Here is a 144,179-nt window from a genome sequence, read left to right as displayed (position 1 = left end):
AGGTTGAAGGCTAAGTAGCTTCAGTCACCTGGGAAGTGCTTTAATTGCCTTGAATGCGGTGCCTGGGATGGCTTGCTTCCATTATGAAATGGAATTTAGACATTTATAGAAAAATAGGTGAGGAAACGAAAAATGTGAATTTACTGTGTATTCTAGAACTGGAGACAAATGACATTGACAAACTGTCTGAAATTACATTGTTTGCCAAGATTTAGAGAGAGCTTACCTGTTTTTTTAATCACAGAGCAAGCAGAGCCTTATCTATGCTATGGAGTGAGAAGTTATACTAATGAAAAACTTAAAGGGGAAAAAAACAAAAAAGCAGTCAAGTAGGACTTTAAAGACTAACAAAATAGTTTATTAGGTGAGCTTTCGTGGGACAGACCCACTTCTTCAGACCATAGACATACCAGAACAGACTCAATATTTAAGGCACAGAGAACCAAAAACAGTAATCAAGGTGGACAAATCAGAAAAAAAATAATCAAGGTGAGCAGATCGGAGAGTAGAGGGGCAGAGGGGGGGGGGGGAGTCAAGAATTAGATTAAGCCAAGTATGCAAATGAGCCCCCAGAAATTACAATCTCGGTTCAAAGCATGTGTTAATGTGTCGAATTTGAATTTGTTAGTCTTTAAAGTGCTACTTGACTGCTTTTTTGTTTTGATAGTATATAAAGTAGCACAGCTTTCTCTCTGTTATTATTAAAGGGGGAAGAAGTTGTCTTCATTATAACAATGCTGATTTCTGCCACTTCCCCCAATGTGTACTATCTTTAAAGGGAGAAACCACTTCTTTAAAGTTTTCACAAATAGGATTGGAGGAGGGCAGTGAGTGTTCCTTTTTTCTGGTAGCTTTTATCTTCCATTAGATAGACAGTAAAGAAAAGTAAGGGTGGAAATTGACACTTTAGGTTTGGATAATGGCTTTAGGTACACATCTTAGGGATTTTTCAAGACAAGCCAGGGAACTGGTAATACCACTTTGTTCCCTCTCTTTAGCTAGTCTACACAAAAGCTTTTCAGGATCAAGAAAAAGACCCCCTGCCATGTTTATCAGCCAGTGGAGATATTGATGGTGGTCGCAGTGCTAAGCATGATGCTACCGATAAGGGGCTTGTCACCCTGAGTTTGTTACCAGATGTTCTCTGTGAAAATAGTGCTGTTAGTGGGCAGCCTAGTCCCATCAAGATAAATGGTAAAACATTGCTTATGGGCTATACATGGACACCTCTGAAATTGAAAATTTTGGTCTCTTGTGGAAGCAATTTTGTATTCTCAGCTAGAGTCTGAGAGTTGTCCATTCTTTGCCTTTAGTCCAGGAAAGAGTCAGCTCACCCCATTCTTCTCACCCACCCTGTGCTTTCGTTCAACAGCCGATTTGACATAAGATTGTACATAGTCTAAAATGGCTTCCCTCCTACATATTCTGGACAATTTAAAATGTTAGCCAATAGTAGGTGTTTAGCAAAACAATAAAACAAAACCAACCAACCAAACAAGCAGAACAAAAACCTCCGTGCAGCTCTTAATGCTAGCAGGCTCAATTTTGCCCTGGTTCATATTCCTGAGAAGCTACTTGGTTAAATGCATACAGGTGTATGCATCAGAGGGCAGTGTTTGGAAATACTGATTCACTGGAAATAGAGGCTCAGATTAAGTAGTACCATTGAATTAATTATATTAACGTACATAGAGGAGGGTGCAAGCATTTTTCTTGACAGGTCTGACATTGTATTCCTCACAGCAGAACTCTCACTTAGAGTTGGTGTGGTAGTTTCCAGATTTATTTAGCCTTTCATCCTAATGTGCAGGTGCTCTTCACATCTACTCCTTATTCTGCTCGCACTTTGCCACTGCTTTCTGTGTCTGTGACATAGGAGTCGGACATTTCCCTTACTTATCCTGTCCTATATTCCTAAGTATAAGTTGTCATTTTATGTCTGGAATTTGGGTTTAGGTTTGAAGTGATCCCATTTTGTAGGCTGTTTGAAATCCCTCAAAGCAAGGTACAAATAGGTGGATCCTTGGGTGGGAGAGGAGAAGGCAGGTGCAATTGCATGCCTTGGCTCGTTCGCATCATATACAGCATTTGGTTCAATAACTCTCAGTACTTCACTATACAGATTGTTCCAGCAACTTGAATGGAAGTCAATCAGAATGGTAACTGACTCTTCTAGTTCTAGTTCAGTGGAACAGGACCTGAGGGAGGTACAAGTTGCCCTCTTCAGGCCCCAATTTGTGTTATGCAACAGTTTTGTTTTAAATGTGTTGATTCAAAATCAAATAAAGATTTCAAAGTGAAAAAAGTCAAGTTTTTCTTGGCAGTTTGTGTGTGTGTAGTCTGCTGTCTTTCAGAAGGTTGGTCATCTGTTCCTTGCCATGCCAACTGCAGGATCTTTGGGGCTGTCATGGGGCACTGTCTTTTAATTATATACCTGTAATGGCCTTGGCACACTCAGACCCTGATCCTATGCTGAGGCCTGTAGATGACACAGCATTACAAATAAATAATAATGTGCAGAAAATGCCACAATATTTGTAAGTCACTGAGAAAAGTACTGCACAGTCTCTCACTCTTCAGAGTACTTGTTGGGTTAGAACAGTGCGGCACAGTGCTTGTTTTTTGCAACATAGTTTGTCCCGGTTCAGACCCACAAGCTCATAATAATATCTTGTCTCTGTGATTTTGAGTAACTCTTATAAGATTTGATCTAGCAATAAGTTGTACGTTATTTTTAATATTCTAAACTGAGTGAATTTGGTTTTATTTTCATGTTAGGTTAATTTACTTCTGATATAATAATCATTGCTAACCTGATTTCAGCATTTCTAATGTACCCATCTTGACAGCATTTAGACAGCATGCATGGACCCTTATTTCTCCCCCCGAAACATGTACATGGACACAGATGGATACATTACCAGGAGCTCTTGGTTCTGAAATAGATTCTTCCTAAGGGCATAAACGACACTCTTGCTATGAGGTTTGATTCTGACCTCATGCACAGCAGAAGAGAACCAGCACTTTCAGAATGGTCAAGTTAGTCCCCTAGAGCAGTGTTTTCCAGTGTGGTATGTGTACCACCAGTGGTATTTGAAAGGATTTCAGGGGGTAAGTAGCAGAAAATAAATTACTAAAAATCAAGAGATAAACGCTGGGAGAGGGGGTAAGCCAATAAGGCCAAGGTCCTGAAAGGTGTATGTGAATGTTTTAAGTTTGGGAAACACTGCTCTAGAAGCTTTTTTACAAAGGCAAGTGAGAATGTGCTATGAGCTTGCACTGCACTGAATGTTAAAATTAAAAAAAGAAGGTGCTGTCCCCATTGAGCATAGTGGAAGGGCACATCCTTTTCATGGTTTAAATATTTAACAAACTTTATAGTCTTACGTGCGATGGGATCTGTGATTTGTTTTGAAAACTAGAATTAAAACTACTATTGATTGATGGGACATGCATCTCATGCATTTTCAGAACACATTACCATTTATAGTTAACTTCTTTGAGTTTGCCCTCTGCACATGGCCTTGAACTAACATTTTTTTGCTATCACTGGGATATATACAGCCAGTTGGCTACTTAGAGAAGATGATGCAAATTGTAGTTCCTGCTCATTCTCTGCTACACCACACTGTTACAGACCAGTCTGCATCTCACTGCCTATTTACACTGCTTAAGTGTGTCATTTATATGTCATTGGACTTAATGCTAACATTCTCAATACACCCCATAGACTTTTGATGGATCAACTTTCACTGAAAGTACTAAATAGCCAGAAGACAAGTCAGCAGTTTGGTGCAAACTAAGACTAATCCTTTAAGGAACGGATAGAAGATAGTTTCCCTAAATTCCCAAAACATAGTGCAAGCATAAGATGACACTTTAGCATTGCCTGAAACAGTAAGTCTCAGAATGACAACAAGATGTCCTCAAATTTCCACAAGTAAAGTTACTAGATTTGAGAAAGTAATTTGATATTGGGCCAGATGAGCACTTACCTCCTATTCTACACCATTGGGCTAAATTCCAGCCATTTACACAAGTATTAATAAGGAGTAACTAATTTGGCTCTGGTGAGCCAGATTTTGATCTTAATTTTACTGATGCAAGTAGATTGACTGCCTAAAACTGTGTTAAGTTTATATTGCTTTGCCTAAGATCAGAATTGGAACCACTATTTTAAATGTGTTACAGTACATCTTAGGAAAAATAATAAAAAAGCGAGCTAAGATACATGGAATTTCAAGGTTAACAATATAACAGGGGATTTCTTCACCTGGGCAAAGCAGTCCCCCTCTATGGAAAGTGAAGCTTCCAGCGAACAGATGTATGTTGAGGATGAGGGTAGGGGGAACCTGCAGTTTCCCATAGTTAATAAATTGCTCACTGTCAACTGATCCTACGGGCTTTTCAGTGTGGATGATTGCCGCACGATCAGACATTAACAGCACTGGGCTCTTTGCAAGCACAAAGGCCAGCCACCAGGGAGCAGTTCGCAGGATTGGGGGCCTATGGCAACTGGAAAGGAAAACAGCATACTGCAGATTGTAACTCATTTAAATATAGAGTACAAAAATAACACCACACATGGCAGATTGCTAAGTGTTAAAGGAAAAAAAATCAATGTTAATACTTTCCACCATGTATTCGGTGTAGTTATTGAGTTTAGATTCAACCATTTTTAAAAGTGCAAGAATTTCATCTCAGGTTTCCATTTCCTTTCACCTTCATCTTACCGTTTATACGTTAGCATCAGCCATAAGGTGTGAATGCAGAAAGCAACTTTACAAAACGTGTTTCTATTTGTAAATCACCAGACATGCCAAATCTTGTCATACATGCCTATGATCCCAAGACAGGCAGGAAAACAGATCTGGCTGGGAAACTTAGGACAGGTCTACACTACCCCAGAAGATCAATCTGCTCAAGGTCGAAATGGGGTTTGATTTTGCGTGTCTTGTAGAGACGAGCAAAATCAACCTGTCGGGTTGCCATTGACCCCTTTACTGTTAAAATCTTCTGTTCCTCTGACGGGGTAGTCAGGTCTAAATCCAGAGAACTGCAGGAGAGTCCCACAGTGATACCACATGCTAGAATAAGAAAAAGGACCAACAAGACACAAATATCTTGTAAGATATGTACATTGTACTTTGGTTAAACAAGATAGAAAAAATGTGAGAACCAGATATCCACTGCTTTGTATGTGTATTCATTTAACCATTTTGCACAGTTGTAAAATAAGCTCCAGCCAGATTTGTTGCAATTTTCACAGATATGAATGCACCTTGTGTTGTCAATGTAGTGGAGAGTCAGGCCCATAACATTTGCACATGGAGCTGAAATCAGCAGACTTAGGGCAAGATAGCAAATTGGAACCTGGCTTGATTTTTTGCATTTCATTTGTCTGGGATGCCAACCCTCTATTCATCTTCAAGAGATCAAAATCAGAGCATGCGAATGTTAGTGTAAGTTACATGTCACTAAGAGTTAGATCAATCCTGCCAATGGATGTGTGAGCTACGAGTTGTTAAGAATCTGGCCTTAGGTTAGCAGAAGTGTAAATTTGTTTTTAAATAAATGGGGAATGATTGGAAGTGGTGGGGTAGAAAGTAATGGCACCTCCTTTGGCAAAGTCAAAAAACATTTTTGTTCTGTTCTCTAATAACTGTCCAATATTTCTATTTGTTGCAGAAATCTTTAAAACAATTCTTTGCAAAAAGGTGTATTTGAGTCCCCTTTAAACGTCATAAATAAGTGTTCTAAAATGAGGCTCTTTTTTTCAATTTTGCTTTGGCTGCATCTACACTTGCATTCCTCTTTCGACAGAGGCATGCAAATGAGGGAAATTGAAAATGCAAATGAGCTGCAGATTTACGAATCTGGCATCTCATTTGCATATTCTTCCAAAAAAGCTTCTTTTGAAAGAAGAAAAGCAGTGTAGTCACGGCTCTTTCGAAAGTAAACCCCCATCTTCGAAAGAACCCTTCCCTTTTTTTATGAGAAGGTGGGTTCTTTCGAAGATGGGGTTTTCTTTTGAAAGAGTTGTGTCTACGCTGTTTTTCTTTGTTCAAAAGAAGCTCTTTCGAAAGAAGAATATGCAAATGAGGATCCAGATATGCAAATCTGCAGCTCATTTGCATTTTCAATTTCCCTCATTTGCATGCCTCTGTCAAAAGAGGAATGCAAGTGTAGAGGCAACCTTGGTGACCTTGCTGACCCATCAAAACACTTGGAGGGTGGGAGGCACAGTAACCTCAAAACCAGGTGAAATGCTAAACATTTAACAAGGCAAGAGTGTGACAGGACTTTTAAAGAAGTTTAAATGTTTAAAGTGTCTGTTTTTAAAAAGAGACTAAATTTTGATCAGGACATTCTTCATCTGAAGTATTTAATTAACTCCAGTTGCTGTATACCTTCTTGCACCTTCTTTTTGGGAGTTTCTGTTGCTACAATCCCTCTTTTGCCTCTGAGTATGTTCCAGACACAAGTTTAAAGCCTGTCCTCCAAAGATGTATGCATGTGCCTAACTATTCTATAAGCACACCAAATACTCCCATTCAAGAGAATGAACCACACACATTGCTGGAATTAAGCAGATTTGTGTAGGATCAGGCTATAGTTTCCTATTGCACACTTGCTTACATCAGTGTAGTCACTTTTGAACTGGGCCAAACGTGTAGGTGTTTGTTGGTTTGTGTATGTAGGTGTCTGTTCTATCTCTATGGCTTTAAGGGAGCTTATGCCTCAATTTCTGCTCACTGGTCTCTAATCAATCACTGGTAGCAGAGAGTTTGTGCCTTCCTCTCAAGGTAGGCAGGCCTATTTTTGGTGGTGGCTGGTAATATGGCCCCTCTAGCCCACAGTCACAATCCACCCTGTGTAAGATAGCAAAATGTTCAAGTAAGTAGAAAGCACAGTCTGTCACTCATCCTCCACTTTGGTCTTACTCTTTGGTGCAGGGAGTCTTCTGGCCACCATCTCTAGAAGCCCTGCATGTGTCAAACACTCACTCTGCTTTCATAGCAAACTTCTTCCATCTCGTTTAGCTGTACACCTCAGTCTTTGCCACCTCATTCCACTGAACCACTTGCCCCTCCCTAGAGTTCTTTTCCCTCCTATGTCTTAAGGCCTTGAACAACTTGCACCTTTCCAGGGTTCCTGCTTCATCATATCTCCTCCTTCCTCCCCCCAACACTTTCAATAGAACACCCCATTCCAAGCCTTACCTTATCCCTGAGCTCTTCAAGACAAGGGCAGATGTAGCCTCCTGTTTCAATAGGGACATTTTCTATACTGAGAGAATGGGGCAGGAAGAGCTGCAGGGGAACCTGGAGAGTCAAAAATGGCCCAGGGCTATGGAGTCTCTAACATTTCCTGTGAAAATGGAGGATCTGCCTTGAATGCTCTCAGTTCTGCCTCTCTCTGAGCTTCAGTCCTGTTGCTGGTGAGAGCAGTATCCCCACCCCTGCTCCTATCGCTGCACTCTTGACCTGGCAGGTTGCCTTGGGCCTAGCACAGTGAGGCTAGCAGCGGGAATAATGGGATCAGAGCCAAGCCAGATTGGGTATGTCACTGCCTTCTCTGCTGAAGATAGGTGCCAAACCAAAATGACCCCATGTGTCAGGCCAAGTTTGAATGAGCAGGTAACAGGAATTATAGAAACTTCTCTGTGCTGCAAGATGGACTAAGTCGCAGCCAAAACTTAAAAAGCGTCTCACATTTTTATCAACTTCTAGTCACAAAGGGAGAGCCAGTCCAGCAGACGCAACAAATTCTGGAAAGCAGCTGGGAACCTTGAAAGTTGTTAGCGGTAATAGAGATGCCAGCAGTTTGTTTTCCCCTCTCCGTGTGGAAGGAGAGTCATCCAGGTCTGATTTCTTACAGCAGTAGGACATCTGGCTTTTCCAATGATACATCATCTCTTCTCTAAAACAGAAGCCAGATATTCTCAACCGGTAAAGTGGCAAGACAAAGTATCTCTACATATTCCTGGAAGGCAGTTTCCTGTGCCTTCTCAGTCTGCAGGTGCCAAACATAGCCAGAAGGAGCCAAAATCAATCCTTGTCACAGTATTCTTGACTCCAACTAGTGCTGTTAGTAATTTTTCATAAGCATTTCAGTTCTTTCCCACCGCCAACTGTGATACGGTGCCTTATTCAGATAGCTTAAATCAGTTGGGTAGGGGCAAGACTATGGTATGGTTACACAAAATTAGGTTGACGTAAATTGCCTTGTGTTGACCTAATTGTGTATTGGGGTCATGGCACTATCCCCATTGCTCTACTCTGGTTGACATTAAGGTTAGCATCTCATATATGGATTGTGAAAGCTGTGATTACTCTATGTGCAAGTAAAAGGGGCTTGAATGTTCTTTCCCCTTGTTAGGGTCTATTCCATTAATGTACACACAACACAGAGATATACATATTGCATGGAGCTGGAAGGGACTTTGAGAGGTCATTGAGTCCAGTCCCCTGTACTTACAGCTGGCCCTATCACCATCCCTGACAATTATTTGTTTTAAATCTAACCTGCCCCAAACCCTTGAAAGACCCCCTCAAGGACTGAGCTCACAACACTGGGTTTAGGAGGCTAACATTCTAACCACTGAGTTATCTCTCCCACCACCAAAACCAGTTTTCAATGTATTTGCATTTAAATGGTATAGCTTATTAACTGGTTTTGTTACTGAATAAATTCTTTTATTTGCAGAATAGTTCATTTTAAATTTACAGCAATGCAGTACCACTATGCCCTTGCCCTTGCCCTTTCCCAAGATGGCACACAGCTCTCAGGCTGCAAGGTTAATAAAGACTGTGTGGACATTGGGGCTTGGAGCAAAATACAGGCTCTTTAGCTTGTGTTCCTGCAATGAGCTGCAAGCAGGCACAGCCCTACACCTGTGCAGAATAATGGGACTCTGGGCATCAGACTCTGCTTACCAGCTTCTGTTGCAGGTTGTGGGCACACTGGACAAAATACCCCAAGCATCTTGGTTCCATTTGCTTGTGCCATAGAGATGAAGTTTTGCCAGAAGTGTTGCACCTGCTGTACTATTGCTCCTGAATTCATAATACTGTATTTGAATGTGCTGCAGCCCCACAAAATTCCGTTCACTCACTTGATATTTTTATAAGCAAGGGAAGTATAATTAATATTTCCTCCAGCATCATCAGTCATTCTGTTGTCAGAAGTCATTTGGTGCTTAGGCTAGTAAATTTTTCTGACAGTTTTGCACAGCTGATTTGCTAGCAAAAACAAGAAGAATTTGCTCTCTCTCATGCATCTTTACTTGCTTTGACTTGTTGAATATGGTTTTCTTCACCATAGCGTTTCCCATTCAGTACTGCAATAACAGCTATTCCATCATTTTCCATCTCTGTAACAATGCACTCTGCTAGCCTGGGGACAGGGATTCTCCCTCTCATCTAGAAGAGGAGCCTTACTGCTGTCAGAACAAATCACTGCCACCATTCTGTTATCCTGGCCATTGTGTTTGTTCTTTAACTTTGAGAATGGCAAGCAAGGGAGCTGGAATGGTTTCAGCTAATTGGCTTGTTTCAGCCTCCCCTTAAACATCAGAGAATACAAATGTTTACAAGAGGAAACTCTGTCAGAGCCATGAATTTTGTGAAACTGTGGATGTGACTTTACCTTGTTGTGAAGCTGTGGGCGCTCCATTAATAGCTGTGACAAATTCTGTGACTAAAAAAGCATATAACTACATTAGCTTTAGTTGGTTGTGATGCAGCTATCCACTTGCACCTTGAAAATCTTCCTCCCTATTCTGTTAAGCTGGATCTGCAAATGTGTTTAAGCACCTAGCTCCCAAGCTGGTATACAGTAAAGCTGTAAGCAGAGCCACCCCATCCATTGAATGGTTTGGGACAGCCTGTGGGTAGCCTGGGGAACTACTGGTGGGGTGTGTGTGTGTGGAGGGAGGCAGACATTGTCCCAAGTCCTCCACCCCTTTTGGGGATGGAAGTCAACTTAAGTTATGCTACATGAATTACATAACTGAAGTCAATGCAACTTAGGTCAACTTACTGTGGTGTCTGCATCACTCTGTCTCTGGGAGACACTCTTCCTATGACTTACCTGACTTTTCTCCGGGAGCTGGAGTACAAGAGTCAACAGTACAGCACTCTGCCATTGACCTAGTGGGTCTTCATCAGACCTGCTACATCGACACTGCTACATCCATTGCCATTGCAGCAGTGCCAATCTAGCCATAAGAGCAGACGTGTTCCCACACTGAGGCACCAACATCTCAGTTTTAGGCTGCACTGCAATCCACAAAAGTCTTGGTCAGCTGCTGCCAAACCCTATAGGTTCCTAAACTTACTCAGCACCTCGGTGTTTGCAATAAATGTTCTTTGGACTCCAAGTTTCTGCCTTCTAGAACGCACATGGCTACCTTGAGTAGATGTGTCTGGGCCCCTCTCCCAGCTGAGCCCCAGAGTGATCCATGAACCAGGGAGAGACAAGTGTTTGTCTAATGTGTGTGTGGGGCCTGATTCAATGGGTATGTTCATGTATTGGGGCCCTCTCAGAATCTAGCTGCTGCAGGAAGAGGAGTTGGAAGTAGCCATCTTATAACTTCAGCTCAGTGTTTGAAGCTCTTATGTGGAATGTGATAGACCCAGGTGCAATTCCCCACTCAGACACCAGGGGAGAAAAAGTTTGTTTAGGAGCCTCCCACACCACTCAAGAGAATGCTTTAACCCAGTGGTTCTCAGCCAGCAGTACATGTTGCCCTCGGGGTTAGGAGAGGTCTTCTGGGGTACATTAACTCATCCAGATATTTGCCTAGTTTTTCAAAAGACTTCATAAAAAGCATTAGTGAAGTCAGTACAAACTAAAATTTCATACAGTGACTTGTTTCTACTGCTCTTTATATGATACACTGAAATGTAAGTGCTATATCTACATTCTGATAGTAACAGAGAGTAAGCCGTGCTAGTCTATACACTATCAAAACAAAAAGCAGTCAAGTAGCACTTTAAAGACTAGCAAAACAGTTTATTAGGTGAGCTTTCATGGGACAGACCCACTTCTTCAGACCATAGCCAGACCACAACTGAGTCTGTTCTGGTCTGGCTATGGTCTGAAGAAGTGGGTCTGTCCCACGAAAGCTCACCTAATAAACTATTTTGCTAGTCTTTAAAGTGCTACTTGACTGCTTTTTGTTTTGATACATTCTGATAGGTTTATTTTAGAATTATGTGGTGGAAATGGCAAAGTAATTTTTCAATAATACTGTGCTGTGACACTTTGGTATTTTTATGTCTGATTTTGTACACAGGTAGGTTTTAAGTGAGGTGAAACTTGGGAGTATGCAAGACAGATGAGACACCTGAAAGGGGTACAGCATTCTGGAAAGGTTGATAGCTCCTGATCTGACCACAGAACTATGGCATAGTTCAATAATCTTGCCTTTTGAGAACTGAAAGAGTCATTGGGCCAAAGCAAATGTGAGAATGAGTTGTAGCCTGGTAGGTAGTGGCACAAAGCTTGGAGGCTTTTTGGAGACACTGGGTCTAGTCCCCCTGCTCCAGTTGCTCTTTCATTATCTGCCCTAAGTAGAACAACTTCAACAGGAGAGACTAAAGGCACCTTCCCCCATTAAAATATCCCATAGTTCAATGGTTAGCTCCCTGTCCTGAGAGATAAGTGACCCCATTCATGTAATTTTTCTCCAGGGGTGGAGGGAAACCTGAACCTCTCACATCCCAGGTGGCTGTGCTAACCACTTGTCTGAAAGCTGGGTCTGCCATTTGAACTACATCCTTTTCAGCTGGCCACTTGGGGTAGCCTGGGGCAGGTGTCTCTTTCACACAAGAGAAGACTGAAATTCCTCAGCCACCTGACGCCAGGAGACGTTTCTGATTTCACAAAGAAAAGCTCCTCCCTAGAGCCCAGACCTCAATGAGCCCAGCCTCTTTTCAATGAGAGGGGTGAACTTAAAATGTATTCCTCTCCTGGGCTTTTTCTATTAGCTGGCTTAGGCAACAAGGCCCCTGAGAGCAGGGATGCCTTAGGAATGGCTGTGGGGCCACTCATCTTTGATCTCTTAGGCTAAAGGTGCTGCCTAGGGTATAAGAGGAGGCTACAGTACTGGTGGCACAGAACGGAGCCCTGGCTGCAGTTGCAAGAAGAGGAAGACTGCATGCAGCCTGTAACGGGAGCCATTCAGCAGAGGAAAGGCCTTCCCCGCACGTAGTAACAATCTCTTCCAGGTCTCTGCAGAAACATATATTAGATGTAAATTCAAAAAGTGTTAATTATAACAACCAATTTTTCCTTCAACATTAAAAGAGTAAAAATCAAATTCTGACATGTCTTACTATAACCTATTTTATTAATCTTTTATAGCATATAGTGTATAGATATGTAAATCTGTACCTCATTTGCATTTTTGATTTTCCTAATTTGCATGTCTCTTTTGAAAGAGGAATGCTAGTGTAGACACAGCCTTAGTGGCAGCTGACGGTGGCCCAGAAGCAAGTAGATCAGCAAAATCAAGAAGGAGGATGGATAATGGGAATGCAGATCAGAACCTCAGGAAAGATTACAGATATGCTAAACCAGATGTGCAAGATGTAGCATGAACACCCTCCCACCCACTCACCAAATAATGGAGAGTATTGTACAGGAGACATAAGCCATGAATAACCTCCATTTTTTAAACATTACTGTTTTAGCATAACAGAAAAATATGATGCAGGAATATTTTATTATCAGCACCTTCTTCCATGGATTGAAACTTTAAAGGGCGTGATCCATAGTCTATGCAGACTGAAGGATGCCTACTACTACTTCCATGGATTCTTCTCTCAAGCTACCATAAGTCAAGACACCAGTGTGATGCCCTCTGCTGATGGATACGCTCTCATATGGGTAGAGTAAAGTTATTGCTATGTAGTAGACTGATACTTCCACTTTACAGCTCTCTGCCCGATTTTGGGGAGGATAGGTGGGGGTATGCTGCCTCATAGAGAGAACAGTGATGTCCATGCCCTCTGATGCTAATTATGAAATTGAACTGTCTTCCTGGTTTCTGAATTAAGGAGTAGAAAGTTTGGGCTAGAAATTAGCATTACAGATACTGCAGTGCAGTTTCTTTGGTGCTTAATGGGATTATAACAGATGTTGGTCGTTGTCCTTCAGCAGTTCATTCAGCAAGTTAGGCGTAGCAGAAAGGGAGGGATAGTTCTGGTGCCTTTTACCAGTTAATAAATGATTTTTTCTTCAGGCTGGTAACCAAAAGCACCTCAAGGCAGCCTGTCAGTAGTGATAGTTTGCCACTCCTACTCAGAATTGCCTGATAAATGCTGACGGGATGAACGTGGGTGTTAAAGCAGTGTTTGTGGCCAATTTTCCTCTTGTGAGTGCCTCTTTGTTGTGTTTGACATTTCTGAGGCTGAACTTTGTTACAGACGTTACCAGTGAATTGAGGAGCTGAGACTTCATTGAGGTGTGGAAAACATTAACCAGTGGGAATAATGGATTTAGTACCTGGTTCTTCAGGGACTTTGAGATGGAGTGAAATGAGATTAATGGTTATTACAGAATAGTCAAAAAGAAAAATTTGCTCTGTGCTTTTCTCTCATGTTTTGCCACTTGAGGGTATAAATGTGACATTTCCCTCTTTCTGATCATGAGATCAAAGCCCGTAGCCATAGTTTGGAAAAGTTTATTGAACCTGAAAGTAGCCAAGACAATTCATGAAATGTTGACCTTTAAAATGGCATTTTACTGGATAAGATTGTCATCTTACTTTCTTCCTTACTTCAATTGCTACGTAATTTTAGCAGCTGATACCTCACAAACTAACAGAGTTAGAAATTAATCCTTGTACTGTCAGAAAATAGGACTGATAATGGTTAACGGGTAAGCCTCATTCTTAAAGGATGATGCTTGCCAGTTACAGTTAATGGGTGAGGGGCTGGAGCAGCCCCCTCCCGATCCATTCAATCAGTTAACCAATTAAACTTCATGTTTAACTGGTTAACTGTGTAAATGGGACTTCACATCCTTATTAGAAACCCAAGATCTAGTGTTGCCTTCAGATGATGTAAAAGTATTGCTTACTAGTTCCAGTGGGGTTCGTAAGATATAGGATGTCAAAAATGTCATTGGTCCTTCACTGTGGCAAGGTTTTTTGGCACTTGTCCAAGCATAAGTCTCAGTTTCTAAGTAGCTTATCTACAAGTAGAACGGGTAATTTCAAAAGTGACACAAAATGAAGTTTGAGGCTGTTTACATTTAATTCAGTGGCAAAACTCTCATGGATGTGAATGGGAGAAAGATCAGGCCCCTAATGGTAGTTTGCAGATGCCAGACCTTGCCATGTATATTAGGTACTTCCCTGTCTGAAAGGATCCTGAAATGTGGCCAACTGGCAAATCCCATTATTACGTAGTGGCATGATTTCTAGCTAGTGCCAATATATTTTTTTTATAGCAGTCGGATCACTTTGTTTCTGGTGCTACTGTTTTCCTGGAAGAATTCATCAATATTTTTTAATAAATGAAAAGAGTGTATGGATACAATAGTGATATGCTGATATTTTTATATATTTCGTTAGTCATATTAAGCGATCCAATTCTGATATCCTGATTCATTATTTTGCTAATTGTTTTTAGTGAGGTTTAGCCCAGATTGTGTTCAGTGGGGCTCCTTGCTTGACCCCAATTGGCGTTTTGCCATTGACTTTGATTTCAACAGGCATTAGATGCCTAATTGGTCTTTGTGAATCCCCCACTGAGGTGCTGGTCCTTCAAGATGCTGAGCACCTTTACTTCCCTTTGAAGAGAGTGGGAAAGGAAGACTCTCAGTTCCTTCCAAGACTGGACCAAATGTTACATTTTATTGTTATGTTAACATGTCAGAAACCAGTTAAAAATCCTTTGCTGTTACTTTTTTATTAGTTGCTAGAAACTAATGTGATTAAGGCAGAGGAGTCTGGTCCTTTAGATGCAAACACTGGTGATTATCTAACAGCTTTGATCATGTCTAAATCTTAACCTGCTTACTGATGGAGGTGCTACTTAAAATCAGTTTATTTTGTTGATAAAGTTAGTTCATTTCAGGAAGCCTATTTATACAGAGATAGTTTCACAAACCAGTATTCAAGTCAGTCTAATCACAATATAAAGTGTGTTGTGCATCAAGAAATGAAAAAAGACTTTGATTGATAATATGACTTCTAGTCCATAATCTTCACTCTAGGAAAGGGACAACACTGCCTTGCTAATATCATGGGTGGTGACTTTAATGGGTTCTAAGCATGTGTAAGAATCAGCTTTTCAAAGCCATGTATATGTAGGGCTCCATCCTTTTCTCATTTATACCTCTCTGTGTTCCTTCTATGGACTCCATTACTGTATTGTCTGAGCACCATGTGCTCTTTAACATAGATATCTTACAGAACCCCTATGAGGTAGTAACAGAGAGGAAGCCGTGCTAGTCTATACACTAGCAAAACAAAAAGCAGTCAAGTAGAACTTTAAAGACTGGCAAAATAGTTTATTAGGTGAGCTTTCGTGGGACAGACCCGCTTCTTCATACCATAGCCAGACCAGAACAGACTCAATATTTAAGACACAGAGAACCAAAAACAGTAAGCAAGGAGGACAAATCAGAAAAAGATAATCAAGGTGAGCAAATCAGAGAGTGGAGGGGTTGGGGGGAAGGTTAATGGTCCCCCCCACCCCTCCACTCTCTGATTTGCTCACCTTGATTATCTTTCTCTGATTTGTCCTCCTTGCTTACTGTTTTTGGTTCTCTGTGTCTTAAATATTGAGTCTGTTCTGGTCTGGCTATGGTCTGAAGAAGCGGGTCTGTCCCACGAAAGCTCACCTAATAAACTATTTTGCTGGTCTTTAAAGTGCTACTTGACTGCTTTCCTATGAGGTAGGGTAGTGCTATTTTTACAGCTGCAAGGTATAGAGAAGCTAAACTATTTGTCCGCTATCACACAGGAAGTCTATAGGAGAGTGGAAACCTGAACCCAAGAAATTGGGAGCTAGGATAGGACCACAGCTATTGTATCATCCTTCTTCCTCTGTGCAATAGTTTCACTGACTTCAGAGGTGCAGGACTGGGCTAGAGAGTTCTTTTCCTTTTTCTGTTGTTAAATAGTGTGAGGCATTAGCCTTGCTGCATCCACCATGAGCAAGTTGATGAATCCATGGTAGGTTAAAGTGTTTAAACAGTTAGCTGTTTGCTGGGATCCAGGTGCAGGAAACAGTTTAGCATTTCCTGACAAGGCCTGGGTGCTTTGCTTTTGGTTCTCATTGATGATGCTGGGCTGCTCAGCACCTTATATGTGCAGCCATTGAATACAGTAAAATCTATCTATCTATCTATCTACAGCTATATAAAAACACTATCAAGACTCCAGCAAAACTGAGTAGAACACGTATAAATATTAGAGAGAGCACCACTTCTGCCCAATATAAAATGTGCCATGAATGCAAAAGAGCCCTGCTTCAATGTGATGTTTAAATTCCATAATCTGTCTCAATGGCATTCTGTTCTGTGCACATGGCTCTGAGCCTCTGGCACTGATGCCAGTCAGAGTTTTGCCATTCACTGTGATTTCAAAGGGGGCTAGACACCCAAGTTCCTTTGTGAATCCCACCCTGCAGTGCTGAGCACCTGCACTTCCCCTTGAAGAGATTAGAAAAAGAGGACACGGAGCACCAGGGTGTCCTCTAATACTTTCTGTCCAGGGGCAGAATAAGTTTTTATGTGTGCCCCAGCATGTGCAGATGTGCTTCACTAGTGGAAACAAAAAAACTGCTTCTGGGTGCTAATCCCCTGGATGGGATTTAAATTAGGGATATTATTGGTTAACCTGTTAGCTGGTTAACTGATAAGGCTCACCCTATCCAGATGATGCTTACTGGTTACAGTTAACCGGTGGGGGGTTGCCTGTGAGAGGTGGGGCTGCTCCAACCCCACAGGGCCAACTGTGGCCTGGAGGGGTGCTCCAGTGTGACCAGAGCAGCCCTGGTCTGCAGTGGGTGCTGAGTGTCCCTTGGTCAGGGGAGCTCCAGCCTGGTCAAAGCAGTCCCCATCCGCAGTGGGTGGGGAGGATCTGTTCCAGCCCTTCCAGTCTGGAGTGCCCTGCTCCCCTTCTGCCCCTCCCCCATTTAATTGTTTAACTGGTTAAACTTAACATTTAACCAGTGAATTTAGATCACTGGGATTTTATATCCCTAATTTAAATTTCCCAAGTGGCCACACAAGTGCACAGCTTACAGGGAACACTGCTCAGCGCCTTCCAAGATTGGGCCAAATGTTTCCTTTTATTATTTCAAAGTGTCAGAAACCAGTTTAAAAGATTTTCTGCTTTGTGTTAATCTCAAACCAACCAACCAGCCAGCCACCCAGAAGCTACCTTACAGTCAAGCTTTTTAAAAATAAATGGTCTGTAAAGACATTGCCTCCTGCACTAAGGCCCTATATTTTGGGTGTATCAAGTTGCAGCTGAAGTGTTATAATAGAAATACTGATACCACCTTAACTATTCCATTGCCAATGTGACGCTATTAATGACGGGATCTCTGGGGTGCAGTGCGCTCCTTGGTGAATTAGCTGGGTGGAAATATATTGGCAAATTGGTTTCCAGTTTTGCTTTTAGTTTTTTTATCTTGTTAGTGTACAAAGGAATTTTCATTCAGATAATTTGAGATTTTGTATTACTTTGCATTTCTCTTTCATCCCTGCTAAAGAGCACTCTCTCTCCCTTTTTTTCTTCTGTGCCTTAGGTGAGGGCTGTAGCAGCTGATGATTCAGCTGGGGAGATCCTGGAGATGTAGCTTAATGACTGTATTCTTGGTAAGTCTATTTAGTGCGTATTTTAGTATTGTAGGAATTTAGTATTTTAGTATTTAGTAATTTAGTATTTAGGAATTTAAGCAATTGTTGCCCTGATCTCAACTACAGGCCAAATTCTGATCTCACCTCTCTTTAAATCTGGTATAATTCCTTTGAATTCAAAAGAGTTACTCCCCATTTACACTGTTTTAACGGAGATCAAATTCTTGCCTGATAGCTTTTTGTAATCAGTACATGGTATTTATGCTAATAGCAAACATAGAGTAATATATAAATAACTTTTCTTTTTTTTTTAGTTCACCTGGGGTGGGCGAGTAGCTTTCCTCCTCACTTAGAAAACCCTCAGGAGAGGGATGAAATTGGGGAAAGAAAGAGCACAAGTTTCCTTATGTGGAGTTTTCTAGCCTAAATCATCTGGTGAGGTGATGTCTGCCCTCTTTTACTCATGGCCTCAGAATATGTGCCGATCCCATGAGGTCCCTGATGGAGATCACTGAGGGCCAAGGTTCATTTGTATGCTGCTACTGGACGTTCTCACTGGCTTTGGAGTCCCCAGTCCTCCCTCAGCATTGTGTCAGCACAGTTGCTTCCCTGTCATTTTCAATCGTTCTGCCCTGAACTTCAAGGCTCTCCCAGGGCACCACAGTGGGGAGAGGAGCAGAATGTCAGGCTGCTGGGCAGCCCCATGACAGCAGCTCCTCCGACACCGCTGTTCCACAGTCTGTTCTGGCTTGTCCTCTGGCAGGGCTCCTGTACAGATGGAGGATACCCTCCATAGAAGGGCTGGCAGTGGTACAGCCATATTGGTCTTCCTGGTACCCCGCAGGAGCTACAAATATCTTGCTGGTACAGGGAGGCAGACTGGACCTTTCTGCTTGCTCTGCATGCAAGGGCTATAAACAGTCTGTCCCTGTGTATTTTGCATTTGTCATAGATGACGTACATGCTGTGGTGGAATTTAGTGTGCTTGTTTAGATTCTCTACATGCAGCAGAGGTGAAAGGCCATCAACTGTGTGTGGAGAATAGCAGCCAGCACACAGCCTGCTGACCGCTGTCTTCTCACCATTGCCTTGTCCTTCCTTTGTCTTACACATGTGCTGTCTCTTTTTTCAGTCGCACAACCAACTCTTCAGGGCAGGTGCTCATATTTTGTTGTGTGTTGGTACAATAGGCCTCCAGTCCCTCCCACTGTACAAATAATACCCACCTAGGTGGTGCACACACCTTAGCTGGTGTAGGCTGAGCTTTTTTGCAAACAACAGCATCTCCCATCCCCTTTGCCCCAGGGTAAGCTTCTCTGGGGGGGATCCTGGCATGGGAAAAAGGGAGGCACAAAAAGCCAGTAGAGTAGGGGAGAAGGGCAAGTGGCGGATAGAACCTCAGACATGTGAGGAAGTACAATAAAGTAGGTTAGAAAATAAGGGTACATTTAGAAGATAAAATTAAAAAAGAACAAGTTAAAAATCACTTAGGAAAGTTAGATGTCTGCAAGTCACCAGGGCCTGATGAAATGTATCCTAAAATACTCAAGGAGCTGGTGGAAGAGGTATTTGAACCATTAGCTATCATCTTTGGAAAATCATGGGAGACAGGAGAGATTCCAGAAGACTGGAAGAAGGCAAATATAGTGCCCATCTATACAGAGAGGAATAAGAACAATGCAGGAAACTACAGACTGGTCAGTTTAATTTCTGTGCCAGGAAAGATAATGGAACAAATAATTAAGGAAGTCATCTGCAAACACTTGGAAGGTGGTAAGCTGATAGGGAACAGCCAGCATGGATTTGCAAAGAACAAATCATGTCAAACCAATCTGATAGCTTTCTTTGATAGGATAACGGGCCGTGTGGATAAGGGAGAAGCAGTGGATGTGGTATACCTAGACTTTAGTAAGGCATTTGGTACGGTCTCGCATGATATTCTTATCAATAAACTAGGCAAATACAACTTAGATGGGGCTACGATAAGGTGGGTACAAAACTGGCTGGATAACCGTACTCAGAGAGTAGTCATTAATGGTTCTCAATCCTGCTGGAAAGGTATAACAAGTGGGGTTCTGCAGGAGTCTGTATTGGGACCAGTTCTGTTCAGTATCTTCATCAACGATTTAGATACTGGCATAGACAGTATGCTTATTAAGTTTGCAAATGATACCAAGCTAGGAGAGGTTGCAACTACTTTGGAGTATAGGGTCAAAATTCAAAATGATCTTGACAAATTGGAGAAATGGTCTGAAGTAAACAGGATGAAGTTTAATGAAGACAAATGCAGCGTGCTCCACTTGGGAAGGAACAATCAGTTTCACACATACAGAATGGGAAGCGACTGTCTAGGAAGGAGTATGGCAGAAAAGGATCTAGGGGTTATAGTGGACCACAAGTTAAATATGAGTCAACAGTGTGATGCTGTTGCAAAAAAAGCGAACATGATTCTGAGATGTATTAACAGGTGTGTTGTGAACAAGACACGAGAAGTTGTTCTTCTGCTCTGCTCTGGGCTGGTTAGGCCCCAGTTGGAGTATTATGTCCAGTTCTGGGCTCTGTATGTCAAGAAAGGTGTGGAGAAATTGGAAAGGGTCCAGAAAAGAGCAACAAGAATGATCAAAGGTCTAGAGGACATGACTTATGAAGAAAGGCTGGAAGAATTGGGCTTGTTTAGTTTGGAAAAAAGAAGATTAAGGGGGTACATGATAGCGGTTTTCAGGTATCTAAAAGGGTGTCATAAGGAGGAGGGAGAAAACTTATTCTTCTTGGCCTCTGAGGATAAAACAAGGAGTGATGGGCTTAAACTGCAGCAAGGAAGGTTTAGGTTGGACATTACGAAAAAGTTCCTAACTGTCAGGGTGGTCAAACACTGGAATAAATTGCCTAGGGAGGTTGTGGAATCTCCATCTCTGGAGATACTTAAGAACAGGTTAGATAGATGTCTATCAGCGATGGTCTAGACAGTACTTGGTCCTGCCATGAGGGCAGGGGGCTGGACACAATGACCTCTCAAGGTCCCTTCCAGTCCTAGCATTCTATGATCATTCTATGAAAGGGGATTCAGACAGAGCCCCTGCTGTTGGGGAAGCGTAGTGGAGGCACACACAACCAATGGTTGGGAAACCTAGCACTAGGGAAGGGAGGCACAGAGGGAATTGGGGAAGTTGGTTGGTAGTGCACACACAATTTCTAGTATTTGGGGCTGTAACATATCACATCTTTTCTCCTGTCTTGGTCCACTGAAATTGCAGACTCCACTGTCTGTGCATTCACTATTCCAGTGATTTGCATTGCCTTCATCAATAGCACTACTGTCCCCATGCAACAGTCTATTTGCAATATCCTCTGAGCTTTTGTCTATCACCTCAGTCCTGAGAGGATCCAAGGTCTCCTTCCCTAATGGCCCTGTGAGGGTACTTCTACACTACCATGTTTTGTCATCAAAAACTGCCTTTTGGTGACAAAACAATGAGAGCATTCACGCTGCCAAGCTACTTTTTGTTAGGAAAAACACCCAGTTTTGGCAACAAAAAACTTCTACCCCGAGAGACATTTTTCGTTCCCTCTTCCTTTGTTGTTGACAAAGAGCCAGTGTAGACTCTGATGTTCTTTTTGTCCACAGAACTGACTCTAGCCAATAATCGACAGTCATAGAATCATGGAACATTAGAACTGGAACGGACCTCGAGAGACCATCAAGCTCAGTCCCCTGCCCTCATGGCAGTACCAAGTATCATCTAAATCATCCGTGATAGATGTCAATTTAACGTGCTGTTTAATATCTCCAGTGATGGAGATTCTGCAACCTCCTAGGCAATTTATTCCAATGTTTAACCACCCTGACAGTTAGGAAGTTTCTCCTAATGTCCAACCTAAACCTCCCTTGCTGCAGTTTAAGCTCATAGCTTCTTGTCCTATCCTCAGAGGCCAAGGACAATTTTTCTCTCTCTTCCTAGTAACCGTCTTTTAGGTGCTTGAAAACCACTATCATGTCTGCTCTAAGGTGTCTCTTTTCTAAACTAAACAAACTCAGTTCTTTCAATCTTCTCTTATAGCTCATGTTCTCTAGACCTTTAATCATTCTTGTTTTCCTTCTCTGGACCTCCTCCAATTTCTTCACATCTTTCTTGAAATGTGGTTCCCAGAACTGAACACAGTACTCTAATTGAGGCCTAGTAATCACTGAGTAGAGCAGAAGAATGAATTCTCGTGTCTTGCTCATGACACTCCTGTTAATGCCTCCCAGAGTCATATTTGCTTTTTTGCAACAGCATCACACTGCTGACTTATATTTAACTTGTGGTTCACTAAGACCCCTACATTACTTTCTGCAGTACTACTTCCTAGACAGTCGCTTCCCATTCCTTCCTAAGTGGAGTACTTTACATATGTCCTTATTAAACTTCATCGTATTTACCTAAGACCATTTCTCCTGTTTGTCCAGATCATTTTGAATTCTGACCCTATCGTCCAAAGCAGTTGCAACCCGTCCCAGCTAATAACTTAAGTGTACTTAATAAGCGTACTCTCTATGCCAATATCTAAATCGTAATAAAGATATTGAATAGAACCAGTCCCAAAATGACTCCTGCAGAACCCCACTTGTCATGCCCTTTCAGCATTATTGTGACTCCTTAATAACTACTCTTTGAGAACGGTTATCCAGCAGTGCCTACCCTGATGGCTCTGCTTAGTGTTGAGCTCTCCTGCCCTGCAGCCATGCGCACCCTCTTAAAGCCCTGGAAAGTATCTGACAGCTAAGATAGTGGCTCCACTTGGCAGTTTGGGAAACAAACAGAGCGTATCTTTACACTAGAAACAGTGGCAGGCAGACTGCTGTTGCAGGGTTAGGAGGACAGCCTGCTGTGCTGCTTTGATATTCCTCAGCATGGTGAGCTCACAGAGCTACACATGATGCCCCTACTAGCAGCTGAGGATGCTGTGGGAGAACTTGGAGGGAATCCCACGATGCACAGGGATCAGCTCTGCTTTCCCACAACACTGCACTGTTGAATGCATAGCCGCAGCGTGTTGCTCACCCCATTGTGGACATGATTTGTCAACAGAGGGAGCAGGAGTAAACACCCTCTGGAGATTTTTGTTTTGTCGACTTTCAGATGGCGACCTAAGTTTTGCTGAGAAATCTTGGTAGTGTAGACTTATCCTGAGACTGGGTTCAGCTAGCCCTGTCCCTTTCTCATACTCCGCATACTGCTGGTCTCTCTTTAGCCTTCTGGATTGATGGGCTAGTTGTCCGTTTATCATCCGGCCCCAGCCTGATTATCTTAGTATTTCTAATTACCCCTGTAGCTTTCCCTGGGGAATTGATTGGCATCTAAACCTATGTCTGTACTTCAGCTCCCAGAGCCTGAGCTACTCTGTCCTTGGCCAGGGTGGGGAGTCAAAGCTGAAGGCCAAGGCAGGCGTCCTGTAAGCTAATCCCTTCACCTATGGTTTGTGGGGTCTGCGCTCTGGTTCTGGGCTCCAACAAGTCTAACATTCACTAGCCTTGGCGACCCCATTTTGGTCTGCTTTGGTGTCCTGACCCACAGTTTGAGAACCACTGCTGTAGACTAGTGTAACTGCAGCCCCCTTCCCCCGAGGAGTTCCGATATCTCTGACTGAGTACGTAATGAAGGTGTAAAAATACAATAAATTGGCAATCATCTTTTTCACATGGTGAGAAAGCAAAGGGATTGTGCCAATCAAATATGCACATTAGATGACTAAGTGCTCCCACACTTTCAGTGTAGGCAGGGAATATGCTATGCTGCCACATATGTGCACCAGACACATACCAACTGCTTTTATCCTGAATGTTTTGCTTTTGGGGGGAGTGTTTAAAATGAGAGTTCAGCTCACTGAGCAGGTTGCTTATCTCTTTGTCTGTGACAAAAATTAGGACAATATTGGTAGCAATTTTTAATGGATAATAACATTTTTAAAATTGATAACCAAATATGGATGCCCTACCTCAGTACCTAAGGTGGTTGCTATAAATGTTTCTCCAGAAAGATTTGAGCATCACATTTGCCATTTGAGTATATTACTAACTATTGAATGAACCTGTGTTTTTTCTTTTCCTGTCAGAAGTGTGTTGCTGGAGAAGGGAAAGTTTCATACATAAGCCATATGATTTAGGTTTGATTTTTCTTTCCTTGATAAAATGTGCAATTTAATCAAAAAAAAAACCTAACAAAGCTGTATTAAGGAAATTAATTCCACCTAATTCTTGCTCAACTGTGGTTATGATAAAACATGCATTCAGACACTATTAGGCCTAGTGCCTGAGAAATATCTCTTCATAAATATCCATACATTATTACAGTTACTGGAATTGCACTAGTACATATAGTCCTAAACAAGATCTGGACACCAAGTGCTGGAAGCTATACAGGCACATAATAAAAGCCAGTCTTTGCTCCAGAGAGCCTGCAGTTTCGATGGACAAGGCAAACGGGGAAACAGAGACACAGAGAGGTGAAGTGACTTGCACCAGGCAGCAGCACAGGTTAGTGTCCTGAGTCCCAGTCTTGTGACTTAGCCATTAGGTAATGATGCCTCTTAGGTGGATAGACAGTTTGATCTGGTAAAAAATCTGAAATCTGGACACATTTTCCATAAACATTTTCCACTGTATTTTGATCCTATCCAAGGTCACAAGATAGCGCGCCTGTGACTACAAAACAAGTCTGTTGGGGTAAAAGAGCAGTCTGTGGTCACAGGGATGGAAGATGTGAGAGAGACTCCAGGGGGAGCAGACGTAGAAGTCAATATTCAAGAATTTCTGGGCCAGTCAGTGGTGCAGGAACTGGAATGCTGTCACCTCCCCTTGCTTGCCGTAGTAATAACAAACACCACATGCCTGGTTTCCATCATCAGCACCCCCACTAAAAAAAAAAAGTGTTCCAGCACCCCTGGCAATTGTCTGGAAAGCACCAAAGAGGGGGCCGGGCTAGAGGTGTACAGGAAAAAGCGGGAAAATTAGGCTGCAAGGCGGTCAGGGCTGAGAACCCATGGGAGGATGTGTATATGATTCCCCATATACTGCTGTATAGCACTACTCATGAGATGGTGCAGTTACCCATGCAAAAGGAACTGAACAGGTAATTCAGGATAGTTGAAAACAAGATGAAAGAGGACAGATTGTCAAAGGGAGGGTTTACCCTGAGGAAGATCTTGGGTTAGAAAACTTGGTTTGGCATTTATATTGGATTTAATCCCCTGCAAGGGATGGACTTTTGGACTTATCTGAAAGGCTAAATAATTGCAGTGACCTGACATCCTTGGGAGATGGTCAATGACTGACATTAAGGCACAACTGAGGCAGAAGCATGGTCTGAGGCATAGTTTAGTCAGATCCAGCTTCATGATTCCTATCTAGCAATGCACCTAACTCCATGCTTATCACCTGTTTAATTCCATAGGACTTGCCGTGTGCATAAGTGCTTTGCTGATTCAGGGCCTCAAAGGAAAAGTGGGAGAATATTTCCTCAACAGCTTCTTGTGCCATAGCAGCGATGATGGTGATGTGTATTATGAGCTCCAGAGGGCTGTTTCCATAAGTTGCCTGTACTAGGACAGTTTCCTAGAAAGGATGATTTCTCCATTCTTTCCAGCAAAGTAGCAGCTGCTAATACTTTGCTGCCATCTCATTTTGTGAAGTGTTTGCTGTTTGTTAGATGTGCTGAAAAGTCTATGTCGCAGTGTCTACAGCAGGAGCACTTACCTCTCATCTACTCCGGCAGGACCAGAGCATGCATGCAGATGGCTGCATGTACAATTTTGTATGTGCACAGAAAGAGACTAAGGGCTGTGTCTTAAACCTCTGCAGCTGCACTGCTGTAGCCGTTCATTGTAGATAGTCACTACAGGGGTGGGAGGGGTTTTTCTTGTCAGTGTAATTAAAATCTCTGCAAGAGTCAGTTTTCTCGGTCATTGGAAGAATTCTTCCAATGACCTACCACTGTTTATGCCATGGGTCAGGTCAGCTTAACGATGGTGCTCAGGGAAGTGGATTTTTCACTCCACTGGGCAACATAGATGGTTGACCTAACATCATGTACATCAGGCCTGATTTGAAGCCCCCAATGAAAACCAACCCAAGATCTTAAAATAGTAACATGGACTAGTACAGTGTACTGGGTAAAGGTGGTGCTGCTTCTGTGAAGTATTCTGAATATGCTTTTTGGTATTTGTGTCTTACTATGCTTGAGTCTTACAATTCCTTACTAATCAATTCACTGTGGCTTATCCTCCAGAGGCTTCACATACCACAGTAGAAAGTAGGGTGATTTCTTGACTAACTGCGAGTCTGACCCTGAAAACACTTAAGAGGAAACTTATTCATGTGCTTGTGTGTAGTTAGAACAACTCACATCACTATAGCTCTGTGTGCACTGAGGAGTTTTAAGACACTGCACATCCGTTTTTTAAATCAAAGGCTGCCTTTAAAATTCCATTCTGACTTTAAGGTTCTTCTCATACTTCTAGCCGCATGACAGCAGCAATTTGGCATACCTTTCTAATTTTCTCTTACTATGGTAATATCTACTGAGCTAAAGCTTTGTACCCGCTAGCCTACCTGAGCTTGCTCCAGTCCAGCTAGCGTGGGTAACAGCAAGGAAAACAGAGCAGTTGTGGGCTCCTGAGCAGGCTGCTTAGCTGAGTCCTTACCCAGAGCTCATACAGGGCTTGTACTAGCTGCACTGAAGCCTATGCTGCACTGTCCTCTTAGCTGTTGTTGCTTGTGCTAAATCAGCAGTTCCCAACCTTTTCCAGACGGGGACTCATTTTGACAATTCAGGAAGACTTGGTTGACCCAAGGCAATTCAAAAACGGGAGTGAGGGAGGGAGAGCAGTGCTGTAGCTAGCTAATTTTGTGCCTGAGGCAAGAATATACAGTTGTGCCCCCTCATGTTTATATATTCATAATAGCTATTTCATAGAAAAGGGGAAATATGTTAATAAAATAATAACACTACGTTTACTATAGTTAGTCAGAGTTGTGATGGTGGAAAGACACTCATCCCAAACTGCTCCCTCCTCAGCTTAAACCCCACAATCAGGGACTTGGGGAGTCACATTGTGGGGCTGGAGGAGGCTAGGGGACTCACACTCAGGGCCTGGAGGGAACTAGAGGGGTTAGGGGAGTCACACTCAGGGGCTAGGAGTCACTCACAGGCTGGAAGTGGGTAGGGGAGGCACAGGCATCCCCATGTCTGGAAGCCGGCGGGGGGTGTGGTGTTCCGATTGGCTGTGCCAGTTGCCTGGCTGCAAGGGGAACCCTGCTGGGGTCTGCGGGGACCCTATTTCCTGCAGAGGCTGGAAGTCATGGAGCTGATCAGCTCTATCCTTCCTCCCAACCTCAGACTCAGGCCCCCACCTCACCTGAGCTGGACACTGCTCCTGAGGTATGCAGTTCTCTGCCCTGCAGCTGAAGTAGTTCTCAATTGTAACAGAGAGAAAGCCGTGCTAGTCTATATACTATCAAAACAAAAAGCAGTCAAGTAGCACTTTAAAGACTAACAAGATAATTTATTAGGTGAGCTTTCGTGGGACAGACCCACTTCTTCACACCATAGCCAGACCAGAAGAGACTCAATATAGAAGGTACAGAGAACCTGTTTAATTGTTTGGCTCAACTGCCTGATGGCTGTTAATCCAGTAAAGAAGTTGAGAACCACTTCAGGAGTGTGAATGGCTTCTTAATAACCACCTGTGGAGCTTTCCAGCCCAGCCAGCGACCCTTTTGAAATGTAATGGCAACCAGTGTTTTGAGTCCAGACCCATAGGTTGGGAAGCCCTGTGCTAGATGGAGATCAGATAGGCTAGCCCATGGGCGTCCAGCCTTTTGGCTTGCCTGGGCCACATTGAGTGAAGAGGAATTGTCTTGGGCCGCATATAAAATATATAATATAGTTAATGTATATAAATCACATAATAATGTTAAAAGTTTACGATCTTGTGGGGCCACATTACTAGCTGTCCAGGGCCGCAGGTTGGACACGCCTGGGCGAGCCCATCTACAGTATGTGCCTTAAGGACTCCATCACATTCAGATATGCCTGGATCTTTTTATTTGGCATGCCCTTAATATCAGTTTGAAAGGGTCAGAGTCAGGTCTTTTTGTGATTATGCACCAAAGCATAGAATGAAATTATTGTGAAAGGCTAAATTTCTACTAATTTTAGTTGAGAAATGGGAAAAGTGCATGTTTGCTCCTCCCAATAGTTTAGTCTTTAGATTATGAAGTGCTGTGAGTATTGTTAAAGGCCAGTGGATATCTGATACCTGGGGCCAGACCCTCAGCGGGTGTTAATTGGTGTAGTTCTACGGAGTTCTGCTGCAGATTGGGCTCAGTCATGACTGTGTAGCTGAGTAAAATCAGAGCCCAAGGAAAATGTCATTGATGGTTCTTATTTTTCCCCCTGACATCAAAGGCCTGGTTCCTCACTGCTTTGCACCTGGGTATGTCATTTATACCAGTGCAAAATAATTTCAGGGTGTATATAAAGCAGCTGAATCTGAATGGTTGTATGTCATGCCCACTTGGCATCTCTGACAGTGACTACTTAAGGTACAGAACAGTGATAAATCAGGATTTTCAGAGACGTTGCTGAATCAGTTTTACTTGCTTGCTTTCCTTCCAATACACTCAAAATGTGTTTAAGAAGGGCAAAAAAATCAGGAGGATATAGTTTGGGTAATTTTGAATAGTCTCTTCAAACAACTGAAAATAACAAGTATGCCTGTGTCACAGGGTACAAATACCCTTCTCCAAACGGCATATGAGACTCTGTCACAGATCCCAAGCAGACAAGCAAAAACAAGATGCAAAGACTACAGAGGCACACATATTAAAAGCCAAATTACAACTACACTGGGAATAGCCAAAAAGAAAGTATTTTGAATACCGTAATTTAAAACAATATTTTTAGGTGCTGGGGGAACCGGGAGAGGCTCTGCTTGTTTCCAGTACATTGAATAGCGTACAGCCCAGGGGTCCATTTTTGGGTTGGAGGTCACAGATCCAAAGAAAAATCATTCAGAGGCCATGCACCAGTGAGATGCAAACAAACAACCCTCACTAGCTTGGCCCCCGAGAAATGAAACCACACACACACACACATACACACACACACACACGGGGGAGGGGGGGCACTTTAGCTCCTTCACACTCCTGCCCTGTAGGTTCAGATCCTGTCCCCTGTTTTCTTTCATTTATCCCGTGGGGAGGCTCAGGGCATAATGTGACAGCCCCACAGTGGACCACTGAGGCTGGGAAACTTGCAGTGGGGCTGAGTGCTAGTGCTGGCTTGCCATGATGCTGGACGGGGAAACGGAGGCCCTGAGCTTTGCTGCTGGTTGGATCCTGGGAAGCCAGGGGCTAGATCCAACCTGTGAACTCTATATTTTTCCCCACCCTGGGTATAGCTAGTGCTTCAAGCTAGCGCAGCCATCCTGTTACTCAGAAACCAGAACGCACTGCCTGATCAATGTATGTCATTTAGGGGTGCCTTCCTAAGCATATCCATTTTCAGGCAAAGGAGCAGTGGGACCATGGAGAGATCTGGTATCAGTCTTCAGATATCTTCAGGGCTGTTCCATGCAGGGCTGTTATAGCTGTGTTGGTTCCAAGTTATTAGAGCAAGACAAGATCGTAATGTCTTTTATTGGGTGAACTTCTGTTGGTGAGATAGAGAAGCTTTTCGATCCTGAAGTAGAGCTCTGTGGGAGGTCAAATGTGTGTGAGGTACACAAAGAAGCTGGTTCAGTAAGAGATATTACCTCACCCACTTCGTCTCTGTAAAGGTTGTTATTAAGAGAACAGTAACCAGTTGTTCTCCATGTCCACAGAAGTTAGGACAAGAAGTAATCAGATTAATCTGCAGCTTTACTGCTAATCTAATAAATCTGCTCTTATATCTGAAATATTTAGACTTTTAATTTTTTTCTTTTAGGTTTCTAGAGTGTAACCACAGGAGAAAATAAACTGTCATCTCAGAGGGCTGTGTGCCAATCGGACGAGTGCTAGAGGAGATATTGGAAGGGTTTACCATGTGACTGGGGGTATTTTCTGCATGTCAGATGGTAAGTACAGAAGTTAATGGTTCATTGCATCACAATGTCACTACAATACTGGAGGGAAAAAATTCCAACAATATTCTTTCTGAGGATATGTCCTAATTTTACTGTGGAATAAAGGGGGCAGAAAATGAATGCAGGTTGTGCATGACTTTCAAAGCCCAGTTAACACAGAAAGAGCCCTTGCTGCTTTTTTTCCTTTCCCCAATAAAGGGCAATACTCATTAATAGATCATCAATCCATAACAGGTCCCAAATTTCAGGAAGCCCTGTGTATCTTTCATATTAATGCTGGGATGCTCAAAGGAGCATAAAGGTTTTAGGCACCCACATCTGACTGAAATGGGGAAGGATATGGATGCCTAGTTCCCTGCTCCTCCTCTGAAAATCTCAGCCTAAATTAACTTAATCGGCCATCCAGGGAGGTTTTAAACTGTTTGCCACACAATAATAGCATTGTGCTAAACAGTTATTAAATATGCAGGAACCAGGGGTTTAGGTCCTTGGCGTTCTCAGGTGGGAGCTGATGGTTCTCAGTGTCTCACCAGAAGTGTTTAGCACCTTACAGGATGAGGGCCAGTAGGGCCCAATCCAAAACCCATTGAAGCAGTGGGAGTCTGTGGGCTTTGAATCAGGCCTTTAAGGTATGCCTTCACTATGCGGAAGAGCAATCTGCTCAGGGTCAATCTTCCAGGGTTTGATTTTTGTGTGTCTAGTGGGAATGTGCAAAATCAAACTATTTGGGGTTGACAGTTGACCCCTGTACTCCTGAAGGAGTAAGGGAGGTTGACGGGAGAAACTCTCCCATCAACCTCCCTCTGTGAGGACAGCCAGGTAAGTCAATTGTAGATAAGTCAAGCCTAGGAAATAGGATGACATTGAATTAGGACAAATGAAAAGTACTACTCTTAGGAAGGAACAATCGGTTATGAAATAGGAAATCGCTACCTAGGAATCAATACTGCAGAGAGGGACTTAGCGGTCACAGTGGACCACAAGTTAATATGAGTCAACAGTGTGACACTTGTGAAAAAACAAACATTCTGAGATGTATTAACAGGAGTGTGATAAGCAAGATTTGAGAAGTAATTCTTCTGCTCTGCACTGTGTTGATTAGGCCTCAGCTAGAGTGTTGTGTTCAGTTCTGGATGCTACATTTCAGGAAAGATGTGAACAAATTGGAGAGGGTTCTGAGAAGAGCAATCAGAATGCTGTGGGAAGACTGAAAGAATTGGGCTTGTGCAGTTTAGAAAAGAGAAAACAGAGAGAGGACATTATAACAGCTATCAAGTCTATAAAAGGTTATTACAAGGAGGAGAGAGATACATTAACTAATCTTTTGGTGATAGGGCAAGAAGCAATGGGCTTAAATTGTAGTGAGGGAAGTTTAGGTTCACCATTAGGAAAAACTTCCTACCTCTCAGGGTAGTTAAGCACTGGAGTAAATTGCCTAGGCAGGTGTAGAATCTCCATCACTGGAAATTTTTAAGAGCAGGATAGACAAACATCTGTCAGGGGCCGTCAGATGGTGTTTGGTCCTGCCATAAATGGAGGGGACTGGACTTGATAGCTACGTCTACACGGGTATGCTACATTGAAATAGCTTATTTTGATGAATAGCGTCTACACATCCTCCAGGGCTGGTGCCGTCGACGTTCAACGTCGACGTTCGGCAGCACTACATCGAAGTAGGCGCTGCAGGGGAGCGTCTACACACCAAAGCGGCCCACATCGAGATAAGGGTGCCAGGAACAGCTGCAGACAGGGTCACAGGGCGGACTAGCACTTCCAGGGCAACAACAAGCCGCTCCCTTAAAGGGCCCCTCCCAGACACACACAGTCTGCACAGCACGCGGTCTACAGAGCCACAAGCACGCGCACCCCGTGGAAGTAGCATGGACCCTCAGCAGCAGCAGCAGCAGCAGCAGCCAGAAGTCCACACACCCGCCCCTGCAGGAGCAGTGCTTGCCCTGCTTAGTGCCATGCAGGAGGCAGCTGATCATCTTTTATTTGTGGAAGAGGAGCTGCCCCAGACCTTGCTGCCCACCGAACCCCGCCCCCCGCCGCACACACCGCCGGCTGTGGAGCTACTCCACGAGCACCGACTGGTGGGAGCGGCTGGAGCTCGGAGAGTGGGACAACGACTGCTGGCTCCAGAATTTCCAGATGAGCCGGCAGACATTCCTGGAGCTCTGCCAGTGGCTCACCCCTGCCTTACAGCACCAGGACACCTCCATGTGACATGCCCTCACCGTCGAGAAACGGGTCGGCATCGCTGTCTGAAAGCTGGTCACTCCAGACAGCTACCGATCCGTAGGGCAGCAGTTCAGCGTGGGCAAGGCCACTGTCGGGGCTGTCCTCATGGAGGTAAGAGGACCCAGGGCGGGGGGATCCCAGTGGGGGGAGCCCTCGGGGGAGCCCAGGGGTGGAGGGCCAGACACACCCTGCACACCCCTCACTGGTGCTCTCTCATGTCCTTCCCCTGCAGGTTGTCCGCGCAGTCAATGCCCTGTTCCTCCACGGGCTCGTGCGGCTTGAGGACCCAGATGCTGCCATCGCGGGGTTTGCCAGCCTGGGCTTCCCAAATTGCTTTGGGGCTCTGGATGGGACCCATATCCCCATCTGTGCCCCGGAGCACAGAGGAGGACGCTTCCTCAATAGGAAGGGATACCACTCCGTGGTCCTCCAGGCCTTGGTGGACAGCCAGGGCTGCTTCCTGGACATTTATGTTGGCTGGCCTGGCAGCACCCACGACACCTGGGTATTCAGAAAGTCAGGCCTGTGCCGTCGGCTGGAGGCGGGGACCTACATCCCCCAGCGGGAGATCCCTGTGGGGAACACCACCATGCACCTCTGTGTCGTCGCAGACACGGTGTACCCCCTCCGGCCCTGGCTCATGCACCCGTACATGGGCCATGTCACAGCCAGCCAGGAGCGGTTCAACACGCGCTTGAACCATGCGCGCCAGGTGGTCGAGCGCACTTTCGGCTGCCTCAAAGGGCACTGGAGGTGTCTCCTCACCCGCCTGGATGCAGGCCTCACCAACATCCCCCAGGTTATGGGCACATGCAGCGCACTCCACAACCTGGTGGAGAGCAAGGGAGAGGCCTTCTTCCAGGGCAGGGCTGTGGAGGCTGGCAGGGCCGACATCCAGCCACCTGCTGCCCCCAGTCGCCAGGTCCACCCTGAGGGGATCCGGGTCTGGGAGGCCCTGCGGACCCATTTTGACCAGGCTGCGGGGTGAACGCTGGAAGGGCCAGCTGTGGGCGAGCCACCCACTACACCCCCCCCATCCTCCACAACACTCCCTGCCCCCACACCCACACCACAGAGCACCCGAGAGCACACACCCCCTCACTTTTCTTTGAAATAAATGGAAATGTTGTTTCAAACCAAACAGTGCAACCTCTTATTAATAACATAGAAAAAAAGGGGGGAACTATTTACATGGGGGGGCAGCTAGCAAAACAGGGGTCCAACAAAAACTATATACAAATGGGGGATATGTACAAAGGGGGGGGGCACGTCCTTGGCCCTGCACCCTAATGTCCAGTGCCTGGTGTTGGAGGGCGCAACCCTCGCCTCGGCCAGAGCCCTGGGCGAGGCTGGGTGGGGGCCGGGAGAACCAGCAAATACAGCCGGCTGGTGTCCACAGGCCCATGGTCCCCCTCGGCGGCAGGCCCCAGGGTGGCTGACGGTGGAGGGGCGGCAGGCGGAGCAGTGGGCAGAGCGGCGCGGCGGGGGGGCCAGGCATTTCGCTATGCGCTCAAAGGTGCACATAAAGGCCCCCCAAGTCTCCTGGCGCCAGGCCAGCACTCGCTCTTGGAGCTCCAGCCGCTGCTCCTCCACCCGCAGGCGCCACTCCGACACCTCCAGCTGACGCCGGAGGGTCGCGAGCAGCTTGGGGGTCCATGGCCATCTGCGGGTGGCTCCGCCGTCGGCCTTGTCCTGGGGCTGGTCGGTGCTCCGCCGAGGGGCTGGCCCGCTGGGATGGCCCCAGTGGGCTCTGTGGGACAACGGACACCTCGCCGGCGCTCTCCGGGCCCTCCGATGGTGCAGCTGCGGAACACGGGGGGAAGAAGAGTGGAGACAGCAGTTAGTGTGGACCCTGACCCATGGCCCTTGTCCCCCCACTCCTCTGCTTCTGGTTCCCCATCCCCGTCCCCGGGAGATGCTGCTGCTGATGATGGGTGTCCCCCCATTCCCCCTCGGGGGACCCTGGGTTCCGCGCCCCCCATCCCCAGGGATGGGGCATGGCGCTGTTCTGCTGGGGGGCAGGGGCTGATGCACTCTTCTGAGGGACATGCCACTGCTGTCCTTGGGGCCATGGTCATCTGGGCATGTGGAGGGCCCTGGTCATGTCTCTTGTCCCCGCCCCTTAACCCTGGGGGTGTGCACCGGGGGGGTACATACCTGATGGCCCGCTCCCACGGTTGGGGGACACCCACTGGGCGGACGCCCTGCTGGAGCTCCGGGACAGGAGGGCACTGCAGAGCCCCCCGTTGCTGGAGGAGTCCCCCTCCTCCTCCTCCGGCATCCTAGGAGTGGGCTCCTGGGGGGGGCCCTGGGGTGCAGGGCTTGCCTCCGGGGCAGACTCCGTCTCCGGGGCCTGCTGGGGCTCGTCAGCCGATGTGTCGAGAGTGGCCAGGGGGGAGGTGGTGTACCAGGGGCCCAGGATGGCCCTGAGCTCCCTGTAAAAGGGGCAAGTGGCGGGGGTGGCCCCAGATCGGCTGGCCGCATCCCGGGCCCGGGCATAACCCTGCCACAGCTCCTTAACCGTACTCCTGACGTGGTCAGGAGTGCGGGCAGGGTGACCCCGGGCAGCCAGGCCCTCGGCCAGCCAAGCAAACGCATCTGCGTTCTGCCTCTTGCTCCCCATTACCTGGAGCACCTCCTCTCCCCAGAGCCCCAGCAGGTCCCGGATCTCGGCCTCCATCCAGGAGGGGCCCCGCTGCCTCTTCCCCGGCTGTCTGCCAGGCTGGGAGCCCTGGCTCCCCTTTGGGGGGGTGCCCTGGAGGCGCTTGGGGGGCTGGCTGGCTGCCATCGATGCGGGGTGTTGGGCTGCAGCTGCTGCGAGCATGCAGGCTGAGCGCGTGGCAGTGCTGCTGCCTGCACGCGTTCTCAGCTTCCTGCACAGGAACGCAGGGGGCGGGGAGCTTTATGGGGCTGCTGCACGTGGCGACCATAGAGCTCAGGGGCTGGAGAAAGCGTCTCTCAACCCCTCAGCTGATGGCCACCATGGCAGACCCCGCTATTTCGATGTTGAGGGACGCGGATCATCTACACATGCCCTACTTCGATGTTCAACGTTGAAGTAGGGCGCTATTCCCATCTCCTGTTGGGGATAGCAACTTCAACGTCTCGCCACCTTACGTCGATTTCAACTTCGAAATAGCGCTCGCCACGTGAAGATGTGGTGGGCGCTATCTCGAAGTTGGCATGGCTACTTCAAAGTAGCTGGCTCGTGTAGACGCGGCTGATGACTCTCAGTGTTCCTTCCAGTTCTATGATTCTATGACCAGGTGACATTTTGGCCAGTTGAATATCAATGGATTCAGTAGTCATTTGAGAGCAAGAAGGAAGAGCTCTTCATGTCAATTCACATTACGGTAAGGCCTGCTTTTCTCAGCCTTTGTGCAGTAGACACCTGATCTGTAGCCCTTTGAAACCAATGGAGGTCTAGGCACTAAAAGCTCACATGACTACTGTTGAACTTTTGTATTGTGTTAGCACCTAGAAGTGTCAAACAGGTGGAGGCCGCATTGTGCTAGACCCCATACAGATGTATAACAAATGACAGTTGCTGCTTTAAAGAGCTTTCAATCTAAGTGTTGGCATCTTTGTTTTTTCCTGAATAATACTGTATGTTCTAAACATCCTTTGATTATTTCATGTTAATTTCAGAGAGTGGTAAACACAGTTCTTCTTGTTACTCAACTTCTGTAACAGACACACAATAATACTTAAAAAGCAGTGTGTAAATTCATGTCTGGTGTAACGACACTGAAATCAACTGAATTGCACCACGGATGAGTTTGGACCATTGCCTATACAAAAAATACCTATTTAAAATATATTACTGCTTTCCGTTATTACTGATTGTAAGTTTGATTATTAAAACAAACAGATTTTCAAAACTGAGATATATAGTACTTTCACCCATTCATGCTGTTTCTTTACTTTTCCCTTAGCTTGGATTATAAAATGAAACTGATCAGTTTACTTGTATTTTCCAGTCACTTTCACTTTCTGCTTTCTGTGCCCTAGCATCATATTGTTGGTTTGGGGCTCATAAAATTGCATAGGGAATAGTTACATGAAAATAAATCTTAATTTCATGAAAACCCTTCTGTTCAGATGAGGTTTTGTTTCCCCCTCCATACTTAACATGATATGATTTTTGGTCATGAATTCAGAAGTGCCCTTTAATTGGTTTCTGTCTGTGCTAATACTTTTTTTTCTACTCACTGTGGACTAGATTGTGACCCTTTACTCCCATTGGTGATCACATAAAGGCCGTGTCTACACTAGCCAAAAACTTTGAAATGGCCATGCAAATGGCCATTTTGAAGTTTACTAATGAAGTGCTGAAATACATATTCAGTGCCTCATTAGCATGCGGGCGGCCGCGGCACTTCGAAATTGACGTGGCTCGCCGCCGCACAGCTCATCCAGACGGGGCTCCTTTTCAAAAGGACCCTGCCTACTTCAAAGTCCCCTTATTCCTACGAGCACATGGGAATAAGGGGACTTCGAAGTAGGCGGGGTCCTTTCGAAAAGGAGCCCCGTCTGGATGAGCTGCGTGGCAGTGAGCCGCGTCAATTTCGAAGTGCTGCAGCCGCCCGCATGCTAATGAGGCGCTGAATATGTATTTTAGCACTTTATTAGTAAACTTCGAAATGGCCATTTGCGTGGCCATTTTGAAGTTTTGGCTGGTGTAGACATAGCCAAACAGTCCTGTTGACCTTGGTGGACTTTCTTGAACGAGGAGCAGTGTATAGTCAGTTCAGGTTTGTCAGCCTGGGTCTGTGTGTTTACACTATTTCTGTTCCAGAAATAAAATGTAGCAAGACACTGTGGAAAGAATGCTTGCTGCTTGCGTGAGCAAAGAGGAAGGAAGAAAGATAATTTTTAATACTTAGTAGTTTGATGAATACAAATATAGGGACTCAATTTAAAAATGAGTTTTCATTACACGGGCCTTCTATGATTTCATTATGGCACTCATAAAAAAGAGTCAGCATTTGTAATGAATTCTCCATTCAGAAAGACAGGTTCATCCCTGTGAAATGTGTTTGCATAGTAATGTATCAGTGGAATTTGGCTAAACTTATGTCTGCATATGGAAGCCAAATAAAACCATGGACAAACCTACTATTCAGCCATGAAGAAAAAAGTCAACCTGTTTTAACACGATTTGCACTTCTTCGTCTTTTTTGCAAAAATTAATCATAAACAAGCAGCATACATAGCATACTGTCTGGTACTAGTGAAGGTGCTCATAAGGAGCGACTTCGGTTGGTATGGTCAATATTTGTAACATGAGTATGACACACCCACAGAGAAAATTTTGAATTTTTCTAGATCTGGAAGTAAAAGTGATGGTATAGTGGTTAGTGCATGAATCTGGGGCTCCTGTATGGGAATGAGAACCTCCCCAAGGTATGTTGGTGAAAAGAATTGGCAAGATTATGAAGTACTCCCTCCTTTCTGTGTGCACAACCCATTCCAGAGAACAGTAAAGTGATAAGGGAATTGATTTAATTTTCTTCTTTTTCTTTATCCTGTGCATTTAGCAGTCTGTTTCTTGCCTTAAAACTATTTATCCAACCCTTAATGAGTGGCAATGTAAGAATTAAGCTTAAATGTTTTGTTTGTTTGATGTCAAGTATATTATCATACCACGGATAGTATTACAGGCTGTGATTTTCAAAAGCACCAACTCCCATTAAAATTCAGTGGAAGCTGGGCACCTAATTCCTTTAGACAATTTTGAAAATGCCAGCAATGGTGTTGTGCACTGAATTAGATTTATTTTACTGGCAAAACATCAAGGTTTCTTTTTTTTTCCGCCCCTTTAATAATTTTCTTTTAGATCCAAAAGAAGAGATTCCTGCTCTTCACTGAGAAGACAACCAACAGAGCAAACTCTCTAGAGTTAACTATAATAATTTATTTGGAAAGGGGTGAACTTGGCTTATTGTGTGCCATGCTGGCATTTTACTGTCAGTGGCGCCTTCGCACTTTTGGATTCCAAGCTCTTGTAAGAACTTGCTGCTGTGTTATAAGTTGAACAGCAACAAACAGTTGCTGTGTTCAAATCTTCCCTGAGTACCTACTGAATATAATCTTTTCTTGCTTGCAGGTGCTTTGTACCCTGCCTCCATTTCTTATTTTTCATCACAGTTACTAACATTTTGTATGTGTATTTTACAAGCTTCTCTAAATGGATTACCAGCTCAAGTTGCTGCTTGTCAATTTCATAACTCTCTCTTGTGTCTACGGGAAAGGGTTGTGGCACGGTGTCTGCTATAATGAACTGACGTGGAAGGCTGATGAGCAACGTGTGGGGTTTTATGTGTTCAGATTCACTGATAGCACCATTTGTTCCTTTTGCTTTCAGTCTGTGTACATGAACTTAAGAATATCCATAGAACAATTAGAGATACATGAAGATATATGTCAAACTTTATTCTCAAAAAGGAATTGAAGCAAACATGCTTGCTTATCACAGAACTTTCTAGATGTTAGCAGAACTGTGCAGTGCATTCAAAAGCCTGATATTGCAGTCATGTCTCAGGTGAAGCTACAGTTGGTGTCTGTACAGACTGAAGGATCTGTTGCCCTCCTGCTTCAAAAAACCTCAACAAGGCTCCCAAACCAAATCCAATAACATTTGATAGTCTCTTAGGGTGATGGTGGAAAAACGTAGCAAAATCTTTTCTGTTGTGTGTACCAGCTGCCACAGCTCTCCAGCAAATCTTTAGGGTCCAGCTCTTCAGATATCTTCAGATAAGAGATCCAGGACACAAGGCAAACTGGGCATTGGGTATGCCACATGGGAGTGTATCTTGCATCTAGATGTCACTTCATTAATAGGACTATGCTCCATGGCTATGTCTACAACAGCGATCCTTCGAAAACAACAAAAAGTCTCGTGGCACCTTATAGACTAACAGATATTTTGGAGCATAAGCTTTCGTGGGCAAAGACCCGCTTCATCGCATCTGATGAAGCAGGTATTTGCCCACGAAAGCTTATGCTCCAAAATATCTGTTAGTCTATAAGGTGCCACAAGACTTTTTGTTGTTCTCAAAGCTACAGACTAATACAGCTACCTCTTCAATCCTTCAAAAGAAATTCTTCCAATAGAGAGCGTCCACACAGCCCCTGCTGTTTTGAAAGAATGGGCAAGGTATTGAAAAATCCAGCACCATGAGGACTGCTCTTGTGAAAGAAAGGCCCCCAAAGTGTCTACACACCTTTTTTTTTTCTAAAAAAAGAAGAAGAAGAAGAATCTTTCAGAAAAAAGGCTTTCTTCCGATTCTGAGAGCAGAAGAGGGCTTCTGGAAGAAAAGCCATGTTCTTTCAATTTTGGATCAAAAGAGCCCATTTTGTGTGTAGATGCTCCACGTGCTCATTTGAAAAAGCACCAGATTTTCCAAAATAACTTACTAGTGTAGATTCAGCCCACCTGTGTGGAAATGTGGTCAAATTTGTGTCATCCCCAGTGCTGGGTAGCATACAGATATCCCTCATTTTGGACTCTGTCTCAGTTCCATATATGTAGGTCAACATTTCAACCTGTCCTCATTTACTTAATAGCTAAATTTGGTAGTTTGTACAGAAGGTCATGTACATAGGTTTTGTTATCATGCAAGGACACCCTTGTCCCTTTCTTGTGAGTGAAGTTAACAAAGACTCTGTGAACATAAGAACGGCCGTACTGGGTCAGACCAAAGGTCCATCCAGCCCAGTATCCTGTCTGCCAACAGTGGCCAATGCCATGTGCCCCAGAGGGAGTGGACCGAAGAGGTAAAGATCAAGCAGTCTCTCTCTTGCCATCCATCTCCAGCTTCTGACAAACAGAGGCTAGGGACACCATTCTTTACCCATCCTGGCTAACAGCCATTAATGGACCTAGCCTCCATGAATTTATCAAGCTGTTTTTAAAAACCTGTTATAGTCTTAGTCTTCACAGCCTCCTCTGGCAAGGAGTTCCACAGCTTGACTGAGTGTTGTGTGAAGAAGTTGCTTTTATTTGTTTTAAACCTGCTGCCCATTAATTTCATTTGGTGTCCTCTAGTTCTGATATTATGGGAGCAAGTAAATAATTTTTGCTTGTTCGCTTTCTCCAGATCACTCATGATTTTATATACCTCTATCATATGCCCCCTTAGTGTCCTCTTTTCTTAGCTGAAAAGTCCTAGTTTCTTTAATCTCTTTTCATAGGGGACCCATTCCAAAACCCTAATCATTTTAGTTGTCCTTTTCTGAACCTGTTCTAATGCCAATGTATATTCTTTTAAGATGAGGAGACCATATCTGTATGCAGTATTCAAGATGTCAGTGTAACATGGTTTTATATAAGGGCAATAAGATGTTCTGTCTTATTTTCTGTCCCTTTTTTAATGATTCCTAACATCCTGTTTCCTTTTTTTGACTGCCGCTGCACACTGTGTGGAAGTTTTCAGAGAACTATCCACGATGACTCCAAGATCTCTTTCCTGATTAGTCGTAGCTAAATTAGCCCCCATCATGCTGTATGTATAGTTTGGGTTATTTTTTCCAATGTGCATTACTTTACATTTATCCACTTTAAATTTCATTTGCCATTTTATTGCGTAATCACTCGGTTTCATGAGATCTTTTTCAAGTTCTTCACTGTGTGCCTTGGTCTTAACAAAGGCAATACAGAGTATGTATTCTTCATGAATATGCCCTGTTGATAGATATGCCACTGAAGAAAATGACAACATGTAGCAGGTAAATACTTCAAAAGTGCCAAAGTGACTTAGAGGTCTTTGCTGCATTTTCAAAAGACATGGGCACATAGGAGTAGAGATGGGTGAATATTTGATTTTTTTTTTTCTGGGGGCAGGAGGGGTGGCTGAACCAAAAAGTCTGATATTTGTGTGTGTGTGTGTGTTGCAGATGGATCTGAAATGACAATTTGAAGGATTTTCAGGTTGGTGTTTTATTTTGTTTTGTGTTTTGTGAAGTGACCAATTGAAAACACTTTGTTTCATTTTGTGTTCTTTACAATCCCTTTTTTTCTTTTATTTTTTTTTTTTAACTATATGTATAGGCTTGGCAGACTTAACTTTTAACTCTTTTTCAATTTCCATGGTTGATATCAGTGGGTTTTTTTAATCAATTTAAATTTTCACAATTGCAGTACATTATGGGAAGTGAAATAGAGGGCATGTCACATAATTTAATTAAACCTTATAAAACTTCAAATTCAAAGAGTTTAACCATTTAAACTACAAATTTTCAACATCATGTCAAAATACACAATGTAAAAGTCCTTAAATCAAACTCTAATATGGCCTCAAGCAGGATTTTTCTTACTTTGCTTATCTAAAATTAAGTAGTGAGTGGCCTGTCTTTCAGGCATGCAGCTGCACATTCTGGAGACCTGATCCAAAGCCCCTTGAAAATAATGGACAGGCTCCTGTTGACATCAGTGGATTTTAGACCAGGCACTAAAAGATAGCATACGTAATCTGTGTGCATATTCATCACTGTTTTATGTTCATAACACACGGAAACTGAGAACACAACCATGCATGCCAAAAACATCTGAAAATCTGATCTGTGTAGACTTAAACATATTCATCATTTTTAAAACCAGGGTCTCATCTATGTGGGACAGTTGTATCACTTCAGTGTTAATCATTTTAAAACCAAGTGAGTTAAACTGGTGCAAAGCTCTAATTGAAGCCTCTTATTCTCATTTAGGAGTTGTTTATTTCAATTTAGCTTAATCCTATTCCTAAACAATTTGAGCTGAAATGTAAGGAGCCGATTTAAAACAAAATACCAGTGTCTACTCAAGACTTTTGAACTGTTTTAATTATCAGTTTCAAATCACCCCTTTAGTCAGGATAAAAATACACTACTAAGTTTCTCAAGAAAACTTAGGTCAACATCCAAGAGTAGACCCCAAAAAAAATCGCCAGAGAGTGTTCACACTTGCTCCATCTGTTGAGAGACAGATCATGTCCATACTAGGGGCAGCATAATCAACAGAGTGAGCAATGCGCTGATCTCTGTGCATCATGGAATTCCCTTTGAGTTCTCCAACAGCTTCCTGAGGTGCTGGGAGCTCCATCATGGATAGCTCTGGGAGCTGTCTGTGCTGAGAAATGTCAAAGCAGCACAGCAATCTGACCCCCTCTCCTTGCAGCAGCAGCAGTCTGCCTGCCGCTGTGTTCATAGTGCAGGGCAGAACAGGAGCAATCCAATGATTTGCTCTTTGTTTGTTCTGCAAACAATGCAGCACACTTGTCTGTCAGATACTTCCTGGAGCTTTAAAGGGGTGAGGAGGGGTGCATACCTGCAGGACAACAGAGATCAAAACACTGAGCAGAGTGATCATGGCAGGTATTGTGGGATACTGGGAGAAGCCAGTTCTGTTAGCAAAACAAGGAGCAATGGCTACACTGGTTCTTTGTCAACAATAAAGGGAGGGGAAAAGAAAAAGGTCTCTTGCAAGGGTGGAGGTTTTTGTCCTTGAAACTGGGTGTGTTTCCCAGCAAAAGTCGCTGCAATGTTTATGCTCTCGTTTTGTCACCAAAAGGCAATTTTGGGCTAAAAAACTTGGCAGTGTAGACATGTCCCACATTTTCTTTATGTTGGCAAGCCCTGAGCCCAGGGAAGTGGAATCTCTCTTCACTTTCCTCATAGGTCGACAGCTCATGATTTTATGTTTTCTCTCTTGACATTTCAGCACCTTACAGTGTAGAGAAGGATAAAATCTCAATGGGAAAATGCATTAATAAAAATTACATCGAGAGGACGGTGGGAGGGGAAGGCTGCCCCAAGAATGAGACTTTTTAGTGACAGAACATTTTCCTCATTGTATCACAGATGAAGATGAGGAGGAGGAAGCCAGCAACTGCTCCATCTTCGTGCAGATTCTTATCTCCTTCCTCCCACTCATGATCCCTGACTCTTGCTAATCAGGATCTGCTATGTACATTCATGGGGAAGAAGCTCATCAAAAATATCAGCGTCAGCAGCAGGAGGCCAAAATTTGTCTGCTTCTGCACAAGATGGGAAGTGCAGGAAAGGAGCCTTCCCCACTTACAACAGGGGCTAGGCACTCTGCAGACAGTATGCAGGCACTGAGCCTCCCTATTGTCCTTAGTTGAGCTAAGCTGCCCATGAGGGACAGGATAAGACTGGGCCACAAGTCGGCTGCTCCAGGATGTAGGGAAGTGCATACACCGCATTCACTCTCTGGCTGACAGATTGCTAGCTGCAGCATGCCCTCTCCTGGATCTCCTCCTTTAGCACAAGGTAGAAAAATCACTGGTTCCCTCTCAGCCTGTGAGCCCCAGTGTTTCCCCAAGTAATGAGAGGCATGTAACTGAGGGGAAGAACAGGTGGAGAAATCTGTCAGTGTGTACCTTTCCTGGGACTAATAAGATTCTGACTGAGCTGTCCGGGAGGTGCATAAACCACCCAAAATTGCCTCACTAGAGAATATGGTCCTGATAGTAAACCAGCAGTTCTCAAAGTGGGTCATGACCCCATATTAATAGGGTCTCCAGGGCTGATTTATACCTGTTGGGGTCTCAAGCTGAAGCCTGAGCTTCAAAGTCAAAACCTGAGGGCTACTGTCCTTGGCAATGGGACTCAGATTATAGACCCCCTGCAGGGGGCTGATGTCTTTGGACTTCAGCTTTGGATGGGCCCCCCCATGTGGCATAGTGGGGCTCATACTTTGTCTGCCTCTCCCCACCTCCACTCAGGCAGTGGGCTTGGGCAGGGTCAGGCATTGATCCTGGGGTTGTGTAGTAATTGTTGTTGCCAGAAGAGGGTCATGATGCAGTGAAGTTTGAGAAGCCTTGTACTAGACTAAATCAACCTCCAAAAGACAGACTGGGACATGGTGAGCACTACAGAATTTTATTTCTGTGCACAGATTTGTTTCAGCCTTTGTCATATGCTACAGCAAAGGAAATGTAATTTTAAAAAAAATCCAAATACCTAAGAAACCTCACAGACATGCTTATTTCCTGCACTCAGGAAGTGGCATCTTAATCTCATGAACTAATCCATTAACCTTTTGCAGTCACATTGGCATACGTGGAAAGAGACAAGCTTATCTATTCTGCTTGATGTTTGTTCCAGAGCTTATTCTATTCTACTCAGGTTCTGGTATCGTGCCACTCAGTGTGGTATCTAAACCTCTTTATATTCGATCTTCTCTGTATTCTATCCTACTCAGGTTATTTATTATACTATGCTTCTCACTGAGGTATTTGAGTGCTGGTTAGCAGCAGCCGACTTCTTTCAGGTTCTCATACAGTGCCCGCTGCTGTTTTTTCTCCTGTATAGTTTATTCTGTGCAGGTTTCTGCACCATACCCTCTCTCCATATTATCGGTGTGCCTGTGTACCGTACTCCATTCCATTCCAATTTATACATGCTGCCCACCTTGCTGTGCTAGTTAAGTGCCTGGGTACCATATTCTATTCTGTTCTGTTCTGATTCTTGGATGTTTCCACAGTATGCAAGTGTCTGTCTAGTGTCTCAAATATCTTGTTTTCATTTATTTTCAACTCAAATGTGTAGCAGAGAGAAATTATTATTTTTAAAAAATAGCAGTTGCAACTGGAAGTGAATGACCAAGATGAGTTTTATTTTGTCCTGACTATAGAGGCTACAGATTGCTGGCAGTTACCATTATTCAGCTTTTTAAGTGAGAACAAACATAATATCCTCCTCCAGCACACACGCACGCGCATACCTCCTTTTATAACATATTTATCCATTAAACATATGTTTCTTTTTGAAAAACGAAAGCTGTTAGCACTTAAAAGTAGAACCCTTTTTTCATTCCTTTTCTTAGAAACAGGGCCACAGTGTTATGGAAAAGACACCCATTAACATACCAGATTTAATTAACTAACTAACTAGTCTATCAAAGCTCTTTTCTACTTAATCCGTTTTGACAATAGGTATAGAAATTCAGTATGTTGATGACTGACCTTCAAATTATAGTCCAGTGCTTTTGCTTTGTTACATCTAAGAAAAAGATTGTCCTGTTCACACAAAAAAGCCTCCTACCTATGGAAGCTGAGTGGATAGCTAGGTGGGCCACGTAATGGGGGCCAAATGCTGACATTCTCACTCAAGCGAAATTTCCACTGATGTCAATAGCAATTTTGCCTAGGTGAAGATCAATACCATTAAGCTCCTGTTGGCTTCTATTGTCTCTGTATGTGTTTCAAGCCAGGGGTGAGTTCCAGCTTGAGGAGAGTGATTCACGCTACCTGTCATTGCGATTCACACTAATTCTCATCGAGCTAGTGCGCTGCTGCAGTGATATTCTGGTTTGAGTGCACGAACTCAATGAGAGTAAGCTGAAATATGCCTGCTTGAGCTAGGAATCATACCCTCAGACACACCTGTTATGCATTTATAGGCTGCCATGGGAATGGTTAGTTTTGTACCACCCTCCTGAATTTCAGTGCAGTTTCCGTTATGGTCCCTGGGGATTTAGGCCTGTTTTTTCTCTGCATGATGTTAAGGGTCCTGTTGCACTTCCATAAAAGCAGGGGTGTACTCAAAAGTGCTTGGTGAAGTTCCCTTATCTCATGGTGGGTCTGTGTGCCATTTGGTTACCACCCCTCCAGTCCAGGGGCAGGGACAGGTTGGTGGTGCTCCATGTAAATAGTTCGGGGTCGGCTAAGGTGAAAGGCAGTGCCTTTAAAACAATGGCATATTTATCTTAGGCAAAATGATGTGGTATTTTACTGGCGCATCTTACTTTCCCTGTTTCTGTCGATCTGAGACAGGCCATGAAGTGAAACAAATAATGGCTCTTTATTGTTTGTTTCTGTCAAAGGGTGAATGGCCCCCGAAGGGAAAATAGGTTCAGCCCCACCTGTGGGAGACCGTCCGACTCTGGGGGAGAATGAGAAGTTACGTAAGAGGCAGGGTATGTGGCTAAATCAGTGTGTAGCTAAGAGAAGCCAGATAATCAAGAATCAAGAGAAGGAGGGAGAGACTCCAGATAGGAAGTCGTGGGAGTTGCTGATAGATAAAGAGTTGCGAGAGGCTCAAGGAGCCTGGGGGGCTGAGAAGAGAGAACCTCAAGAAGAAAGGGCTGTGGCCAGTGTGCCCTCTAATTTTGTCCATGCATGGGCAGAATAAGTATTGTTACGTGCACCCCCAGTAACGCATGCTGCCTGCTGTGTGCACTCTGCCAGTCAGCTGGGTGGCACCTAAATTTCTCATAACAGCTGCCCAAACACTCAGGTTACAGATGACATTGGGGGTGACCAACTTGTATGCTTATTTTGGAGTTTCCTTTTTTAACTTACTTAAAGGGCGCAGTAATTGTAGCAGGTGATTGCACCAATCAAACCAGACTGGGAGGTTGGGAGATCCAGTGTGAGGAGGAGAAACAGAGGCAGAGGCTAGTGCAAAGCCATACCCTGTAGGCAGTGCTGTTACAATTTCCGTTACGATCTCACTAACATCAGAGACCTACTGTCTCTGCAAAGGGACTGACCCATGGTCTGAGCTCCTCAGACAGCAGGAGCTGAGGGCACTCAGGAAAAACTGGTCAGCGGCTTTAAAGAATGGGCCTCAATTAAAGAAGAAAGTGTAGGGCAGGGGTCTGGCAACCAAGCGAGTGAGAAGAGCCATTTATTCAAATTCGGCTACAAAATCAATACTTCAAGAGCTGCAATGCATGTGAATACCAGACAGTCCTTAATAAATAATGTCAAACTGTACATTTCGTAACACTCATTTTAAGAACAGTGCACACACAATGATTTGTACCAGTTAGAAAGCTGTTACTTTCACCACCTATCCCCAGGCTTTACCCCTCTCAGCCCCAAACCCGCCCCACGCCGATTCCCAGGCTTAACCCCTCTCTGCCACAAACTTGCCTTTTCATCCCCAGGATTAACCTGCCTCAAGTGGCAAGTACCTCCAGCTGCATGCACACTGCCTCTTCCCCTCCCTCCGCCTCCTTCTCAGAGAGGCAGCATGGCTCTGGCTGGGGCAGACTTTGGCGCTGTCACCCCTCAGCTTTCCTGCTCAATTCCCCCACCTGCAGCATGAAAATATTGCAATTAATTTAATTGGTTTAACAGCTGTATTCTTCCTGCCACCCTGTCAGCTGCTAAACCAATTACATTTAGTTCCATTATTTCAGAGGCAGCAGGGCAGGGAGCCACAAGAGGAGTCAGCTCCCAGAGCTGCAAGTGACTCCTCTAAGAGTCTGTATAAGCTCAAAGACTGAAGAGTGGAATTGTTCAAAACCAGTCAGTTTTGGTGTATTTCTGCTCCTATGGAAGTCAACTGTAAAGCTCCCAGTGCGAGTAAGAGAAGGGTGGTGTAATTGCCTCAACTGGCCATTTATGCATGTTGGGCCTTCTGAACAGAATGACAGGAATGGTTACATTGGTGAGAGGTAAAATTGTTTGTCAGGAGATGAAATTTTGAAATCAGGTGCTCCTAGAAAGAAATTGATTAATTGAGGAGGCTTGAGGAAAACAAAGGCATTTGCCAGCTGTCCCAGTCATATGCTAAGGAGGTCAAACTGAGTTGATAAGGTTTTATGGCTACCTCTCTCTGCATTCATCTACCCAAGTGCTTGTTCTGGTGTAGTAGCTGAGCATTACTTCATGAGTATTAGGAGCAGTGAAAAGAGAGCACTTCACTTCTAAATTCTCAGGAAGACGAGAATCATCCATTCGTGCGATAGTACCCCTAGGGCCTCTACCTTATAGATGCTCCTTAGGGATTGGTCCCCATCATCTGCCTTGCTCGTGAAATAATGTCTTTGGAGTGAAGGTAATTTGGTGATGACTCATCTAGCACTCCCATAGGTGGCTTCAGAGGGGTAAGAAGGCATTTAGTAAGCCAGTTTATACCCCAACAAAATGTCAGTCATTGGCCATGTCTACACTAGCCCCAGACTTCGAAATGGCCACGCAAATGGCCATTTCGAAGTTTACTAATGAAGGGCTGAAATGCATATTCAGCGCTTCATTAGCATGCGGGCGGCCACGGCACTTCAAAATTGATGCGCCTTGCCCCGATGGGGCTCCTTTTCGAAAGGACCCCGCCTAGTTCGAAGTCCACTTATTCCCGTCAGCTCATGGGAATAAGGGGACTTCGAAGTAGGCGGGGTCCTTTCGAAAAGGAGCCCCATTGGGACGAGCTGCGCGGCGGCAAGGCGCGGCAATTTCGAAGTGCCACAGCCGCCCGCATGCTAATGAAGCGCTGAATATGCATTTCAGCGCTTCATTAGTAAACTTCAAAATGGCCATTTACATGGCCATTTCAAAGTTTGGGGCTAGTGTAGACGTAGCCATTGATCCATTTCCTCAGCAATGCAAGAGGCTGCCCCATTACCAACATATTTTCAAATGCAAAAGCCACTATTTCCCAAGAGCAGAAAAATGCTTTCAGGCCAATGGACCAATAGGCAAATAAATCACTAGGGAAGGTAGAAACAGATGCAATTTATCCTGTATCACTGCTTAAAAGGAGAGTTCAAATTGTATAAAAAAGTTTTTTTTGTTTTTAAGCAAGCAGAATAGTCAGAGTAACATGATTACAAAATACAGTGATATAGTACAAAATGCATTTTAATCAGTCTTTTAATTGTGTGAGTGGGCTATGTATCACAAATTTCTTTTAAATTCTTTCACACGTTTGCTTTCCTTAAATATACTTTTAAATGTGTGATTTACCAGAAGCACAAAATTATAAATTAGGAGTGGGGAACCTTTTATAAGTCAGGGGCCACTGACCCACAGAAAAATCACTTGGGGTAACATACAAGTTTTTAAAAAAATAAAACCCTTCACAGATACGGCCCCTAACCGAGGCTAGTCAATTTTGTGGGGCCCTGGGATGAGGCCGAACTTAGGCCATTAGTGCATGGGAGGAGGCTGCCATGGGGTATAGTGCCAGGAGGCTGCCATGGGCTGGAGGGGATACATGGGCTGGGCAGAAGGTAGGGTGCGGGAGCGAGCTTGGGATGCAGGCTCAGGAGAGGAGGTAGGGTGCAGGAGTAATTGGGGGAGTGGGGTCTGGGTAGGAGAGTGGGTGCAGGAGTGGGATGGGGATGCAGGATTTGGGTGTGAGGGAGGGTGCAGGAGCAGGATGGGGTTGGGAAGTGGGGTCTTGAAGGGGGTACAGAAGCAGGATGGGGAGGGGGTAAGGCGACTGGGTGGGAAGGTGGGTGCAGGAGCAGGCTTGGGGTTGGGGATAGGGTATGGAAGTGGGAGGGTGTAGGAGCATGCTAGGGTGGGGGGTCTGGATGGCAGTGAGGGGGCTGGAAGAGTTTGGGGGTGCAGTGCCCGTAAAGGACAGGGCAGGGCAGGAGGTGCCTACCTGGTGCATCTCTGGAGGGGAGAGGACGCATGCTGCTCCCCTTGGCTCTGCATGCTGCAGGGGAGGCAGCTTCTGGCACTATACCCCACCTCTCCAGTTGACCATGACTGACCAGTGGATGCTATGGGGGCCAGTGCCTGCACAGAGCATTTGCCTGTGGCACACAGAGATGCTCCCCCTGAGAGGCAGAGCCTGGGGCTGGGTTGGGCCCACAAGCTTTGGGGCTACCAGCAGTGATTCAAGCCAGCCTGTGCTGGCGCTCCAGCTCTGGCACCCCCTGGATGGCTGGTGTGCCAGTGCCAGCTCGTGGTGCTGTGGGAGGACGGCGATAGCCCCAAGCCTTGCAGGCCAGATCCAGGCAAGCTGTGGGCCATATCCAGCCCATGGGCCATAGGTTCTCCGCCCCTGGTATAAATAGTATTTTACTTTGGGCTTTCCTCTTCTACAAGTAGAACCTGGTCCTGTGCAGCCAAATGTACACCTACATAGTTGAAAAATGTCAGTAATATTGTTTTGTCTCTGTGAAGCTACTTTGTGGACAGTCAAACCTGTAGCTCTTTATTTTAGCTATGGAATTATAGAGCTCTTCTGTGTGTTTCCATTTTCAGAATTAGCGAAAGCTTGCTAGCTGGGACTGGGAAAAGAAACACAGCTGAAAGCCATTTATTGTCTGTTAACAAAGCTCAGAGCACCCACAAATTACTTCCATGTATTCCAAAATCTTCACTTAAAGGAAAAAAAAGGGGCGGGGGGGAGATAAACAGAGATGTCTTTTTTTTTTTTAATTAGCCTGGAGTTAATTGTTGGGCAATAATCAGAAGGACCTTTTGTAAGCTGTTGAACAGAAAAGGAAGGAAGGTCCTTGTACAAAGACAAAAGAAGCTTTCAGCAGAGCTCTGATTGAAAGATGGCAAATGCTAATTATGTGTGGGTGTGAGAGAAGTTAATATTCACTGCCTCTGCCCACCAAGGGTCTACGTTCACTTTCTTATGAGCTGTAATTTGACACCACATTTTATATTTTAATTTTTAAAGCAAAACTATCTTAAGAGGCTCCCGCTGTTGTTAGAAGTATCATATGCTCTAATTAGATGTGGTTTTCAGGGGAGAAATAAAACAGGGCAGCCATAAGCAAAATGTCCTGGGTTTTATCCTGTAACTATGAACCGATCCTATTAAGAATAAATTTATTGTTTATAGGATTTGAATAAACAAAGTATATTTTATATATGCACACATGATGGTTCAGTTCTGCTTATACTAGTATAAGTCAGGACTGATGCCAGTAAGGGCATTTGAGTGATAGCAGTGGAGAAGCAGCGTGGGAGGAGAATCTGACCCCCAGTATATAATATACTGAGTAGTCAGTCGTCTTTCACTGCTGTTACCTGGCTGAGTTATTGTGGCTGACCTTACTTTCTCCTTTAGCCATAAGAGGGAGAAGCCTATGCTTTTAGCTCAAAGTCTGATAAGGGCCTGATTCTCCTCTCAAGCCAGTATAGCCCCGGCAGGTGAGTGGAATTACTCCTGATTATCCAGGAGTAAGGCAGTCTGTGTGTGCAGAGTGCTGTCTGTGAGCAGTATAGCTGCTGACCATGCAGTCTGTACAAGCATGTATGAAGCTCATGAATTTATTACAACTGGGCAACCTGGTGGGCTGATTTGAATAATTGAGTTTGTTATTGGATGGGTTATGGGTATGAACTGCTATGAACATCATGTCGGGGGAGCACTTGGTGGAATTTGTATGGAGGAGTTGCCCTTTTGGAAGGACTGGGCATGCCCAGGAAAGACACACTCATCAGCATCTAGTGATGGCAGCCCCAAGAGGGGCTAGCTGTGTCCATTTTTCTCAACCTTTTGATGGAGTCAGGTCTGGGGGTATGTGACCCTGGCAGCTGCATCATTACCCTCCCAGGAAGACTATGTAGATTAGGTTCTGTAACACAAAATGCAGGTTTTTTCACATACTCTGGATTGTTTGCAATGGAAGAACAATAAGAGGTTTAGGCCAGGGATCGGCAACCTTTCCGAGGCAGAGTGCTAAAATTTGACCTTTTGATCTGTATGTGCAGTCCAAGTGCGGGTGATACTTTTTAAAGTCACTAATAGTCCTACTTACAACAGCTTCTTTAATAAACAAAGATGCCGAGCTTTACCATTTAGGTGGTGGTTGGTAACATTAGTTGGTCTTTTGTTAATCCACAGGCAGCATGGCTTTGAGCAAGCTCCTGGCTGTATGGGGGAGGAGAGACAGGGCTGAACTCCCACCTCGTGTGCTGATGAAAATCGGCTCATGTTCCGCTCTTGGCATGCATGCCAGGAATTGCTGACCCCTGGTTTAGGATGTTATCTTTCAGGAATTGTTTTTTCATGTATAATCTGCTAAGCAGTCTGAAATGATCCCTTTAGAGGGAAAAAGAAAGTGATGAGGGGGATATATCAAAGGCTTGTCTATACTTTGGAGTTATTGTGGAATACCTATTCCTGATTAACAGAGGCTTTGTCTAAACCACACAGCTTTTAGTGACAAAACCATGTCGACACTGCCTTTTCCTTAAAAAACAGGCAATGTAAATGCTATTTGTCACTGCTGACAAAATATTTCCAACCCCATGACCTGGGGTTTTTACAGGAGAGCATTCCTGCCAACAGCACACTGTTTGTACTGTCACGCTGTGGCAAAACTTTTGTCTTTCAAAGAAGGCAAGGTTATGCGTCTGTGAAGGACAAAAGTGTTGTCATTCAATTAGCAGTATAGGCCAAGACTCAGTTTGTGAACATTCTTATTCAGAATTAATTCTAATCCACTGGAATAAAAGTATCCACAAAGAGAAATTAAACTTCTTTAAATTCATCATTCAGGAATGGTTAAACTGCTTTAAATTCATCCCTTAGTTTTACTCTGGGTAAATTTTTATGTGAAGACTGCCTCTAAATGCAGCATTGCCAAACAGAGTATCCTAACAGAAATACTTTGGGTCAGCTTTTAAACTTTCAGGCTGACGAAAAGCAATATTGAGTCTAAAATCCAAGCATTAGCTCAGAGCAGATTCACATCCACACAGAGGGGCAAAAAGCACACACCCTTTTGAAGTGCTAATTGCACAGACTAACATAAAATCTTTATCCAGGTCTTACCAAACTGCAGTTTTCCCTCTAAACACAAACAACAAGACTAAGCTATGAATGACTCCGGAAATTAATCACGCTTGTTCTGGCTTAATATGAAAGGTCAGTTTCACAGGTGACGTTTCATAACACTGATTAATCAAACTAAGGAATGCCTGGACTTCTTTTGTTCCTCAAAGACCTACAATCAGTATTCACAAGAAATATAATTTAAGACAAAAACACTTAGTGGCTTGATAATTTAATGAAACATATTATATAGATATAGATATAGATATAGATATAGATATATCCAAAAGGGATTGAGTTGTGAGAGACCTAAACTGGACTGAAAGCCCCTCTCTGTAATGACTTTGACTTGCAAGTTCACCCTTTTGGCTTAAATTGCTATGTGAGTGGAAAGCTGATGGTCCAACAGGTCATTTAATATCTCACCCTGCTATCATGCAAGACATGAATGTTTGGAAATCATGTGCACACCTTAGGTTATGTCTTCACTGCCAAAAAAAAATGTTTTTACAACAGTATTAACTACTGTGTGTTAGCAAGCCTGCTGTAAAACCCTGTTGTAGAAAAGGCACTTGTTTTTTTTAACTGAGGTAGCTGGATGAGGTCAGCACTGTTTCCTCTATCCTTCCAATCTGTGGTTGATCTCATTTCCTTTACCTCATGATAAAACTACAGAGGCTTGTTACTACAGGTTGAACCTCTCTAGTCCAGCACCCTTGGGACTGACCGGTGCTGAATGAGACAATTTGCCAGAGCATGGGATATCAGTACTGTCGAGCAGCATTGCCAACACTTCCACTGCTTACTGGGCTCTTAGAAGAAATTTTGGGGTAAGTTACAGTTACATGAGAGAACACTGAGAGCCAGGACCAGTGGCTGTAAGCAAACTTTATGGAACCATGGGAAACTTGGGCACACCCATGATAAATGATTGTCCAGTTCACTAAAATCCTGCCAGATGAGAGAGTGCCAGCCTAGAGATGTTCAACCTGTAATAGGATGTTACAATGGGAGAACTATCAGACATTAGTTACACCTTGGTAAAAACATACCTTTTTGGGCAATGAAAGCAAAAACTGTAGGGTGCGTTCACATGGGCAAATTCTGCCCTTAGGTCTGCAACTGTAATTCCTGTGGAAGTCAAGACGGAGCTATGTGAGCTTATCTAATGCTATTATCTGTCTTTTAAGAATAGACTGTGATGAGCTCATTTTGCAAGTTGTTTCCAGTGAATCACAGGTTAATTCTAACTTCATATCTTCCTTCTGTCACAACCATGTTCAGGGAAGGCCTAGGGTATGTTTATGATACACAGCTTTTAGCGACCAGGCTGTGTTGATGCAGTCCTGTTGCTAAAAGTAAGCACACGCACGTGCATGCTTTTTGTTGGCACTTTTGTCCACAAAATACTTCCACTCCCAACAAGGGGGGTCTTATTTTGTCAGCAGCAGAGAGCTTGTGCCAACAAAGCAGCATTCATACGTTCACTTGCTGTGGCAAAGCTTTGTCATTCATGGGGGCAGAGGGAGTTAAGCCCACATGAATGACAGAAGTTTGTTGATCAGGTGCAAGTGTAAACATAGCCTCAGCTAGAAAGAGAGAAGGCAGAGAATGAGTTTTGGAAGTGGAGTGCCACATGCAGGCCCCATGGAGATGGGGTTGCTGTGCCTTGAGTGGGGAGGGGAAGGTTTTGCTTCCTGTCTGGATGTGGTGGCTTATTTTATTGTCTTCTCAATTAACACTGAGCCTTGCAGAAAAGACTCTTGTTGAACGCAGTTGTATTTTGTTCTACCCCTCTTGGGTCATTCCACTGTCCTGCTGCGAATTATTGCCCTGTGAAAATATTCTAGCTAACCTAATTCTATTATGCCTGTGGCGATTATTTCATGCTGGTGAGAATCTCATTCAGCTTGTCATAAAACATTGCTCCTTTTCTCAGTTCTTATTGAACTAACTCAAGAAAAATATTATATGACTGACCGTCATCTTATGGATAGAAGCCTTAATTTCTCAATGTGGTATATAACCGATGGAATTATATTTCACTGATAAGTGAAAAGGATCAGTTCCAACTCTGTTCTGTATGAAGCTGGTTGGAAAATTTTTACAAACACAACACATTGACAAATTTCTTTTAAAAGTGAACATTTTGTATGTGTTTTCATAATAATTTTTCCCTGTTTTCTAAACTCTTCTGTGTCTCATGCTGTGGAGCATATAGGGTATGTCTACACAGCAAAGTTATTCTGGAATAGCTTATTCTAGAGTTAAAACAAAAAAGCAATCAAGTGGCACTTTAAAGACTAACAAAATAATTTATTAGGTGAGCTTTTGTGGGACAGAACCACTTCTTCAGACCATAGCCATACCAGAACAGACTCAATTTAAGGCACAGAGAACCAAAAATAGTAATCAAGGTGGACAAATCAGAAAAAAAATTATCAAGGTGAGCAAATCAGAGAGTAGAGGGGCGGGGGGGTGGGGAGAGTCAAGAATTAGATTAAGCCAAGTATGCAAACAAGCCCCTATAACAACCCAGAAAATTTGCATCCCGGTTCAACCCATGTGTTAATGTGTCAAATTTGAATATAAAAGAGAGTTCAATAGTCTTTCTTTCAAGAGTGTTGTGAAAATTCCTCTTCAGTAAGAAGCAAACTCTTACGTCATTAACAGAATGGCCCACTCCATTAAAATGCTAGCTGACCGGTTTGTGGATCAGGAGTGTTTTTATGTCTGTTTTGTGTAAGAGAGTTTGAAGTCTGTCCAATATACAAAGCATCTGGGCATTGTTGGCACATGATGGCATATATGATGTTAGTTGAGGAACATGAGAATGTGCCCGTGATTCTGTGAATAATCTGGTTAGGTCCAGTGATGGTATCTCCAGAATAGATATGTGGACAAAGCTGGCAGCAGGCTTTGTTGCAAGGAAAAGTTCCAGGACTGGTGTTCCTGGGGTATAGACTGTGGTTGTGGGTGAGAATCCTCATAAGGTTGGGAGGTTGTCTGTAGGACAGAACAGGCCTGTCACCTAGAGCCTTCTGGAGTGTGGCATCCTGATTAAGGATAGGTTGTAGGTCTTTAATGATTCATTGCAGTGGTTTGAGTTGGGGGCTGTAGGTAATGACCAGTGGTGTTCTGTTCTTGGTTTTTTTGGGCCTATCTTGGAGCAGCTGGTCTCTGGGTATTCGATTTGTTTTTTTTATTTCTCCTGGTGGGTAATTCAGGTTTATGAATATTTGGTAAAGATCTTGTAGTTTTTGGTCTCTGTCAGTAGGATCAGAGCAAATGCGATTGTACCTAAGGGCTTGACTGTAAACAATGGATCTAGTTATGTGTGCAGGATCGAATCTAGAAGCGTGTAGGTAAGTATAGCGATCAGTGGGTTTCCGGTACAGTGTGGTACCGATCAGGCCATCCTTGATTTGTATTGTAGTGTCTAGGAAATGTATCTCTCACGTGGAGTAATCGAGGCATACGTTGATGGTGGGGTGCAGATTGTTAAAGTGTCTGTGGAATTCTTCCAGAGTCTCTATACCATGGGTCCAAATCATAAAGATGTCATCAATATATCTTAAGTAGAGGAGGGGTAATAGAGGACGAGAGCTGAGGAATCATTGTTCCAGGTCAGCCATAAATATATTAGCATATTGTGGGCCATGCGGGTGCCCATAGCAGTTCCACCAATCTGAAGGTATAAATTGTCCCCAAATCGGAAATAATTGTGGGTGAGAACAAAGTTACGGAGGTCAGACACCAGCTTGGCTGTGGTGGCATCAGGGATGGTATTCCTGATAGCTTGTAATCCGTCTTCAAGTGGAATATTAGTGTTCAAAGGCTCTACGTCCATTGTGGCAAGGATGGTGTTGTCAGGAACTTTTCCAATGTTTTGTAATTTCCTCAGGAAGTCAGTGGTAGCTCGGAGATAGCTGGGAGTGTTGGTGGCATAGGGTTTGAGAAGGGAGTCCACATAACTAGATAGTCCGGTGGTGAGGGTGCCAATACTCGAAATGATAGGGCATCCGGGGTTCCCAGGTTTGTGGATTTTGGGAAGTAAATAGTATAATCCAGGCTGGGGCAGATGGTGTGTCTGAGTGAATAAGGTCCCGAGTAGCAGCAGGGAGTTCCTTAAGTAGTTGTTGTAATTTCCTTTGGAATTCTCAAGTGAAATCAGAGGAGAGAGGTCTGTAAAATGTGGTGTTGGAGAGTTGTCTGGCTGCGTCCTCTTCCTAGTCTTATTCATGATGACAACAGCATCCTCTTTGTTAGCTGGTTTGATTATAATGTCTAGGTTATTTTTGAGACTCTGGACAGCATAGCGTTCAGCATAGTTGAGATTGTGTCTCATTTGGCATTGTTTGTGTATAATGTCAGTCTGAGCACAGTTGCAGAAGCATTGTATGTAGAAATCCAGACTTTCACTACGACCATCAGGGGGAGTCCACATAGAGTAGTTATTCTTTTGTTGTTGGTGTGGGGGTCGAGAGAGCCAGACTGTTGTTCATAGGTGTGTTGGAAGAATTTCTGTAGATGGAGGCGGCGAAAGAAGGCTTCAAGGTCACCACAGAATTGTATTAAGTTCATGGAGGAAGTTGGGCAGAAGGAAAGACCCCAGGATAAAAGATACTCTTCTGCTGGGCTGAGTTGGTAGCTGGAAAGTTAACAATATTGTTTGTTGAGCTGTCGTTATTGTAGTTGACGTATCCTGAGGTATGAAGTAGTTTAGAAAATTTATTCTCTTTTCTTTTTTGTAGGAAGTGGAAGTGTGTTTTATAAATATCTTGTCTAGTACAGGTAAAGCCTCGTTCTGTGGGGTCTGGTGTGGATGCCTGATTGTTGATGATAATTTCAAGTTGAGAGTTCATTTTTAATCATTTTTTTTATTTTAAAGGATTTTGATCAAGTGATTCCTCAGTTTCTTAGAGAGCTGGAGTTGTTATTCCAAAATAAGCTATTCCAGAATAATGCAGGTACACTACAGGGAAAGCTTATTCCAAAATAGTATGTCTACACACAAAAGAGCCTATTTTGGATTAGAACTCCAGGTGCTCTAATCCAAAATACTATGTCAGCACCGCAGAATTATTTTGGAATAAGCTATTCCAGAATAGTTTATTTCGAAATAACTCCTATTTCCTTTCTACACAGCCCCTGTTCCAAAATAGATATTTTAGAATAGGTGCTATTCCTCCTACAGTGAGGTTTACCAATTTCAAAATAAGCCATCTGCGATTTTGAAAGTATGGGTGTTCACAGTGGGGGCAAGTGTCCTGGCTCTGTTGGTGCAGCTGCTGCTGTTGCTTTCTTCCTCTCATGAGCATCAATGAGGCTTACGCGTCTCTGCTCTTCATATTTGTCATACGCGTATCGTACGAGAGCATGCCACCCGGTTTGGTCTTTTGCATGCTGCTGTAGCTGATTTGGTTTTAAACCAGCATGAGCAATGTTGGTCTTCATGCAGTCTTTATATCTCTTGCAAGGCCTACCTTGATTCCTTTTGCCCTGGGAGAGTTCACCGTAGAGAAGTCACTTAGGGATTCTTGACTTCTCCATTCATATGACGTGCCCTGTTCAGCGAAGCTGGGGTTTCAGAATCATGGCTTCAATGCTCATGGTTCCTGCTCTGTCCAGGACTTCCAGGTTCATAACTCTGTCCTGCCATCGAATGTGCAGTATTGACTGCAGGCTGCATGTGTGGAAGCGTTCCAGCAGTTTTCTGTGTTTTCTGTACAAGGTCCAGGTTTGACAGCCATACAGGAGACTGGTCAGGACTACAGCCTCATACACTTTCAGTTTAGTGGACTGTTGGATATTGTGCTGATTCAACACTCGCGCTCTAACATCCTAGTGCCTTGCTGGCCTGACAGATTCTGGCATTGATTTCTTTGTCAAGGGAGCCATCATTGGCTATCACACTGCCAAGGTACTTGAACTCCTCTACTGTTTTAAACTCTGTTCCTTCAATAAAGGTTGAAGCAGGGAGAAGAGCAGGTTGAAACAGTACCTCGGTCTTTCCTAGGCTGATGGTCAAACCAAAGAGGCAAGTGGCATCAGCAAACTTGTTGACGATGAGCTGGAGATCAGATTCCTTGTGTGCCATAAGCGCATAGTCGTCAGTAAAAAGGCCTTCAAGGATGATCCCCTCAAGTATCTTGGTTTTAGCATTCAGATGACGAAGGTCGAAAAGTGACCCATCAAGTCTGTATTTTATGTAGACTCCATTGTCCAGGTCCCTAACTGCATGACTGAAGACGCACACGAAAAAGAGGTTGAATAGTGCTGGGACCAGCACGCACCCTCGCTTCACACCATTGGATATCTCAAATGGATCTGAGGACTTGCCATTTGAAAGAACAAAGCCAGTCATGTCATTGTGGAGCAGGCATATGAGGTTAACGAATGTTCTCAGGCAGCCAAGTTTTGACAGGATAATCCACAGGGCTTCTCTGTTGATGGTGTCGAACGCTTTGGTCAGGTCTATAAAGACAGTGTACAGATCCAAGTTCTGCTCTATGCACTTTTCCTGGACCTGACAAACAGCAAAGATCATGTCAGTGGTGCTGCAGCCTGGGCAAAAACCACACTGTGCCTCTGGTATATTCTCCTCTGAGATGCTGGTGATCAGACGGTTGAGGATGACTTGAGCCAAGATCTTCCCAGCAGTACAAAGAAGGGAGATGCCCTGGTAATTTCCACAGTCAGCTTTGTTGCCCTTGTTCTTGAAGAGTGAGATGACTGTGGCATCCTTAAAGTCTTTGGGCATGTCTTCTTCCCAGATGCTGATCAAGATGTTGTGAAAGGCTTCAAGTGACACTGGTCCTGCCACTTTGAAAATTTCATCAGGGATACCGTCCATCCCCAGGGGCTTTGCCAGAGCTGGTCTGGCTGATTGCCTTTTTGACCTCATCCATTGTAGAGGGCAGGTCAAGACTGTCTATTGTGGGTTTCTGAGGGATCTGGTCTAGGGCCACAGGGTCAGCAATGGAGGGTCTGTTGAGAAGGTTGTTGAAGTGCTCTCTCCACCTATTGAAGTTGTTCTTCTCCCTCAGAAGGGTCATGCCATCTGCAGACAGGAGAGGTGTCATACTTGGCTTTGAAGGTCCATAAATAGCTTTGATAGCACTGAAGAACATCTTGGAGTTCTTGGTTTCAGCATAGTATTGGACTCCATCAGCTTTACTCTCCCACCACTCATCTTGCCTTTTGCGAAGTGCTGTTTGCGCCTGGCTCTGAAGGTGTTTGAAATGATCACATTTAGAGATTGAGGACTGATTGTTTTGCCATAGCAGAAATGCATTCTGTTTTTCCTCTAAGATCTTCAAGATGGCCTCGTCATTTTCATCAAACCTGTCTTGGTGAACTCTCTTTTTCAGTCCTCGTGTTGACTTGTCTGACTCGGTCACCAGGGTTTTGAACTGGTCCCACTTTTGTGTTGGGTCTCCAGTCAGAGGTCCGGGGGACATCAGCACTTTGTCAAGGCAGGCTGAGAATTTCTCACAGTGACCCGTATGTTGCAGCTTCCCGATGTTGAAGGAGGGTCTGACAACCTTGAGCTTCTTGCGGTGTAGTGGTGTGATGTGCAGCATAAGGACTGATCTGATGAGTCTATGATCAGTCCAGCACTCATCTCCCCACATGGCCCTGGTGATCTTAACATCTCAAATGTCCCGCCTGCGACTGATGACATAGTCAATCAGGTGCCACTTTTTTGATCTGGGTGCATCCAGGTGGTCTTGTATTTATTGGCTTGCCTGAAGAGAGTGTTGGTAATCGTCAGGTTGTTTTCTGCACACAACCTCAGCAGAAGGCAGACAGTGGCATTCATGTTACCAACACCATGATGCCCCAGCACCCCTTTCCAGGTCCTACCATCCTTGCCGACCCTGGCGTTGAAGTCACCCAGGAGAAGCTTGTCACTAGGAGGAATTGCTTTCACAAGATGGTCAGGGTCCTCATAGAAACTTTCTTTTGCTTCGTCGCTGCTAGTCAGTCTGGGGGCGTAAGTGCTGATGACTGTAACGTGGCAAGGGGTGTTGAGAGGGAAGTGGAGCTTGATCAGACGCTCACTGATGCAAGTTGGTAGGTCAGGAAGCTGGTGCAGAAGTGATGTCTTGATGGCAAGTCCCACTCCGTGGATTCTGTCTTCGTTTTCTGGCCTGCCTTTCCAGAAAAAGGTGTAACCTCCTTTCCAGTTCGCAGATGGATCCTTCCTCAGCCAGTCTGGTCTCACTCAGGGCAGCTATGTCAATGTTATAACATGCCAGTTCTCTTGCTGTGAAAGCCGTTCTTCTCTCAGGCCTCATAGCATTCTCCCTGTCCAAGAGGGTGCGAATGTTCCATGCTGCAAATATCACCTTTCTTTTCACTGTTTTTTGACCGCTGTGAGGGTAAAACTGCCAGCTGCGGCATGCTGGCCATTTTGGTTGGGACAAGCAATTTTTAGGACACCTTTTCTAGTCCCCTCCCTCATTTTGAGGGTGAGCAGTGCTGTTCCTAAAAAGGCCTGCTCAGTCGCCTGGGATGCTGCCGAACTCCTGTGTCGTTCCGGGGTCAGAGTCGAGTGACCAAAGTCCACAGGCTGTCTACATGCAGGTTTGGAGCTACGACTCCCAGTGGTCACCTCCACCTGTCGCTTCGCCCCTACGCCATCACCACAGGACTTTGAGGTAGATAGAAGTGATGAGTGTGCAAAGAACCTGTGTGGGAGAATGTTTAAAGTGGAAAAGCCATTGCACAGGGGCAGTTCCACTCTTGTGACTTCAGAAACCTTGTTCCAGTGGTACGCAAAGTCATCACAGCTGGGACTTCCTAGGCTGCAGTGGATGGCCATGCCGTCTTTGGTGCCTTGTTTGTGCCATTCACTCTCCACAGAGCGTTGCAGAACCACCTTCCTGGTCGTTGGATCTTGCTGTTGATCTCATCTGTCCAATCCACCAGGGCCACCTCTGCATGCTGGGATAGGCAATTCCCTATCTCACTGCAGGTTTCACACCTGCCAGCTACCCTCACCTGGTTTAGCCTGCCTGTCGAAGCGGTTTTTCAGGGTGTGGCGGCTGCATGCTACAGCTTCTTGGAGCCACAGGTGAGAGCTGGGTGCCAGGTGGGGACCAAAGGTGCACAGACTGCCCCCGAAGAGACACGACAGGTCCCCACACCAGAGGTGCAACTCCTCCCTGGACACCCATACACCCCAAAGCACAGGGTAACAGTGTGGAAAACAGCATTGTCTTCAGTTCTTGTGGTCTCTCAGCTACACAAATTAGAAACAGAATATTTTTACACTTGCTGTGTAATTTGCATCTGTGCTGTAAATGAGATAAATGCCATTTGAAAATGACAGAACAAAATTAAATCTTTGCAAGGCTGTGTTAATTGATATTGCTCTTAATTAGTATTGGGTGAAATGTTGACGTGCTTTTCTCAGTTTTAAACAGGAAAAAACGCTCCCGTTGGGTTCAAGGGCTGTTTGCCTAAGAGCTAAGTAAAAGGTATTAGGATTTTACCATTGGGTCTGAAATTTGGACCTCCTACTCCATTTGCTTTGTGGCAGCTGGAAAGCCATTTTTAACTGATAACTTGGGAAATCCCCTTTTGCAGAAGGCATCTTTCCACCTGGGCCCCTGTGGCAAGGGGCGGGCATTATTTAGAGAACATCTGCTCCGGCTATCAGAACAGCTCCTTGGAGACATGAAGAGCTATAAAGATAGAGAAACCTTTGGACTGGTCTAATTTACACCCAGTTTCACAGGCTGGTCTTTCATAGGGAGTTGGACCCAGCTTCACTTGTGATGGCTGGAGATTAGATGGCCTTGTTTCATTACTCAACCCAGCTAGGAAGGGGTCATGGAATGCCTCCAAGAGTCTGTGAGAACTCAGCTGGGGAGAAGGAACAGTTGAAAGGTAGTTGGGTCGTCTGGCGCCTCCTGGAAATGGGTGGTCTGGTAGGGAACTGCAACGAGTTACAGTAAGGAGGCCCTGGTGGTAGAAAGGTGACTCCCAGAAGTGGGAGGCCCAGAGTCAGTGCCCTGTAGGACAGCAGGAAAGAACTGAGAGCTGAGCCCCAGGAGCCCTGAAAAGATCCTTTTGTTTATATTATATTTGAAAATATTGTCTAAGTTTTTTACCAGTGCCTTCCCAGCTGGTGCAGAGAGACTGGGAATGCATTACTGCATGGAAAAAGGTGAAGAGTAAGTAGTCAAGGTGGTGCTCAAGGGGGAGTTGCTGAGGCTGGCCTGGCCACACAGAGATTAGATCAGTCTCAAACATGTCTGGGGGGCTAAAAATGTGGTAAATAGTATACACTCATCCCCCCCAGCCCCTATTCAAATTGGCTTTCAGTGAGATTGAGGCTCCTAAGTCATTTTTGAAATTTTTATCCTTAGTATTCAATTCCCCATTTTAAACAATTGACAGAATAGTGCGTCCCCAGCCAGAGAAATTGAGAGATAAACATATTGAAGATACTGGGATGATGGATCCCTCCTATATACCTAATGTAGTTAGAAAGAGCTGGTAATGACAAAACAAGTAGATGTCACTCGCCACATCTATGAGTGATAGGATCTGGCCCTTAATTATTGGGCCGAGTGATGTCCTCCGATATAACTGTAACTACAGAGCTCACTTATATGTAATTGCGGGTAGAACTGAGGATATTATGTGGAAATCCTAGTTAGCCTAATGCGAGCTGACTCATGCTCAGCCTGACAATCTGAAGGTTTAAATGTAGTTGACCTCTTTAATCCAGTGTCTGTAATCTGGGAACACCTGTGATTTGGACACCCACATGGCTGGAGCACCATAATGATAATAAAAACAAAATAAGATTCAATACAGTGCAATAAAACAAGAAGTGTATGTGCGTGTGTGTATATATACTGTACTGTCTAGCACAAATTTAACTTGTAAGCATGAGACATGGCAGAGCACTGTACTGTACAATTAGTGATTTTCTGCTTAATTACCTACATATGATAATAAAAACAAAGTAACAGTTTAAATAGACATTATACATGTGCAGTACTCTATAATAGTTTGTACATACAAAAGCTTTAGTAGTAAACTTCATTTACCCTTCTTTATGGTCGGAGTCAGCAACCTGGGGCTCCAGAGCTGCATGCCGCTCTATAAAACAACAAGAAGTCCTGTGGCACCTTATAGACTAACAGATATTTTGGAGCATAAGCTTTCGTGGCCAAAGACCCAGTTCATCAGATGCTTATGCTCTAAAATGTATTAGTCTATAAGGTGCCACAGGCCTCCTTGTTTTTGCAGATACAGACTAACATGGCCACCCCTCTGATACATGCAGCTGTTTAAGGAGGCACTAGTGTTTCTGAGCACTGCTGCTGCTGACTGCGGAAGCCAGCAGCTGGAGAGCTGTGGGGAAGGGTGGCTGACACTGCCCTGCCGGAGCTGCACAGGGGAAGAGGAGCAGGAGGCCAGACAGCTGCCGGCCAGCAGAGGGAGGGCAAGAGGGTTCTGCCTCCCAGTCATGCAGGAGCTGCTGTCCAATGCGAAGGGTTGCTTGAGCCTCCTGCAATGCACAAACCAGTGCAAGTGGGGCTAGACTACATGGCTTGCCATGTTGTGTTGAGCCCAGGGCGCATACCCTGCACGACTCCCTCCCACCTCAGGGTGCTTCAGGGTGTCTGCCCCCACACCCTGGGCTTTCAGCTTCTCCCTGCTGAAATCGGCCACTTCCCTTCAAACAGCCAATAAAATAAACACACAGGGAGCCGTGGGAGAGGTGGTCATCTTAGGCAGGTAAATCCTGGGGTGGAAGAGCTGGTTTGGGGCTGATAGAGGGTTAACGCTGGGGGGACAGTTTGGGGTTGATGAGGGTTAAGCCTGGGGTGGGAGGGTTGGGGCTGATGGGAGTTAAGCCTGGGGTTGGAGGAGAGTTTGCGGGGTAGGGGTAAAGCTTGGGGATAGGAGGGTGGATTTAGGGACTGAAGCAGGTAAAGTCTGGACCTGAGGGTAACAACTTTCTAACTGGTGTGCATTGTTCTTAAAATGGGGATGACAAAAAGTACGGTTTGAGGTTATTTATTAAGGATTGTCTCATATTCACATGAATTGTGGCTCTTGAAGTATTGATTTCATAACTGCATTTGAAAAAATGGCTCTTCTCGCTATTGCAGTTGCAGACCCCTTATTATTGTGGACACCTCGGTCTGGAAAATTCCATAATCTGGCATAGCACATTTCTCCAAATTGCTGGACTAAAGAGATTCAAATGTCTTTGTAACTGTTTGACCCAATAAACTGTGCAATGTCTCTGAAGGGCATTATTGTCATCATTGTGGAATCTTCTTTAAAGTTTAAAGATGAAACCTTTGTGTATAGTCAACAATGCTAGAGAACACCAGGTTGTCTGCATTCCCTGTGTTGATGCAGAGTTGTTTCCTTCGGTATATTTTTAGCATAGTTAAGTCTCTGAAGTGGGACTCTGGAGTTCTAGATCCTGTTCTCAGTTCTGCTACAGAATTCCTCCGACAAGTTAGTTCCACTCTGTCTCTTAGTTGCCCATCTGTGAAATGGGAATAATAATGCTTCCTATCTCCCACCCTTTATGTCTTGTCTGCATTTATTGTACAATGGCTGGGAAATGGATTATCACTGAAAGTGTGAGTGCATGCATTCATCTGTGCATGTGTGTATAATATTTCCTAGCACAGAGGGACCCAAATCTTGGCTGAGCACCCTATGATATTAATAAAAAATAGTACTTTGCTCCAGGCTGCAGTTTCCACCATTTCCCTTGAAAGATCTCACAGCTCTATTAATTTCACGTCAGGGATATTTTTTCCCTACTTCAGCGGAAGATGCAAGGAACATAGTAGTCAATTATATTAAAATCTTCCCCAGGGATCGTTTCTACTTAACTTAGAATCCTTAGCATTTGTCTTACACCTCAGAGCCTGAAGACTTTCTATCCTTTCCAAAACTTTTTTTTTAATATTGTTATATTGTTAACACTGAATATTTTCATTATGCGTATAAATGTCTGATTTTTGTTTTGTTTTGTTTTCTTCAGTTTTTTTTGTAAAATCCTGCTGAACTTGGCCTATGTGATGGCCCGTGGCAATGAGTTCTACAAGTGTGATGGCTGGCATGCATGAGTGTTGCCTCTCTGTCCTTGTTTGTTTCCTGATTCCTGCTCCCTGAATTCAGTGTTCACGTGCATGCATGCGTGTGTGTGTACATAGCATTGAGTATGTGCATTTACTCAGGGCCTACTGCTACATATGTGCCTTTTGGACTGTTCTGGTTTGTTTCAACTGTTGTGGAATTAACTAGTTCATGGTTATGACATGTTTTGAATGGCCGTCTACCTGCTATCACTGTTTCCTTGCGCTGCTCTCGGGCACTTCAGAGCACAGTAGCAACTAATAGTGCATTGTTTGTAAAAATACTTCCAGATGTGTGTTTTGAATTTGCTCATTTTCTATGACTGTTGCCTGGTTCCTGTATTGACAAATGGGAAGAATAGCAGTTCCTGTTCTGCCTTCACTATACCATTCATCCGAATCTTCTGTTTAAAGTAAACACTTCCAGTCCTTTCAGTCTATTTTCACATGGATGCTTTTCTGTGCCCTAACTAATTGTCATCATTCTCCTTCCTCTGCTGCTGCCCCGTGATATGGGTAGGTGTTGCAATGGAATAAAGCAGTGATTCTTAACCAGGAATATGTACCCCTGGGGTAAGCAGAGGTCTTCCAGGTGTACTTCGACTCTCCTAGATATTTGCCTTGTTTTACAACAGCTACATAGAAAGCAATAATGAAGTCAGCACTAACTAAAATGACAATACAATGACTTGTTGATGTTGCTGTTATGCACAATGCTGAAATTTAAGTAAAATATTTGTTTTCCAATTGATTGATTTTTATAATCACATGATAAAAATGAGAATGTAAGCAATTTTTCAGTAATGGTGTGCTGTGACATTTGTATTTTTATGTCTGATTTTTGTAACAAGTAGTTTTTAAATTAGGTGAAACTGGAAGGGGCGAGGGTAAGCTAGACAAATGAGATCCCTGAAAGGGGTGCAGTAGTTTGGGTCTGTAGGATATTAGGCTTGAACCCTGGTGGAAGAGTTTGTGGGGAGGGTGGTGTTTACTGAAATCTTGTAGGCGGTCCTTCCAAGTAGACTAAAGCTAGGCTGACACTGTGAGCTACATTTGAGATTCCCAGCTCACAGGCATGCGCTAGCTCTCATGGAGATAGCACAAGTATAAATAGCAGTGTAGCCGGACTCCCACAAGAAATGGAAGATCAGTTTAGCTGTGCTGAGTACAAATTTCTAGGAAGCTGGTAGACATGCATTGGAATGCATTGGAGACATTTTTTTTAATTACTGAAGGTGGAGAAAGCTACCCTGGGGGAGGGCTCACTTTCATGTGTCTTGTAGGATCCTGGTCTCTGACTGGGCTCCTGGACACAAGTGGGGGATACTATCAGCTTGCATGTACTGTATTGCCAACCACAGCAGTTCAAAACTCACAAATCAGCCCATACCCACCACACCCCCAGAACAGAGAGAGCCTTCTTGAAATTACAGACCGAGAAATACTTAAAAACTATCTGGAAAGCAGGAAATCGTATAAAATTCTCTGAGAAGGCGGGGGGGGGGGTTTTTTTGTTTGTTTGTTTTCTTTAATTTCTAAAAAATTCTAAATAAAAATTTCAAGAAACTTTAACACCATCTTCAGTGACATTGGTCCTCTAGGAGGATGTGAGGACTGGCACTGGCCCTAAGGTAAATTTATGTTTGAGACCCCTGTTGTAGTTGGTATGGCTAAGCCATATCTCCACTGCCACTACCCATGCTATCAAAGCTACACTACGTATTTACTTGTACAAACTGCATGAGAGCTAGTGTGTGCATATGCAAGTTGGTAAATATACTTCTAGGCTCTAGCGTAGACATAGTTAAAACCCACATTTTCAAATGCACATGACTTAGGCTTGTAAGTCAGTTGGTTTCTAAAAAAATTACCTTAAATGATTTTAGGTATTTATTAGGGGTCAGACAGTGGGACTAAGCCCTCTTACTCACTTTGGCAGTGCCTGCAGTGCAGTGATCCTTCAAAAGAAGTTCTTCATGAAGATCTCTTCCGAAAAAACTTCTTTCAAACAACTGTGTCCACACAACCCTCACTTTTTTGAAAGAACAGTATGGGGCAAAAAAATCTGGTCCCATGAGGACTGCTGTTTCAAAAAACGGGCCCCGGGACGTCTACACACATTCTTTTCCGAAAGAATCTTTCAGCGAAAGCACTCTTCCTCATCTGGCAAAGAAAGAGGGCCATGCTCTTTTTATTTAATATTAAAAGAACACATTTTGGCCATTTCTACATAGGCCACTTCCTTTGGAAGTGGCATGCTAATACACGAAGCAAAAGATGCTAATGAGGCGTGGATGCAAATTCCCCACGCCTTGTTAGCATAACATCACATGATTTAGAGTCTGGAAGACCATTCTTGCAGACTCCAAAACACCATGTAGAAGCGCGTCCCCAGAGGGGGCTTCCGGAAGGAAGTCCTTCTTCTGGATGCCCCTTCTTCCTGAAAATTTTTGGGAAGAAGGGGCCTCTGGAAAAAGCACATCCTCCCGGAAGCCTCCCTGGGGCCCGCGCTTCTACGTGGCATTTTGGAGTCCGGAAGTCAGTCTTCTGGACTCCAAATCACGTGACATTATGCTAATGAGGCATGGGGAATTTTCATCTGCACCTCATTAGCATATTTTGCTCCATGTATTATCATGCCACTTCTGAAGGAAGTGGCCTGTGTAGAAACAGCCTTTGTGTGTGGACACACCATGGGATTTTTCGAAAGAGCCCGAGCTTTTTCAAAAAAACTTGCTAGCGTAGACATAGCCTTTGAGTAGCATCCAGCTCATGCGTGGGAAGGTACCACTCACCCTGAGTAAGGGAGACAGAGTGTGGAAGCAAAATGCATGCTTTCAGGCCTAAAAAGCAGTTGCTGCTAAAATACAGCAAATGCCTTTCTTCATGATTTGTATTAAGCATTGATTCTGTGCATTATGAAGGACATGAAAGTTTGGCTTCAATTATTGCAAAGAACTTTTGATGTGCGCAGCAGTCAGATGTGTTAGAAGAGCATACATTATGTTGAGCCACGTGTTCTTCAACAAATAGCAAGATTAAAACTGTGCATCATTAGTGCATATCGTTGCTGCTAAGGCTCTTGAGAGGAGGAATAGTGTTCAGCCAGAAAAACCTGCTCCAAGCTGACACTTTACATTCATGTCGGGTCAGTCTGGAAATGAATAAATTGCAGATTCTGGAAGAAATTAATTAGACTGACTGGAAAAAGAAAAGAAAAAGGAAGAATGCCTTTTATCCAGATATTATTTTACCTTCTCCTAACTAAAACAAATAAAGATACTTTCATTGAAAATAATTCATTCACTACTTAGCCAGCGACTGAAGAAACAGATCATTCACTGCTAACCAATGACTGAAGGACCTGATCCTGCAAACAAATTCAAACAAACTTAAGTATTCACAAAGAAACAAGCAGTCCTGCATCACCTTAAAGACTAACAATTTTATTTATTAGTTATTGTTAGTTTTTAAGGTGCTACAGGAGTGCTTTTGTTTTTTTGTTTTGTTTTTTACAGATTAACATGATGTAAGTATGTGAGTAATCTCATTGATTTCAACGATGCTACTCACAAGCTTGAAGTTAAACTTTACGCTCATGTGTTTCCAGGATCCTGCCAATGGTGTGCCTTAATGCATTAATAATCATTTTCAGGGAGGAAAATACTAGGTTAACTCCAGAAAAAGAGACATTGCATCATTTGAGGGGGAAGGGGGAGATGTTCTTTATTTTTTCACTTGACTATTTAGGAACAAATTGCATTTGAAAAAGTCTTTCACATTTACTAAGCACCAACCCAGATGTCACATGCACTTGATTGGTGTAACTGGAGTTTGTATAGCTAATGATATATGTATCTTCCCAGCAGAAGCAAAGGGGAGGTTTGAGATGACTTATAAATGAAAATAATTGTAATTTGCATTGTCATCCACGTAAATTTAAAATAGATGTATGCTATTATAATGTAGAAGAAATTATTATATTCTGTTTTTTAATTTTCTATTGTGAATACTAAGTTAATTCCATTTCTTACTATTTTATAATCTGTTGCATTTCTTGGAGGAAAAACATGGCTCATTTCAAATAAGATCTTGTAAAAATCAAGTAATATACAGTGATAAAGAACTAGGTATCAATGCAGGAAATGAAATTAGATATTGTAAGTGGATACACATTGGAGCAGTAGTGATGACTGGAATACGGGTATTGAAGAGTACGTGCTGTTCAGGAAAGACACATATAGGTAAAGGTGATAGAATAGTATTGTATATTAATGATTAGGTAGACAGTAGAGAAATTAGAAATGATGGAATGGATACAATGGAATTGGGTCAATACTGCTTTGGGAAGAAAGGTAATAGAGCACCCATTAGTATAATGTTTGGGGTCTACTACAGACTCCCGGGCTACGTCTACACGTGAAGCCTACATCGAAATAGCTTATTTCGATGTAGCAACATCGAAATAGGCTATTTCGATGAATAACGTCTACACGTCCTCCAGGGCTGGCAACGTCGATGTTCAACTTCGACGTTGCGCAGCACCACATCGAAATAGGCGCTGCAAGGGAATGTCTACATGCCAAAGTAGCACACATCGAAATAGGGATGCCAGGCACAGCTGCAGACAGGGTCACAGGGCGGACTAGCACTTCCGGGGCAACAGCTAGCCGCTCCCTTAAAGGGCCCCTCCCAGACACACTCAGCCTGCACAGCACGTGGTCTGAGGAGCCATAGGCACACAGACCCCGGGCGACGCAGGCATGGACTCCCAGCAGCAGCAGCAGCCAGAGGTCCACCCAGCCCTCCCGGCAGGAGCAGGGCTTGCCCTGATCCATGCCATGCGGGAGGCAGCTGAGCACTTCCTTGCTACACCGGAGGAGGAGCTGCCCCCAGGGCAGCAGGGCTCAACCCCCAACCCTGCAGCACCCCGCCCCCACCACCACCTCACACGCCAGCGGCTGTGGAGCTACCCCACCAGCACCAACTGGTGGGAGTGGCTGGTGCTTGAGGAGTGGGACGACGACCGCTGGCTCAGGAACTTCAGGATGAGCCGGCAGACATTCCTGGAGCTGTGCCAGTGGCTCACCCCCGCACTCAGGCACCAGGACACCGCCATGCGGCGTGCCCTCACAGTGCAGAAACGGGTCGGCATCGCTGTCTGGAAGCTGGCCACTGCAGACAGCTACTGATCCGTGGGCCAGCAGTTTGGTGTCGGCAAGGCCACCGTCGGGGCTGTCCTCATGGAGGTAAGAGAACCCACGGGGGGAGGGCAGGGCAGGGGAGGGGGGCCCGGGCAGAGGAGGGCAAGGGAGGGGAGGGCAGAGGAGGGCAGGGCAGGGGAGGGGAGGGGAGCGGAGGGCAGGGCAGAGGAGGGCAAGGCCACGCACACCCTGCTCACCCCTAATTGGTGCTGTCCCATGTGCTTTCCCTGCAGGTTGTGCGTGCCATCAATGCCATGCTCCTGCACAGGCTCGTGAGGCTGGGGGACCCAGATGCCACCATCACGGCCTTTGCCACCCTGGGCTTCCCCAATTGCTTCGGGGCTCTGGATGGGACTCACATCCCCATCCGCGCCCCGCATCACAGTGGAGGACGCTACATCAATCGCAAGGGCTACCATTCTGTGGTCCTCCAGGCCTTGGTGGACAGCTGGGGCCATTTCCAGGACATTTATGTGGGCTGGCCTGGCAGCACCCACGACACCCGGGTTTTCCGGAACTCAGGCCTATGCTGCCGGCTGGAGGCGGGGACCTACATCCCCCAGCGGGAGATCCCTGTGGGGGACACCACCATGCCCCTCTGCGTCATCGCAGATGCGGCATACCCCCTCCAGCCCTGGCTCATGCACCCGAACACGGGCCATCTCTCCGCTAGCCAGGAGCGCTTCAACCAGCGCCTGAACCACGCGCGCCAGGTGGTGGAGCGCTCATTTGGCCGCCTGAAAGGACGCTGGAGATGTCTCCTGACCCGCCTGGATGCGGGCCCCAACAACATCCCCCTGATTGTGGGTGCCTGCTGCGCCCTGCACAATTTGGTGGAGAGCAAGGGGGAGGCCTTTTTCCAGGGCTGGGCTGTGGAGGCCGGCAGGGCCGACGTGCAGCCACCCGCTGCCCACAGTCGGCAGGTGGACCCCTAAGGGACCCGGGTCCGGGAGGCCCTGCGGGCCCACTTCGATGATGAGGCCGCGGGGTGAACTCTGCCAGGCCCCCCACTGCCCACCCCTTCCTCCACAACACTCCCTGCCCCAATGCCCACACCATGGAGCACCCAACCGCACCCCCCTCCCACTTTTCCTGGACAAATGACAGCACGCACTTGTGGCTGAACTTAAACTGCTTTTTCTTTTAGAACTTTTTTTTTTAACTATAAATAAAACAAGAACAAACTATATACAACATGTGTGGAACAAAAGTAATGTGTACAAATAAAACAATAGTGATAAAAAAGTTTGCTCACTAATAAAAAGAAAACCAGGGATGATAAAGGGGAGAACTATTTACATGGGGGGGACGGGGCAAACGGGGGGCACAAAGTAATAAGTCCCAACTATATACAAGGGGGGGGCCACATCCCGGGCCCCTCGCCCCTAAAGTCCGGCACTGGGCATGGGCGGCTGGGAGCCCCACCGCGGCCGCCGCCCTGTCCGGGGCTGGCTGGGGGCGGGGCGGACCGGAAGATATGCCCAGCGAGTCTCAGCTGGCTCCAGGGGTCCCTCGGCGCTCCGGCCCTCGGTGGTGGGTGGCGGGGCGATGGCGGACGGGACGGCAACGTGCAGAGCAGCTGGTAGTGCGGCGGGTGGAGCAGGCAGGGCGGGCGCTGCTGCGGCCGGCGCGGCATGGGGGTCCAGGTAGTCCACCAGGCGGTTGAAAGTCTCCATGTCGGCCCCCCATGCCTCTTGGCGCCAGGCCAGCGCCCGCTCCTGCAGGTGCAGGTGGCGTTGCTCCACCCGCAGGTGCTGCTCCACGACCTCCAGCTGCCGATGGTGGATGGCCAGCAGCTGGGGGTCCGTCGCCGTCGGCTGGTGGTGGCGCGGGGTCCGCCGTCTAGCCCACCGTGGGGCCGGTCAGTCCTCGGCCGAGGGGCTTGCCTGGAGCGATGGCCCCGGAGGGGTCTCCGGGACCACTGATGCCTCGCCGGCGCTCTCTTCCGGTCCTTCCGATGGTGCAGGTGCGGGACACAGGAGAGGAGGGGGGGAAGAAGAATGGAGACAGGCGTTAGTGTGGGCCCCGAGCCGTGGCCTTTGTCCCCCCAGCCCTGTGCTGCAGGTTCCCCATCCCCATCCCCGGGAGATGCTGCTGTGATGGATGGGGTTCAGGGGTCCCCCTGCACTGCACCCTGTCCCCTGGTGGGAGCGACTCTCACTTCACTCTGCAGGGTCTGACAGGAGAGGTTTCTTAGGCCACAGATGCCCAGTTTCTCCCAGGAGTGACAGCACCAGCTGTCAGAAGAGACAGCCCTTCCAACCCGTCCTGGGGAGAAGACCCCAAGGGGTGCCCCTCTGGGATGCAGCTTTCCCCCTCCTCAGGCTGGCTGCCTTCCAGCTCTCCCTTCCCCTAGCATCTGCCTGTGGCCCCCGCCCTCCCCCCCCAATTCCAAGCCAGCTCGGCTCCTCCCTCCTCTTTGTTCAGGGCAGAGGTGTCACCTGCCAGCTGTAGCCCCACGATCATCCTTTGCCCCGGGAGCTATTCGGCTCTTGTTGCTCATATTTAGCCTGAGTCTCCCTTTTGCACTCCCCCCACTCCATCACATGCTGCTGCTGCTGCTGTTACTGCTGCTGCTGCTGCGGGGTGTCCCACCCCCTCCTCCTGGGGGCCCCTCGAGGTTCCGCTCCCCCCTGCCCCGGGGATGGGGCATGGCACTGTCGTGCGGGGTGGGGGGGGCGGCAGGGGCTGATGCACTGCTGTGAGGGCCATGGCCCTGCTGTCCTTGGGGCCATGGCCATGTGAGCATGTGGGGGGCCCTGGACACATATCTATTACCTCCCGCCCCTCAAGCCCAGGGGTGTACACCAGAGGGGGGTACATACCTGTCGGTCCACTCCCACGGTCCGGAGATCCCCAGGGGGCGGAGGCCCGGCTGCTGCTCCGGGATGGCAGGAGGAGGATCTGCAGCCTGGATTCTGCGGAGGAGGAGCCCCCCTCCTCCTCCTCCTCCTCCTCCTGCCACGATGGCCCGGGGATGGGCTCCGGGGGGGGCCCCCGGGGTGCAGGGCTTACCTCCGGGGCGGACTCTGGCTGAAGGGCCTGCTGGGGCTCGTCGGCCGAAGTATCAAGGGTGGCCGGAGGGGAGGAGGTGTGCCGGGGGCCCAGGATGTCCCTGAGCTCCCTGTAAAAGGGGCAAGTGACGGGGGCGGCCCCAGATCGGCCGGCCGCATCCCGGGCCCGGGAGTAACCCTGCCGCAGGTCCTTCACCTTACTCCTGACGTGATCAGGAGTGCGGGCAGGGTGACCCCGGGCAGCCAGGCCGTCGGCCAGCCGAGCGAACGCATCCGCGTTCCGCCTCTTGCTCCCCATTACCTGGAGCACCTCCTCCTCGCTCCAGAGCCCCAGCAGGTCCCGCAGCTCGGCCTCCATCCAGGAGGGGCCCCGCTGCCGCCTGCCAGCCTGGCTGCCCGCCTGGCTGGGCTGGCTGCCCTGGCTCCCCTTGGGGGAGGTCCCCTGGGGGGGCTGCCGGGCGGCCATTGATGGTCCTGTGGCTGCTGAGGGACGTGCAGGCTGGCCGCGTGTCTGGGCTGCTGCCTGCATGTTCCCTCAGCTTCCTGCACAGGAAGGGTGGGGGAGGGGACCTTTAAGGAGCTGCTCCACGCTGCCACCATTGAGCTGAGGGGCTGCAGAGAGCGTCTCTCAACCCCTCAGCTGATGGCCGCCATGGAGGACCCCGCAATTTCGATGTTGCGGGACGCGCAATGACTACACGGTCCCTATTTCGACGTTGAACGTCGAAGTAGGGCGCTATTCCTATCCCCTCATGGGGTTAGCGACTTCGACGTCTCGCCGCCTAACATCAAAGTTAACTTCGAAATAGCGCCCGACGCGTGTAGCCTTGACGGGCATTATTTCGAAGTTAGTGCCGCTGCTTCGAAGTAGCGTGCATGTGTAGACACGGCTCCGGGATCCAATTTGGTTATGGATAGAGACCTCGTTAATATTTTAGTTAAATAAATTCTACTGGGAATTGTGTGGGTATGGGAAATTTTAGTTTCTCAAGTATAGCTTGAAAGACAAGTGCTACTAACAAAAAGACTGCATATTCCTGGATGAGATAGCTAACAGATTTCTTCACCAAGTAGTCACTAAACTTAGAGGTGGTTCTATTTTAGATTTGATGAGGCATCAAGGCTCCGTACAAGGATGGTTATAGAGGTCAAACTTGGTTCTAGTGATTGTGAGTGAATTTGATTTAAAGTAAATGAAAAAGTAAAGAATAGATCTGCAACTATGGTCCTTGATTTCAAAAAGGAAAACTTGCAACAATTAAGGAAAACAGGGAATGGAGAGGCTGAAGAAATAAAAAAATCTGGATGTGGAGGAGGCCTGAAATTATTTTGTCAAAGTTGCGGAAACTGTTCGAAGTCTACATCCCAATCAAAGGAAGAATTCATAGGGAAGACCAAACTGGATGAATAAACACCTTGCAGAAGTTATTAAGAGGAAGCAGAAAATCTGCAAGTTATGACCATAGGGATGGATCAGCAAGGAAAGCTCCACTCTGAGGTCGGAAAGCATAGAGAAAAAAGAGAGAACTACAGAAAGCTGAGCAGAGCAGTACCTTGGAAAGGAAGGTAAAACCAATAATCAGAGGCTGATTCAGAGTTAGTGGAGCCACGTGTTCTGCTTCATTTTTGCAGTGCCCCTGGGAATTCAGCCAAGAAAATGAGCATTCACTTTGCTCCTCCCATTATTCATCCTCTTCCTATGTAAGTAATAAGAAGTAAATAAAAATGAAGTGAGGTACCTTGATTGTTTTTGTAGTCTCTTTTTTTTTCCACCCACAGACCACTTGAAAATTACCAAGGGTCTCAGTGGACCATTTAATGATCTTTCCACATATTATTTGTACCCTTAGCTAACTATTCTAAAGTGTTTTGGATAAGAGTGCTGTATTTAAAAAACATAACATTTTCACAGTCTACCTGAATGGAGTTCTCGGAGCACAGTTTGAGAACTGCTGCTCGAGATGAAAGTTTGTACAGTAAACTCTTTCATATCCACCTGCCCTGTAACTGGGAGGGAGCCAGATATTCAAATATTCTGGACAATAGAGAGGTATACCTAGCAATGCATAACACTAAAGAAAAACAAGATTAGATATTAAGAAATGAACAAAAATGTGTGCAAGGTACTTTATTTACCAACAACAGTGGTATTGTACACTGTAAATGTATACTGTATTTTCTGTATTTATTTATATTTACTTTCAGTGTACTGAACCTAGGGAAAATGTAACTAAAATTTACTCATGGGTAAAATGCTGGTTATTTGAGAGTTCCCAATAATAGAATACCAGATATGGAAGAGTTTACTGTATTCACATTATACTGAAGTGAAAAATGTATAAAAATAAATGTATGGATGATGCATGAATGGAAAAATAAAAGTTAATTTCCTCAGAGGAAACTTATTAAATTTAAAAAAAAATTAACCAGGTAGCTTTCTTGCTATCTTTTTCTTTACAAGTTCATCAATTAAGTCATCGTAAGTAATATTTTATAAAGAGGCACTTACAATTGTCAGTATTGCTGAACTTTTCAAATTTCCCTAATTTATCATATTTTGCAAATATTTTCAACTCATTTAAAAAATAATAATGTTCACCAGAAACATTTGTAAACACATATTGTTAAAAATATTTTCAGAACAGTTTCTGCATTTGGAAAGGTTGTCTACAAAATGTCATGTATACGTGTATACAAATCAACTGGTGCTCTGGAAGCACAGACCTCATCATTTCTGATAAAATGAATGAAATGTTTCACTTCATCTTCAAAATATTTGAGTCTGCGTCCCCTCTATAGAATTCACTTAATTTCTTACTGACATCTTCAGCAATACTTCTGTCAAAAACAGGAGAAGTGAATAAAACAGTTTTCTTTAGAGACTCACCTCTACTCTGCAGTTGCATTATTATTGTGTCACAGATAACATTGATGATCTCAACCGTTATCTTCTCTTTCCCTTTTAAATGGATTTTGTTGTCTCTAGTTTCATCAAAAATAACTTTCTGGGTTGTTTGTGCTTCTCATCAGATATATCAGAAGTACCTATAGTCATTTTGAATTTTCATGACAAAACCTGTAACTGTGGCTAACAACTGTGCAGCATTCAATAAATTTGTGTCCACTGACGGCATTAATTCTTTGAAGTTAATGGTTCCACCAAATAGCAAAAACAGCAATATCAACACTTTTTCAAACTTTTCTGTCAAGGATTTTGCTTCCCTTTTGCATGGGGTTTTTCAGAATTTGATGTGGCTGTGACTAAAAAGATTTTCTTTATAACAACATAGCTCATTTTCAAAGCTAAAACTGCATCTACAGAAGCAGACCACTGGTGTCACAAATTCTTTTGACAGTGAAATGTTTTCCATTTGCCTGCTCCAAGTGTGATTGCAGCATAGTCCACTGATGTGTGGAAAAAAAACAAAAACAAAAAACCAATGTGTGTTGAACAAAGTCAAAAAAATATGTAGCTCCCTCACAAGATTCACCTGCAGCATCACAGATAAAATTTAAGGAGTGGCTGGAATGTGGTATGAATAAAACAGAGGGATTTGCATTGTTCAGTCTTGACTGTAGATTTGATATTTTCTTGCCATATTTGCAGCATTATCAAAGCTCTGCCCACCTAAATTTTTGATGTCCAAACCTAAGTTTACAATGATTTCCAAAACCGTTGTCTCTAGATGTTCAGAAGTGTGGGATTTTAGTGGGACTAAAGAAATCACTCTACAGCTTCAACATTGCCAGTTAAAAATCTGACAATTAATGCTAATCAGTCTACATGACTCACATCCGTTGTTGAATCAGCTATTACGGAATAGAACTTGGCATTCTGAGCTGCTCTGCCATTATGGTACTGAATTCATTGTACTTTTGGTGCAGTAAGATGGTCTTCCATGAGGCCCAAGACTGATTCAGAGCTCAGTGGAAGTAATGGGCAGACTGCCCTCACTTTGGAATAGGCTCTTAAGGACTAGAAATTAAAATGGGTCTGCTCAGGTTTTCAGCATTCTGGCTAGTGGTAGAAGAAGTGGGGGAGGTAATATGCCATGCAATCTGATTTATTTTCAGTACCCCTCTCTGGCAGATTGGGCTTCAGTTCTTGCTTGTGACCCGTCATGCTATAAAGATGGGCATGGGTGAATGAAACTATTTCTTCTGACTTGGCCTCTTTTTCTCCCCTCCCACCCATTCCCATATGAAATGGCAGGTGGACTGAGTGGGAGCATTTTGAAAGTGAAGTGGAGGGAGGGAGTGACTCAGCAGTTGAGCAGGGAAATGTTGAGTTGAAAGTCAGGCAGCTGGGCTCCATCACTGGCACAAGATTCCGTTCCCCAGAGATTAGGATAGCCCGTAATGGATGTGGCTGCACTGGAAAATGAGTAGTTTGTTTTTCAGCAGAGCTTATTTACAGTAGAGAAGAGGGACACAATATGGGTTTGTTTGTCCCCAGAGTGTGTACAGAACCTGACAGAGCAAAGGAAGGATGTCTTGGTGGTGAAGGCATTGAAGCCACTTAATCCTCCTCTATACTTCTGATTCTCTTTTGTAAACTGAGAAAATAATACTTCTGCTTGTGAGCTGTTTGGAGAAGAGACTGTCTTTTGCTGTGCATTTGTAGTACCGTGGGACCCTAATCCCAGTTGATGCCGCTGTTATACTAAAATTACTTTGGACGTTTCCTTACAAGTCATGCTGTTTATGGAAGGGGCTATATTAGCATGTTAGTAATTGCACAGTGCCTAGCATGTTGAGGCCCTGATCCTAACTAGGGCCTCTAGGTGCAGATGAAATACATGAATAAATTACAACACATTAAAGGACTGACAGCACAGAGACACGTATTAGAATTCTGCTTTCTGAAGTGCTCTCAACTATTGATCTAAAATCCAGTTGCCTTTTGTGGCTCCCCACTTACAAAAGATAGCAGACTGGTCAGATACAGAAAGGCCATTCTTATATTCTTACCTAATTTGCTAATGGTCCATTTACCCCTGTATCCTGTCTCTAACAGCATCCAGTGCTAGATGTTTTAGACAGGATGAACAGAACAGGGTTATTTATAAGTGATCTGTCCCCAGTCATCCTGCCCCAGTTTCTGGCAATCTGAAGCATGGGGTTACGTCTCTGACTATCTTAGCTATTAGCCATGAGCTCTTTTAGTTCTTTTTTGAACCCAGCACAGATTTGGCCTGAACAAGATCCTTTGACAGTGAGTTCCACACGTTGACTGTGTGTTATCTGAAGAACTTCCTTGTATTTCTTTTAAACCTACTGCCCATTTCACTGTGTGAACCCTAGTTCAGGTATTTGGAAAGGGACAAAGTAACACTCTTTCTTCACTTTCTCTATACCATTCATTATTTTATAGACCTCTATGATATGTCACCTTAGTCTTCCCTTTTTTAAGCTGAATAGTTTCGGTTTTTTTAACTTCTCCTTATATGGCAGGTGTACCATACTCCAATCCTCTTCATTGCCCTGCTCTGTACTTTTCCAGTCTAATGGGAGATGGGGTAACTAGAATTGCATGCAGTATTTAAAGAGTGGGTGTGCAGTGGATTTATAGAGTGCCATTATGATATTTCATACATTAGCCATCCTTTTCCTAATATTCTGTTAGCTATTTTGACCATTGCTGCACACTTAGATGCTTTCAGAGAACTATTCTCGATGACTGAGGTCTTTTTCTTGAGTGGTAACAGCTAATGTAGACCCAATAATTTTGTACATATAGTTGAGATTATGTCTTTGAATGTGCATTGTCTTACACTTAATCAAAACTTGAATTTCATTTGTCATTTTAAGTATCGGAGGGGTAGCCGTGTTAGTCTGGATCTGTAACAGCAACGAAGGGTCCTGTGGCACCTTATAGATGAACAGAAAAGTTTTGAGCATGAGTATGAGCAGCATCTGATGAAGTGAGTCTGTGCTCAGGAAAGCTCATGCTCAAAACTTTTCTGTTGGTCTATAAAGTGCCACAGGACCCTTCGTTGCTGTTGCATTTGCCATTTTGTTGCCCAGAGTTACTGATTACATAAGATCCCTTTGTGACACTTTTTGCAAATTACACTGGAGTAATTTACTATTGTTTGTACACTTTGCACCCGCACTGATCACCACCTTTTTCAGATAATTATGAACAGCAGTGGTCCCAGCAGAGATCCTTGGGGGACTCCACTATTTGCTGCTCTTCCCTGTGAAAACTGTTTATTCTTATGCTTTGTTTCCTAGTTTTTGACGATGGTGATAATGGTGTTCACTCGTTACTGAGTGTAATCCTACACTTTAATCAATTGCTGATGCATGAGAGGATTTGCTTTCTAATCCTATGACTGCCTGCTTTATTTAAGACCGATCCACCATGAATTTGTAACAGAATTAAAAAAAAAACCTAGATAAATGATGGAGGTTATATCCATGAATGGCTATTAAAACAGATCAGCAGGGATGGCGTCCCTAGCTGGGCGTGACCGGCAGAGAATGGATCATTTGATGATTGCCTGTTCTGTTCATTCTCTCTGGGGCACCTGGCATTGCCTCCTGTCAGAACAGAGAAGATAACTGTGCTAGATGCACCTTTGGGATCATCCAATAAGCCTGCTCTCATGTTTTTATGTTGTTTGTGTGTTCTTGTTTGACAGTCTTCCTGCTTAGTACTTTAAAAATGTGCTGTTAGTGCTTGTATCTCTTGGTAGTCTTCAGAGTCTTTTGTGGCCTAAGACTTTTTTACATGTGACTTGCCAGAGTTTGTTCCTTTCCATTTTCCTCAGTAGGATTTTACTTCTAATTTTTAAAATGTTTCTTTTTTTTTCTCCAGCTGTTTAGCTGTGATGATATTTTGTGGGGGTTCTTACTGTTCTTTTTATTATTATTTGGAGTATACATTTAGTTTGAGCCTCAGTTGTAGTCTTTAAAAAAAAAAAACTCCCTGCAGTTTGTGAGTGTTTCGTAATTGCATCTGTTCCTTTTATTTTCTGTTTTAACTAGCCACCTCAGTTTTGGATAAGTACCCTTTTGGAAGTCAAATGATAATGTACTAGGTTTCTTTGATATTTCCCCTCTACAAAGATGTTAAATTTAATTACATTGTAATTGTTAGTATGAAACTGTTCAGCTGTATTTACCTCTTAGACCAGATTCAGTACAACACTTAGGACTAAGTCAAAATTGCCTCTCTCCTTATGGGTTCTACAATTAGAGAGATGAGGAAAAGATGGGACAGAGCAGAAGGAGATGGGGAGAACTTAAGTAGATAGGTGAAAGATGGCAAGAGACAGCCTAAAACATGTAAAAGTTAGGGAGAAAACATGCCACCAGCAGATGTTGTGACTTATTCTTTATATTCCGTGTGGAGCTAAGTCATGTACAAGTCTTCTCCATTTCACTCTGCCTGGGGACAGAACTTCTAGCTGATCCCAGGAGTACCCTAGTTGTTGTCATTCAGCCTCAGTAGATCTTCTCCATGTTGTTTGAGATCTTTCCCATGTGCATTTTCCTTGCAGGTTCCATTTGAGAGCTTGACAGGCTGTGTTGGATGATGGCTTTCTGAGAGTGTGGCCTAGCCACCCCCACTTTCTTCTCTTGATTTGAACGTCATGTGGGTCTTGTACTGCTCTGTTCAAAAGCTCCTCATTTGTGACCAATTCTTGCCATATGATGTGAAGGATGTACCTCAGGCATCTGTTTATGAATGTCTGTAGCTTGTGATTTGAAGACATTTTAGGACACTATCAGGTCTCGCATCCATACAAGAGGACACTCTTCACATTTGTATTGAAGATCGGTAGTTTAGTCTTCACAGATATTATTTATGAACTCCATATGGGACAAAGAGTCTTGAATGCAGCTGTCGTTTTCCCTATGCTGGCATAGATATCCTTGTCTGTTCCTCCATCTCTGCCCCAATACTCCCTGACTAGATGAACTGCTTCACATCTTCCAGATCATCCCCTCCCAGTGTGATGGTGGTGATGTTGGACTGGTTGATCCTCATTGTCTTGGTCTTTTCCTTGTTAATGCTCAGTGTAGTCCATTGAGGCAGTTTTGTCTAGTGTTGTGACCTTCCATGCATTCATGCCAATATGAAAGGAGGGCAATACCATCAGCAAAATCAGTGTTCTCTAGCTGTTTGAGAAGCATCTGCTGAATGCCCCGTTGGTGACCATCTGTTGTACCGCTCATAATCCAGTCCATTTTGCTCAAGAACGGGAAAGGTGACAAGAAGCACCCTTGTCACACTCCTGAGCGTATTCTGAAGGATTCTGTCAAGACACTGTTGTGAGCAGCTTGACATGTTGAGGGTTTGTATGTTGAACGGATCAGGTTAATAATTTTGATGTTATGGCTATTTTCAAATTTAAATTTCTTTGTTAATCTCTTGATTTTCAGAAAAAAAGATATGGTTTTTGGCCATCTTCTTTCTGCCTCGTTGCTCATCTGATGTATTCCATGCCCTGTTCCATTCTCTTGAGGGGAATTTACTTCTGTGGTATAGAGAGCTACAGCAATTTGTACAAACTTGCTCTGGGTTGCATTTCCCATTGAAAGCCCACACTCCTTGTAATCTCATTGGAACTCCTGCAGAATGAAAGGCTTTGTTAAAATGTAAGGGTTTCTTATTACTATTTTATTTTTTCAGGTTGCTTTAGATGTTTTTAAATAGCTTCAGATTGTTCAGTGACTTCCTTCTGTATGATTTACTTGGAAAAGATCCCATTTATTTGATTCTTGCTTTAGTTTCTTTTGGTGTTTTCTTTCTTTGCTAGTAATTAGAGATGGCTTTCAACAGCAGCCCCACATTTTAGCACGCCTAACCTAGAGTGATGTATCAAAACCTGATCTTTGTGCCTGTCACTGTTCACTGATAACATCCACTTCCCTACATTATAATTTCTACATCTACCTAGACTTTACTTGCCATCCCCACTACTTCACCTCTTCCATGGCCTGCAAATTATGCTGTGGACAAGCACCTACCAAGGTAAGTTTGGATGAAGCTGAGTCTCAGTCACTTAGCTTCATCTAAACTGCCACTTAGTGTAGCTTAATGGTAAGGATGACCATTTGAAGGGCAAGCACAGGAACGTCTGGGTTGTCATCTACCATGCCAGCATCTGGCCAAGCATTGGAAGTTTTCATTTTTAGAGCTAAAAAGCATTTGGGGGAAGGAGCAGGGCGTTCCTTATGGTGTGTGGCGGGGGAAGGGGAGGATGAGATAGATATTGCTTCAAAAATAGATTGAAAAAAGTAAATAAGTACTTTCTATTTATAAGGGTATTTAAGTAAGATCCTGTATTGCGGGTGCAGTGGATCGTACAATCTCAGAGCTGCAGAATTGCGTTCAAAGTCTGAACTTTCATTTTAGAAGGTAAAATCTTTCTAACCCTTTCTGATGGCATAAATAGCATGGGAAAGGGGAACCAAATCTAAGCATGATTTTAGTTAGACCACTTATCATGGGTGTGGCCAAGTTTCCTGTGGTCCCATACATTTTGTTGCCAGTGCCCAGTTGTGGCTCTCAGTGCTCTGTGCTGATATGTAGTTCTAATTTACCCCTTAATGTCTTCTAAGTGCCCAGTAAGCAGTGGAAGTGCTTGTAATACTGCTAGACAATATTGAATTCCTGTGGTCTGACAAATTCTCTCATCCAGCACTAGTTGGGTCCTACGGGTGCCATATGAGAGAGGTTCAACCTGTAGTATTGAAAATCTCAAGTCTTCCCTGTGCAACTATCAAAACCTCTAGGTTTCTCCCACCTCCAACTTCTAAGATGCATTAGGTGTTTGCAGTGCAAAAATACACAGTATATTGAAAATTGAAAATGTGAAGATAGTGCAAATGAAACTGAATTTAGTGTCAAAACAAATATCCCACAGGGAACTCAGCAGCACCTTTGAAAATCAACTCCCTGATAATACAGACTGATTCCTTTCCTTTTCTTTCTCTTCATCTTCAACTGAGACAATAATGAATGCTGCTCCAGCCTCTTGTTTGCCATATTTTATTTCTCCTTTAAAGCCCCTCTTCCCACCTTTATTTTAGTTTGCAGTTAAAGTTATAATTTGCACAAAGGAGTCTTGGCTTTCAGTTAAATAGCAGACTTGGCTTAAGAATCGCTTTGATGACTTAGTGTGAAGTGATGCACAAACTGGGACATATGGATTTATCCAAGTTGTTTCCGTTGTTTGAACAGAGCTGTCTGATGTCTTCTGAAGTGGCTTTCTGGATGCTTTCACATGACAGATTACAGGCTTACCAAGCACGTGATTTTGGTTCCTGTGTATGCTAAAATTTGGACTTGCTCCAAAGAGGATTTGAAATGTTGAGTCAAGAGTTCATTTGAATCAAAGTAAATCCTCCCCCACTGTAAGTCTTGCTCTAACTCTTGGAGTCTGGGAGGCTCATTTACTTTATATAGTCATTTTGTCTTCTGACACAGATTCTTTTCAGAACTTTTGTGTCTCTTGGCCAATATTTTATCCAGCTCCTTGAACATGTTGGACTGCTCTAAACACAGCAGATCCAGAAGATGCAGTAGTACCCTCTGGCCTGTTAATATAGAGAAGATGTGGAAATAGCTTGAGAAACCAGAGGTCAGTTGTCCCCATCAAGACCAGAGCAGGGATCAGACAGTGCCACTGTGATTTTCAGTGTTGCCTATTAGATCTTGAATCAATGAACAAGCATCACTGACAGGGATGAGTGGTGATGAGTGACACGTAGGACCACTGGCCACTTGACCCCTCTCTTCCCAGCCCAGGCAAAGACCAAGACAACCCATGCGCCATGCAGAGATGCGCATGTTGGCACCAGCAGCCGGTTGCTTTGAGCAGTGTACTGGGCCATGGCAGGAAGGGAACCTGCCTGAGGGTCCCGCTGGGCTGCTGGCAAGGAGCTGCCTACTACAGCAGGTGCCTCCCAGTCAAAGCCTGCATCTGGCACCCCATTGCATCTCTCCCACCCAAACTGCTCGCCTGGTCACAGCTCCCTTCCAGACCTTGCACCCCCTTCTATGCTGCTCTTCCAGATCAGAATCCTCTCCTGCACCAATACCTCCTCTCAGACCCTGCACACTCTCCTGCACACTGATTTCCTGGCACAGCTCACAATCCCCTCCTTCACACAAACTCCCTCCCAGACCCCAAGGCCCTACCCCAAGTTCCCTTTTGTGATTCCAGCCAGGCTGAGCAGCAGGGGAAAAGCCTCCAGGAAGAGCATCTTGGTCCTTCCATTCTTCATGCCAAAGGGAAGGGAAGCATTGGTGGCAACAGAAGTGCATGGAGCCACTTTTTCCCCCAGCCAGGCAGAGCCTGTCGGCCAGATATGCCTGACTCTGGCCGGTGAGGTTTAGTGCTCTGCATCCTGACCCCACAGCCGGCTGGATGCTATGGGAGTGCCCCAAGATGTGGGGGACCGAATCCAGGCAAACCAGCCCATGGGCCATAGATTTCCCTCCCCTGCAGTGGATTTGAGTAATGTGTAATGATTGTGTGTACCTCTTCACATTTTTATTAGTATAGTCCATTTTATCCCACCATTAGAAACGCTGGAGGTGGGGGAGGGTTGCTGGAGACGGGATCTTTATTTCTAAAATAAATGGTAAATCTGATTATAAATGGGGCATAGTAATCTCTTGAGCATTAGCATCCATCCACTGGAGAAGGCACAGGGTTCCTGATGAAATGGGAACTACAACACGTGTCTCTGGAGGATTTGTGTTTCGTCCACTGAAACCATTAATGTAAAAGGTGAACGTCAGACCCTGGGAGTTCCCTGCTGATTTATGCAAACTGTACATCTGAAACACTTACCTCCTGAATCATAGCACATAGTTTTTTTACTCAGAACCATCATTATCTCTTTCACTCATTACTACAGCTGCCCTTTAGCATGTAGTCAGGATTCTAGTACTCTAACACTGCCTAACGCGATTCTTATTTCTGTTGTCTTGACTCTCATCTTATCTATCTACATATACACTCAGGGAGAGCACCACAAATACAGGAGGCCTAATAAAGGCAGAGTGATAGCTCAGGGGTGAGAGTATTGGCTTTGTAAACCCAGGGTTGTGAGCTCAATCCTTGAGGGGACCATTCAGGGGTCTGGGGCAAATGTATTTAAAGAAAAAAAATTGTTCTGGGAGGGTGATAGGTCCTGCTGTGAGTTCAGGGGAGTGAACTCAATGACCTTTCAGAGTTTCTTCCAGCTCTATGAGATAGATATATCTCCATGTCTTAATAATGAAATTCTCCAGGTACTGTGTAGGTCAGTTTATGCCCTAAACCCATACACAGTACCTGGAGAATTTGAATCCTGCCCTGAAATACAGGTTTGGATGCCCTTGCCGTGTCTAGTCACCATGCATTAACCACAACACAATGAAGGATGAACAAACAACAACAGATTTATTTAATTAAGAACAAACAATAAACTGGTAATTAGAATTCCAGTTGTCAACATATATATAAACTGTATACAGGTAAGTATGTTTTCCCTCTCCTCCTCCCCACTCCCTGTGGCAGTCCTGAAGGTTGATGGAACAACTCAGGTCTAAGTCTGGTCACCGCAGGGAGAAAAACAGAATGAATGACAGTCAGAAACAACAGTGTCTGGGGCTAGGTAGAGTCTAAGTCTGCTTCTTTCTTCAGTTCTTCTTTTCTTGAAGCAATGTCCTGTGTGGAGAAATGCTTAAGAAGAAATGACTGGTATTTGTGTGCGTTTGACTGACTGTTTCCTCACTTCTATTCAACTAAAAGTAAATGGGGGTTACACTGGCCTACAAGACCTGACACTGTGTAACTGCTTGCCTTAGCTACCAGATTCCACTGACCTACGAAGCCTCAGAGTGTATCGGTGTTGTCCTAGCCACCAGGGGCTTCCTCTGCGTCTCCTGCTTGCACTGCTGACGGGGGCATCAGAGAGTGAGAGCCCTGAGGTGATTGCTCCAACCTCTTTTATAGGCTCTTATCTCCAGACAGAGTCTGGTCAGGAGACACAACTTTTTCCCGCTTTTGGTTTCCCACCCTTTTCTGAGGGGAGAAGGTGACTCAGTGCCAGCGGCCATCTTCCAAGATGGGGCCTGACACGGAATCCATGTTAGAAATAAAAAACAAGAAGGAGTCTCCCTCAAACCAGAATCCAAGTTGAAAATAAAATGAAATCCAATTAAAACCATACTCCATATTCACCCTAACACAATGCTTCACCTATTTAGCTATTTCAGATTGCCTTGCCAGCATAGGACTGCTTGTATTGATGTTAGGCTGGGATCCAAAAATGAATTTTCTGCCTGGGAACTTTGGCAGGGAGCAAAGTCATACGGTGTCTGAACGACAACCTAGGGGAACCAGGAATCCAGGATGATTATTGGAGTGCCACCAAAAACAGCCAAATGAAAACAGTCGGTTTAATAGAATATCTTTTAGTAACATTGCATATAAAAAGTTACATCAGAAGAGCAATCAGATTTCAAAGTTAGGCATCTTAGTTAGGTGATGCCACAGTTAAGTTGACTGTGTAATCTTAATTATCTTTTTGTATGCTTGCATTGTAATAGTCATGTGGGTTGTCTTTGGCAGAGCCAGCTGTCTCAAGTCCTACTGAAATACCTGAATACCAACATCCTTTCTTTTCTTGTAACTCTCTGTCTCATTCACTGTTATTTCTGCTCACTGGATGAGGCACAGAACAAATGGAATGAGGCCGTGTAATTAAAGCCTGTCATCACTTGGTCAACACACAGATTTGCACTGGATTAATTAAAAGTGTGTTTTAAAATAATATAGTTAAATCAGCACAAATCTTTGCATGGACACTTAACATTGACTTATGTAGGTTTATTTGCATTTGATAAACTTTTTCAAAACTGATTTTAATTAGCATCAGGTAACTTCTTAATTCTGAAATTTCCCAACATCTGCGTTCTTGACTTTAAAATCCTAATGTTACATTTTGTATGGAATTCCCTCTGCTTTTATATAGAAAATTGAAAATAAAAATATCCATTCTGTGATACCATATTGATTCCCTAAATCTGTCTGCACTAGAGCATAAAGTCAATTTTAAAGCAGTTAGGTTGATTTTAAAATGTACCTGTTCTCTACAAATATAATTAGGACAATTTTAGGGGGTCCTAAAATCAACCTTTCCACTGCAGCTTTTTCACGAGGAGTAATGCCAAATTCTAAATTGTAGTAGATTAATACTGATTGTAGTAGATTGTAATTAGTGTAGACACAGCATAATTTAATTCAAGTTTGTTGGTCTCCAGAAGTATCCCACAGTGCTCCTAGTGTGTCCACTCTGACCATCATTTTCATCTCTGCTGCTCTCCAGGTAAGCAGAAAGTAGGAAACAAGAAGCAGGAATAAGCCTGGGTTCTCTAGCTGCCTTCTACACCATGCAGCTGCCAGGCTCGCTGGCTGCCCTGCACCACAGGGCTGCCAGGTCAAAATGAAATGAATCAAAATAACACTGTCAAAGTGAAGCATTTCAACAATACCAAACAACTTCTTAGTAGCTCCAGTTTGAAGCTTTTCAGATTTTTATTTTTGAATTTTACATTCTTCAGGACTGGCTTGCTAGCCTTATAATGGCATATGCCAGGGGCAGTCTGTAGAAAAGTGGCGCAAAAATAAATTTGGCAGTTTATTTTCAATGTAAGCAGGGAGTGAGGGCAACGCACTCTGGGATGATGATATCAGACGTACAACCGTTTGCATTACCTTTTTTTCCTTGTAACAAACTGGCACAGAAACCCAGAATGCTACAGGGTGCAGGAACTGTGGGATAGGTACCCACAATGCACTGCTGACACAGTTGCACTTAGCAAAGGTAATGGGGACACATTATGTCAACTTTCTAAACATGGACACTCACCATCAATTTTATAAAATCAAGTGGTATTAAGTCGACTTTAATCAATTCAACTTTATTTCCTAGTGTAGACACAGCCTTACTCATCACCAGGGTTTGAGCCTAGAACTTCTATGTGCACAGCACAGACCTCTACCTCTTGAGGTGTGAGGAAGGGAAGAGACCTAATTACACTATTATCTTTCATATGTCTGACTTCTAGAGGGGGGAAGTAACACACCATCAGTTGTTTACACAGCTATTGCTCGACAGCAGTGGAATACTAGGTGTCAGGATTTTTGTGTTCTTTTTGTGTTCTCCTGGATAGCACAGCCAAGCACATGGTTTTGAGATGTTCATTCTGATAGGCAGCGCAGCTAAATGAATGTAAGTCGTGTCTGCCATATTGCAAGCTGGATCTGTTCCTACTGTGCTGGTAGTGTCCTTGTGCAATTCTTCAGCTGTTTCTTCTGTGAAAGGGGGAAAGGTGTTCTGCTGCAGCTGTGCCTATGCTCTCTGAAGCTCTGGCCAAGTAACTTCCATGTTGGAGGCAAATTATGATCTGGGAGCAGACTGACTGCAGTTGGCGTGCAGAAAGGTCAGTGGGGTCTCGGACCAGTGCTTGGTACATATGAATGGGCATGGAGACCAGCGCCATGCTAAGAGTAAATGAATTTTTTTGAGATTTTTCGGTCCAAGCTGTAATAAATTGTACTGACTGGGTGCAAATGGAAAATTTCAGAAGTTTATAATTCAGCTGCATCTGAATACACTGTCACTGGGAAAGCAGACATCACATCTCTCATTTTAGGATTACTCCTACCAAATTTGAAGTTCCTGTTTTAAACCAGAAAGAAATTAGAACTCCTCAACAAGTGGTAGAGAAAATTATGTACTGTTGGCAAAGCTATTTCTTTTTCTATAACCATGTCCTGGGAAATGAGTGTGCTGTTTGTTTTTGCTGAAATTAAATTAAAAAATCAGCCTAAAGTCGAGAGCAAGTATGGAGAATTTCAACCTAAACTGTTGAAGTTTGGCAAGTTATAGGTAGCTGAAGACAGGCTTGTTGTAGTAGCATTTTAGATAACCTTGATTCTCAATTCTGTTATTAGCTCTGCATACAGTGGGATTTGACTCTGCACTGCTGTTCACTCAAAGAAACTTTTCTTAGGCCTAGCTGTATGTAGAAGTTACACTGGTAGAATTCATTGTGATGTAAGTCAACCAATGTCAGTTGTGTGTGTGCACACTGCTGTGTGTTCTGTTCTATGCTGCTTCCTTTTGTCCACTGCACTGCATTTGCAGAAGTGTGTTGTACTGTGGGGTACCAAGCAGTTCTTTTAGGCTCTGTGCATTCCAGGTGATTTTTCACAGTGGATCGTGGGATACCAACTGACACATGAAGGACTTTTGGGACTAGGGGTCTAGTTTCCATGATGTCTCCGACAGTATCTACAAAAAATTATCTAGCACTCCTTTGCCTGTGACATTTTCAACCTGCTGTCTGCCAGCGTGTTGGAAACATAGGTGAAATCAATGGGTGTTTGATTGAAGTGAGAAATACAAGGCTGTCACTGTCAGGTGTGGAGCGCTCCTTGCAAGGTACTGAGCATCTTAATGCCAAGTGAAGTCAGTGATTCATTAAGGGTGCTGAGAACCAGATAGGAAGTTGTCAGCACCTCCCTAACTCTTACTGCTTTCGATGGGAGTTATAATACCTTTTGATCTGGGCTCATCTCTTATTCTCTCAAACAGGGGCACTGTAAGATCCCCACTGTCCTTCAATAGGCAGAAAACAGCCAGATAATGGAGGTTAAGGGCTTCTCTACACTGCCAGACAGATCGACAGGCAGCAATCGATCCAGTGGGAATTGATTTATCACTTCTAATATAGATGCAACATATCATCTGCCAAGTGCTTTTCCATCAACTCTGGTACTCCACCAAAACAAGAAGGCCAAGTGAACAGTCAACAGGAGAGCCTCAGCTGTCAATTTACTACAGTGACAGGCGGTAAGTAGATCTAAGTACACTGACTTCAGCCATTTTATTTGCATAACTGAAGTTGCGTAACTTAGACTGAAGGCCTCCAGCAGTGTAGACCAGGCCTAAGAAGCTAACATGACTCTGCCCATCCTCACAGGATTCTCTTTAGAGAAGGGAGCTAACATGCTTCTGTAAAGTCTAATCTACTGTGTTTAAGGTCCTCAACTGACGTCAATCTACTATTTTGTTTCGTGGAGTTGTGGCCAGTGTATACCAGCTGAGGATCTGTCCCAAAGTTTACAATTTTTGACCTTTAGAAAAATAAATGACTGATCATGCACTCTGAAGAAATCTTGCCTCAACAAACCATGGTAATCCTTTGTGGCCATTATCCTATGCTATATACTTTGTTTAGGATTTGTTGCCATCTATGGTCTTGGTCAAAAGGCAATCTCTGGGCTTGCTCTTCATCTGATGTACACAAGTATAAATTAGGAGTAATTTCATTGAAGTTAATGGGCACTGCACCAGTAGTAGTCAGCTGCCAGAGCACATTCAGACCAGTTGATTAGTTTTACTACATTAATGCCTAGAGACCGTGACCAAGATCAAGGCCTGCACTATGCTAGAAGCTCTACAAACATAAAATAAGCGATTGCTTCTCTCCTGAGATCTTGCAGTTTAAATACTCAATACTGGCCATGGGTAAGAGAGGAAACAGGCAGAGAGAGATTAAATGATTTGCCCAGCATCATACAGTTGGTGAATGGCTAGAGCCAGGGACCAAACCCAGGACTCCTTGGGGAAAAAAGAAGGGAAAAGAAAGATGCAGCAATGTAAATGAGAATTTATTAACAACAAAGCCCCAGGTTCTGTTACTACAGAAATAAAAGAAAAATAATTTATCCACCCACGCTTACTTTTCTGACGAAGGTAGTTGAATACTGCTGTACTAATAGAGTGTGACGCTTGAATCTCGAGCTGCACTTACTGATGCAGAACTGAGAGGTAACCAACATCTTTACAAAAATAATATTCCTTCCAGCCTCTGCGGTGGCTGCAGAGTTAGCTGCTTTTCATTCCCTCCCTGTGTAATTTGCATTTGAAGGTCTCTCCAAGTCAGCAGTGATGGAGTCCGTTGATGAAGCTGATGGACATCAAGGACAGCAAAGTGGGAAGGAACAATCCCAGAAAGCCTCACCGAGGACTCTGCAGCAGGGCTGGGCTGCCTGGTGGAATGGATTACCTACAGGAGTCAGTGTGTATTTGTTTGCCCTCTTGCAGATATTGGTAAGGCAGTAGCATGCTTTATGACTAGCTCAAAATGAAACCCTTATTTTTAAAATTGTTCAGGTTGTTAGATTTCTTTTTCTGTCATGTATTGTCAGGGTTAGACCAGTTGGTGTCAATTGGCATCGCTGCATTGCCAGTGCTGCGCTCATCATTACCACAGTTACAGGCCATCACCCCCTGTAACCATCCTTCTGCAAACATCCTTTTGCCAAACTAGCCTTGCCAAACACAGCCAGCTGCTACACCAAACATCCTTAATGCTGAGGAAGAAGGGTGTGGTTAAGGGTGTGGACGGGATGGGGATGATGGAGGCAGTGTTAAAATTGTTGGTATCTGATATGGTAATAGTAAGGTATGTGTCTCTGTGGAAGAGTGAAGAGTACATATGTTTAAGTGACTTAACACTTCATTTTCTTGCTTTCCCAGGGTCAGTGCCAGCTGTTTTGCACTTAGGAATCATAATTGCTTGAAATGAATTTTTTGCAAATTAACATATCTATATGCATATGTGTGTTTCTCTCCACATATAGCTGTAACTTGAGATGTTTATATGAGTTCTGTTGTAGTGTGCTGTGCATGTTGTGTATTCCAATACCCTTCCATTAAAAAATCAAGACTCAAATGCTGTCTCTCTTTATAAATTCTCTTAGTCAGATTTCTGCTGGTGTAAATCAGACCCTCTCTGTTGAGCTCAAGGGAACTACTCTGCTTGACACCAGCTGAGCATCTGGTTCTTCAGTTTTTTTTATTCTGGCTAAGATGCAGCATAGAAAATACCTGACTTTTTAAAGTGAAAATGATGATCAGCATAAAATCAATGAGAACTAAATTAGTTAATTATGCAGTCTTGAAATTAAAAATGAATGTTTGTCTAATGAGGAATGCTTATTATGTATTATCTGTTTGATTGCACAGCTTTTCTGCATGATGTTATGGTACAGTGGTTTCGGGACAATTCCAACAGCTCAGAATGCCTTTGACTTACTGTCATACTTGCTAAAACCATTTGAAAAGTTCATCTCCGGTCCAGGAGAGGTAAGTTTTCTTGTTCCTCTCTATTTAAGTGCAAGGTTAGAGTTAGTAATCTTGAGTAATAATTCTTATATCTTCTTGGATTAAATGTATACAAGATATATAGTGCATAACAGCAGGATGATTACCCTACTGTATTTCTGATGTGGAATGGAGAAGAATTTTCCCTGTAAACAGATATATATAGCAGTAGTCTTTAAGAATCCCAGGCCAAATCTATTTGGCCCTGTTATTAAATCAGAATGGCTGACCTTTGCACTTGCCTTACCTAGGGGTAAAAAACTACATAAGAAGCACGTCAGTGCAAAATCAGGTCTATATTGTTTACTTCACCATAAATGAAGGGTTAGCATTCAATTTATGAAGACAAAAAAGTTTAGATTCTGCAGAAGCTGATGTATCCTCACAAGACTCACCAGAACAGTTTACTAGCTCAATTCCAGCCTTCATTTAGAAACAGCACAGTGGGTCAGATTCTAGCCTCAGTTACACCCAGGCATCCCCCCACTGGAAAAAGATTTAATTAGAAATGTATTTTAAATTATTAGCTGCATGATCACTAAAAGTAATTATCCTGATTTTTAGCAAGTTTTAGACTATGTGTACATTAGAAAAATTTGCACTGGCGTAACAATATCTGTGAATTTTCCCCAGTGCAAAGCCCTAGTATATGACACTACTCTAACACATGGTTTACATTATCAAAACAAAAAGCAGTCAAGTAGCACTTTAAAAACTAGCAAAATAGTTTATTAGGTGAGCTTTCGTGGGACAGACCCACTTCTTCAGACCATAGCCAGACCAGAACAAAATATTGAGTCTGTTCTGGTCTGGCTATGGTCTGAAGAAGTGGGTCTGTCCCACGAAAGCTCACCTAATAAACTATTTTGCTAGTCTTTAAAGTGCTACTTGACTGCTTTTTGTTTTGATAGTGTATAGACTAGCACGGCTTACTCTCTGTTACTATTCAACATGGTTTACATTAGTGTGAGTTAATCTAGTGAGTTATCAATATAATTATATTAGAACAGGTGTCTGTAATGTAGAGAGCACCTTGGGGTCTACACTCTAGTCAGAGGTGTGGTTGCAGCACGGGCTGGTATACCTGCACTGACTATAACTAGCACAATTAAAGCCCTGGCTACCAATGAGACCACGTACTCATGGTCCCCACAGGGCTTGTATAGACCAGACTGAAGTTTACACCAAAGCATCTTCACTGCTATAGGTAGCCATGCTAACTAGACCACAGCTAACACAGATATGTCAGCTTGTGCTACAGTGCTACAGCCAGTTGCAGTGTAGCCAACTCCTTAGTTAAATGAGGCTAGGATGATAAACATCTTTGAAAATAAGCAAAAATATGTTATCATGTGGGTACTTGGAGTCACAGTACAGGCAGGTGATCCTGAGTTAGTATATGAGGTGCTTAAACCACACTGGAGACTTCTTTCTGTACTCCCTGAACAGCATTTGTGAACTTATATATTACCTGCCCTTTCATTTATTATTGCCAAGTGGTTTTCATCTGGCCTTTCTCAGATAGATTCATAACGTATAATCAAAACTCCTCCTACAACAGGAGGCACTTAGAAAAGCTGCATGTTATTTGCAGTATAATTTGTCAATTTAAAATTAAGCGTTCAGCCCAGAAATGTACAGACTTCCATGACTTGAAGTGAAAGTAAGGTAGAGGAGGTTCACTGTGGAGGGGTGTGATGCTTAGAATGCAGTATAACAGGATGAGCGAGTTTGAAAGGACATTCACCTGAAAAAAAAAACAAGCACACATCCCCACAGTTTTGAATATAAACATTTGATAGGCACACCTGGACTTGTAAATGTGTTTGTAGCAATTTCACTCTCTTAAATAAAGTCCCTAGAAATGTCCTAAGTAGAGCGATGATACTGTTGTCAGGCTGACTCAGCATGGCAGCACCTTCTGCTGGTCACACTGGGAATTAGCATAGTACATTGGCATTTTGGGCACTGTCTTGCCCACACTGCTCCACTGTCTTTACCATCTCCCTGTGGGGCTGCACCATTCCCTGGACTACGCTGTCCACCTCAGGACGCTGCCCTCTATCCGTGCCTATCACTTGATTCTCCTCCCTTCTGGGGGTATCAGGATTCTTCAGCCACATACCTGCCACTGTGGGCAACTGTAGCCCTCAAGTCTAGCCTCTCACCTCAGGAGCAAACTGCTGTCCTTAAAGGCAAGGTGCAGTACAAGAGGGAAGGGGAGGGAACCCAGGCCTGCCCTCTAGGCTGGGTATTGAGCCAGGGACCTGCTGGTGGCAGCCATGTCCTAACCTCCTTCACTCCCCTTGACACTTGCACCTTCCTGGGGCTTGTGTCAATACCTATATCCTGGCAGGTATCAGACTGCAGCTTCACTCCAGCTCCCCTGAGCCTGCCTAGCACTTCTGTCTCCAAGGTGCCCCTGTCTGCCTCCCCAACAGGGACCCAGCTCCTTCTCCCTTGCTGGTCAGCAGGCCTGCCAGCAGTGGGGTCAAAGGGGGCAGTTGCCCTGGGCCTGTTTGAAATGCCACAGCAGCACTGCTCTGCACAGGTGCGAAGGAGTGGGGGATCAGAGCTGCAGTCCTGGCTGTACTATGGGCTAGTTGTCCTTGGTCCTGCCATTGGCGACATCCCTTTCAGGGGCCTGGCCTTTGCTCCGGGGTTTGCGGTGGCTGTCAGCCCTGCTGCTGGTCAGGGGAGAGTGAGCTCCCCTCAGCTCTGCCATCTTTTATAGGGACCATTCTGACCCTGATTGACTAACTTCTCCCTGTACCATGATTAGCTAGGGCTGCACAGGCCCCCTCCCCTCCCAGCTTGCTTTTTAACCCTTTCCCTGCCAAAATGGTGTTGTCACCCCACTACAGATGCTCACTCTGTAATATGGTAACATCCCATTACATTGAAAGAGATGATGATTGTATTCCCATGTCTCTCTAAACAAAAGCCAACTGCTGTAATGATTGTTTTGTTTCTACTATTTACATGGCAAGAATGTGTAAATCTATTAAAACTTCCTAAACAAATAATTTAAAAATATTACAAGTCTGCATGCGCACAGATGTTCATGCATATCATTGGTTATTATTTATTACAGCACTATTCCCTTGCAAAAGAAAGCTTTGACACAGTAAAGAGGAAACAATCTGCTAACATTCAGAAAAGTCACTCTTCACCATGGATGTCTTGAGCGGAACTAAACCAGCCAATTCTGTAAACACCTGGCCTTATTGAAGTCAGTGGGAGTTCTGCCACTTGCTTCTGCAGGGCCAGAATTTTACCTCTGCTCTTTTTGCATACCTGGACTAATCCTGCAGCCCTTATTCAAGCAGAACTCCTGGAGAAGTTTGTAGCAGTTTGGGATTTTGTTCCTATTTTTGAATATCGTATTGAGTGAAAGTCACCTTGGTGCAGAGGACCAGCATGAGACCTATGCACTACTTACTGTCAACGTAAGGCCTTCTATGTAGCACATTGTGGACAGGCATGACTTTCACGCATAGTGCTGTAAATGGGCGTAGCATTTTATATAACATGTAAAAACCACAAGGTTTCTGGATCGTGGAGTTTATGCTAAAGAAAGATAGCAGTATAACAATACATGTGAAATGAATACCATGAACACTAGTTTCTCCTGTATGCCCTTATGTCATGTCCCTTAAATGCTCTGTGAGTTGTCATTTTCATGATTTCACAGGATCTGACCGGAGTTGGAAGCATCGCGATGCTGTATTTCCTGCTGTCTTTAGTTTCGCTTGGATTGTTACTCATTGGAACTCTGGTAAGCACCTGTATTAGAAATCCAGTGTTCTTACTGAATGGCACTAAATTATTCACACCCTTTAGCCATGTGTTCTTACCGTGTGTCTCATTTACTTTGAGTTGTTTGATTTCAAAATAAGACCTTTGGGCTATTTCCACATAATTACTGCACGCTTTATGTAGCAAAAGTGTGGCATGCACTTTCCCATGTTCGGCTTTCTGATGAATGGTGATTCATCAGATCCCTTTATTCCTCCATGCACAGGTGGAGAAAGTATTCTTACATTGAACGGGAGGGGTGGAGTCCAGCAAATGAAGGATCTAATCTTACTGCCTCAGCAGCCAGTTGCGAAATACCCATTAATGCCAGTAGCAACAGGAGAGATCACGTAGGACTGAAGAGATTTTGGACTGTATTAGTAAAAACAGTCATCCCCTTATGTTCTGCTAGCACTCAGCTAGCTGAGAACAGAGGGAGAGCACATGACCCTTGTCCATGGATGATGCAGCTGGCGTGAAAGCAGGCACTGCCTGGGAAACTTAGGAGGAAGTCTTGGTGATTCGGGGGTCTCTGGTCACATACCCTCAGGCCTCACTTCTTCTTTTCTTTTCTTTGGAGGTAGGGAATGAAATTCTTGAAAATAGATTTTAGAAATATGGAAATGCCAATAGACTGTGATTCTGTGCCTCTCTGTAATATATCTTGTGACTGCCCAGGAGGTAACAGCAGTTAACATGCATGCGGCGTGTGTGAATAAGCATTATAATGCACTGTATACCATAGTTAAGTTTGCTCTGGGACAATATACTGCTGAGGGCTTATGCATAATGCATGAGGCTGAATGTACTTTTAAAACGCATTCACAAAGCAGAGTAAATGAGTGTTAATACCACCATTATTCTGATCACTGGTGTGGGCAATGAGGTTAGCCTGACTCTGTAATTTTCTACTTTTTGATGCTGCTGTTCTTTAGCCAGGTGTATTGTGTGATCAAATAATAAACTTCTGAGGAATCGTATAATTGCACATAATAAAGTACAAGAATTGGACTTTTCATATTCTCTGTGAACTGTGTGAATTTAAGGCAGTTTTATATTGAAACATGCCAAGCTGCATAATGAGATAAATTAGAGTAAGAGGGGCGCAGTTTCCTCATGGAAATGTATCTGTCCCCTTTGTAGGTGTGGTAGAACATTATGGAACTCCTTTGTAGTCAAATCATTTATGTCACATGAGTAAACTCTAAGTGAATGGTCACTGTGCACAAAAATTCCAATCTCATTTTTACTGCTGTGAATGAGAAGTAACTCTGTTTAAGCTGAGAGTTACTCCTGATTTACACCTGTATAAACAAGAACAGAATTTTGTCCTGTACGGTCATTGTAATGTGTTGAAGTGATCTGAGACTTTTGTGTAACAAACCAATTTAAACTAGATGAGAATCCTACAGTCTGCTGTGAATGCTGCATAAGGCTGATTTCTCTGTGCGCACAGAGTGCTCTTCTAACACAGACAAGTCACAGAGTGGCTCTACCTACTGCAACACCTCCTTTGGCTAGGTTACATGGGTTTTACTTCTGCTGTTACGGGCATTTGCAGAACAGTACCATGGGAATAATAAGCTTACTTACCAAGAAATTTGAAAATAACATGGCTTGGCAGTGTTTCTACAACCCCCGCTTGTAGGAGAATGGACAGTTTTATGAATGAGATTCTCTGAATTTACCCCAGCTGCCTCTCAAACTCGCCTCTTTTGATTGCTGTTTGTAGTTTTTTAACCATGTCTGCTTGGAAGGGATTTGCACAGGAAGCAAACTAGAGGGTGATGTTTTCTAGACAGAAGTACATATATGTTGATATTCTTTTTACCAAAGAAAAAATCCTGTATACTGTACTCCCAATAAAGGGAGAAAGGGAGAGTGTGATAATCTTTAAAATGATGCATCAAAGTACAGACAGAGGAGAGGGAGATTATGCATCCCTTATTCAAGAGTTGTCCTAGTTTATCCCCCTGCTTCAGTGACCCCGATATGCAAAGGTGTTATGTTGCCAGAATGCAGGTCTGCCTAAACATGCCTCTTCTTGCTCTCAGTCCAACTTACCTGCCTTCAGCCCTGGACAGGGGCCTGCAACCTGTGACTCCAGAGCCAAACGCAGCTCTTTAAGTAAAGTTTAAAATGAAAACAAAAACAAAAAAAAACCCTTCCTGATAATTTTTGATATTTCAGTGACCAACCCCTGTTCCAGGAGCCTTAGGGCTCCTGTTTGCCATGGAGGCAATGAAGATTTGGCACAGCTAACCGTGCACTTGGTATAATTTCCCTGCTCTGGGGGTATTTCCAGGGGAGGGCACCTCATGCCTACCTTGCAGCTCTTTTGTACCAGAACATCTATAGCTCAACAACAAATTGGACACTTAGATTCTCTTGGGGCAAGGTTTTATTCAGCTCTTCCTCTTCTGTGAGGTAGTAGATAAACTGAGTGCAGACAGCTCTGTGTGTGTGTGTGTGGGGTGTCCTAATTACACCTTCAAATCTGAGGTCCTTTCTGCTCTGTGTGCATATTCAGAGCTGTGTCTACACGTGCACGCTACTTCGAAGTAGCGGCACTAACTTTGAAATAGCGCCCGTCACGGCTACACGTGTTGGGCGCTATTTCGATGTTAACATCGACGTTAAGCGGCGAGACGTCGAAGCCGCAAACCCCATGAGGGGATAGGAATAGTGCCCTACTTCGACGTTCAACGTCGAAGTAGGGAACGTGTAGTCGTTGTGCATCCCGCAACATCGAAATTGCGGGGTCCTCCATGGTGGCCATCAGCTGAGAGGTTGAGAGACGCTCTCTCTCCAGCCCCTGCGGGGCTCTATGGTCACCGTGTGCAGCAGCCCTTAGCCCAGGGCTTCTGGCTGCTGCTGCTGCAGCTGGGGATCCATGCTGCATGCACAGGGTCTGCAACCAGTTGTTGGCTCTGTGGATCTTGTGTTGTTTAGTGCAACTGTGTCTGGGAGGGGCCCTTTAAGGGAGCGGCTTGCTGTTGAGTCCGCCCTGTGACCCTGTCTGCAGCTGTGCCTGGCACCCTTATTTCGATGTGTGCTACTGTGGCGTGTAGACGTTCCCTCGCAGCGCCTATTTCGATGTGGTGCTGCGCAACGTCGATGTTGAACATCGACGTTGCCAGCCCTGGAGGACGTGTAGACGTTAGTCATCGAAATAGCCTATTTCGATGTAGCGGTCACGTGTAGACGTAGCCCAGGATTGCACAAAGCCCAGCTAATCCCCATGGATTATTAGAGTTCGTAGTACTAGAAAATGTATCTTTATTCATTGTGTAAGTTATGACATCCTTTCCCAGGAATATGGACCGTGATGCGCTGCTACTGAACACATTAAATCCCAGCCATGGACATCGACCAGCTCTACCTAGGGACTGAGACTTTTGTAACTGATATGGTGGGCTCCCTTCCCTTCCTGAGTGCTAGCTAGAGCATGCCCTGGTGCTCACCCTTGTAGAAGAGGCCAGCACAAAGCCTCTAGCACAGACCAGGGTTACAATTTTCGAAGCTGACTAATTTACCATTTATTTGAAATTCTATTAATTTTAAATGTAATTTAATTTCCTCCAGTTGCTCATTATTCTTATTCCCCACACGCATTTACAACATAGAGGAAAATGCCTTTATTTCTAAAGGAAGTTAGTTGTTCTACCCTATTGAACCACTGACAAATTCACCCCTACCTGGCTAGCCAGCTTTGCACAGGAGCCCATTGTGTTTAAGGGCTGCCTAGGCCTTGTGTTGGACAACCTGCACAGTGGTGAATTACAGGTGCACAGACTGCCCCCGTAAATGTTGGTGCTTCCTGCAGTTCCTGCTGCACGTGGAGTGCTCCAGACAAGTGACCTACCACAGACATCCCAGAGAGGGCAGTGAGGAAGAGCTGAACATGTATGCAGCAGGGAGCAACCGAAAAGTTGTAGCAGTGGGTGCTCTGTGGAGCTCAGAGCAGAATTTTGCCCTCCTGAGTTGGGCTGGCTTCACATCACCTCCTAAGTGAGTTTCAGATGCAACTGAGAAACCTCTGTGTTAAGTTGTGATCACAGAGCTTAGGCTGTTCATTAGCATATTTGGAGTTGCCCCAGCTCCACAAATAGATTAGACCATGCACAGTAACATTGGACGTGATAGGCACTGATGGAGGCAACCAGTGTGCTGTTTGTAAGGGGTGCATTGGTCAAGTGCCCACACCCTCCCCTCCACCCTCTATCCCTTGTTGCTTGTAGGAGAAGACTCTCTGCCAGGGACACTTGGGGACAGGGCAGATGTGCCTTACTGATTAGGAGAATCTAGGCATCTGCCTGGGGGGAGACCTCCCAACTCTCTAAGCATCACTGCCCCTCTGAAAAATCTGTCCCATAGTTCTCCCACCTACACCCAATAAGATTCCAGGTTTGCTTCCAGACTCCCTCCCAGCAGTTACTTCCCTCTCCCTCAGCTCCTCTGTTATCCCTAACTCGCCCCCTCCAAGCCTTTGCATGGCTTCTGAGAGGTACAGGAAGTATGATCTGGTACTGTAGTTTAAATGAATTATTACTCAGAGTTCTCTATTAATATGCCTACTAAAGAACCTGTTTATCAAAAAACATTTCCTGAATCTTTTGTTATTTGTGGTGTTAGACACAGTTGCTGACAGGTATTTTGAAACAAACTACCAAAGTAATTGAAACCAGTGTCATCATATTGTGCTATTTTGACAAATAAGATAAGCAGAAATTTGCAGAATTGTAAAATATTGTGTGCAGAACTTTTCATTTTTTGGCACAGAATTCCCATAGAATAATTTTAGAGAGGAGTTGTTGGACTCACCTACAGCAAGAGCAAATCTACCTCTCAAAAGGTTTCAGGCTGTGGCCATTCTCTTACCTCAAGTCATTCTCAGTCCCAAGCTGGCAATTAGAACTTGCTTTTTCCTTCTTGGCCACATGGCCTCATGCACATATGTAACACCACTTTTAGGCTTTGTCTTCATTGCCTACAAGCCCAGCTTCTGTCCATGTACTCGTTGAAGAAGGACAACAGCCTGCAAGGTATCACTTCTCCCCAGAGTTTGAAACTCTTCCATCTAGTGGACAAAGCCAAAGCTTTGGGTGCGATCCCTCCCTTTCATCACACAGACTTATGAGGCTACCTTTGTTACCAATGCCTCCCTCTTTGCTTGGGGCGCTTACTTGGGCAGTCACGTGGCACAAGGCCTCAGGACCCTTTAGAATGCATATCAGTTTACAAGAACTGAAGGCATTCTGTCTAGCCTGCAGTGCCTTCCTCCCACTCCCCCAATCCAGATGTTGGATAACATGACATCTGTAGTTTATGCAAATGAACAGGCAAGAGCAAGGTTCCTCCCTCTGTGCATAGAAACAGTGGCCTTCTGGCACCAGTGAATCCCCCATTGTAGAATCCTGTCAGCAGCATATTTACCAAGAGTGCAGAATTCCCTAGCTGACTGCCTGAGCAGAATTTTTTTTTTGCAAATGGGAAGTTCGCAGTTTGATCCTCAGCAACATCTGTGCCCAGTGAGGAGTGTTGGCCTGGGATCTTTTCACAGTGTGGATAAACAGGACGCTTACTTGGTACTGCTGCAGAGCAGCCCTAAGTAAGAGTTCAGTGAAAGAGGCCCTTTGGATGTCATGGATAATTTTTGATATCCATTCCTTCCCATCCCATGGATACCTCAGGATCTGCAGAAGATCCACAAAGACAGCTCAAGCACCCTGATTGTGCCCAAATGGCTAAGACAGTTTTGGTTATGGGTATGACAAAGCTTTCTGTTCATGCACACACAAGCATCCTGCATTGCCAGACCTTTTAACACAGCTACAGATAGGGTCAGCCACCCATCCAGGACTTCAGCACTCAGGGCCTGGTATTTGGATAGGCACCAGAAACCGAGCGCTCGTGTTCTAGGCTGGTGCAGTCCATCCTGGGGAAGGTCTGTGTTGGATATTAGGAAAAATTATTTCACTAGAAGCGGTCCATAGAAATGCAACAAACCTAAGTTTGGAAATAATGAGTTCATACCTCTAACCTTCGTGCTTCAAGCCTCACTTAAAATTACACTGTTGATTTATATTTAGCCCACAATTTCTATAAAACTCAACACCAATAGAAATGTTTCCCTAATTTTTTAAATAATTGCACTGTAAGCAGATCTGTTTAAACAGATGTCCATTCCCTTTTACTGCTTTTAACCCAAGCATTACAGTGTGGTGCTAGTGCATGAGAACCTAACATTGAAGCTGTCTATAAACAAAAGGGAAAACTGGTTGCATTAATTTTCGTTGCTCAAGCTGAGAGAAATGCCAAAAATAAATGACAGGTATGTCTAGTGACAAGGAAATAGGCTTTTAAAATCCTTTCTGAGTTAATATTCTAGGTTGTTGTTTATAACTTAGGGAAAGAAACTTGACTTGTTGACAGAGCATGATTTTTTATATTTGCCAGTGTCCCTTTAAAATAAAACAAAAAAAGCCCAAGAAAGGCTTTTTCTGGTGAGATGCTGAGTGCTTACAAACTCCCTTGAACTCAAAATGAATTGAGGGCACTCAGCACGTGAAAGGAGGAGGGCCGTGCTTTGCAGGACCTACCGCCAAATGAGTTTGAGTTAGATTGTTCCTAGTGAGACTTAACCTCAGACCAAGATCCAAACATGTCAGGACTTTGCCGAAGTTCAGATATGATCTCAGACTTTGCCACTAGAGCCTGTTGCTAACTGGAAATAAATCCAACCTAATGTTTTCAAACAATATAATCTGCCACTACGTTTGTGTAAACCAGTATGGCTGGGGTTTTCAGAGGGCCTTAACTCCCCCTGTAAGTCAGTGCTCTGGCAGATCTAAGTAATAGTATTAATTTAGGAGCTACAAAATTTTATTAACAAAACGTACTCGGAATAATTACTGTGCGCACTAGTCAGTATCTCTCAGAGGAATGGGCTAAATGCACGAATAATGGATGAAATTCTGTACCCTGTTCTATGTATGAAGTCAGATTGGGTGAACATAACAGTATCTTCTGGCCTTAAAAGTGATGGTACAACAGCTTTTAAATTTGTATCGTTCTTGACACATTCTTTTTACTATAGACGTTTACTTTAAGGCATCTATTTCGCATAATGTAACAGAATTCATTATGCAGTTTATTTCTTCTTTCAGTCAGACTATTAGATTGCAAAAGATTTTTTCACTGAACTGAAAATGGGTGCCAGTTTTATGTAGCATTTAAGGGCCATCAGAAACCTTGTGAAAAAGGTGTTTTCATGAAGAATAAGTGTGAGTTTGGGATATGGTGCCAGATCCTCCAAGAATTGAGGTTTGGGAAACTGGTATTTATGTATTTTAAACCTCACCAAATACCAGGTGGATAGCATCTAAATCAGGGAAGGTTATAATCTGTAGATTAACAGGAGTGGATGTAGTTGTGCTAACATTCTGTGAAAGTCGATCAATTAAACAAAAGGACGGTGATTTCACATTGGGCATGTATGTAATGGTCACAAGCACAGAATGCTTCCACTGTGTTCCAGAGCAAAGAGTGACAGGCTGCAGGGAACCATCCGTGCTTGGAAGCAGAAATAGAATAGGAAAGGGTGTATTCTTGTGTCTGTACAGGAAAGCTCCTCTTGTGTGGAGCCCTCTCGATCTCTTTGGTGCAGTTCTGTTAGACTGGGGTATAATAAATGAGATTATTGCTCCAAAGATGTACCTGTCCTTGTTTTATACAGACCACCTGGCACTACACAGATAGTTTTAAAACTTTTTTTTTATTCCAGATCTGGTATCTTTTGAAAACCCATCCGGATCCCCCCTTTCCATTACAAGAGGACAGGCGTCAGTCTGTGAGCCGCCAGCCTTCATTCACGTACTCGGAGTGGACAGAGGATAAAAACGAAGATGATTTTCTAGATTTGGATCCAGTGCCAGAAACACCAGTTTTCGACTGTGTGATGGACATCAAAGCAGAGACGGATCCAGCAACTCTAACAGTTAAGTCAGTCGGATTGCAAGAAAGGTAAGTTACTTCTGGCAGAGAGCAAGGAGTTTGGCGCAAGTTGTGTAGAGTGTGAAAGTTCTGAATGGACCAAACTGGTAATTTCAGTACATTAATGTGTTTTGTTTTTAAAATATCAGTTCTATACTGAATGGTTATTTGAAATGTGCTTTGTTTCTAGGACAGTCACAGCTATAAGATTTATAGTGAGTGTTTGTTTTATCAGTATTAAAATACATGAACTTTCTGGGCAAGTGTTACCAAATCTCATTCTTAATCTGTGTTTTTTGCCTTTAGCAAATCCATTTGTATTTCATCAGCCTCTTATTTTTATCTGTGTGTTTATTTTGTTTAGATTCCAAAAATAGTAACCGTGTATTATAAAATCTCTGCAGTCTTTTCTACTGTAGTCTTTTACACTCTGTAGTCTTTTCTACTTTCCTATTTTATTTCTTCATATCACTAAGGTTGACAGGCTAGTTTTTTCCAAAAGTAATTTATCACGCATCTGGCTGCCAGAAGTAATTGTATTATAAATGGGTCATTCCTCAGGTCGGTAACCTTCTTTGGATTGTAAAATAATAGAACCGCTATGGATTAAGTTCATATTTACTCCTGGCCCCAGCTGGGACAGCCGTGTTTTGGCTGGAAGGAAATCACTCCTGAGGAAGAGCAACTTTACAGTGGAAGGAAGAAGGCGTGTGTGTCAGACTGACATTCATTGCATATTGATTCTTTTTTCACTCATAGTCACACAAAAATGCAGGCTGTGATAGGTAGGCATTCCTTGGAAAGCACAGGTCACAACAAATACCTAGACCTGGAGTCTGGAGGTGGGGTTTGCGCTTTCAGTTAGCTGGAACTAAGTCTGAGACTTTCATCCTCAGGATTATTTGTTTCACTCTGATAGTCTAAAGACTAAGTGCGTGTGCACAGAAGAAATGGAACTGCATTGAAATGCACCAGTCAGCTGCTCGGTTGACTGCAGCTGAGACTGAGATATACAGATACAGAGATCTTATCTCTTTCACTTCATCTGAGTGTTGGCTGCAGCCCTTGGAAGCCTGGGACTTATCAGTTTCTTCACTGTCAATTCTATTTCTCTTTCCTCCTTTTTCCTATCGTTTGTATCAGTCAAATGGATGAAAGGAAAGAGGATCCTGAGAATGGAAGTCCCATCCAGCGGAGCTCTGCAAAGTCCTGTGGAGGGCCAAGATAGTGATTGTGCAAATCAGAATAGGTCATTTAAGGATGATGCTGTAGTAAGCATCACCCATCTTTATTCCCATGGTTCAGGCTTTATCAGACACACTAGCTGATAGTTCATTCTTTCATCTGAAGCTTAACGCAGGCTGCATATAATTTAACTCAGATAATTAAAGTGTGTCTGACCTAGTGAATTTTCAGATCTCCAAGAAGTTGCTAAATGGTTTAAAAATTGAGGTTAAATCAGTGGCTTGAATCTAACTGAGTTTAAAATAGTTTTTGCTCTTGCAGTTTAATGATTTTGTTGAATCGTTTTCTGTGTGTGCCCTCACACTCCTTATGTTGCTTTGCTCTATAGTGTGACATTCCATTGACCTAGGCGATGACCCCTTACCTACCCAAATCAATGATCCCTTTGCCATTTTTTACAGTAGTAGCAGGCTAAGCCTGTGAAATAAGTGTGTGGTCACTTATGCACTCTGCTGTCCCCAGTTACTTGGCACACTTACAAAAACAGGGGTTCTCGGACTGGGAGTGCTACCATACCCCCTGGCTTGAAGGGTTCCCATTGTACACTGGGTTTACACTTTGGTCTCATGGCTCTTAGCACCCCTATTATACGACTTGTTCCAGCTCCCCTGTATAAAAAGAGTCATTGCTGTTTCTTTGCAGGGGACAGCTAGCCAGTCAGGAACATAAAAGCTATTCCAGTTTATTAGAAGCAGCTAATGTCAGTATAGATTCTGCGACAATAATAAACAGGGCCATCCACACCACTAAGCAAGACGTGCAGCTGCATAGGGCATTGTCCCAAATTTTGTGGTGTCCTGTGCAGCTGAATGCTTCATATGGACTCTCACCACCCCCACTACCATGCCGTGACTGACCACCCCCATCTCAGTCCCAGTACAGCTACCCACCACTATGTCCCCTGGTTGCTCCTCAGGGCTCAGCTCCCAGCCCCCACTCACCAGGCGGTAGGGAGCAGCCCAAACAGGTTGGAGGACTCAGCACAAGGGGTGGCTAAAGAGAAACAGTGATTTCCCCTTAAAAGCACCACTTCTCTCGGCCTGGCTGCATGGCCGACAGCTGGTACTCCAGAGTCCTGGTCCTGCTCCAGGTTGCCAGCTGTCCCAGACCAGATGGAATGGACATCGCTGCAGTAAATCATGTCCCAAAAGCTGGTAATCCTTTTGCCCCTCAGGTTCAGTGTCCTTGCCCTCCCTGCACCGCCTCCTATGCGGCGTGGCCACGCCCTCAAGTGACTAATTGAAACCCTTTCAGTAAGAGAAGTATGTACAACTGGGGGTGAAAAGCAACTTTTTATTCCCAACCTAAACATATATTGGGGAGGCAAATTTCTATTTCAACTGTAAATTGTACTGTAGCAAGGAGCAGTCACAGGAAATATGTGTCAGTCTTAGTTTTTTTGCTCTTTTGTTGAATTATCTATCCACCCTTTCTCCCAGTCTCTCAAAATATTCTAACCCTGTTTTTTTTTCTTGAACCATTTATGCTGTAGTAAAGAACCCACATAGCTAAGGTCATAATGCACTAAGTACTAGTTTTTGAGATAGGGAAGGAACACTACCCAGTCACCTCCCTTCCCGAAGAAACATTAATAATATGTTGACATAGCTTCTTCCCACCCTGGTAGAACTGCTTCAGCTAGCACAGGAATAAAGCCTCTTCTGGGTTGGAATGTGACAGCTGCTTCGCAGTTCATACCAGTGCTGCCCAATACTGTAAGGATGGGAAGTGAAGAGAATCCTGTAGTTACCTGAAGCGGCAGAGAAGAATATAACTAGGTGAAACATAATTGCATGAACTGGATTTGAGCAGGATATGGGTAAACATGTAAAACTTTTCTGAAAAGTGCCATTATATACTCAATGACGGTCACTGGTCAGGACTTCTGTTTTGTGACTCATTGAAGACCATTCCCCTATGAATTTGTGTCGCAACAGCAGTCAGCGGGGTCAACATGGGCCCTGGGGTGTGGTGGGTTGAGCGCCTGGCTACATGCAAATGGAAGGGGCAGGGCCAATGCCAGTCAGATATTAGTGCCACCTGGACTGCAGTGCTGAGCTCCACCTTCCCTCACAGCCGTGTGGAGCTGCAGAGAGCTGCTGCCGCGGTGTTTCACAATTGTTTGTGTCTGTGTGGGTGTGTGTCCGCCCTGTCAGCAGGCCTGGCTGTTGTCCTGACAGAGGTCTGGATAAGATGTCTTTTGGAGACTGTCAGCACCAGTCCTTAATTAACCAAAGGGGAGTGATCCAAGCAGCTTCTTCTGCTTCTCTCTCCCTTGAGGCACGTGTGTTATCCGTACAGGAAACCCAGGGACTAAGGAATCTGCCTCCACGGTAGCGTCAAACTCTGCCGAAGGGGAAAGCAAACATAAGTCTACTGTGCAGTTGTACGAAGCCCTGCAACCAGGTCCTAGCAATCAGCCTATTACGTTATTTTTTTAACAGAGATTCAGAGATTGCATTTGGGTTTTACTCTTGAATGTGACGTGAACTTAGCAGCAATTTACGAAGCCTCTTGAAATTGATTTTAGATTTCTGTCTCTTCACTCAGCAACATCATATATTTAGGAAATGTAGTAAAGCCGAGCTCTCAGTATTGCTATGTATCACTCCATCTAAAAGCAATTTCAACATTTTGACTCTATAATTCTGGTACTTGAATAACCTGTATAAATTACAGTCATTCCTACACTCCTGACACGTACATTTTTATCATTATTTTTAACCTTCTGGGGTTTAAGGTTGTTTCCCCTTGTAGCTGTTGTTGATATTTTAATAGTAAGAAAAGCTTTTCAAGCAAAAAGATGATCCGTCGTAATGGCTCAGCTTTTCCTATCCGAACTCACATTTAATAATATGTTATTGTTCCTGCTGCTGTTCCACTGAAATAACATGGTTTTGTGATGAAGCGCAATTGAACATGAGCACGGGGTCAAAATGTGGTCTAAAGAAAACCACGGCCTGAATTTTTAATTGTGTGCCTACACTTAGGCAGGTCACCCCATATTTAATAGTGTCTAAATAAATATGGTGTGATTTGCAGAGCTGTTACTGCTTTCCTGAAGCTTCCTGCTCCACATCTTTGAGAGCTACCTCGCTTCTGTTTAGGTAGCTAAGAATGGGTAGAGGTGCTCAACTTCAGGTGTTTGTGTTTGAAAATGTTGGCCTGGGTCTACCAATGCCTTCTCTCTACATCAGCTGTATTCTGACTAGTTGCTTGAGATGTTGATTATAATAGAAAAAATACCCATTCTTGATCAGTGGTAGTCAGCAATAAGTGGAGCATACCAGTGCACTGAGTCAGATGCACCCATTGCTGATTACTTTTGTCAGCAACAAGTCAGTTGTTTATATTGTAGACAAGCTCTGAGAGTTCCAAAATTTTCATTGCACAATCAAAAGACCCATTGTCTGAAGGTAAAGGCTTCATGGAGAGTCACGTTTTAATTAATGCAGAATGTTTCACATAGCCTTCATAACAGATTTTTCCCTTGGTGCTGTGTTTTGCAGGAGAGGTTCAAATGTTTCACTCACACTGGACATGTGTACACCAGGCTGTTCTGAGCAAGGCTTCGGCTATGTCATGTCACCAAGAGAACAGTCGGCCAGAGAGTACCTACAGACCGCATCAAACATTCTTACTGCAGAGGAGCTTCACAAGAAAGCATTAGACCCTTTCATACTCCAGGCAGAGTTTTTTGTGAGTATTTTGACTTCAACAAATTTGTTAAACTTTGAAGTGATTGAATTTGGAAGCTTTCAGCTGTCTTTTCCTTTGCAGACTACCGTCCTGGTCCTGGTAATGAAGATATTGCTTTGTTTTCAGAAGTTTTTCTCAGCCTCAATAAAAAGGTCACAGTTTTGCACTAGACTAAAGAAAAAGAGGCAAATTTGTTTTGGGTATAACTCTTAAATCCCAGGGGTTACATCAGGCATGACTTTAGCCTAGTATATCCGCTTTCCTGGTAGATACCCTGTACAGAGCTTCTCTTCTGAATTATGTGAAAGTTGTTTGGATCGGTGAAGCATGGGCTGTTTTTCCCACTTAATAAATGCCACGGAGAGTTTGCACTAACTATCCTTGTCATCCACTTAGAAAAATGTTCATTAGATATTAGTTGCTTTTTCAGTTGGCAGTATGATACTGAAGAATCTGTCTCTGACTTTCTGTATCCACTTCCCCCTCCCCTCCCCCCCGGGGTAAGGGAGCATTCTGACTGCTTTTGGTGGAAATAAAAAGCGTCATATACACAGCTCAAGTTAGCAGGTGATCAGTTGGATTTTTGAACAGCTTTCTGAAAAGTTTATATCCATTTCATTGCAGGCAGCACAATGACTTTTCCCTTTCTCTGTTCTTGATCCAAGATTCTGTCCACTATTCTCCACTGTGGTGCAACTTGTAATCTGTAGCCCACTCCGCTGTGTGCCTAAACTTAGTTCTCTACGCAAGCTATTTGAGTTATCTGGTGTTAGGAAGAAGGGGCTTTTGAAAACTGGGGGGTCCTTTTGAAAGATCCCCATCTCCATGGGCGGCGCGTGATTCGAAAGCCGCACTTTTGAATCACCGTGGCCATCATTATGCTAATGAGGTGCTGCATATTCATGGCAGCGCCTCATTAGCATCTTTTGAACCTGCTCGTTAATATGCCCCTTCGAAAAGGCAGGGGCTCATGTAGACCCAGCCTAGGTGACATAATTTGTAGCCCACTAAAGAGCAATCAAATAACTCCAGATGAAACCGGCCTGAGCACTGAGATTTGAACTCTCTACTACAGATGTGAAAGGTCCTGTGATCCCTTGTTAATTCACACGTTACTTCTCCACTTAAAGCGTGTGTAAGAAATTATTATTATACTGGAATATTTATATCATAGCAGAGCCCACAGATCTCACTGAAAATCAGGGTCCAGCACTGAAGAACCTACACCTAAGGTCCAGTTAGTGACTTGGTCTGTATGCCTGTGTAAGGGAGTCAGCACCCACCTCCGACAGCCCTCTATGAGCTACCTGGACCTTGAGCCTAGTTATGTAGGGAAGAGAAGTGTACACACAGTGCCTACTTAATGTCCCACCTCCCAGAGAGGGTGGAGGGCAAATCTCCACTCCCCCACCCCCATACTAACCGGACAGTGCAGCTGAGCTGTCGTAGCAGGTGTTGTTATTATCAGGCCAGCAGCAAATTACTACCCCCAGTTTGAACAAGGAGGAGGAAGGGGAGGATTTGTGACTCAGAGGGGTGTGTCTGAAGTACTGTGCTTCCTGGGGAGTTCAGCTTACGCACCAGCCTTGGCTTACATCTATGCCTCAAGTCACAATACAATCCTAATAATATTAGGAGCTGAAATAGTGCCGTACTGTGCAACACTCACGGAATTAGTCATCCAGAGGGTTTTTATATTCATGATTTCAAAAAAGAAAACCATTGACACAAAAAGGAAACCATCAGTCATCCTTTGGTGGTAAATTGCTTGAAGTACTATACCATATGTCTCAATTGACTTCATCTCTGCTACTCCTCCACAGTCAGGACGTAATGTTTTTCCCCCCTGCGAATCTATTAATATAGTCTATTGTGCCTCCTCCAACAGGAAATCCCAATGAACTTTGTTGATCCAAAGGAATATGATATTCCAGGATTAGTGAGGAAGAATCGCTACAAAACTATTCTGCCAAGTAAGTTCCAAACTTATAAATCTACACTTCAGTGAAGCAGTATTTGGTGAAGTCTCCATATCCTGTCTTTGTTAAGTTTCTTGTTTTCAATAGACTGCCTTTACCTACTCCTCTCCAGTATATTTCTGCCAGGTTATAGCTAACATTGAGCAAGAGAAATGTTTTCAAAGTCCCCAAGTCTCATTTTCATTAAAGACTTAAACATAAGTCTTAGTGAAAGGCAAAGAAATTCAAGCTCCTATGTCACATTTGAAAATAGAAACTAGCTCCTAAATTACCTACATGCTTTTGAAATATTTTGCCCCAAATCTTGAGACCTTTATTCAAGTTCTGCTTCATTTTCTTTTGTAAACTCCTATTTACAGGCTATGTTCTGACACCCTTACTTCATCTGAGTAGTATTTTACTCAGCGTTCTTTAAAGTCGGTGACAAGATTCACGCTTACGTCACTGTGTGCTGAATTCGGCCTAACGTGCCTGGCACTTCTCAGGGTCATGCTCCACGTGAAAACTGAAAACTGGTCTAGTCTCATTTGGAAAATATAATACATCTTTCTGTTTAAAATGCAACTTGCTTTATTACCTGTAGCCAAGAATAGAAATTTTGAGAAACATTTTGCTTGGGATTGATTTTACAGCCCTTATAGTTTTCCTCTCTGTCACACTTAAAGGGAGTTTTGAAAGAGAGACAATTATAAGATGTCGTGTCTGAATATTAATGTTTTGACAGATCTTTCTCCTTTCTCTAAGCCATTGTTAGATAGATGTTGCCATCAAATCCTGTTTCAGCTTTGTTAGGGAAACCCAAATGGTTCAGCGAGCTAGTTAGGCTCCCATAAGCATCCAGAAGTGAGAACCTAATCGACTATGCAAATCTCTTTAGTCTACAAAAATGGATTGGAAATCTATCAAGAATAGGTTTTCTGCTAAAACCTCCAACATCCAGTCTTGGTCAGCAATCCCATTTAGATATATCCCTTCTAGTGATGTTTTGACGATTCCAGCTGGGACCAGGAGTTTTTTAAAACACTGTGCCAAACATTTCAGAACCTTTGTCCAAACAAGCTAATAGTTGAGCATTATCATTTATTTCAAGCTCAGAGTTGCATTGGGTTGTTACAGTGGTGATTTTGAAAAATAACTAGTGATTCTGAGTACCCAGACTGATATACCTTAAAGGAGCCTCGTTTTCAAAGGATATTACGCAGCACTTATTTTGAAGATTGGAGTCCTTTAAAGTCTCTGACGTTGGACGCTCAGAAATGGAAGCACACAGAATTGCTAGCCACTTTTGACAATCTTGGCCTACAGCTCTTCATCAAGATCCTATTAATTTTTCCTCTGTGCATTCAGTAACCACTTGGTCATTCCTCGGGTTAGTTCTCTTGATGCCAACTCCATCTCAATCTTACAAAATCCGGCAATACTCATTTCCATTGCTGTGAGCCATCCAGATAGGAGGAATAGCTCCCATTTTAGCCTGACTATAAATGTTAACAAGGAATTCATCCAGAGGAAATCAGACTTTTCCACTGACTGGAAACATAATGCCCCAATGCCATTTGGTTGATAATCCTGGCAGGCTGCCACATGGGAAACCAGTGGAGCCACCATCGTCACTTCTGTTGGAATTATTTCAGTCTGGTCCTCTGTTCTTCTGCCTGGAACACACCCAGGTCCAGTGTAGGGGTGGGGAACTGGGTGTGCCACACAGGGGTACTGTGTACTCCCTTCCTAGCATAAAATTATTCTGGCTATTGTCTCCCCAGTACCATGGAGGAGACAGTGTTGGAGCATGATGGGGTTGGGCTGAAGAGGTAGCCAGTGGGTTCTCCTGATGCTATAGTTCTCAGAATAACTAAACACAGCTCATGCCTGAAAGGTCCCACAAGGGTCTTTCTAACCGTTGGCTTGCACCAAACAGTTACAGAGAGAGCAGCTGACCATGTTACATAGCAAAACCTATGCTGTAGCACCAATCTATTTGTCAATGGCGCACACAGTGAGATGTGACACCCACTAGGGAGAAGCAGACACTTCATTATAAAAGAGATATTGAAATCAAAAAGTATACCCCAAAAATTGAAGAGTGAGCAAAAACCCTAGAATTCCCTACCCAGCTGTGTACTCCAGAAGTATCTGTGATGGTTATCACTGAAAGGTAAGCAGGCACTTAACATAATCATTAGTTTATATGTAACCCTATAGTTAATTGCAGTCAATGAGAGACATGATAATAGGCTCTAATTCAGTTAATTTATATTTCTTTTGTAGTAAATTGCTTTTGTAGATTTCCAACTTGGTGGTGGTGGAGATGATCTGGGGGAGTTCTTTTAAGGGGTGACAGTGTTTTTGATTACTGAAGAAGTGCCAAGCTAATAACATTATTTTGGCTGTTTCAAAAACTGTAACATTTGTAACATCTGAAACCTCTTCCTTTATGGAAAAGTCCCACTGAATTTATTCGATAATGATTGTAGTTAGTACAGTGATATATACGTATATTTCATTCAGAGATTCCCTAGTGCCCTCTTTAGAGCATCACAGATATCTGTTGTGGCTAATAATGGTTGTGCCTCAATGATTAGTTGCATTACTAAAGGTTAGAAAATAATCTTAAACAACTTTTCTCTTCATGTCTGGTAACTATTATCTATCTTTTTATGCATTGTAGATCCTCACAGCAGAGTGTGCCTTACCTCAACTGACCAGGATGATCCTCTTAGCTCATATATCAATGCCAACTACATCAGGGTAAGAGCTCTGTAGTCCAGTGTATCTGCACAGACTATTAGTACATGATCATTTAAGAATAATTGTAATTCCCATTGGCTTCCATCTTTTTTGGGGGGTGGGGGATGGTTCAGTTTCTCCCTCGTTTTTGTGTTATTGGAAACAGAACCTCAGAACACAACTGTAATGGTTCTGGTCCAATAAAGCTAAGATATTTGCACTTTTTTTGACATGAAGTTCCCCACCTCTCTGGCCAGATGAAAGCAAAACTCCCAGCAAAATCATTGTGGTTTATGCCTGCAGGATTTGACCCAGAGTTACCACCAGGTTGTTGTAGCATGAACTGATCCCATTGTCATAGTATTGCCTGCGGCTTGTGTAAGCTGAAGTCATGCCTTCTACCTTGCCTGTGTGTGTGTGAATGAGAGAGAGGGAGTGAGCACAATACTGCTTGGATTAATAATTGTTGACCTGATACCGCAGTCTTTACTCAGGCAATATTCCCATTGCAGCCAATGAGAGATTTCCCTGTTTAAAGATTGTTGTGTCGAAATCATGTGCCTATGCGCAGATGCAGTTTTTGATAGTGATCTATTGTTGCTTTGTTGGCAGGGCTATGGAGAAGAGGAAAAGGTATATATTGCTACTCAGGGACCCATAGTTAATACTGTCAGTGATTTCTGGAGAATGGTGTGGCAAGAGCGTTCTCCCATCATTGTCATGATTACCAATATAGAAGAGATGAATGAGGTAATGATATTACATATGAGCTAAGTCTCAGTCCTCTGTTGTAGCAGGTATTTCAGGCACAGATGCCAGACCCACAGAAATAAATGAATTGGTTTGGTTACCAAAGTTTATAGTGCATTGCAGTTACCTTTTGTGAACTCACCTCTGAAGGTTTCAAAAGCAAAACCCCACCAGGTTCAAGCTCTATTAATAGTTGTGTCTGACTACCGATAAACAGTAGAGAAACACAGAATGAAGAGGTTCAGACTCTATTTATTTTGGCTCATCTTCTGCACCTTTTTCCCATGAATCTATCCGTTTCCTTAAATGTACCATGTCATGTTATATGGTAGCTAAGATGTGAAGCAGTTAAAAATTTTCTGTATGCCCCTGTTATTTTAGCATTTTGGGAAAAGCTTTTAAAGTATTGCAACTGATTAAGATGTTGCAAATTTTTTTGAATCACCCCCCGCCCCAGCTAGATTGGCATTTATGAGAGTATGTGTTTCTACCAATCCATTCCGTACAGTTCTATCTACAAATTCTCATGTACTCACAGTTTGCATCATCACTGCTTTGGTGTATCATAACATTATTCTATAGGACCCCAAAACAGTTTTGATTCACACTGGGGAATCATAAGACTTTACACCACCAATGTGAGGCCAGAAATCGGAGTGGGGTAAAATTTAGGAGCCAGAGTTCCATTTTCAGTGTTGCCAGGCCTAAGTGATTTAAACAGCCAAGTCTCACTTTCAAAAGGCGCACTGGTCTTTCTGAAAGTCTCTTTTGATTGAGGCTTAGGCTCCTAAGCCAGTTAGATATTGCAGCATTGAGCAGAGTTATGCCCATCTAACTTTAAAATCTGGGTCTGTGGAGCCTAAATCCCATGGACTTTCAATTGGACTTTGGGCCAGATTCCCAGAAAGGTGCCTGATGGGGTTTTCAGAAACACCCTACGTGCTTAACAATTTGGCTCTCAATGGTGGGGTCACTTTAGAAACTGGGACTTAGACTTCCAGGTAGCTTACTCACTTCTGAAAATTTTACGAGCACGGACTTGAGGAGAAGAGACCCAGAGGCAATAGAGTCCTCCATTGTCTTCCCTGCAGTGAATCTTTCCCCCCATGGTTTTTACGTCTGAGTTGTACCACTAGAATGCAAAATAATCTTTGCATCCATGGTTCCTGTTGTTCAGCACCAACAGACTATCACACCTACCATGTCAGCCCCTGAAAACACTGCCCTGCATGTTACCATCACAGCAGTCATGCTGACTACAGCATTCATCTAACATACAGAGACATTGTGTCTTTCCTGATTCCTTTTGTATCAAAAATTAAATGTTTTGGTGAGACTCAAACATAAACACAGGGTAAGGTCTTTCATGCTAACATCTTCTCTATTCCCTTTTTATCTAATGCACATTAATATATAAATAGTAGGTCTCACAATGTCTAAATTCAGGACTAAAACCTTTGTTCTGCCATGATACCAGTGAGAGCATCTTTGTGCTTCTGCCATACACAGTGGCTTGGCTAACATGAGGATGAACAGCTCAGTATCCCAGCCCTCTGTCACATCTAATCGAAACTGACAGACAGCCCACAGAAATGTGTGGGCGATCCAACTCCACTCATTTCAGCAGCATAGCGTCTGTGCTATTGATAGCTGCTGGCGCATTTGACGCTTTTTACAATGGATTCTGCAATTTAGGAGGGGGAGAAAATTCAGTCTGCATTTTTCCAGTGACATATAATGGGCCACATTCATTTCTAGTGTAAAGTGACACAGCTCCACTGATGGAGCAGCAACCATTTACATTGTAACAGAATTTGGCCCCTTAGCTTTTTGATACAATTGTTAGTTTTTGAGCGTTCCCTTCCAGTAGAATTATTTTTTAATTTGCTCACAAGTTAAGTTTAGAGCCAGATCATGCTGGACTTTGCAGAAGGGAGGGCTTTTAAATATCTTCTCTCCTTTCACTTATGTGGGTGCACAAAGATCTCACACAACAGTAGCCCCTGTACTCTGCAGCCCATGAGAGCTGCTTGCTCTTTACTTTATCCTTGGGGAGCCATTTGTTCATAACTGACTCTTCGCTCTCCAGGTTGGACCATGGAATAAGCTTGAAAACTAAGTTCCCACTAACCTGTTCGCGCACACAGGTGCTCAGGGTTGCAGCAAGGAGAGATCCTGCATCCCAAAGCTGTTGTGGTTAGTGAGCATGTAGCCCTTCGCTGTGGCCCCAGCAGGGAGTTACCACAAGCAAGGCAGCTCTGTGCTGAGTTCTGCTCCCTGCCAGCCACAGCAACTCTGCACTGAGGCCAGCAGGAAGGGGCCCACTTTTCTGGCAGGTGTAGCTCTGTGCTGAACCAAGCCCCTTCCCAAACCTGGAGTCCCCTGTTGCATCACAAACCCCTCATTCCTGGGCCCACCCCAGAGCCTTGATCCCCTCATGCACACCAGCACCCGGCCTCAATGCATGGCCCTGTCCTGCATTCTGAATCCTTCTGCCCCAGCCAGGAGCTGCCTTCTCCACCCTAAACCGTTCATCCTCAGAGCTCTTGTACCCCAACACCGTGTGTCAGTCCTGAATTCCTCATTGCTGGCCCCAGACAGAGCCCCCACATCCCTGTACCTCAAACCTCTGCCCTAGGCCTGAACCTCATCCCACGCTCAGAACCCTTGGTCCGACTCCCGCCACATGGATTTTGTTCTGTGTGCATCAACATGAAGGTGATCTGTCACACGCTGCCTCCACGTTGGTGCACATAACAAATTTCATTCTGCCTGGGATGGGAAAAATTAGAGGGAACACATTGATTGCAAGGGGAGTAATCTCTGCAGAGGGCCTACTGTGTGTGCATTGAGCAGCCCCAGGAGTAACTGCATGTGTGAGAAACTAACCTTTTCCAGCACTTTCTCTCATAAGGATTGCTCTCCATTACCTCTTAGGCAACTCTGTGGCACAAATACCACAATAGATCCTTATACGTGGATTATAGCTTCAGTTTTTCAGACTGCATGGGCTCATTCAGTACAATTCATATATTTAGCCAAAGTAATTTAAAAAAGATAAAATCAATATTCTGCCACTTTCTTCATTTTAGTTTCTTTGCTTTAATGCAGAACGTTTTTGCATTTTGGGGTAGGGTTTTGAACACACTATATATTCCAGAATCATTTCCAGTCATGTCCTTTTGTTAGCCACAGAAATGCAGATTACAATTTGATTCACAGAGCAAAGGTTCTTCAACAGAGAGAGAAGTGTACTGTACATTTCCTTGTCTGTTTCAGCATAGCGCAGAAATAATTATCAAAGAGAAGAATATTAATAACTATCAACCATTATCATAATAAAAATAGAATATTAATTAACACTGCCACATTTCTTACCTGCTTCCCAAATGAAATTCCAAAATGTGCAAATACATTACACTGCATGCACACAAACCAAGTGTTATGCATGTAATTCAGGTAATTAGTTGCACAACTATTAGACCTGCTACATACACTTGGGTTTTAACCAAAGTGCTGTGACTGCAAAGTCTACCTGGAACTTTGGCCCCTGTGTTTGAAGTGAAGAGCTGAGTTACATCTTATTACAGAAACATTCTGCATATAGCTCTCGTTCATCTAAGCATGCACTTGACATGGTTTTTGCATTGTAAAGTGAACTACCATTGGTGTCTCCTTAAAGATATTTTATGTTGCATGCAGAAATGTACAGAGTACTGGCCAGAGGAGGAAGTCACCTATGAAGGAATAGAAATTACAGTTAACCAGGTCATACAAGCAGATGATTATCGATTAAGACTCATCACCCTGAAGGTAAGGTCACACAGATATATTTCAAGTTGCATAGACATTCAAAGTCTTAAACAGGACTGTTCATGGAAAAATGAGTACAAATCTATCCACTGTGCACATATTACTTGTCACTACTACATTCACAATGCTCCAGATCATATTCCAAAAATATAAACAATGCAATAATAAAAACAGAGATGTAGACGGAATGTGTACAAGCAAAAGGCTTTCAGGCCACTTGTAACAGGATTGTGTTCATTCACAGGAAGAAAGCAGTGCGTCATTCTGTGCAAGTATCTTCTGTTCTGACAGGGATAATGTCTTGCCTAACTTTGAACCAGCCTTTATATGTTATCCTAAAGATATTGGCATGATATTGTGTGGAATACAAGGAATTTTGTGCAATATGGGTCAGCTCCTCAGCTGGTGTAAATTGGCTTAGCTCCTTCCCTTGAGCTTTTATGTTTTTCTAGGCTGTGTAGGGCTCTCCAACCATCTGTTAATCCGGGAAAAGCTTACACTGTGCTTCTAGCCTTCATATTAACATTATTAAACATCTCCTATACCATTGTGTTTGTAAATATTTTGGGTGCAAAATCTTATACAGAAACTAAGATGACTTTTGTGCCACTGGGCATATGCAGTAGGGCTGGGAAGGGAACTCAGGAATCCCAGTCAAATGTCCCATCCATTCTAAAGCATCTATTCAGGAGGTAGGTGAGCTAGCACTGAAACTGCTAAAAGGAAGCATGCTACAGTAAACAGAACAAAACTGCTGATAACTTCTTGAACATTTTTCCAACACAACATCCCCAGTGTTCACTTTTCTAGTTATGGTATTCTTCCAGTTAACTGGTTGAAATAAACTACTCCAATTTCCAAGCTGATAACGGCCATGCCACCTGTGAATACTGAGTTCCAGCAAAGACTTATTTTATTAAATACACTATTACTACGTATTTCAGGATATCACTGTCCTTATTTTATAACTTATTCAAGAACTGTGGTTAAGTGCAGCTGTTTAATACTAGCAGTCAAGACTGATCACAGTTTTCCTGTCAGAACCATTTTTGGACAGAAAATTGAGTTTGCAGACAATTTATTTTTTGTTTGGTCATATGACTCCATCTATTTTTCTTGGGAAAATTCCAAGTTTTAATTTAAAAAAAAACAAAAACACAAGAAGCTTTTCATTACATAGCACCAGGCAGACTGCTTGGGGATTCTGGGAACCCCAGAATTAAGGTCCAGTGCTCCAAGGTACCCCTGCCAAGCATGCTGCAGCTCTCAGAAAGCTGCATCATGTGCACTGTCCCTGGAGTGGTGGTCCACTCTTTCCAGGGTCTGTGACTGCAGGGCAGCTCTGCCATGCCAAGGATCTCTTTTTGAGGATTTCTGCTTTGTGAAAAATTTCAGAAGTTTTGTTTCATTTGGAAATTCTGAATTCCAGTCAGCCCTGCTTACTTGTGCCTTTATTGCAGGGGTAAATCTGGCTCTGTTATGTGTATAGTTATGCAGGATATTACAGGAAAAAGTAGAGTTTTAAAACCAAATTATTGGTGGGGGTCAGGCAAGTCTTACAGCATCAGGTACCCTAAGGCAAACGAAAAGAGGGAGAGTGAGAAGACAAGAAATATAAAAGAAGAAAGGACTAAAAACTGTTTACATTTATAATACATAGTGTATCCCTTCAGAGAGAGGGATTGACAGCCACCACAGGCCTAGGGACAGTTTGTGGGCAGCCCTGATTCCACACCCTCAGAAGGGATGGAGACTCTTGCAAAAGGGGTGGGACCAAGGGCAGTTAGCCCTCAGCCCTGCCCACCCCTTGCCCTCAGAAGCCATGTAGAGTAATGTTCCCATGGCGTGTCAAAGGGGCCCAGAGCTCTCAGCCACTGCCACTACTATTGCCACAGTAGTGGCATCTAAGAGCTCCAAGCCCCTTTGAAATGCTGGGCCCCTGTTCAGGTGTCCCCCTGGCTGTCCCCTTCCGTGCCTCCCGTGGGGTCTGCCCTCGGACAATGACACTGTTATGCTGACAAATGTGAAGCTTTAATTGACATATGTGTCCAAGCACATAGTTCCTTTTCCATGCAACTCGCTCCCCACATTCACTTTATGTTCACATCCCCACTTGGCTATTCAATTAAGCAATATATCAGGTTTGGGCATCTATGGGGCAGTACTATTAAAAACAAAGCTGGTAGCTGAATGGTTCCCACCTGCCAGAATAGACATAAAGCTGCTGTTTAGTGAGATGTCATTGCCTGGAACCGTTCTTTTATCATATAATGGCAATAATGCCCAGGACTCTGGAGTACACTTACGATAAATGACTTGGTAATGAAAACCACAGAAGCCATTAATTGCGTCATGTTCTCTAATGCCATGGACATCCTGCCTTTAACAGAGGTAGGATGTTGCAGCAACTAACCTGATTAGAAATTTAATGTGATCCACCAGCTGCACTGCAAACACTGGTGCACCTTTCTCAGCCACAGGCTTTGAATATGGTTTTATCATAATTCCTTTAGGGCAGAGGTCAGGCCTTAGCAGACTTTGGCAGCTCAAAGAGGTATAAAAGCAAAAGGGGGAAGCTATTTTTATTTTTCAAAGGGACCTAACAAATGTCCAGCTGCTGATTGATTACCCCAGCTTTAGCTGCAGCATGATTCTGGCCTTTGAACCACCAATTAAACCCTGTTTCTTCCCACTCTAACCCCTTATCTCCTCAATCTCAATGGAGCACAGATAAAGAGTATTTTCAGTAGCAATAAATGTACATCATGTTACTGAATTCGGGGTTCTCTGGTTGGGAAGTTTAAAATCTGTAACAGTGTAAAGAAAATTAAATGTATATTGCGCTAGTGATTATTTTATTCTATCCCCTTGTTTCTTCTTACCTTTGTGTTTTGGAAGCACTTTTTTCATATAAGTTGGACTCTTGTTTTCAAAATGCAGTTATAAAACTTGTGTCTTGACTGCTGGTTTCTCAAGGAGTGACTTAGGCTGCTAAATCTCATTTTCAAAAGCAACTCTGGGTCCAGAGCCTCAAAAATATTCAGGCAACTAACTCCTGTTGATTTCATTGGAAGGCAGGAGCCTAAATATCTTTGAAGATTTGGAAGCTAAGTCCCACTGAATGTCAATGTGATTTAGGCATGGATTTTAAAGGTAGTCAGGTTCCTTAGTGCCTGTGTCATTTTTGAAAATAAGTCTGAATTAATTGGGCTTTGCAATGCAGAGAGAGCAACACCTTTTAAGAATCTAGGTTTTAGGTGTGTTACTCCTAATTCTTAATCCAGAGGCAAAACTGTTCTTCATTGCTTCCTTAAAACTCAGCCAAGTATTGAAAGGACGCCTATGGAAGCTAAAGGTTACTTTCCTTGGACCCCCCTGCTGTCTGAAGAGAATTGCACTGCTTAGGGCTGGCTTCTCCAGACGGACTTTATAAGGCTGAGGCCAAGACTATGAGATAGGTACCTCCACAAGCACTTTGAAACTTAGGCCTAAGGTGGGTCATATTGATGCCCAAAAATGCAGGTATGCCCAATTAACCAACACATCTGAATATCTGGTGGCATTGGTGATTTTGTGGTGACTCAGAGACATTGAAGAAAATAGAAATGTGCTGCAAGATAAACTCAAGGCCATGACTAGGGGCACAAATCTCACTTTCCTCAATGTCTCTGAATATCTTACAGTGTGTGTATTATTATTTATATAAAATATGCGAACAGCAAGGATGACCAATCAATCTATCTGAGAGTACATCAGATGTTTCATGAAAACATTTACATTACAAACAGCTATAGCCTTATTGAATGACTTTGTCAGGAGGAGAGGAAGATGGCTGTAAACTAGTAAAAATGAGACATAATTTGGCACACCACTCTGTAGCATGAGCCCAAAGAACGCTCAGGTCTGTTGACATGGGCTCTGACACTCACTGCCACAGTTTCAAAGTGCAGTGTAGACATGCCCAAAGAAACAGATTTTTCTAGTTTATATGTTTTCCTGAAGAATCTCTGAAAATGTTTGCAGTAGTGGAGCTAATTTTTCGTATAACTGAATCACAGAAAGGCGGCGAAGTAAGAAACCTGCGACATTATTGGTATACATCCTGGCCAGACCAAAAGACACCAGATCAAGCCCCACCCCTCTTACAGCTGGTGCGGGAAGTGGAAGAAGCCATGCAGTGTGCGGAAGAAAAGAATGCCCCAGTCATTGTCCACTGCAGGTAAGTTAATACTGCATTACTTCTCCATGGAGCTGTATGCCATAGAGCATCTTAGCAGTGACATAGCAAAGAAAAAGGAAACTTCATGCAATGGCAAGGAAAATTGGATGAGCAACTTCTTAAAGGTGGAAAATTAAAAAATGCTTCATCATAGGGCAATTCAGTCTGAGACACATATGCTGGAGCCTTCTGCAGCCAGTGATAAAATATCCTTGGAGTTTCTAAAAATTGTGGGTTATTGTTCTAACACAAAAAGTGTTGCAAGTGACTTGGGCCAATTCGATATTAGAACTCATGCTGCTGCATAAGTAGGAACAGATCATAGAGATAAGAACTGATGGTTACCAAGGTACAAGTAATCAGGATCTAATTTCATTTGCTGTGTTCAAACAGAATATACTCCTGACACATAATCTCCATCCCTGGATCTTTTAAAGGGCCAATTTCCCAAAGTTTTTACTAATGATGAGTAAAACTGAGTGCAAAGCCCATCCTTGGGTGGATAAACGAGAGAATCATATATATTATTTTTGCTGTGTCCATCTGTCTGTCTGTCCAGGCAAGGTTGTACCATGTTCCCCCTCTCCACACTATGCCAGCTCTAGACCCTGCGAAGGGCCCAGACCAGCCCCCACCCCCACCCCCCGCAACCCCCCACCATGCCATCTCCAGCCCCTCTCCTGGCTAGTGCAGGGCCCAGACCAGCTCCCAGCAGAGCTCCCCCAGCCAGCATGGGGCCCAGCCCATACACTTTGGATGTGTACTACAACAAGTTTCTGTCTAGAATTATCTTCCAGCCCAACTTACGCCTGCAAGCGAAGCTGCAACTGGACCTCTAGTGTCGGGTAAGAATAGAGAGAGATTACCTTTGTGTATGACCCATTGGAACAGGTTCTGAAAAGAGATACAACAGTGATTCATGATGATCACAATGCTCCATTCCCTTCAGCATTAAAATCTGTGAATCTCATCGTAGCTTTCATGGGCAGTATTATGCCCAGTCCACCGTGTACAGCTTTATATTTTGCATTGCATGCTTGGTTTACCCTCCGGCCTACTGCTTTCTCTTTCCATCTCCAGTAGCATCCAGATGATTTTTGGAAATGCAGGACATGTGATCACATTTCTTAGCTAGGTTTCTAAAAAATTTTAAATGACCACTAGAGGCTTGAACTTTGTCAGTTTATCTCAGATGCTCTTTTGGATAAAATATATGCTGTGAATGTCATACACTGACTTATTCAAGGGCAGGAAGTGTACCAAACCATAGGCCAAGCCCTAAGATGTGCTGAACACCAAAATCAACATTGGTGTCAGTGGGAAGTACAGCACTTCTCAGGATGTCACCCTCTAGGAGAGCATAACCACTGCAAAGATGTTAATAGGGGCAGCACTTTTCTTAACAAGTGCACTTTAAAGGTAAGCTGTCTTTTCTAGCATAAGCCTGTAGGTAAGGCGTGGGACTCAGAAGAGTTGGTTTCTGTTTCTGCCTCTGCCTCTAACCTGCTGCATGACCTTCAGCAAGTATCTTTAGCTCTCTCTGTTCACTTTTCTGGGCTGTAAAATAGATGTGCTACTTACCTTCTTTTGTGAAATGCTTTGCTATCTGTGGATGAAAAGCTCCATAGAAGAACTGTATAATGTTTGCTCTTTGGATCAATGTAGCACCTAGAGACCCAACCAACCTCCAGCTTCAGTGAACTAGCTGTTATACATACACATAGTAAGCGAGAATGTGCACTGACAAATTTACCCACTAAACAGACAAAGCCAACAAAGGACGGGAAACGAGATACAGCATGAAAGTAGAAGCTTGGGAAGTGAGGCTTGGAGACAGTGACTTTTTGAAGGCCATACAGACAGTTTGTGTCAGCACCAGAAATAGAACCTAGATCTCCCTAGTCCTGATCTATACCTTAGAAAATCATCTTTTCATCTTTTGTCGTGGCTGCATTTTGTCATTTTAATCATGTTCCTTCTACAGCTTAAAACCATTTAAGCACTATTGTTGCTAGTCCCATTTCCCTAATGAACGTGGACAGGGATTTCTTCCTGGGATTTAAATAACATTGTCCGAATCTTATCTTTATTAGTCAGGAAAACCATTCTAGAACTTTGCTAGCATAGCCCTATGTAAATCCAGATGTTGCCTGAACACTTGATGCCGGTATCTTTGTGCTATGATTTTGAATGGATTTTTAAATGGATGGAGGTTTTCTGGAGACTGTATAGGGTAATTATTGCTGAGACTGCTCACTTATTTATTTAACATTCAGAAGTGTTGTCAGCTTTGCTGCTCACTCTTTATGGAGGCGGTAAGTGGAGTTCACACCTTGTCTTCACCACAGTTGTGTAGCACATGGGAGAACAAAATCAACTCTAGTCCTTAAACAGGGACTGAAACAGATACTTAGAAAAACTAGTGTTTCTTTCATGGTGAATTGTTGCAGCCTGCACAGATTCAGAGAATTATGAGATTCTAGATTGAAATGACTGGAAGAGGCGGCAGACTTACTGTGTGTGTTCCTGTCAGTCATAATTAGTTGCACAATATTTATCACAGCATGTATGAATTAAAACTCCTCTTGAGACTCACAAGCCCAGAAGATCTTTCAAACTTAATCTGACCAAGAAATAGTGGTTATTTGGTGTCTCTGTTGCATAGGGTATGTCTACACTGCAATGGAACACCCTGCCTGGCCTGTGTCAGCTGATTACAGGACTCAAGATGTGAGGCTATAAATTGAAGTGAAGACATTAGGGCTCAGGCTGAAGCCCAGGCTTTGGGGTCCTCCTCCGTTGGAGGGCTCCTCATCTGAGTGCTAAGATATCTTGAAGAAAATACATTCTTAGTTACAACATGGTTTATTATGTCTGACTATCCAGTCCACACCTTAGTGAGTAATAGCTTCTTGGCATGGGAGAAAGTACCTACTTCCACTTTATCTTCTAATCCCTTTGTTCATGGAGGCCATCCCTGTTCCACAGCGAGACATGCTCAGCTGCCATTAACTTGCTGTGCTTGGCTTGCCCTGTTGATAGTGAACCAACCAGCTCTTAGTGGTGTGGGAAAGGGGAAAGTTCAGAGTCATTGCAGTTGTCTTTCAGTCCCTGCTTCACTGAGGCCCTGCATCCTGTAGGAGCGCCTCCCTCCCATTTTACGTCAAACCCCGGCTGCATTCAGGAGCAGTGCTTCCAACCCAACCAAGCAATGGACCATTGGCATGCCCTTCATGTTATTCCTGTCCTTCTGCCCTCCTGGACACCACATGAAAGACCATGCTTGGGATTCAGATGCCGATCCCCTGTTTTGTAGCATGAGGCTCCAACATGAGGTCATACCTGTTTATCATGTGCATCACTGAAATTCCTGTACTACTGAATACAGCTGTCTGGGAGAGTGCCTGTTAGAGTTTTTTGTTTTGTTTTGTTTTCCAATGTTCCTTAGCAACATCTAATACTTTGAAACCTATCAATGAAGTGAAACTACCCTCCATGAGATTTCAACTTTAGCGCCTAGAGGCTACAGAGATACCAAAGTGGTCTTCCATAGACCTGTCTTGTACAGAACACCACTGCAGCTAACCAGAACCATGCAAAACTTCTCCAAGCCTGCTGCCACCAAAAGTCAGCTGGGTCTAATGGATAGAGCACTGTACTCAATTTCTGGAGACATGGGTTCTTTTCCCAGCTCTGTCACTGGATAACCTTGGGCATAGGGAAATCAGTGGATGTGATATACCTTGACTTCAGCAAAGCTTTTGTTACAGACTCCCGCAACATTCTTGCTTATAAGTTAAGGAAATATGGATTGGATCCTTGGACTCTAAGATGGATAGAAAGCTGGCTTAGCGGTCGGGCCCAACGGGTAGTGGTCAATGGCTCAATATCTGGATGACGGTCAGTTTCAAGGAAAGTGCCGCACTGCTGGTTCTGGGGCTGGTGTTCAACATCTTTATTAATGGCCTGGATGAGGGACTGGATTGCACCCTCAGTAAGTTTGCAGATGGTACAAAACTAGAGGGAGAGGTAGATACGTTGGAGAGTAGAGAGGGAATCCAGAGTGACCTGGATAAATTGGAGGATTGGGCCAAAAGAAATCTGATGCAGTTCAACAAGGAGAAGTTTAGAATTGTGCACCTGGGCCAGAAGAATCTCAAGCATTGTTATAGGCTGGGGGCTGACTGGTTCAGCAGCAGTATGACAGAAAGGGACCTAGGGGTTATGCTGGATGAAAGGCTGGATATGAGTAAACAGAGTGCCCTTGTAACCAAGAAGGCTAACGGCATACGAGGGTGCGTTAAGAGGAGCATTTCAAGCAGATCTAGAGAAGTGGTTGTTCCCCTCTACTCGGCACTGGTGAGGCCACATCTGGAATATTGTGTCCAGTTTTGGGCCCCCCTCCCAGTATAAAAAGGATGTGGATGTGCTGGAGCAGGTTCAGCAGAGGGCAACAAAAATGATGAAGGGTCTGGAGCACAAGATTTATGAGGATAGGCTGAGGGAGTTGGGCTTGTTTAGTTTACAGAAGAGAAGATTTAGGGGTGATTTAATAGCAGCCTTCAACTTCCTGAAGGGGAACTCTAAAGAGGAGGGTGAGAAACTGTTCTCAGTGGTGTCAGATGGCAGAACAAGGAGTAATGGTCTGAAGTTAGAAAAGGAGAGGTGTAGGTTAGATATTAGGAAAAACTATTTCACCGGGAGGGTGGTGAAGCATTGGAATGCGTTGCCTAGAGAAGTGGCGGATTTGCCGTCCCTCAAGGTTTTTAAGTCCTTGCTGGACAAGGTCCTGGCTGGGATGACTTAGGGGGGGTTGATCCTTCTTGAAGAAGAGGGCTGGAATAGATGACCTCCTGAGGTCCCTTCCAGCCCTATGATTCTGTGATTAAGTGATGTCCCCTCTCTGTAACTCAGCTTCCTTCTAATTAAAATGGAGATTATGATGCTGATCCCATTTGTAAAATGCTTGGTATCTACTGCTGCAAAGTGTAATCTTAGAACTATTATTGTTATTACTTAAGTTCTGTGAAGTTTACAGCTTTTATTAGTAATTAATAGTGACTTTGAAATTCACACAAATGTGCCCCTTGGCATAATCGAAGATTCTGCTTATTTCACGCGTTTGACAGCAGGGTGCGTGATAAATGCAATTTTAACATGTTTCTTTCTGGGTGGTTTGTCCACGCCCTCCCTATCTTTCTCCTCTCCAGTGCAGGGATTGGGAGGACTGGCTGCTTTATTGCCACCAGCATTTGTTGTAAACAGTTGAAGAACGAGGGCATAGTTGACATACTGAAAACAACCTGCCAGTTACGGCTAGACAGGTAAGAGAATCTTTTTCCTTTCAAAAATTTAAAATGTATACATTTATACTTCCAGCAGGGTGAAAAGAAACAGGAGTTGGCGGGGGGGCGGGGGGGAACCTCAGGTCAGTGAGTAAAATTGTGGCTATAAGCCTGAGTGCAACTGACTTTTAAGTCACTTGGGCCTGTGTTTCAAAGGTCTTTGGGTGCCTGAGCACCTTTGAGGCTCTGGTTCATAGATAGTGTTGAGAATTTTAAATACCACCTTTCATTGGTGCTATAGTATTAGCTTGTGTTACCAAAATTGTCAAATCCCAGCTGCAGAAGACATCCCCCAACAAGTCACAATTTAGCCAGATCACCAGCTGGCCACATCTGCCTGGACTTCAATGGGGCGACAGCTGATTTATTTTAGTAGACCTGCAGTTCATTGACACTTGCTATGGGTAAGGCAGAGAGGCCCATTGCTCTCAGAATCACAGACAGGCACGCAGTGGTAAGAACGGAACATAAATAACAAAGAAAATCAGCGTAGTCTAGCTGGAATGGAAGTATCAGTGGAAGAGCTCTGCAGTCTGGAAGCTGCCACTAGAGTAGGCTGGGGGATGTTGCTTTATGCACTGGCAAGAGAAGTTTGCAGACGTGCAAAAGGAGATGCAAAGCTCTCCACAATCCAAAGGTTCTTATTCACAGGTTTCTTGTCATGCCCATTGCATCTGATTTTGACTACAAAGTAGACGGACTTGAGCTTTCCACTGGAAAGAGTATTTTCCTTTGCCTATTGGTGAGAATGTGTCTCAATTCTCTCTCTAATGATGATAATAAATGGAGTGAGGGGAAGAAATGACATGAAAAACATAACAAAGATTTTTGAAACAATGAACAAAACTCAGAGCCCCCACTGAACCTTATTTCAGCGGAGCAGTTCTCCTGAGTGGGAGGCTGAAAATGAAATGCTTATCACCCTGCCATGCTCTTGATAAGCAGAGACTTGCAGAGGTGCTGGGGATTTGGCTGTTTCAGTGGAGGTCAACCCAGACATTGAACATTCACAAAAGAAAAAAGAAAACACTGAATGCATCATTGGTTTGCCCTAGCACAGAGGGAGTCGCTGCATCGGAAGTGCCCTCTACTGTCTGAGAATAACATGGGAATGCATTTCACAGCCACATAGCCACAGAAGTGTGAGCAAAGAGTGTCCAGGCAAAAAGGTGCTTGCTTCAAAAAGTACATTTTTAAATACTAGCCTTGTGAGGATGGGAGTTCAGAAGAAGAGGAGAGCACAACAGGTATTTCCATGTGCCTAGTATCTGCTGCCTCAGCACTGCTGCACTGGGAAAAATCTGACTGCCTCTCACCTTTCCCCAATGGTCACCAGTGGCTTGCATTAGAGAGCAGCACTGTGAGTCACAGGAGAGACTCCTGATGGACAGCAAGGTCCTGCTGCTTTCCAGGAATGGAGAAGGGGGCAAGCAGCCCCTTTGAAACCACTTATCCATCAATCTGTCTGCTGCCACTGACACTCTGCCAGCACCAGGTCTCAGTGTGGCCCCAGGAGCACCACAAGTAAGGAGGCACCCATTGAGTATAGCATTTAGCAGCCTTTTTGATGGACCACCATTGTATGAGCTTAGTAGGCAGAGAAAACAGATTGAACATGAGCAGAAAAGCCTCCAGGGAAACGGGCAGTGTTGGTGGATGAGAGGGTGGTATGTCAGGAGAGGTGTAAGTAGGAATGAACGATAAGACTTGCAGAGCAGCAGAGCATTGGCACACAGACTTCTCCTCTTGCTTATGGATAGCAGGGAACATCGTCAGATAGCCAGTCAGTACTGTATCGAATGCCCAGTACCTGGCTTGTGGAAGCTAATTATACTAACATGAAAAATTAAACATCAGCACCAGGAAAGGGAACCTTTCCTTGTGACCATAAACTGAATGTGACAAAAGAGTAGTGCAGCTCCCATCCTCCTGAATCTCTGACCAATGCTGTCTGCAAAAGACTTGCTCTCCTGCCAGTTAGGGGAACATCTCCCAGTCACAACAGCTGTGAAAGACCCCAGCTGGAGTTTCGCTACACTGGGCATTGCCTGGAGAGAGACTGTATAGAACCACTCTCACCCCTTTCTCTTCCCACTTCCCGCCTCAGTGGGTAGGAGAGGTACACGCTGCAGCGTGCGGCTGCTAAGCATTGCTCCATGGCAGAAAAATACTTTATACGTACATACCTTATAGAGCTGGAGGGACCCTCAGGAGCTTATCCAGTCCAGTCCCCTGCCCTCATGGCATGGCCAAGCACCATCCCTAATGGACTTTTTTTTTAATCTATTCGTCCCAGGCTCCTAAATGGCATCCTCAAGGGTTGAACTCATAACACTGGGTTTACGAGGCCAATGCTCAAACCACTGAATTCCACCATTTTTCCCTAACTGGAAGGAGAGCGTGTCTTTTGCAGACAGCATTGGTCAGAGGTTCAGGAGGATGGGAGCTACGCTGCTCTGATGAAGCGGGTCTTTGCCCACAAAAACTTATGCTCCAAAATATCTGGACTTCTTGTTGTTTCTATCTGGTAATGTGATCGTTGGGTCTGTGACTCTACAGCAGTAGTTCCTGTTAAAGCCAGTGAAGTGTTTTTCAGCTTGCTGTCAGGCTCGTGAGACAAAGAGTGCCTCAGCATAGACCTCTTGTGCGGGGCCTGCATATTGGACTTTGTATAGGAACTCAACGTTTGGTCCTGTACCCTTCAGCCAGTGTTCAGGGATGTTTGGTACCATCTCTGGGAGAAAAACACATATTTGAAAGGTTTCCACGGCAAAGTGTGAAAATGTAGCTTCTCTAGTCTTCACCGAGGCTGGGACAGCGGACACATGATGTGTGGGGAGGAGGAGGGGAGGGGTGAAGGGACAAAGCAGCAGCATATCAGAGAATGAGATAAAAGGAAAATCATTTCCTGTGGTCTGAAACTAGATGGCCACCCCACTGCGTCTGCTGCCACAACGTCAGGATCCAACCTAGCTGTTAATGGAGTTGCATGGGGAGTAATCACCGTATATGACTAACATTCCTCATGTGTCACAGCCTGATGGAGCTACATTTTCAGCACTGTGTGCAGCAGCAGTGTGGGACACAGAAACACGCTGAAATAGATGACCAAAGAGGCTGTTCTGAATAGAGCAGATTGAGAAGTAGGTATGCATGGCTTGTAATGGGGGGGTCTTTGAAAGGGTGCAGCATGTGTTCCCCTCCCCTGCCAGCTGCTGCAGGCATTTGGTGGGGAGAGAGATGACACCACTCTCAGCTGACCAACTTGGGAGCATCTGCCTCATGCAGTTATTGCAGTTCTTCAGCTCCTTGGGTTTGACCCCAAGCGCTATACAGGGAAGAAAGGAAGGAGGCCACTGAGGCACAGTTTGGCCCTGTAGTTGTAGTTAAAATATTGGGCCAGCTTTGCTGAAGTTGAAGAAGAAACACTGACCTGCCTGTGCCCTGAGTCCCTTTATGTTACACGGTCAACCTGAGGGGAACACTGTCTGCTCTCCTTAGAGTCAGGAAGGAGCAGCTTTCACTGACCTCCTAGAGAGCCCACTGCTGAATGAATGTGCCGAAGAAGCATTTACCATGCTCCTTCCAGACCAGTGCAGTCCATTCTTCTAGCTAAAACATCAGTTACTTACGACACACTCCATGGTACATCACATCACATTTCTCTTTCTGCCTAGTTACGAGTTCAGGTCAACTCAGTTTTTTTTCATGCTTTCAGTCCACCTTTCAAAGCAGAAACGCAAGGTTAGACTGAAAGCCCAGTGAAACCCAGAAGTCTGTTGAAAATCCTTCTTGATCAGGGTCTGGGCAGCAGTCAACTCAGTCACCAGTTCATGAACTGTTCTCTGTTGAAATGTTTCTGCCTCATCTGAAGTCCTTTTAGGGTCACTGAAGGTATTCCAGATTGCGTCATCAGAGGAAGAGAAGAAATTTCACTTGTCTGCACAGGAGACAATGTGGCCCATTGGATAGGGTATTGATTTAGGAGACTTGAGTTCAGTTTCCTGTTCTACTACTGACCCGCTGGGTAACCTGGGACAATGCCCTTTGCTTGTTTTCCTTCACACCTGTCTTGTCTATTTAGACTGCAAACTCTTTGGAGCAGGGACAGTGTGCGTATTTATACTGTGCTTAGCACGAGTCCTGTGATACAAATAATAAATGATATTATGAGTGAATTAGGGCCTCACTGAGAGGAAAGCAAAGGTAAAACATATTTTTGTTCTGAATACCTCTCATTGCCTGGTTCAGAGAGGCACGTGGGGCCAGATCCAAACCTTGGGCAGTCGGTGGGAATGGGCTTTGGAATAGACTCCCAGAGCATAAGTCCATTTGATTTTAGCTGTGCCATTCACCCACTAAGTGCACTGTTTACATGTAATAAAAAGACTGTTTCCCTCCCCTTTTTTCTGCTTTCCTTTTCAGGGGTGGAATGATCCAGACTTGTGAACAATATCAGTTTGTCCACCATGTCATGAGCTTGTATGAAAAACAGCTCTCTAGAGCGGCAGAAGAATAAGCATTCATGATATTCCTAGTGGTTAAAACCAAGAGAACTCTTGACCAAGTCAGATATATTTTAGATCTGATAAGAGACCCACGGTAACTTGGTGGTCTTTGTTGAAGATATATATATATAGATATGTATATTTGTTTTACTTTGATATTGCTTTCTTTTATGCTCTTGTTTGCATCAACATTAAAGAGCTGAGATACTGCTTGTCTTAAACATGTGGCAGAACATAATCACCAAAAAAGGCTTATTTATACTGTAAATAATAGTGGTAGCTTCATTTGTTACAAAACAAAACAAAAATTCATTTGCTGTCTTGACTTTGTTATTTTTAAAAAGAGATTTAATTGCTAATAGATCCAAATACAGTGTTGAACTCTTTGAAATTGTCATGCTGAAATATGTACCGTATGTTGACTAAGCTTGAAATTAACTTTTTTGCCTTTTCTGATTGTTTTTACATTTTAAACTACCGAATACTGTGTATATCATAAACCTTCTGAGCCTCTGCATTAAATTATTCAAGTTGATTCATATTGAAATCACGTTTCACACTTCATGTTTGCTTGTTAAAGAAGAAAGATTCCACAAAATGTAGCAGTAGTTTCAGAACCGAGGAATGGGGGAAAAAATACCCAATTAATTGACATGAGTCAATTGCCTCTTCCTTGTCTCCAATATAACATGCAATCAACAAAAGACTGGAAAACTATGGTGACTCTTAGAGATGAGTCTTAACCAAAACCCTGAATTCAAGCATCCCTCAACCTTTGTGAGTGTTATGACATTTCTGCCTGGAGTCAGCTCTGAATTTGGCAAATAGCTACTCTGTTTGGGAGCCAGACCAAAATCCATGATACAATTTTCCATCCGATTTGGAATGTTGTAAACACTGATTCTGCATTTAATGACATGAGCCCTTCTCAAATGAATATATAGTAAAGGAGGTCACTCCTTCACTGTAAAGTTAGCCCAAAATTGTCAAAACTATCTAAGGCCTGGTCTACACTGGGAGGTTAATTCGCTATAACTATGAAAAATCTACACCACTGAGTAATACAGCTAACCTAAACTAACTCTCACTGTAGACAGCATTAGCTCAATGGGAGACTTCTTTCATGAACTTCCCTGCCACCTCTCAGAGGTGGAGCACCTATGCCAATGGGAGATGTTCTTTCACTTCACTGAAAAGCTGCAGCTGTGCCACTGCAGCATTTTAAGTATAGACAAGCCTGGAGAGAATGTCTCTACTGCAGTTAGGTGTGTGTCTGCAGTACATTTGGACACTCTAAATCAGGGGTCAACAACCTTTGCAAGGCGGAGTGTTGAAACTTGACCTTTTGACTTCTATGTACGGTCCAAGTGTCAGTGACGCTCTTTAAAGTCACTAATAGTCTCACGTACAACAGCTTCATTAATAAGTTAAGATGCAGGGCTTTACCGTGTAGATGGTGGTTGGTAACATTAGCTGGTCTTTTGTTAATCCACAAGATGCCTGGCTTTGAGCAAGCTCCTGGCTGTATGCAGGGGAGGGGCCGGGCTGATATCCTGCCTTATGTGCTGATGAAAATCAGCTCATGTGCCCCTCTTGGCACCCATACCGGGGGTTGCTGACCCCTGCTCTAGATCAAAGGTAGATCAAGTAACAATAGCAGTGAAGCAGCAGCAATGTACCTCCCGACTGCAGTGTAAACATGCCTTAATTGAGTTGAATGCCCACGACCCTTTACAGTTTCTGGGAACTGGGCATCCAAATCCCATAGAAAGTTGTGAGAAATCTCAGCCTTCATATGCTGGACAGTGTTTAGAGATTAGCCTTTGAAAATCAGTTCAGACTGGCACTCTCCCTGGTTCCTAAAACTTCTGATCTGTGCAGTAATGGTTCCCCTCTAGGCAATAATGACTCTGCTGCTCTTGTGGATGGACGAGTGTGAGGGTTAAATGGTTTTGCTGAACTGGGGTCCTACTGAACAGTTATAGAGAGCTGCAATTTTTTTTTTTAAATAAAAACCATTTCTATGAAGTGCTGAAAATTCTGAGAATTGATGGCACCTGCTGATCAGGAGGGGATCAGACCACATTCAGAGGCCTGCACCCACTGGTGTTTGCTGTTCATGTCAGTAGGCACAGGATCAGGCCTGAAGAACTGTAACTGTGTCACTGTGGGGAGAGCTTTCCCAAAATACGTGTCTTCTGTTGGTTCAGTGCCTGTGTTTACCTTGTGTCTGTGCCTCTGTCAAAATCCTGTTGGCAGGGTGTGCATGAATGTGGCAAAATGTGTTCTCTTTAAACTACTTGATTTTATTGCTGTATTTAAAATATTTCCTTCAGCGATACATTAACCAAGTGAACTGGCTTTTTTTTGTTTTTGTTTTTGTTTTTGTTTTTTGGGGTTTTTTTGTTTTTGTTTTTAATACTGCTGGTAGTCATTAAATAGAGCAATAAACCTAAGCATTTTGAGCATAACATGACTGTTAGTTTTATGTAAAACTTCTCAGCTATTCTACTTCCCTTGCTACCAACTGTTTTATAAATGTGACAGTATCTCCATTTAACAACCTTTTCTCAGAAAAAAGCATCACTGAGAGTCTGAACACCCTCTCATAAGTAATGTTTTAAGATGGTCGGTGCTCTTTGGTGTCAAACCGGATAAGTGAAGAAAACAACATAGTTCTTCTTCAAGGATCCCTGTGGGTGCTCCACCTAGGTGCATCAGCTCTGCTGTGCCCACGAGTTGGGGATCTTTGTGAAGCGCTGTCCCTCAGCTGCCTGCCTGCGCGTGCAGGGCTCAGGCACAAGAGCATTACTGCACATGTGCGGGTCAGCTGTCACCTCAGTTCTTCTCTGATTGATGCTGGCTCCAGTCGCAGATCTCCCTCAGCCACCTCAGACCTGGGGGAGGGGGGAAAAACAAACTAATTTTGATCAATCAACTGTACATTACTTAAGAAGAAAACAACAGACTATGGGGAAAACTGTTGGGGAAAGCTGCTGACACAGTTTTCCCCAAGCAGCTTCAGCCACTCTGCCAGCTCTGTTGCAAATGGCAGCCAGCCTCATTACTCACTCATGCCCAATTTCCTGGGCTTCAAGAAGTGTGCTACTTGTGGCCTCTCCATCCCAATATCAGATGGCCACTCATTGTGTGTATGGTGCCTGGGTCAGCACAATAAAATTGAGAGCTGCTCACACAGTAAGAAGCTCTCGAAAGGTCCCACAGAGCAAGACAGCAACAGCTCCGGGTCTGGCCAATGTAACAGGCTCTGATACGCAGGGTCAAGATGAACTCTCCCCACCTGCCTGAGCCATAGCCCTCAGAGGGGCTATTAACTCAAAGAGGACTTTGGCTCGGACAAGACCTACACAAAAGGGGAAATCCCCTGGAGGCAAGGAACAGTCTAATGACTCGTCGGGGGTCTGTATCCCCGAGAGTGCTCAGGACCACCTTCAAACACTGCACTGCTGCCCTCCCTACATCTACGGGCCCAGCCTCGGTGTCCTCACCAAAAAGACAATGGAAGGAGAGGGATCACCCCTCCTCAGCCAAAGCACTGAGCCTTTTTGATAATGCCACTGTCACGGCTCAGCAGAAGAGACTGGTAAATGACAAGAACGTATCAGCTTCCGCTTTTACTGCTTCAGCACCAGCAGGGGAAGCGCTGACAAACTGGCACTGGGGAAGCACGTTAAAAAAATCTCACCACCCGCACTGCCTCCTCTCCCCCAAGTACCAATGGCGCAGGGGGTTCTGGTACCGAGCCCCTACACCAAATCGCCATTCATGCCATACGCAACAGCTGAGGAGTTATTTGTTGCTTCAGCTCCAGGCACACCCCCTGCTGAGCGAGAGCTCTCTGCATAGCTCGACGCTGTCATTTCCACACACCCCAACCACAAATGTAACAGGGTCCTCAGATTCAGAGGAGTCTTTGCCACCTCAGAAATTACCAAAGAAGCACGCTAAGCCTGTAGAAACACAACAATGGCAGCATCAAGGGGCACCCCCACTGTTGCCACCTGTTTGGCCTTATTGGGACCCATGTGCAGTGACACCAGCCTCTCCCACACCCATTCCTTGTGCCTAGGGACAGACCACAATCTACCAGTATACAATCTTCCATCCAAGTCAGATGTCTCCAACAAAGAAGACTATGGCTCTCAGCCTAAGGGGAAAGCTCAATCATGTGTCCCTTCTTCACCGTCTTCAATATCCTCAGTAGTTCAGCCTTCCACCTCAGCCAATGACTCCAGAGCCTTCCAGGACCTTTTTAGAAGGCTCTCAGATAGACTTGGGATATCCCTTGCAGCTTTGAAAGATACTAAACACAAACTGACAAACATTCTCCCTGTGTCTACACAGAACAGACTGGCAATACCTATCAATGAAGCACTGTTAGATCCAACTATGATCCTCTGGAGCATTCTGGCCTCTGTCATACCAACATCAAATAGGCTGGAGCGCAAGTACTATGTAGACGCAAAAGGTGCAAAATTTCTCTTTCTCATCCACCCTCAAACTCTTTAATAGAGGATGCTTTGAACCAAAGGGGTAGACAGCATAATGCCGGAGTCAGTTCCAGTGATAAAGGCTGGAAAAGGCAGGAGGCAATGGGGAAGAAATTGTACCTGTTGGCCAGCCTTCAGTTTCACATTGCCAATTATGTGGAGCTGCTAGCAAAAGTTATGCATTTCAGAGTCAACCAGCCTCACACCTTTGTTGACTCCATTCCAAACAAAGCAGATCAATACAAAGCCCTTATGGCAAAAGGCTCCCTAAGTGCAAAAAACAGCATTACAGTCTGCCCTAGATGCAGCAGGCACCGCAGCCAAGTCTTTAGCATCTGCAGTGGTCATGAGGCAAGTGTCCTGGCTTCAACTTTCCAGGTTCCCCAAGTAGGTCCAAGCCACAGCTGAGGATCTTCCCTTTGAGATGTCTCATCTCTTTGCAGAAAACGCCAGCGAGAAGCTGCACTCTTTCAAAGACTCAAGAGTCACTCAAGAGCCACCTGGGTATCCAAACAGCCACGGCAAAGTGTAACCACAATAGACAATACAGTTAAAATATGAACCCCCTTTATTTAGTAACAGACAATAGACAACATCAAAAACAGCTTAGTAGGAGTGGAGCATCAAGCCAGCCTCTGATCCAGCAGGCTTTGGCCAGCCAGTCATTTTGAAGTTTTGGTCGGGAGTCGGATGGCCCCCTTAAATCATGGGCCCTGGATAGAGCTGTATACCATCTTCAGCTCATCTTCTACCCTGCTTGGCAAACCATCACAACTGATTGCTGGGTCTTGGAAATTGTGCAAAACTGATTATGAGATTCCATTAATCTCCAGACCCCAACCCCATTCCTCATCCCCATGCCTTTTGAGGGACTCCTCTCATGAGACTGTGCTACTGCCTTCTGTGGCAAGGGGCCATAGATGAGGTACCTATCGAGCACAGGGGACAGGGATTCTACTCCTGATATTTCCTTACACAGAACAAAACAGTTGAAGAGCCATACTACACCTGAGGAACTTGAATTGGCACATGCTTTGTCAAAGATTCAAGATGGTGACCCTAGCCACAAACATTTTGTTCTACAAAAAGGGGATTGGCAGTCTACTCTCGACCTCCAGGATGCATACTTCCATATAGCTACCCACCCTTCACACAGGAGGTATCTCAGATTCATCATAGCAAATCAACGCTATCAGTACAGAGTAGTTTCTTTGGCCTAGGTACAGCAGCAAGGGCCTTTTGAAAGGTCCTGGCAGTAGTCACCACACATTTAAGAACAAAGGGAGTGATCATCTTTCCCTATCTTGATGACTGCCTGATAAAGGGACAATCCTCAGCTCAAAATAAGCAAGCAACAACACTCACCAGAAATCTTTTCTTCGATCTCAGTCTATTCATAAACCTACCAAAGTGCATCCTCACACCAACTCCCAGACTTGAGATTATAGGGGCGCTCTTGGACTGTCAGACTGCTACAGCAACTCTTCCTCCACACAGGCTGCAGACAATTCAGGATTTCATAAACAAGCTGCAACTCTCTTCTATGTCACTGCCAGGCAGTGCCTATGCCTGCTGGGCCACATGGCAGCAGCAATATCCGTCATGCCACATGCACGCCTCCAGATGAGACCTATGTAGGCCTGGTTCAGAGCAGTGTTCAGGCCCCACATACATCCACTGAACAAAACATTGAGCATCTCAGCCAAGATCAGGAGTTCCCTCAGCTGGTAGACTCATCCCCACAACGTATGCATAGGGGTGCCATGCCAGAGGACCCCTCCAACAACGGACTACTGCTGGGCTGGGGTGCTCATCTTGAAGACCAAGTAATCCCCGGCACATGGTCAGTGGACGAGCAACCTGACGATATCAATCTACTAGAACTGAGGGCAGTCCGCTATGCATGCATACATTTTTCCACACAAATCTCCAACACAGTCCACCTACTGATGGACTATACAACAACAATGCACTACATAAACAAATGGGGCGGAGTATGTTCAAAACAGCACTGCTGGGAAGCAGTACAACTTTGGGAATGGTGCATCCCCTGAAAAATACACCTTGTGGTGAACTATATGCCAGGTAAGAACAATATCCTTGTGGACAGCTTCATTCACAATTTCCCTCTAGACCATGAGTGGAAAATCAACAGATCTGCTATCCTCCACATCCTTCGTAAATGGGGGGTCCCTACTGTAGATCACTTTGCCACAGCTGTCAACACACTCTACCCCCAGTTTTGCATCAGACATGGATTAGACCACAACTCACTGCGGGATGTGTTTAACATCACATGGAATGCACCTTTAGCTTGTGCATTCCTGCTGATCCCTCTCATTCAGAGAGTTGTGGCCAAAGTAAAGTGGGATGGAGCTCGGGTCATACTCCTAGCACTCAGATGGCCAGACAGACCTGGTTCTCTGAACTGTTACAGCTGTCCAGGCATTGCCTGCCATGTCTTCCTCCCATACCACTGCTCCTAACCCAGCAGAACTGGTCCGTTTGTCACCCAGCCATCAACTGCCTTCACCTCTGTGTGTGGTTCCTATTTGGTTAACAGAATTAGAACTCCATTGTCCACCTGAGATCTGCTCAATTCTGGAAAATAGCAGGAGGCCTGCAACAAGAAAGACTTATTCACAAATATTGCAGCATTGCACAGCCTGGTATCACCCCAATCATGTGACCCTGTACAAACTGGCATTCCATGTATACTTACCTACCTATTCCTCCTCTAACAGACAAATATAGCAATAACTACTGTTAGAGTCCACCTAGTCACTATATCGGCTTTCCCTCCACCTGTGCAAAACTACTTAGTCTTCATCCATCTTTCCATCAAACGGTTCCTGAAGGGCCTTGTAAGACGTATCCACCAATCAAGGAGCCTGCACCGGCATGGGCCCTCAACCTGGTTCTCAGAGCCCTAACAGGGAAACCATTCAAGCCCTTGTCCACTTGCTCTTTACTGGATCTCTCCATGAACGTAGCCTTCCTTGTGGCAATAACCTTGTCATGGAGGGTAGGAGAGATCACTGCACTCATGCCTGAACCACCATACACAACCTTTTATAAAGACAAGGTGGTCCTATGAACCGACCCCAAATTCCTCTCTAAAGTACTTTCCTCCTTCCATTGCAATGAACCGCTGTACTCACCCGTCTTCTTTCCTTAACTGCACATGACTGATGAGAGAGACTCATGCACACCCTTGGTGTTCGCAGGGTGTTGGCCTTTTACTTACAGAGAACTCAGTCCTTTTGGAAAACGACACAACTATTCGTTTCCACTCTGGAGAGGTCCCGCAGCATGCCCATCTCTAAACAGCGACTCACCAAATGAATCTCTGGCTGCATAAGGCTTGCCTATAGTAATGCACATAAAGCATCCAGGCACACTCCACTTGTGCGATGGCCACTTCTATGGCTTACCTGTGATTCATATCCACTGAGGATATCTGCAGAGCAGCCACATGGGCCTTGGCTCACACATTCAAACATTATGCCATACAATCATACTCTGACTCTCAGACTACATTCGGCCAATCTGTACTTTTATCAGCTGATACACGTCATCCGAAGGACCCATCTCCTAACAACGATGCTGCTCTATAGTCACCTAGGTGGAGCACCCACGGGAACCCTTGAAGAGGAAGGAGAGGTTACTCATCCTGTGCAGTAACTGAAGTTCTTTGAGATGGTCATCCCCAGGGGTGCTCCACCACCCACCCTCCTCCCCTCTGCTTCGGATTTCTACCTCAGTGTCCAGATGAGAGAAGAACAGAGGTGACAGCCGTCCCATGCACGCGCAGTAGCCATGACAGGTTTTCATGCCTGAGCCCTGTGCACACGGGCAGGCAGCTGAGAGACACTGCTACACAAAGATCTTCAACCCATGGGCACAGTGGAGCTGACACACTTAGGTGAAGCACTCACTATCTCAAAGAAATCCAGTTACTGCAAAAGGTGAGTAACCGCTCCTTTTCACACAATTTATGCCATTTGTCAAGTAAAATGTGTGCTGAAGGGGATAACGTAGTGGGTATAGGACTGTAGCTAAATCTAATCATTTGTCTCTTTCCTGAGGAGAATTCCTAGTAGAGAATCATCCCCCGTCAAAGTAAGAACTTTAAAGAGTGAGCCGTAAGATCATCACAGAGGCTCAGCTGGTGTAAACTGATGTAGCTCTGTAGACTTCAACCTAAGGAAGACAAGCCTGTTGCTCACTCCGTTTTTGCATCAGTAGCATGCTCTGAGGGGCTCTTGAAAACGTACTGCCAGTTTCACCAGCGCATTCGAACTACTCTGCATCAATTCACTGGTACAAACCTGGCTTAACTGACTGGCTATAATGGCTTTACAGCTGCTTTGCATCACCACAGGCAGAGCACTTTACTTAATCATGTCCAAAATGTTCAACTGCCTAGTGAGATATATTATTTTGTTTATCCAACTTGGCACTAATCTGCCTATTTATGCTTGGCTTTGCCATAATTAACACCCTTCACATATTTCTCTCTCCATTTATAGAGTTTAAGAACTGAAGAGACTATGAGATCATCCAGTCAGACCTCCTGTGACCGTATATGTAGTGTTAGTAAGCGTTTCAATACAGCACAGGAAGGAGCGCTCCCCTGTGTGGGGAAAGGTGTTCTGAATGGTCAGAATCAGTGTTCCCTGCCGCTGTGTGCTTGTGCAGACGCTCAGGAGAAATTCCAACACCACCTAGCTGACTCGCAGAGTGCCCACAGCTATGTTTTATGTTGCAATAGGTGGTGCACATTGGCACATACCTCCATGCACATAAAATTATTCCAGACCTGGATGGAAAAAAAACCTTACTTGGATGGAAGAGATCAGAGGGAACATTGGTCAGAGTTATTTCTTTCCTGCTACTTAAAAGGTTTAAATCTTTAGGTGCCCTGCGATAAGGACAGTGCAAACTAAGCTAATAGTCAGCACTGCCACTTTCCTTATTGGAGACTCTTCAGTGAAAAACCCAGGCCTCCCACACTTTTACCTACCCTGTCCACAACATTCAGTGGGTGATCTGAAATCAGAAACCTCAGTTAGCATCTGTAATGCAACCTGTTTCCCACAGGACCACTGTGAATTCCCATGTCCAGTGCGTGGTTTCATAACACACTAAAAATGACTTTCTTCTGCCTTGTCATGTGAGCAGTCCCATGTTTCATAGCGTGAAGAATTTGGTGAATAGGGCATCAGGCCAGTTGTGAGGAGGGAACTGTGTTGTGTTCCGCCCGTTCTCTTTGGCTTGCTGTGTGTCTTCGGGCTTCCCACTTGCATCACTTCCCTCCAGGAGCAGACTGAGAATGATGATACTTCCCATTCTTTGTCAAGTGCTTTGAGATCAATTGATGAAAATTGCCATGTAGCAACTGGGTGTTGTCATGGTTATATGGACACTGAGGCTAAAACTCGCTCTTAAGCGCATTCACAATCAAGGTCTAAGTGTTGTGTTTATCCTTACTCTTGCAAACTCTGCAAAATACTCTTGCTGGTCACCTAAAAGATTTATGGTCAAGATTTTCAGAAGTTACTGCGAACTTTGGCTGCTTTCATTTTTAGGAGCCCAGTTTGAGCATTTCCTGAAAATCAGGCACAGTTAGGTTGTCTCATGGTGGGCACCCAAAATCACTAGACACTTGGGAAAATCTTGGCCAGAGCTTGTGAATATACTGTGGTGAAGTAGCTCCAGTTATTTGGGCATTCATTCCCATCCCTTACTAGTTTATTGAGAATAAAATGCTTGAGATCGAAGAGGTCCGTCAACAGCAGCATTATCTATGTTGGTCTGCAGTTTCAGACAGAGACAGCAGAGTCTGGGGCAGCAGGAGTAGAGAGACTGTGTCACTTGCACACAAAGTCTTGAGAGGTGGATGTCAACTGAGATTTTGGTGTTACAGCAGATGATATTTTTATCAGAGGATATGCAGAACAGAAACTGAGAAGTTGAAGTTGCAACTTATTGATAATTGGGTCCTATTCATTGATTTTTATTTGTGAAACTAATATTTTAGAATTTTGATTGGGGGAAAAATCCTTTATTTTTGTGACGTTAAACATTCTTCTCAGCCCTGCCAAATCTCAACATGTGTGTCACATCTGACGTGTGATGGTAAATGCTAGTAACAAGGCGCAGCACAGGGCTCCTGCTGGGAAAATAGTTTAGCAGCTTTCAAAAGAGAATTAGAAATGCAGATGAGCGAAAGTAATATTTGCAGCTGTACTTGTAAGATCAAAGCATTCTGAGGGCTGACAGTCCTCATGCTTCAGGGTGCACACTGACTGCCTTTGGAGGCCAAGAAGGGATTCTTCCCTTACCCCAAACAGGTGAATGCATTATATTTCAGAACAAGGTGAAGT

General features: G+C 44.2%; 1 protein-coding gene across 1 annotated transcript; it reads left to right on the top strand.

Moving 5' to 3' along the window:
• Nucleotides 1-29,900: 29,900 nt before the first annotated feature.
• On the top strand, nt 29,901-133,663 carry PTPN5 (protein tyrosine phosphatase non-receptor type 5). Its single transcript, XM_074999053.1, has 13 exons — nt 29,901-29,925; nt 91,964-92,145; nt 93,064-93,183; nt 96,896-96,979; nt 104,786-105,024; nt 109,749-109,938; nt 111,827-111,911; nt 114,586-114,665; nt 115,257-115,394; nt 119,097-119,207; nt 123,266-123,426; nt 128,637-128,750; nt 133,197-133,663. The coding sequence occupies exons 1-13, from the start codon at nt 29,916-29,918 to the stop codon at nt 133,288-133,290; spliced, it is 1,608 nt and encodes a 535-aa protein (XP_074855154.1). The 5' UTR covers nt 29,901-29,915; the 3' UTR covers nt 133,291-133,663.
• The last annotated feature ends 10,516 nt before the right edge of the window (nt 133,664-144,179 follow it).

Source organism: Carettochelys insculpta, chromosome 6 (assembly GCF_033958435.1).
Source record: "Carettochelys insculpta isolate YL-2023 chromosome 6, ASM3395843v1, whole genome shotgun sequence".
Taxonomy (NCBI): domain Eukaryota; kingdom Metazoa; phylum Chordata; order Testudines; family Carettochelyidae; genus Carettochelys; species Carettochelys insculpta.
The sequence above is the reverse complement of the archived record's forward strand: the minus strand, read 5'-3'. Positions and strand labels throughout refer to the sequence as shown.

Bases quoted from the DNA above. Each gene is read 5' to 3' on its own strand.
- PTPN5 (XM_074999053.1), top strand. The intron at 93,184-96,895 runs GTAAGTTTTCTT...ATGATTTCACAG, and splicing joins TCATCTCCGGTCCAGGAGAG to GATCTGACCGGAGTTGGAAG. The intron at 115,395-119,096 runs GTAATGATATTA...TGTTGCATGCAG, and splicing joins ATATAGAAGAGATGAATGAG to AAATGTACAGAGTACTGGCC.